Source organism: Dendronephthya gigantea, unplaced genomic scaffold, assembly GCF_004324835.1.
Source record: "Dendronephthya gigantea isolate DGI-Jeju-01 unplaced genomic scaffold, DenGig_1.0 000044F, whole genome shotgun sequence".
Lineage (NCBI taxonomy): Eukaryota > Metazoa > Cnidaria > Anthozoa > Malacalcyonacea > Nephtheidae > Dendronephthya > Dendronephthya gigantea.
The window spans coordinates 1,115,773-1,259,951 of record NW_021163054.1 but is presented as its reverse complement, the minus strand read 5'-3'; the positions used below and the strand labels follow the sequence as shown (position 1 = coordinate 1,259,951).

The 144,179-nt window shown below is 37.1% G+C and overlaps 5 protein-coding genes and 2 long non-coding RNA genes across 8 annotated transcripts; all 7 read right to left on the bottom strand.

The window, feature by feature from the left end:
• Window positions 1–9,451: 9,451 nt before the first annotated feature.
• LOC114527410 lies at window positions 9,452–11,921 on the bottom strand. Its single transcript, XR_003687408.1, has 4 exons — window positions 10,921–11,921; window positions 10,663–10,823; window positions 9,665–9,710; window positions 9,452–9,559 (listed from the first exon to the last, which is right to left on the bottom strand). It is a non-coding gene; the product is annotated as an uncharacterized LOC114527410 (long non-coding RNA).
• A 7,408-nt stretch (window positions 11,922–19,329) lies between these two features.
• On the bottom strand, window positions 19,330–43,506 carry LOC114527425 (TNF receptor-associated factor 6-like). 2 transcript variants are annotated; one of them, XR_003687410.1, is made up of 11 exons: window positions 43,309–43,506; window positions 40,331–40,717; window positions 39,594–39,645; window positions 29,127–29,237; window positions 28,768–28,929; window positions 27,924–27,995; window positions 26,696–26,773; window positions 25,155–25,431; window positions 24,159–24,372; window positions 20,164–23,525; window positions 19,330–19,729 (listed from the first exon to the last, which is right to left on the bottom strand). XR_003687410.1 is itself a non-coding variant. In XM_028549059.1 (10 exons), the coding sequence occupies exons 2-10, from the start codon at window positions 40,690–40,692 to the stop codon at window positions 23,195–23,197; spliced, it is 1,659 nt and encodes a 552-aa protein (XP_028404860.1). In that variant the 5' UTR covers window positions 40,693–40,717; window positions 43,309–43,506; the 3' UTR covers window positions 19,330–23,194. The 2 variants fall into 2 exon arrangements, 1 of the variants encoding a protein (XP_028404860.1); XM_028549059.1 differs by having other exon boundaries at window positions 19,330–23,525.
• A 12,518-nt stretch (window positions 43,507–56,024) lies between these two features.
• LOC114527421 lies at window positions 56,025–57,786 on the bottom strand. Its single transcript, XR_003687409.1, has 3 exons — window positions 57,568–57,786; window positions 57,042–57,239; window positions 56,025–56,806 (listed from the first exon to the last, which is right to left on the bottom strand). It is a non-coding gene; the product is annotated as an uncharacterized LOC114527421 (long non-coding RNA).
• Window positions 57,787–67,645: 9,859 nt separating this feature from the next.
• On the bottom strand, window positions 67,646–76,822 carry LOC114527416 (elongation of very long chain fatty acids protein 4-like). Its single transcript, XM_028549043.1, has 7 exons — window positions 76,759–76,822; window positions 75,707–75,894; window positions 74,797–74,877; window positions 73,781–73,837; window positions 69,675–69,789; window positions 68,484–68,608; window positions 67,646–68,064 (listed from the first exon to the last, which is right to left on the bottom strand). The coding sequence occupies exons 1-7, from the start codon at window positions 76,808–76,810 to the stop codon at window positions 67,885–67,887; spliced, it is 798 nt and encodes a 265-aa protein (XP_028404844.1). The 5' UTR covers window positions 76,811–76,822; the 3' UTR covers window positions 67,646–67,884.
• Window positions 76,823–78,730: 1,908 nt separating this feature from the next.
• LOC114527420 (proline-rich extensin-like protein EPR1) lies at window positions 78,731–85,612 on the bottom strand. Its single transcript, XM_028549051.1, has 5 exons — window positions 85,588–85,612; window positions 84,198–84,311; window positions 82,677–83,539; window positions 80,949–81,507; window positions 78,731–80,093 (listed from the first exon to the last, which is right to left on the bottom strand). The coding sequence occupies exons 3-5, from the start codon at window positions 83,442–83,444 to the stop codon at window positions 79,555–79,557; spliced, it is 1,866 nt and encodes a 621-aa protein (XP_028404852.1). The 5' UTR covers window positions 83,445–83,539; window positions 84,198–84,311; window positions 85,588–85,612; the 3' UTR covers window positions 78,731–79,554.
• Window positions 85,613–88,468: 2,856 nt separating this feature from the next.
• LOC114527363 (homeodomain-interacting protein kinase 3-like) lies at window positions 88,469–102,590 on the bottom strand. The gene is made up of 13 exons (XM_028548994.1): window positions 102,297–102,590; window positions 100,875–101,797; window positions 100,153–100,276; window positions 97,772–97,903; window positions 95,957–96,099; window positions 95,461–95,589; window positions 94,432–94,663; window positions 93,727–93,831; window positions 93,390–93,457; window positions 93,219–93,288; window positions 92,968–93,006; window positions 92,125–92,515; window positions 88,469–91,532 (listed from the first exon to the last, which is right to left on the bottom strand). Exons 2-13 carry the CDS (start codon window positions 101,510–101,512, stop codon window positions 90,430–90,432), a joined length of 3,174 nt encoding a protein of 1,057 aa, XP_028404795.1. The 5' UTR covers window positions 101,513–101,797; window positions 102,297–102,590; the 3' UTR covers window positions 88,469–90,429.
• A 2,435-nt stretch (window positions 102,591–105,025) lies between these two features.
• LOC114527359 lies at window positions 105,026–141,352 on the bottom strand. Its single transcript, XM_028548993.1, has 36 exons — window positions 141,166–141,352; window positions 140,235–140,275; window positions 139,528–139,606; window positions 138,905–139,003; window positions 138,104–138,357; window positions 136,915–136,990; window positions 135,520–135,771; window positions 134,775–134,854; window positions 133,435–133,472; window positions 132,315–132,429; window positions 131,724–131,870; window positions 130,339–130,412; window positions 130,002–130,060; window positions 129,762–129,804; window positions 128,772–128,849; window positions 128,463–128,610; window positions 127,096–127,151; window positions 125,535–125,712; window positions 124,781–124,873; window positions 123,162–124,262; window positions 122,540–122,835; window positions 121,504–121,554; window positions 120,810–120,941; window positions 120,124–120,242; window positions 119,907–120,011; window positions 119,456–119,549; window positions 118,817–118,865; window positions 118,552–118,669; window positions 111,824–112,025; window positions 111,141–111,169; window positions 110,885–110,965; window positions 110,356–110,510; window positions 109,532–110,185; window positions 108,408–108,529; window positions 106,767–106,855; window positions 105,026–105,248 (listed from the first exon to the last, which is right to left on the bottom strand). Exons 1-36 carry the CDS (start codon window positions 141,258–141,260, stop codon window positions 105,131–105,133), a joined length of 5,520 nt encoding a protein of 1,839 aa, XP_028404794.1. The 5' UTR covers window positions 141,261–141,352; the 3' UTR covers window positions 105,026–105,130.
• Between the last annotated feature and the right edge of the window lie 2,827 nt (window positions 141,353–144,179).

Sequence of the window (144,179 nt, the reverse complement as noted above, 5' to 3'; positions counted from 1 at the left end):
TTGGGATTGATGCATTTACATTGGACTGGGCGCAACATGATTTTTATGCCTTCCCGCCTTTTAGTTTGTTACCATTAGTACTGAAGAAGATACAAGAAGACAGAGCAAGCGGCATATGTGTAGTGCCAAACTGGCCTACACAGGCGTGGTTTCCGAAAGCAATGGAGATGGCAAATCAAAGAACAGTTTTACTGAAACCAAGTGCAAATCTACTGCGATTACCAAGCCAGCCATTGGCCACTCATCCACTCCACAGGAAGTTATCTCTTCTTGTCTGCCACTTGTCCGCGACAGATTGAACAACGCAAACATTAGCACTATGGCTAAAGATATCATAATGGCATCCTGGCGCAATGGGACCAGCAAACAATATCGAACCTATCTTGCTCGATGGGAGCTGTTTTGCAAGGAGAAAGGCATTGATCACTGCAACGCAACGGTTGGAAATGGCGTAGATTTTTTGGCATCACTATACCACAAGGGTATGGGATATAGTGCGATAAACACCGCTCGTTCCGCTTTGTCAATGGTCATCCACACGTCCGATCATGGCACATTTGGAAATCATCCCCTGGTTGTACGGTTATTAAAAGGTGTTTTTGAACTTAAGCCTTCGTTACCCAGGTATTCTCATATATGGGACGTCGGGGATGTTCTGAAGTACTTAGAAACTTTAGGACCAGCCCCAGGGTTAGATTTAAAAACACTTTCCAAAAAGCTGACTACGTTGTTGGGCTTGCTGACAGGACAGCGCTGCCAAACCCTTACGCTACTGGATATAAAATGTATGCAAGAGTCACCGGAAAAGAACATTTTTGCTATCGGGGAGAAATTAAAAACCACTAGACCTGGTAAACACCTTGACCCGATACACCTAGAAACTTACACTCCGAATGAAAGCTTATGTGTCGTGTCACACGTGTCATAGTACTTTAAGGGGAGAACACTCTAAGTTACTAATCAGCTTTATCAAACCACATCAGCCGGTTGGGAGTAGCACAATCAGCAAGTGGAAAAAATCTGTTTTAAAAGATGCGGGTGTCGATGTGACCACATTTTCTGGAAATAGCGCGAGGCCGGCATCGACGTCTTATGGAATGAATGGGGGGTTGACACTGCAAGAAATATTGAAAGCAGGGGGTTGGTCGAATGCAAAAACCTTTGCAAAGTACTACAAAAAGCCTATCGGAAAGAACTTTGGTACTAACATTATAGAACATTATGAAATGCAAAACAATGAATGCTAAATCGTTTAGATTGTTATTTTTGTTTATACCCATTATTGGCGTTATTCATGTATCATGCATTAAGATGTAACATGGTTCTAGCACTTTAATTGCTTGACTAACTTGGACTGCTACGTATGTAGATCACGTTACCAGCACTTTAAAGTCTCATGTAACTCCGTAGTGACTACGACTGGTGACGAGGTAGAATTTACAAATTAAACGAGACTTACCAAAGTCGATGTTTGATTGTAATTCTTGCTCGTCACCAGTCAGGAACGAAGGAGTTACATGCGCTCCCTTTCCCCTCCCGTCCCCTTCGTTCCTTTTGCTGGTAACGTTCACTGTGAAGATTGACTGAATGCGCACGCGCGTGCTTCTCATGTAACTCCTTCGTTCCTGACTGGTGACGAGCAAGAATTACAATCAAACATCGACTTTGGTAAGTCTCGTTTAATTTGTAAATTATGATAACGCATGAGATTACATTATACACTTAATGTATGCTACCGAGGGAAATAGTGAGTCTTGTTTTGAGGGAAACATTGAGACTCGAGGGAAAACAAAACTCACTATTTACCGAGGGAGTGTACATTAAGTGTTTTGTTATATAGGAACGAAAACATACATGTTACACAACAATTTCATTACAAAAAACACTTTGTTATGACAATATGCGGGCATAGGAATTCCAATAAATATTTTTGAAATAATAAGTAAATAGTCGAGTTCAGTGACGTCAGTGATCGCGGAGCATAATGTTACGAAATGCGAATATATAATATAATTTAGCATTGTTAAGAAATAGAAGGTCAATATATACCACTTATTAACCGAATTTGAGGTCCGTACTAGAAAAATATCAGACTGAGGTCTTGACAGTGCGGACGGAACGATAGCGAGGTCCGTACATAAAAGACCGAGGTCTGATATTTTTCCAGTACGGACCGAACGTATTCGGTTAATAAGGGATTTATTATATGGCATACAGTATTTAGTTCATTTATTTATTGATACAATGCGCTGCAGCATTCTTGCCGCCTAGTCGCCAAGCAAGCACTGAAGTGGCTTCCAAAACCTTTGTTTTTTTACTCGTTAAATAATAATGATACAGTAATATAAACAAAAATCAAAGATGAATAAATATAACATTCACATGTATCAAATAATGCTCTTCTTCGGCCATTTTCCGTCAATATTTTTCGTGGCAAAAATAAAAGTGCAAGCTTGTTTTTGTTCAAAAATATAATAATAATAATAATAAAAGTATTTCTATAGCGCACAACCAAATTGTGTTCTGTTCTAGGCGCTTTACAGTAAAATCTAATATTAAAACTATTAAAATATCTAAATCATTAACAAACCTAATAATATAAATGTTAAGACCAACGTCATACATTATTCAAAAATGAGTTAAAAAGATATGTTTTAAGATTTTTTTTAAAAACAGTAATTGATTTGCACATCCGAAGATCCGAAGATTAATGGGTAATTCGTTCCACAATCGTGGTCCCGCGACACAAAATGATCTATCCCCAAATGTCTTCAGTCTAGAACAGGGAATCTGGAGCAATTCACAGTTATTTGATCGAAGTGAACGCTGCGAAGTATGATAATGCAAGAGTTCCTTCAAATACGGTGGAGCAAGGTCGTTCATAGCCTTATACACATGAAGGATAATTTTGAATTGGACACGATATTGGAAAATCCTGGAAACTGTCCATGAGTGAGAATTCACGTAAGTAAGTTTGGGTCAGGTTTTAGTGGAGAAAGATGGCTTTGAAAAATGTCTTAAAAAATAATTTTATCAAGATTCAGACACTGTGATATTCTGAGATGGACTGACTCAAGCAAGACAAGCTGTATCATAATCTATCTCAGATTTCTCTCAGATTTACTATAACGAAGATGGTCGCTTTAAACATCAAAATCCCGAACTAAAAAAAACCTCATTTATGAAATCATTTAAACATTTCACAGTAAAGCTTTCGTTATTTCTTTGAAAATTGTTATATAAATCACATTAAAAGCTTGATATTTTCCTAAAAATCACTCACCCCGAGTGTTAATTCATCAGGTAATTCTCGACCGGCAAAAATGATTTTAATTCCAGCAGTTTTGACATTTTTCTTGCGAGCAATTTCCCGTTTTAGTTCAGCGATTGTCCAGGATGGTTGAAAACGAAGGTTAAATGATTTGCCGTTGAAGTTTATGGTCACGTCGTGCGACATATTTCGCTAGAAAAGCTCGTGTATTTCCTTGCAATTGAGAGAAAATAATTCAAAATATTTTGCTTCGAAACGAAAGTTTGGAAAAGAAATGTTTGAAAATTGAAAGTTTAAAACGACGGTTGCTTCCACTTACCAAAACAAACTTCCTCTTTTTCCCTTGAAATTTCACTCCCTGGCAGTTTTCTGATCTCTTGGAACACTGGAATGTTTAGCGTGTTTTCTATCTTGGCAATCAATATAATTCCAGACATTAGGTTAGGATTAGTGTTAAATTTAGGATTAGGTTTAACCCTATTTAACAATAAACCTAGGACCTAATCTTAACCCAAATCGTAACATAATCTCAAATCATCAATAAGTCTGACGGATAGTTTTTTAACTCATTAACAGCCAAAACAAACTTCCTCTTTGCTTTGAAATTTCACTCCCTGACAGTTTTCTTATCTTTCGATAAACTGGATGTTTAGCGTTTTCTATGTTGACAATATAATTCCATTTAATCCTTGAGATTAGGTTAGGATTAGGGTTAAGTTTAGGATCAGGTTTAACCCGAATAAGCAATAAACCTAAAACATAATCTTAACCCGATTCCTAACATAATCCGAAAGATATTCAGGATTTAGTGAACATGAAGAGCTATATTAAAAACTATCGCACCATCGTGAGCACTTTTGAGCACTTTTGTTTTGTTTTGTTTTGTTTTTTTTGTTATTTTTTTTATTTTTCGTCGTCGCAAGTCTGTAATGGCACGAAATATACTAGTATTTAAAACGTGTATGTGACCGTATTTATCTACGTCCCAGTCTTATCTCCCAAGCAGGTGCACAGCTTTGGCTAATTTTCCAAATTCCAATGCGCGATTCGATTTCGCTCGCATGATACGGCAATTCCTCCAAGAGGAACAAATAAACCGTTCTTTTCATGCTGTTCGATTAAGTTTAGATTGAATTGGGGTAAGAATATATTTAATACATGTAGACCCGGTCCTATTTTAATATCGCTGCTATTTCGCCGTTTAACAACATGATGAGGTCGACTTGCGGCTAAAGACAGGAATCTAGTCCGGCTTGTGATTGGCTAATCCCGATGTCAGAAAATGGCGGAATTTGGATCATCGGGTCAATATCGTACTATAATCGGGCACGCTCGTGTTACAATCGATATAAAATCGTGCTGTTATCGAGAGTGTTTACTGAGCTATATAATCATTCCTTAAAATTTCTGAAATTTTATTATAACTCAGTAAGTGTATATAATATATTTATGATAGAAATGTTAAGTCAAAGGTAAGTGTTTTTAATTAATGCAGGGCTTAATAATTCATTTGCATATCGCTTTTCTTTGCGAAAACAAAGACCCGTTGAAAACGAATGATTGTATAATTTAGGTAATTAATAATGACCCTCCCCCCGATAGTGTAGCTCTTTTCTATTTCCACTTTCCAGATTACGGAAATTGATGTAAAATAATCTGCAGAAATCAGAGAATCTGTAAGGTGTTCCAGGGGGGGGGGTAGTTACATAGATTTTCACGAATGGGGGGAGAATCAGTGGCGTAGCCAGCATTGATAATTGGGGGGGCCCATATTCATATATTCACAATGACAGACTGTAAAGACAATCGATTTCAAAAGAAATTAATCCTGCGTGTCACGAATATAGCCTGCAAACAGGCATGCGGACATTGCAGGTGGACAGTGCAGTGAGTGAACCGTGTAATCGGTGCATATTTCATGGTGGTATTAATCGTTCTGGAAAGAACGATTCAACTTTGTTTTTTTACTGTTCAAGTTGGGCACAAAGTATTACAACTGACATTATATCAAATAAATTCCTTCAAATCTAGTTTCACCCTAGAATTACATTGTCATTGAGTATTTATATTAAAGGCCCGTTTACACTTGCAACTTTTTCTGCGATTCTATGTGAGATTTTCTTCCTTTGAAAAATGCGAACGAGTGGATAAGTCACGGATGTTCACATAACAGTGATAAGACACGATACAGACTTTCATAAATCTTTTACCGTGGGTGCGTTTATATGAATCAAATGAATCAAATCGGTAATTTACAATGTTTACATCAATTCCGATAACAGCACGATTTTATATCGATTGTAACACGAGCGTGTCCGATTATAGTACGATATTGACCCGATGATCCGATTTCCGCCATATTCCGACCTCGGGATTAGCCAATCACAAGCCGGACTAGATTCCTGTCTTTAGCCGCAAGTGATGTGGTCGTGTATGGGCGCGTTGACACGTCGCGTAGTTTGCACAGGATCGAAGATTTAATACAACTATATAAGCGCGAATTCCAAAGGCAAAGTGTAAGACGAAGCGAATGTATCATGCGGTTTATTTACATTTTTGAACAATTGAACTTCTATACTGCGATGTGCTTCTGAATTTCGCGATCGAACATTTAGGTTCGTAAGGCATCTAATGCGAATATGTATGCGAAACAATACGCGAACTGTATTGTTTCGAACAGAAGCTCTATATTGAAGACTGGCACGTGCGCCGGAGTTAACGCCAGAACGGCGTCTTGTTACTGCAAAATAACATTTCTCAAAAATCTACTGGAAATATCAGAAAAATGTTTAATTTGGTTCCAGCTCACTCCGTTCTCCCGTCAGCTCGTAACAAATTCATTTCTGCAAATTCATTCAATTCATTTCTGCAAAAACAGCACCAAATTCCAGGAATTCCTGAGTCCAGACCAGTCCTGACAGGAAAGGACGCGTCTTATGCAAACACTTTATAATGAAGAGATATTTGTCCTCATAAACTGATCATTTTGGAGAAGATTTCGAGAAAATACAAACACAGACATCTTCAAGAACGAACACTGTATCTATATTCAGTCTATACAGCGAGGTTTATACTACAGAGCGACAAACAACAAAGAACTTGTTTTATTATTACGACACAAGAACGACGTGAAATATGGCTTCATATATACAAGGCTACGATGAAGAAAGGTTTGCGAACCAAATCGATCGAAATTTTCATTGTCAGATTTGCTTCAACGTCTTGAAAGAGCCGGTTATGTGTTCGAGAAACCAGCATTCTTTTTGCCGTTGTTGTATTACGAAACATCTGGAAAATTCTCAAACATGTCCAACGTGTGCTGATGAACTGACCGTAGAGACTTTGGCCGAACCACCGCGAATGGTAAAAGATTTTTTAAATGAATCGAAAATTCGTTGCGTTTACATCGACAGAGGTTGTCAAGAAGTTGTAGAAGTACAGCATCTTGACCGCCATGAAGATACATGTGGATATACACCAGCCGTTTGTACAAACCAAGGCTGTGGTTTAATTGTCAACAAGCGTGATCTTATTCGCCATGAAAGTGAAGTCTGTGAATTCCGAAAGTTGAAGTGTCACTCGTGCGGAGAAATGACGAAAACTTTGGCAGATATGAAGGAAAGAATGGCGACGAATAATGTAACAATTGAAACTAAAATAACAAATTTGGAGAAAAATGTTGCCACTGTTGCAAATAATATCGAGAAAAACACGGCAGATATAAAAGCAGATATGGAGGGAAAAAACGAAGCGGTTAACAACAAAGTCGATGGATTGAAAACAGCTTTGGTCAGAGCTTTTGATGAAATAAAGGACGTTCTTATCACGATGGAGGGCAAGATAGAAGAAAACACAAGAAAAGTAAGAAATAGACCAAGTGGTGATAAGGAAAATACAATTGTTGCTGGAGGTTTATTGACTAACTCTGTAGAGATGTTTAACTGGCGTCAAAGAACATGGTCGCCATTACAATCAATGCCAAAGAAACGTTATGGAGCGACTTCATTTATTTATAACAATGATATGACTATAGCTGGGGGTGGCTGTGGTGGGTCTGACATTGTTGATGATATGATTAGAATGAATATTGACCCAAACCCTGATCTCACAACACACTGGAGTGACTGTCCTGTTAAACTACCTGATAAGTTGAGATACCACAGCAGTGTACTGTATAATGATCAGTTGATGGTTTCTGGAGGTGAAAAGAGAAATTGTTCATCTAAGTTGATCAGAGCAGTCCAGCTTGTTCCTCCCTATACGGTGAAGACCTTATCAAGAATGCCAGAACCAAGGCAAGGTCACAGCATGGAAATATTTGATGATAATTTGTTGATAGTTGGTGGAAGAACAACTGGCGGATACAAAGACAACCTCAGCAGCGTCGTACTGTATGATATAAAGAAGAATGAGCTGAAACAGTTGTCACCACTGCCGTATGAAGTGAGTGTTATGGCAACTGTGAGATGGGGAGACAACATTCTTGTTATTGGTGGTGAAGACAAACATGGCAAGACATTAGATACAGTTATCATTTACAATGTCAAGACAGAACAAAGTCACATGCTGCCATCAATGAGATGTAAGAGGAGGGGATGTACTGCAGTTGTTATTGAAAACAACATTGTAGTCCTGGGAGGGAGGGGTGAGCAAGGACACCTGAAGTCAGTTGAAGGTTTCAACTTTGAAAGGTATTCTTGGGAAGAACTTCCAGAAATGTCTAAAGCAAGATCGTGGCACACTGCTGTTATTGTGTGAACCATATGCAAAGTATTAATTGAAAACTCCTAACATATTATGAACAGTTGAAATGAACAGTAAGATTTTCACAGTTATAGAAATAGATTGTAGCATTCTAAGTTGACTGTCAGACATATACTGATTTGTATTTTTGTGTTTGAATTTAAATTGTGTCAGTTCTTAGAATTATATATTAAAGAACAATAACAAATCTATGAAATAGATTTTTTCATCGGGGAAGGTTTAAAATGAAACACCAAATAAAACATTTGAAATAATATTTTATGCACCCCCTCCACATAGGTTTTTCACCACCATTCCCTCCCTCCTAGGTTTTTCACCCCCTCCCTCCCACAGGTTTTTTCACACCCCTCCTACCACCTAGGTTTTTTCATTCACAACCCCACCCCTCCCACCTAGGTTTTTTCAGCCACAACCTGATCCCTCCCCACCTGGGTTCTTCTGCCCCAGCTAGACCAAGAATCCTGAGCCTCTGGCTCCATAGGAAGCCCAGACAAATGAGTCGGCCATTTACTATACAACTAGTGACGTAACTTACTATATTGTTAGGAAGGAAAAAAACTCTTGCCTCATTTTTCAACATGTTGACAAATTAAAACACAAATTACTATAGTAAAACGGCACGTCGACTGCTAAATGCCTACCGTAGGTTTAAGTTGAATAATCAAACTATACTTTTATAATAAAAATAGTGCTGAATTCAAAGGAAAGCGCTGGAAAAACGTACACAAACTTTGTAAATTTGCCGAAATTTTCGTGAATACATGCGGGATGTAAGTACGTACCCAAATCGGCGACGGCAGAAGAATCTGATTGGTCGAGAAACGTAAACAAAGTATGATCAACCAATCTGATTGGTCGTGAAAGGTAAACAAAGTATGAACGACCAATCAGATTCTTCTGCCAGCCACCATTTTGGATACGTACTTACATCCCGCATGTATTCACGAAAATTTCGTCAAATTTACAAAGTTTGTGTACGTTTTTCCAGCGCTTTCCTTTGAATTCAGCACTATTTTTATTATAAAAGTATAGTTTGATTATTCAACTTAAACCTACGGTAGGCATTTAGCAGTCGACGTGCCGTTTTACTATAGTAATTTGTGTTTTAACTTGTCAACATGTTGAAAATTGAGGCGAGAGTTTCCTTCCTTCCCAATAATATAGTAAGTTACGTCATAGATTTGTCTGGGCTCCTATGCTGGCTCAAGAAATAGCTCAGCTACCTATTTTAAATATCAGCCTGTCTGTAAATGATGTCTGTGTCTGTCAGACTGCCACAGACCAAGTCATATTTTAAAATTTAACAATTAACAAGATTTGGAGAGATAGTTTTACTCTTTATTAAAACAAAACCATGATTAACTAATATAAATTGGTTTGTCAACTAAAATAAAATTCTTGTTTCAAGTTTGCTTACACATTGTTTTGTAATTTCACGTTTTCCATCGCATTCTTGAAGGCTTTTAGTACAAGATTTACATTATCTTTTGTACTGTTCAACCCCATCAGACCAACACGCCATATCTGAAAAATTTCACCACAAAAAGTAAGGTTTTTCACAGGGAAAATGTTTACCATTATGGAGTGAATATCTGCGAATATGGAGAAGAAAATTGTGAATATGGATACCTTTCCAGCAGATCTTCCAAGACCACCTGAAATATCCATTTTATATCTGAAAAAGAAATTCATTATTCAATTTTAACACTCTCCTCTTTACTGGACCTCTATTAATCACCCCCCTGCAATTATTAAAAATATACATGTTAGCAGGGGGGGACATATTCCCAAGATTCATCCCTCAGCAAGTACCGTAAACGGAAGCTGTAACCCCCCTGCCCGTATTAAAAATGGGGCAGTTGACAGGGGGTGATTGCCTCCATTTACCGTACTTGCTGAGTGATGGAACCACTTATGCAAAAAACTATGGAGTTGTTCTTCGTCTTACAAGGTCAAGGAAAACAGGAAACTCGTCTTACAGGGGAAACTCCTCTTGGAAACTCATCTTAGACGGGAAACTCGTCTGATGTGAATCAGGCTACAGACGGGTTTCTCCTCAGAATTTTCCCGCCTAACTTTCCCGCCTAACTTTCCCGTCTAAACAAACGGTTAATTTGAACGGAAATCCCTTCTGGACGAGAAACTCGTCCTAAATTCGCATTTAGACGGATGAATCAGATGAGTTTCTGAAATATCAACACGGTCAAGGACGGAACAAGGGTAAAGCCCGCCGCACAAGAGAGCTATCAGCTGAGCTAACGACCTCGCGAGGCAGTTAACTCAGCCTGAAAACTATCCGCACACGATAGAAACTTGCCTCTCGAGGCGAATTCCTCACGAAAAACTATCCGCACACGAGAGTAACTTGCTGAGCTAACAGCCTCGCGAGGTCTTTACCTCAGCTACCAGCTCTCGTGTGAGGCGCGCTTAACTGAGAAAATAAACAAAATTATTATCATAATAATCACGATACCCTTTTTAGCATTACCCGACCCATCACACGTGTAAATTTTATATCCATTCCAAGTCATATTAAGACGGGTTTTTACAATCAACTTTCCTGTCTAAGATGAATTTCCCGTGCCTAATATGAATTTGGTTATTAATTAGAAAGAGATTATTGATACCTTCGGCTTCTCCGGTTCCTTGAATATACAATCCATTGTTATATGGTTTGTTGTTGTTTGAATAAGAACGTGATTTTCGTCAAATCTTCGCAGCAAATGGTGTCATGACAGAACTCCCTGGTTTGCAAATTATGTCGACACAATTGTGTGTACGAGAACCTCTGTATAATGATAAATTCACGTTAATTTATTTGTTTTGTAAGATTATAAGAATATTATCGATTGGCTGTGTTGCTACAAGGTTACATCTGGTCTTACCTTGGTGTTCCGAAATCACCACAACCCTGACTGTCACATCCACGGATTAAATTTCTACCATTTGAGCTGCAAAGCTGACCAAGTTTAAAACATTCAACCGCATTATCTAAAAAAATAAATACAGAAAAATACGATGAAGAATAAACGAAGTGACACTTGAGAATTCTATGAACAAAGATATATATCACAATATGTATTCCAGTACCTGCAAAGACTAGGAATATAACAACGAAATTAACAACTCCAAACATCTTTGATCTGCTAAAATTTAATCTTCTAGCTTGAAATGGCTTTTCATCGATATAATGACCGCACATACAGGATGTTTAAAAAAGCGCAACGCTTAATATTTATGCATATTTTGATACGCTATACGATCTTTTGTGATCAAAACGAAAGTGAGTTTCATAAACACTTTGAAGTTGCGTTTTTCTTATTCACCACAGCTGTAGATCAACCAAAAGATATCCTGAACCATTTGTGTGTTGATGAAAACTCATTTAGATTGGAATATTATTGCACCGCGAAAATATTCAACTTGACTTAAACAGAGTAAAATACTAAAGTAGGTCACATCTGGGTGCATTGCAAGCTAATGGGTTAGCTTGACAAGATAGTTTTGTTATCTGACAGATAGTTTTGTTAACTTATTAACTGACAGTATTCTTCCACTGATGAGTAAAATCATCTGACATAAGACAGAGTAAAGACAGGGAAAAGCAGCTGACGCCAATATGAGAGTTGGACCGTTACTACGGCAACGGCCTAATACTGGGGGATTCCAGACCGGTAAAGAACCAATCAGTGCACGCCATTTTAGTCACGAGACCGCGTGCCATATAATAAAGATGAGGAAATTACTTGGGGAACATGTCACATAAAATGAAGTGTAAAGTAAATATTATTATGACCCTTCGGAATCACAAAATTACTTTTCCTGTCATGAGGTGACAGCCCATGGGATTTCCTCCGAAACAATAGTGTGTCGTACAAAGTACAAGTGTCACGACTCAAGAACATAAGTTCTAGGCGGATACTAGTTTATGTCAATCATTTCTTTGCTATATTTTGCTCGGTTAAGCACTTGAAGCCTTACGTCACTAAAAGCTTAATTCGATGAACTTATTAGTAAAAAAGTTTATGAGTTAAGATACGGTTCACAGAGTAATAAGTTGATAATTGTACTTTAAGTTGATGATAAATATTTTAAGTTGTGAACAAGTTTTAACAGTGATCGATTAAGTAAAAGACCAACTTGACTAGTGCGTCACCGGCCTTAAGTAAACAAAGTATGAGAGCTGGACCGAGCTTCTAACGCCAACCCACACTTACAACCTACAACGCTGATTGGTTTGTGTGAACCACACCATCTTGCACAGGGCGTCTTCAAGATCCCCTCAAATTTTATTATAAAAGGAGGCGCACAGCAACGGAACATTCAGTGGACTAGCGGAGTAAAAAGCGTGTGAAACGTTAAGAAGCTCAACCTTACAGGACAGACAACCAAAGACAAGAACAGAAAACAACGGGGTCCGAAAGGACGAAGAATCCGAAGAGAAGAGAAGAACAGAGAAAGAAGAGGACATTAATGAACATTAGTTAACAATTGTAAAAGATCTCCTACCTCGCGTAAATAGAAAATAAAAGCTACATAACAATTTGATGGAGGATGCGGGCAAAACGACTGTAGTTTCAATTCTAATTCATGGGAAGTGTAGAGGTTGTGGACAATTGTCTTAAAGAGACAACCAAAAAATGAAACAAAGTCTAGCATTGCCATAAGTAGAAGTATTGATGAATACAGAACGTGCGTTTTATTGGACCCGGTCATCATGCCGTTCCTTCAATGTTAGTATAGTACACAGGCGAGGTATTCCTAGAGCCGTTCCTCCACCAAATTGTTATGTAGCTTTTATTTTTTATTTACGCGAGTTAGGAGATCTTTTACAATAGTTAACTGATGCTCATTAATGTCCTCTTATTTCTCTGTTCTTCTCTTCTCTTCGGATTCTTCGTCCTTTCGGACCCCGTTGTTTTCTGTTCTTGTCTTTGGTTGTCTGTCCTGTAAGGTTGAGCTTCTTAACGTTTCACATGCTTTTTACTCCGCTAGTCCACTGAATGTTCCGTTGCTGTGCGCCTCCTTTTATAATAAAATTTGAGGGGATCTTGAAGACGCCCTGTGCAAGATGGTGTGATTCACACAATCCAATCAGCGTTGTAGGTTGTAAGTGTGAGTTGGCGTTAGAAGCTCGGTCCAGCTCTCATACTTTGTTTACTTAAGGCCGGTGACGCACTAGTCAAGTTGGTCTTTTACTTAATCGATCACTGTTAAAACTTGTTCACAACTTAAAATATTTATCATCAACTTAAAGTACAATTATCAACTTATTACTCTGTGAACCGTATCTTAACTTATAAACTATTTTACTAATAAGTTCATCGAATTAAGCTTTTAGTGACGTAAGGCTTCAAGTGCTTAACCGAGCAAAATATAACAAAGAAATGATTGACATAAACTAGTATCCGTCTAGAACTGACTTATGTTCTTGAGTCGTGACACTTGTACTTTGTACGACATACTATTGTTTCGGAGGAAATCCCATGGGCTGTCACCTTATGACAGGAAAAGTAATTTTGTGATTCCGAAGGGTGATAATAATATTTACTTTACACTTCATTTTATGTGACATGTTCCCCAAGTAATTTCCTCATCTATATTGACCTTCTATTTCTTAACAATGCTAATTGCTAAATTATATTATATATTCGCATTTCGTAGCAGTATGTTTATATTATTACGAGAGTTTCCATGCTTCTCAATAGGGAGCTTTAGCAGTGACCACGAGTACGACTACGAGTACGAGATTCGTCATCCTCGCGCGTTGTTTGCTTACGCCATCAGCCAAAACTCGTAGTCGTTGGGCTTTTGAGTACGAGTTTTTTGATAAATTTCGTACTCAAAAGCCCAACGACTTCGACTTTTGGCTGATGGCGTAAGCAAACAACGCGCGAAAATGACGAATCTCGTACTCGTAGTCGTACTCGTAGTCACTGCTAAAGCTCCCTAATAACTATATCTTCAGTTCGTTATTATTTCTATGCAACTCTCTGACAAAAATATAATGTATACATTAATACCATGGCTTGAAACACAAAAATTACGCTGCTTTCTTGAAAAAAAAATTAGATACGAAACACCTTTATAATCAACTAAAAAGGGTCACACCAATATAATAAGTAAAAATGTAATGCGCATATTTTCTACTAACTTTGTATGTTCTCTTTATTCTTAATGTTATCGTCTGTAAATAGTTATTTTTTACCTTTTTTTTACATGTACATCGACGCCCCGCATGGAAACCAGCAAATGTTGATAAGGCTAGCGTCGATCAAATCTTAAATAAAGGTTACATGCATACATACATACCTTGGATATATTTACTTAATCTGTCATTTTTAGACTTGACTAAAACAACTTAAAAATGCTTGAATTGTGCAAATAAAAAGCGTATTTTTTGTCTTTTCAAGCCATGGTACTAATGTATGCATTATGTTCTTTGTCAGAGAGTTGCCAGTCTTAGAGGATAATAATATACATAAGATAGTATACGGTACCCGCATTGACCGGGGCTGCCTATGGTACTAGTTGGTGATTTCAATCTTCCATCAATCATCCTATAGGTGATAGTTTTCTGACCAAAGGACCTATTTCGGTGGTAATATACTTGATCTACTGTTCTGTAACTTTGCTGAGACATTATCGTATGTATTAACTTTGTTTCCTGATGAACAAACTTTCCCACCGATCATTACACAATCGAATTGTATTTGCATGAGGTTCAGAAGAGCCAAATCCATACGACGTATAGTCCATGACTACAACCGAGCTAATTTCCATGAACTTCGTGAAGCACTGTCAAAAGCAGATTTCAGTTTACCTCTCACGGAGAATATCGATACTTGTTGGAAGCAGTGAAAAGACTTTATCAGTAACAAAAGTCGAGGATTCATTGAGAGAAAACACGTTTGGAACTAACATAAAGCGATCGGTAGGAAAGTTGTGTTCATCAGGGGATGTTTTAGAACTACCATAAAGCGACCCTTCACCATTACTCGGCGTTTAATGCAATAATATCCTACAACAATCGTACAGCGAAGACGCCATGGGAGAAAGCTGAAGTTTTTAATTCGTATTTTTGCTCTGTTTTCCAATCTGCCGAAACCATTTCTCCTCAACCATCTACCTCCCCACTGTCATCTGTTGGTCTGTTATGTGATATAACCATCTTGGAAGACGAAGTTACCCACCACCTTTCAAAATTAGATCCTACGAAAGCTAGTGGACCTGATGGCATTCCAGGCAGAATTCTAAAGGAATGTGCTTCTATCATCACTCCGAGTCTCTGTGCACTTTTTAACCATTCTCTACAATTCGGAATTATTCCTTCTGATTGGAAATCTGCTGATATCACCCGAATTCAAAAGAAAGATAATAAAGAATCTGTTACCAATCACCGAACCATATCTCTCCTACCTATCACTAGCAAAGTCTTGAAGCGATGTTTCTGCAGCTAATTTTATGATCATGTTCGTCATATGATTCACCGAGCTCAACACGTTTTTTACACGGTCGTTCTTGTAAAACACAACTCCTTTCCACTCTACATGATATTGGAAAACTACTCGACCATAACATCCAAACGGACGTTCTCTTCCTCGACTTCCCGAAGGCCTTTGATTCTGTGGATCGCGCTATTCTTCTGCAGAAACTTCAAAGTTATGGAGTATCAGGAAACCTGTACAACTGGTTCACTGATTACTTACATGATCGTGCTGAATGTGTCACTGTCACTGGAGGGTGCGGCCTCACCCGTTACTTCTGGTGTTCCTTAGGGGAGCATCTTAGGTCCTATGGTTTTTTTGATCTTCATAAAGACTTTCCTGATGTTATACCTAAAGCTACATCCACAGGATTGAACGCTGACGATACGAAGTTATACCAAGTAATAAGAACTTCCGAGGGCGGCATACAGTTACACCATGCCTTGTCGTGTGCTGAGGATTGGAGTAAAGATTGTAACATGAAATTTAACACATCCAAGTGCAAAGTTTTAACGATATCCCGCTGCAAATTCCTGTTTCAGATAAATTACCATCTCGGATCTGAACTGAAACGTGTGGACAGTGAACTTTATCTCGGGATCACTGTAACCAGTAACCTTTAGTGGAATACTCAAATTAATAGTCTTGTTAGTAAGGCGAATAAAATGCTTGGACTAATAAGAAGAACATGTCCCTTGATTGATCCCTAATCATGATATTCGACGTGCCCTCTACCTATCTCTTGTCAAATCCAAGCTATCCTATACTACACAAGACTGGGCACCGACCATCCACACAAGTAAATCAAATCTGGAGAAACTAGAGAAAGTTCAGAGGCGAGCTCCAAGATGGATCCTTGGAACGAGCGTTACATGGATTTTATGACTTGGATGTTTCAAGTTACGTGTCATTCGTTAGTCATAATCGAAATCGTAATTGTAATAACCCTTCACTTCTACTGTAAGTTCCATCGTGAAGAACAAACACCTTCGATTCCTCCTATTTCAACCGAATTGTCCCCCCTTGGACTTGTGTTTGTAAAGTAGGCTCGCCTGGTGATCTTCATAATTTGTCTGCGTTTAAAAATTTTTCTCGTAACCTTTAGTTTGACGTAGACATGACCTGTACTTGGTCATTACATCAATCAATCAATCAATCAATCAAATCGTTTAATAAATATACATCTCGCAGTCATTAAGACTGAATTACATGTATAATACATCAATATGAATGGTAAAAATATGTATATTTTAAAAGTTATTAATATATTTACAACTACAAGCATTAAAAATTAGAGTTCATAACCTAAACAAGCTATATGACATCACATGCTACAAGATTACATTTACATTTAAGAAGTGTGTCTATTTGAATAATTTGGCATAAAAGAGTTTTTAAAACGATTTGTGTAACATTTGATCGTTTGAAATGTTCTCTTTGTCCTTAACTGATTATTAATACCGTTGGTTCTTTCCGGTAATAAATTGGTGAGTTATGGTCCTTGTTATCCACGATTTCATCAAAAAACTTCGTACATAGAGATTGCCTTCTTTCAAATAAGGTTGGAATATTGGCTTTTCCTAATGCATCAACATATTTGACTCCAGGAAAAATTATACCCATTGCTCTTTTTTGGACACGTTCCAATTCATCCGATAGGTATTTTGGTAAACTAGAATGAAACACTTGGCAGGAGTACTCTAGAATTGATCTTATTATAGCACAATAGTAGCAAACAAGGTCTTTTGAGGCTATGTCAGCCCGTTTTAATTGCTTGATGAAATACAAACGCTTTGCTGCCTTTTTAGTAATGTCATTGATATGATCGTTCCATTTCAAATCATTTCTCATCGTAAGACCCAAAATTTTTATTTTCTAAACACTTTCGAAGGGTTGATTATCTACCTCTACTGCTTTAAACGTTGGAAAGGTCTTATTAAAACACATAGTAATTTCTTTGCATTTCTTTGGATTTAAAATCAGCTTATTTTCCATCGACCATTTAGCAATATGATTAATTTCCTGTTGTAGATGACTTTCTTGGTCTTGTAGAATTAGTTCGGAAATAGTGGTATCGTCTGCAAACTTCCACATCAGTGAGTCCGTTTTTCCAGACAATTCTAAGTCGTTGATCATGGCTACGAAGAGCCATGGGCCTAGACATGTTCCTTGGGGCACTCCAGCCGGTACACTTTTCCAACCAGAGAAGCATTGATTATTAAGTTTTATTCTCTGTTGTCGGTCTCTGAGAAAGTCAATAAGCCAGTTGATGGTTGAGGATTTGACACCAAGGCTTAAAAGCTTGGCTATCAAAAGGTTATGGTCTATCATATCAAATGCCTTTTTGAAATCCAGGAAGGCAGCACGAACAACAACAGCTTTTCCATCTGTCATTTGTAACCAGTGATGAATCATTGATATGAGAGCATGAGTAGTTGATGATCTAGGTATAAATCCATACTGATTTTTATCGATAGATCTTAACAAGACAGGTTTCAGATCTTTTTCAATAACAAATTCTTCAGCGATTTTGGATAGACTAGAAGTAAGTGAAATCGGTCTTAGATCCTGTGTAAACTCTTTGATGGTCGACGCCTTAGGCAAAGGAACGACATCGGCAATTTTCCACAATTTGGGAACATGGCTGTTTTGGAAGGATACATTTAGGATTAAGGTAATTGGTTGCGAAAGGATATCCGCATAATCTTTTAGTATCCAATTAGATAGTCCGTCAGGGCCTCCGGCTTTTGAACGGCTGACTTTTCTTAATTTTTTTACAACCTCAATTTCTGTAACTTCGATGAATGGTTCATTCATATCCATAGAGACATGTACATTCGGTGACAAAGGAGAATAATCATGCATTACGCTTATAAATGCTTCATTGATTTTTTCGCATAAAACTTCTTCATCATAATCTAGGTCTGGCGATAGCATGTCTTTAAGGTTTCTTGTATTAATCTTGTTATTTCCACAGAGATGTTTAACCTCCTGCCACCACTTGCTAGGTTTCACATTTCTAAGATTTTCAACTTTAGACTTATAATACATTTTTCGGATGCTCTTCCTTTCTCTATTAACCTTGTTACGAAGAACTTTGAATAGAACCCTATTTCCAGATGTAAATGCCTTTTGTCGCTGGGAAATAAGCCTTTTTAAATTACTAGTCATCCAGGGACGGTCATTATAATGGACCCTTAAAGAACGTTGAGGCATTATTGTATTTAGTCCGTAATTAATAATATCTGACATTATTTCTATGTTCTGGTCACATGTAAGTTCTTTTGATAACATGCAAGACCATGGAACTTCTATTAGAAATCGGCCAAGGCTAGCTTTTTTGCTTTGTCGTTTGTCTTTAACTTTGATGACTTTTGATTGAGATTTGCACGAGTTGGCACGGTCTTTAGGTGTGGCTATAATTGTCCTCAGGCACGGTCTTTAGGTGCGGCTATAATTGTCATCAGGACTTGTTACGTAAATATAATTAATTGCCATGATATTACATTACGATCATCGTTCCATTTACTGATATTCGTATAAGTCAATTTTACTTTTACTAGGTCTTTCATGCGTTTCAAAATTATATTTGCACGTGCAAGGTGGTTCGATCGCTTGTAAAGTCTGGCAATTGCGTTATGTGCTTATATGTGTCAGTTTGTGTGTGTGTTTGTGCAATACTATAGCTGATAATTACGGGAGAATTGCCTCGCAGGGCTCTTAGGGACCAGTTCGCACTCTGGCCGTTTGGGTATTGTTATCCAATAAATGTTGAGGACTTCAGTCCTCTGCTGGTTCACACTTCAGTGACATTTTTTAACAACTTTATTATACAATCAATATTACAACTTTTATCCTTCTCAATCTATAGCCAACACTAACTGCTACACCCAGTTTACATCAATTTTTATATACCTAATTAATTCCTTCAACATAATAATCAATCTTATTTCGTAACTTTTGACATTGGACGACACACCTAACATTCCACAGCACATAACATCACGCAACATTTATAATTATAATAATATAGAATATATATGCGGGTAAAGTTGAGGTTACGCGAGGTCACACCCTGGGTGGCAAAGTTCTTCCAAGTTCGGTGGCGGAGAGGATTTCGAAACCACATCTTGATCTTTATAATTCAATCTTTGGGAGCATAGAGAAAACATGCAGTTGTCGTCCTTCCACGAGCGTCGTGTACACCCTGCAAAAAAAGCTGAATTCAGCCTGTGCTTTCGTCTGTGCACCATCACCTTTTCGGTAATTACGTCACAAGATTTTAACGCCACAACGTTTTAAATTTAGAATTTAGATGGAAAATAAGTGATCTTCATCCGACCCCTTTCTCTGCCGTGGAAAATTGAACCCCAAAAGTTTCTGCCTGGCAATGGTACTACCACTGTTCTGTGACCCTGTCAGTATAGTGCAACTGTAAAATTTGTTGCTCAATTCAAACACACAGCAGTTAGCTACATCCAAATGCATTTATCATATTCATTTTTGTATCGTTATTGTTCATGCTACTTGAATGGTAATAATTCTTAGTTATCAGCTATAGACTAGATCGTATAAATAAAAATTTTTCCACTGTATAAACTAAGATGGAAGATTCTGCTTTGCGAAAGGTTTTAAACTTACGGACAACAACAAGTTTTGCACCCTCTATTCTTGTCATCTTCAATATTCTTTTTACAAACGAGGAAACCCAAATCAGAATTAGTCAGCGTCGGTTTATGGCAACTAATAATCACTTGTTGGACGAGGTCGAGCAAAATATCGTCATTTGTCGATGTCGATGGTGAGCAGATTTGCGAGACATTAGCAAATAACAATATTTTACAAAAAGCGAGTTCAATACTTACATTCGAGCATGACGCGTGAACTTTTTTCACGCGTTTCTTTACCTTTAAAAAATGTAATAATTAATTCTTACACGTTGACTTTGAAATCGAAATTGTTATAAACGTGACGTATAAACAATTATCACGTCTAATAATATACAAGGAAATGTTTCTCGACCCTGATTGGTTGATTTCAGTGCAGTTAATCTCAAACATTAGTGCAAAAATGTGTAACAGTGCAAATTACTGTAACAACAGTGCAAAATCCTGTTACAAATATATTCTCAAAGATTTCCTTGCATATCATTAATACGTAATACTATAATTTCTCTCGTGCAATTACGGATAAACACGCACTCGTGATTTTTTAAAGACTGCAAATAACGCTCGCCTTTCGAAACTTGCGCTATTTTGCAGCCTTAAACTCACTCGTGCTTTTTAATCCGTAATTGCACTCGAAATTATACTATTACCTATACTAACACAACGTTTTTTGTACTGTTTTGGTGCGTTTACTGGGTTTATACCATAGAAATAATAACAGAATGCGTACTTATCACGAATACGTGTCCCAAATTTTTTCATGCTGTACTCTTATTAATGCGCCATTTTGAAATCATTCAAAAAAACTTTTATTTGGAGACAAATTTTTATTAGGGAAGAGGTATCAGCGCGCATTCTATGTGTATTATTTTTATGGTTTATACAGCATGTTTATCACATTTGAAATACAATTGTAACGTAACGTTTAAAGTCAAATGTAATTAATAAAGCCAAGTAAACGCGCCAAAAAACACAAAAAAGTTGTGTTGACGGTCATAAATTTTTGTAGATCTTATTTCGAACATTTTAACTATTATCATTTGCACGCAGTTATTTGCTAGTAAATCAACCAATAAAAATTTAGAATGTTACGAAGTGAATGATAAGAAAATCCCTTAAAAAAACTACTGTTTACTAGACAACATGACTTTTCGGAGCGAACTCACTTTGAAGAACGTTTGATATTACTGCGATTTCCAGTTGAGTTGTCCTGGAATTGCGAAAGCTTGCTCTTTAAATTTTTTAGTTTGAAAACAATGCTTCTGACGTCATCGAATAATGTTACTACGTGAGGCTCACCAAGTTGTTAAAGGAAAAACTACAGTAGAAATAGCGGCTATTCATCGCTATTCACGTCTTCTATTTACAGTCACAAACTTGACAGAGATGACAGTTTTTCTTTCACAACTTGGTGATCGTCACCAAGTAACATTATTGATGACGTCACACAATTGTTTTCAAACTAGAAAATTTTACGGACAAACTTTCGCAATTCCATTCTCAACTGGAAATCCAAGTATGTAGAAAATCTTGTCACAGATTAAGGATTTTAAAGAAATAAGTTGTTTGTCCGCCGTCCTAGATTAACGAGGATAATATTTTTATATTTAATATATATTTTTATAGGTAATATTTTTAAAAAAGTTTTGCAAAGGTAAACAAACCTCTCGACAGTTTTAGGGCGATTTAAATAAAGTAATATTTTCGCAAAATAAAGTTAAAAAGCACTCGAAAACGTAGTTTTTTACCTCGAAATAATTTTATGCCTAATTCTTACAAATCTTTTGTGCTTTTTAGTACAGTATTTTCGTTAAAATAACTTATTTCTTCACCTGTACCTTTGACAAAAACAGCTCGCCGGCATTTTGAAAAATTCGGTTAGGTGAATATTGCATAATAATCCGAGGTCGATCGACCAATCAGAAGCCAGAATTTTCAGTGGTCACCTTTGGCTTTGTAATTATACTCAAACTAAATTATTACACCTCAAATTCGGATTCTCCAACGAAAAAGCTAAATTTAAGCGATAAATATCACTCACTGGTAAATATGATTCGGAAACATAACGCAAGACCATTGTTTGTTTGAAATAAAAAAATGACCGATTTTGTCGAAGCAATAAACCGCATTCTCGACGAGAGACATGCAGAAAACACAATAACGTTTTTACGGGTTTACAAATCATGATTGTATAGTTTAAGGCTCAACTCCAAACGAGAGTTAGGTAATGAATTGAGAATTAATCAGCCGACAATTTCTAAATCCTTTTTGGACAAAATCCTTCATTTTGACAAAACATCACAAAATATGGAAACCCTGTAACAAGATTCTCTGGATTTTAAACGTTTTTAAATGTGACCATAACATTTTCTGTATTGCCCTTTCACAAAATCTCATCTTCGCGAGAAACAGAGTAATATGTATATATCTAATAATCACCAATTTTACGCAGACAGGACGAACATTTTACAATCACAAAGTAATTAAATAAAATACAAAAGAACAGTACACTCCAGAGACAGAAATTGTTTTAAAATTTATTTCAACGCCCCGAATATATTTTTAGTCATCGTCAGGAAATAATGCCTCATGTTTGACATAATACATTTGCATGTGCTAATAGTAGGGTAGTAATATATTAGACCATTTATCAATTATGGAGTTTAGTGAAATTTGCGGGTTTACAGCGAGTTCTTCAAACAGGAAGATTGTGAGTTAGACAGGCGTGGTTATATATTGTAAATAAACTAAATGTAATAGTAATAATAAAGATTCATGGTTCTGCATGATACCAGATTTGGGTTTAACTTTAGCATTTATATATCTTTTTATTGGTATACGAAACATCTGAACTTTCTATGTCATATATTATTTCAAGCATTAAGCGTTATTTCTTGGCGATGACTAAAATATGGACAAAACGTCGAAATAAATTTATTTCTATCTTTGTAGTTAAAGTTTTTTTGTATTTTTTCGGATATATGAAAAGTATTATAACGCTTGATTCACTGAAAAACTTGAACGCGAACCAGAAGACAGTCATTTTTAACGTATTGCCGATCCTGCAATGTCTCGATATGGGCGAACTCCACATATCCATAGCCTTTGTGATTTCGGGGAGTGGTTGGTCTTTGAAATGCCAAAAGATTAGGCCTGGTGACCAACGTTTCGCTGATATGACGTTTGTAATCTCCATCATCACTTTGGTCAAGAATGGAAAGGGAGATCCTGCCTGAAAAGGGCCACTCCAGAGTATCGTCCCAGGGTGACTGCATCATATGAACAAACAAAGAAACATGAGTACCATAGCCAGTATCCACTCCGTTTGGGTTGATTCTAAACGAGATTTGACATATTTTAACTAAGTTTTTAGGCCGGTGTCCCGTTCCCCTTTACACCAGCAATCGACGAAAATGCTGTTAAATATTGCTTCTGTTGCCCATGCAAGTTAAGCAGTGAACAATTTCCGAAACAATTCGTAGCATCATATAATAATAATAGCTACACTCCTCAAACTTTAACAGCCCAATTATTCATTCATTGACGGCATGCTAACATATTGAGCGAACAATCAATACACATTCGCTAGATTCAAAATATAGTTAAATTAAACGATTACTTACAAATATTGTGGATTTATTTTTATCGAGCCAGAATGACGAATTAACTTCTTGAGAGAACTTACTGTGTTACGAAGTTACCATGAATAAAAAACAAAGTCTAGGCCACCATATTCGTTTACGTATTCCTAAACGCTGTTATGAACTATGATATACCAATTAATTTGATGACAAATGTGTACAATTCCTGGCTAGAGATCTATAAAATCCCTTTTGGTGTACTAAGATAACGAATTAAGCGATTATACTTCAGTACTAAATAACAAATAATACCATGTAAAATTACACTGAATTCTTGTTCAGATGAATATCTTTTGCACGCAATTAATATAAGTTCACATAAACATACCTGAGGCATAACTTGTAGCCATAGAAACTGGTATAAAATGGAGGGCTGTGCAATGCTGTAACAACATTCTCGCGAGCGTTTTCTAGATGAGTTGGATACCCCTCTATCCTCCACAGGTAGACTCCATTGCACATACGTGCTTCCAGATCAATTACAGTATTCTTCAAAGCTGTCACGCCAGATTCATTATCCCTTTGTTGTCTTTCAGTGCGGCCTATATAGTTAGATTTAACATCCAGCTTTAACATATGGTTTTCCTTCTTCATCAAAAACCACGTTTTTTAATTTTACAAAATGTGTCGATAATGTGTCTTCGTCAGGGATGACGCAGTTTGTCATACATATCACATAGTATATAAATAATTATGGAAACAGTGATAATACGGCCCATCCAAACAAGGAAATTCAATTAGCTCATTGAAATAGAACATGGAGGAATAACTTGTTGTTATTTTACAAAACAATTATTTTATGGTTTCCCGTGTTTGGATGGCCTAAAAAGAAAAGCTCCGCTTTAGACTAATTTCTTACATCGGCGATAAAAAGGATATTTTCTAAATGAGCTTACTAAAATTAGTAAAACTGCCAAGTTTGACTGGGAGTTGTTGTAAATTGCGGAGAATATAGCCATGCGAAGTTGACGAATTTTGTATACTTTTGTATTGCGGCCGAAATTTTGTAACTAATTTAGTTACACATTTCAGTCCGCACGTAATACAAAAGTATACAAAATATGCCAACTTCGCATGGCTATATTTTCCGTATTTTACAAAATCTCGCAGCCACACTTTGCATTTGAACTAATTTAAGTAAGATCTTTCTAGCTGTGGTGATTTATTTTCCTCTAGTTACTTTGATCAAAAATTAGTCTAAAGCGCAAGTCGTCCATTCGCGTGTTTTCGCGTGTTTTCGCGTGTCTATTTTTTTTTGGATCAGGCATTCCAATATTTCTCGCCTGCGCGAAACAAGCATTCGTTGTGAAGCCAAGTTATGCACCTCTTAGTTCACGATATTTTCGCTCCATTTCCACCAGCTTGGCTTCCAAAGTTGCAATAGCCTCAGTGTTTTTGTTACGTTGACGATTGAACTCCTCTAAGACGGTCGCGCTCACAGTACCATTGCCATTTGCACTTGCACTAGCACCTCCACTGGCAGCACCTTTGCTCTTTTCCTTTCCGTTTTGAGGTAACAATACGGCTAAAGCAGCGCACAGCATGGACAAATGTAACTGTATTTCGTTGTTTAGATGGTTTTGGAGATTAAATCGCTGCCCCTAGAATACCAGCGTCAATAATAACAGGTATAACATCATTATAGAAAAGACTATCCTGACGAATGAATTTGGTGGAAACGTTTCGTTACTTTATTAACGCGGTTCGTACTTCGTACATTGTAAGAGCAGTAAGATTCAAGAACGTTTCACTGACTATCAAGTATACATATATCGGAAAATTCAAAGATTAAAAGTCAAGACCTTCAGTTGACTGAATCAAAGAACTTTGTTCATGGTTAGAGAATATAATGCGTTGAGAAAATAACATTAAATCCGAATAGAATCTCTAATTAGAAATCAACGAGAGACTTTCAACGCCTTTATCTCAATTTTATGAACATTCAAGAACATTTAAGTTTTGTCAGTCGAACCTTGGTAAGTAGTGAGTATTCTATCCAGCAACTCAGTACCCGTAATGCTATAAATAATATGATGAATGTAGAAACTCTTGACATAAATTAACATTATTTACTATATTAACCGCCATATTATTTAGTTGCCTATCTGTTCGAAGATTTAGAATGCTGATAAATCGTTTAAACTTAACATATTAAAATAATAAAGACGAAATCGGCTCATCCTGAGTCAATGAAGCCAATAAGGATATCTTTCAGCAGGATATTGAATCAAAAGAACAAATGGACCTCCCCAAGGAGAAGCAGTAAAGAGTTTGAACGAGCGAAGGTTAATAAAGTGCACATGCATAGTTGTGTTTTAACAGCATATCAAAATAACAAGGTTGTTTCGTGTTTGCAATCACGCGAAAACTCGCATTGCAAAGCTCTGGGAACACTATACAACTGGTGACGGACAGAAAATCAGTACAATTTGTAACCAGTATACACCGGGTGCATATCGCCATTCCCAATTCAGCGTTGCACAACATAAATCAACACGTTTTGTCGTGTGCATGGTTTATATAGAAAACTTACACAGAAAAGGATCTGAATAGAGAATATCATCTTTAGATTGATGATATACTAATCTATAGCGATCTTAAACGACTGGATATATAATAAATAATTTGGAACAGCATTTCCTTGGTTGGTGTGTTCAATAAGCCGAAGATTAAGGATGAACGCCACCTGGCTATATTAATTTACACATGTGTACAGGGTGTAAAAAAAACACGGTATTCCACATGATATTCCATCTTTTGTGATCGAATAGAAAGCGAATATCACGAATATTTACTGTGGTTGCATTTTTTTTTACACCCCGTATAGCAAGCGTGCATCTGAATAAATTTGTTAAATATAAATACCGTCCACTTGCATCCATACGATTTAAAATCACACACAGCCTGTCCTTTGGGACACTCCTTTTCATGTCCAGCAACCAACTGAAAATATTGAAAGTAATTTTATTTCGTTGTTTTAGGGACAATGCACACGCAGAACATCGCTTAGTTTTGCTAACAAAAATGGCAATTCCTCCAAGAGGAACAAATAAATCTTTTTTTTATGCTGTTCGATTAAGTTTAGATTTAATTGGGGTGAGAATATATTTAATACATGTATATCTGATCCTATTTTAAATAATATCGCTGCAAAGGCAAAGTGTAAGACGAAGTGAACGTATCATGCGGTTTATTTACATTTTTGAACAATTGCATGAACTATACTTTGTATAGTACGATGTGCTTCTGAATTTCGCGATCGAACAACATTTAGGTTCGCAAGGCATCTAAATGAGTATGAACTGTATTGTTTATGTCCAGAAGCTTTATATTGAAGACTGGCACGTGCGCGGCACGCCGGATTTCACGCCAGAACAGGCGTCTTGTTTTAATTACAAATTACAATTAATGCATGACGGCCAGACCATGCATGAAAGGTTTTTGTTCTCAAAATACGATTAATTTTAATCCTCACAGATAAAGCAAATCTAAATTGGTACATAAAGATTCGTTGAATGATTAATTTAGTCCCAAAATACCTCATTTAAAAGAATGAAAATAAGATATGTCAAATCTAATTGCATGCAACACCAGTATAAAAGTAGTCAGACCACTCATAAAAGCAAAAGAAGAGTTTTTTATTCTAGTTCTTTTTTTTACTTAAAGTGTCTATACCATGATTGCGGATTTTGAATATATCAAAAGTTGTCATGATGGATTTATTAGCTCTTAAAGCTATCAGACATGACGTCAAATCGGGAATTTCCTGCAACCTAAACAAAAGGAAACTCATTTGCAATTTTCGATTTGTCATTTCTGGTAACTTCAAAGGCTAATAAATCCATCAATTTTTCAATACCAAAATGTATTGCAAAGTTTTTTAAAATACCTGGAACTTTTGATATATTTAAAATCCAACCATGGTATAGGCACTTTGAGAAAAGCCCTTATATATATGATCGAATAATGGCGGCCTTTTTCTATATGGAATCATTGATTGGTCTGTATCATGCATGTCAGGGCTTATACAAGTCAACATTTGAAAAATACAAATATAAAAGGAGAAACATAATATCAAAAATCATAGATATACCTTTTCTCGCAGCATCTTCTGTTTACAATTGGGACAAGGAACAACTACTTTTTGGCACTTTCCATAATGATCCTTACAAGGTCAATAAAAAGAAGTGAATTATATACAGAAATAAAATATGAAAAATTGCTTAATATACAGATAGTATCATTCTGTCAAATATAGGGTAAATCTACCCGTTATTAAAGGCTGGGGGGAGGGGGGGCTCTTGAACACTACTTATATATCGTCCTTCCCACGTTACAATGACTTTTCGGGGAGAAGGCTGTTCTTGTGAGCCACTTCAGAATTATCTTGTGCACAATAATATCAATATTAACAAACGTCCCTGCTTTTTTATGGGCTAGGTCTTTTATGGGTTTAAGGAAAAAATCGCACATGGCACTAAAAATAGGGTTTTAAAATCCCACGGATTCAAAAACGGCGGAGGACATTTAAAGCAATGTGCATGTCTTGTCTACTTTAAAAAATACAGTGTAAATAATTAGGACCACTTGTTAGAAACCATATAGCTCTGACTCTCCTAAAAGAATTTTGTTGTGAGTTGCACTTCAAATAATTTTTCTTTAATCGAAGTCAGGCATCAGGGGGCGCCTGTGGGGGGTAAATATTCATATATTCACATTTAGCATTATTCTCGTCTTTTGAAATTTATTGTTTTTACAGTCCGATAACATAAAATTATATGAATATATATATTAAACACCCCCCCCACACACACTCTCCGACCCCCCCCCCACACTCTCTGATCTCCCGCGGCCCCAGGCAACCAACAGGTAATCAGTCACAATTTCGTTGGATATCTAGTGAAAACTCGTTTAAATATATAAAAGGCACACTATACCTTGTAGTTCTTATGGAGCACTTCAGTCTTGCAATGTGTACAGGTTGTTGTTCGTTTTGGACATTCCTTCTTCAAATGATGGTCCAACGCTTTCCTCTCTACATTTTGATTACACCCTTTCGGACATGGCGCTTCCACAAATGGACAAGTTTTTAAATGTTCCTATTAAATAATATACGAATATTTTATCATCAAACCTCATATCTGTCAGCACTGTATATATGGTGTTTTCGGCATCCACAGAATGTGTTAATGCTGCATGGTAACTCGCGGCAGGAACAATGCATAGGTATGCCAGCGAGCAGAAATTGTACTAAACAAGTAAAGAAGCATCAAAACCAGCCCATTTTCATATTTACCTCAACGTCTTTCAGGCATCCGATCCAAGGGCATTCCTTTTCGTTCTTTACAGTCCGACATTTAACACGAAGCATATATATTTCCCTCTTAGCAAAATTATCAGCGTTTATCTAAAATGATGGGGGGAAACCTGTTACTGCTGGAAGTCATCGTGTGATATACAGAGTGTATAGTAAGGTTGCAAGTAAAAACTCCGAAATAGACACGACATCCCGAGTAAATGATACAGGGTGATCGATTAAATGATACAGGTTGAGACAGGATATAAATTTTCGACTTTATTTCAAAGTCATCTTCAGACAGAATTTATTTCAAAGTCATCTTCTTTCTGTCTGAAGACGACTTTGAAATAAAGTAAAAAATGTCTTGTTTGAATCATATATTCATGCACTCTCAAAATGTCTGGTCTTTTGAATTTCAATTTCATGCTTTACTTTTTTAAATTGTCGGTTGCATGGTTTTTATGTTCTATAATTAATTTACACGTCTAAAAACGATCACATGCATTGATGCAATATTGATATGAACAGGATGGAGCAATGTTGTGCTGCCCATAATGTTCAGAGTTGTTATAGACATCGAACAATATTGTTACACCTGATCCTTTTTCAACAATATTGTTTAATGTGACTAGTGTGAACAATATTGGCAGCACAAAATTGTTCCATGCTGATAAACTGCAGGTTTAGAGTCTTTTACCGTGTAGTTATATACACTCTTCCGGCCATAATACAAAAGTATACAAAATTTGCCAACTTCGCTTCGGTATATCAAAATTTTGCAGCCAAACTTGGCGAGTTTAGCCTATTATGCAAGTGGTCCATTAGATACAGCTATGAACGGTTTATTTTGCTACAATTTGCAAAATTTGATAAAAAATAGGTTTTCATGTCAAATTACAACTTCAGATGCATGTAAATCAGATTTCTTTCACGCTAAACTATACGTCAATTGCATGTAACTGCGCGCTCTGAACATAAAATGTTTTGTTTTGTAACTTATTAAATATTTTTTCAACGGCTCTAGGTATCTAAAAATATAGAGGAAAACCCATATAGTGCCGACGAAAAGGCATGTTTCAGAAGCGTAAAGTAACTCGGACAACGAATCTGAATACATGTGATAAACGATGACATAAAATCAGTGAAATCCACTCACTTATAAGACCCACGCTGATTCAATTCAAATGAATGTCGCGCATGCAGTATTGAAATAGCCGGAAGATATGGGGCTAAACTGTCGGCGAAAAAAGTATGTCCGTTTGCTACCAGGTCTGTTAACACTTTTAGAAAACCTTATACACAATTCGGGGTCCCCGAGAAGTTGCAAATTATTTCACTTCCTGAGAGTTTTTCTGAGAGGAAATTTTTCGCAATTGGAAAACACCTTAAAGGATTTTACGAAAGTTGCCGAACCATTGTACGACTTTCTAAATGTAGGGCTTGCTTGCCAGAAAATTTTCTTTAGAGCGTTTATGCGCTCTCGTAACATTCAAGTCGCCAGATCATTACGAGCTCGTCTTTTGGTGACCTGTGATGCATCTACAACAGAATAGAGGGTTTATGCAGTAATCAGAAGGCAGTCGGCTGTGGCGTTAAAATGCGAGAACTCCAGTATGTGGTAAAACACTTTGCAGGCGGCAATATTGGAACAGAGAGGGGGGACTGGAGAGTGGTTCATCGAGTACGTACGTCAACAACAAAACGATGTAAGGATGTAAGGGATGAAATTTCGGAATAATTATTCATGCAAGAGCTGACAACGAAAGTACCACAGATGTCGCATGATAATCAGGGAAACTTTGGCTACTCCAAAACATTACATATTTCACAAAAGAGGTATTTTCCGGCCAAGAATGGCTTATCAAATTGGGCAGTTGAATAGTGCAGTGAGCAGCTTATATCAATGCATTTATAACCCATTAAAACACTGCGGAAATATCCTCGGAGTAAAAGAAAGTATCGTATTAACTACAAACTATACATTCTGCACGAGTTTTATTCTGAATACAAACTTCGTGGTACGTTACAGAAGATTCATTCGTATTGCTTGCAGTGACTACGTCAGATTGTTTCCTGGACATACATGCTGTACGATGAAGCAATCAAGATCAAGTGTGTTTTTAGCCTGGTCGAGGATCTAAAGCGTAAGATCTGGCGGTGCATCCAAAAAGATGGTCAGTTAAAAATTAATTTTTAAAAGAATGGTATTTTAAGTTTTTAAACAACAATCTACATGAATAGAGTGCATGATAGATCAAAAGGCACACATTCGATCAAGTGATTTCACAGAGCATATAAAGTTCTATTAACGGATTTAGGATTGTATGTTTGTCCTTTAGTAGAACGAAAAGAACGTCGTTTAAGTTTAATACGATTGTATTAAAAAGTTAAATCGTTTAAATACATTCTTTGTACAAAGATATCCCACACACACGAATATAGGGAGCTTTAGACTTGACTACGGCTCCCGCTACAGCTACGAGATTCGTCAATATGGCGCCAACGCACGTTGTTTGCATATACGCCACCTCGTGTCGGCCTGATAAGCCTCGGCGCCCACTATAATGAAGATGTTTTAGAAAAATCAAGAGCCCACCATTTCGAAATATTTACATATAATCAGAGCAACGGTCATAGAAAACAGACGTTAAATTAACTTCAACATCTATTGTAAATTGACGGTATATTTGAAACCGTTTTGGCATGAAATATAAAGACGCTCGAAAACGTTACCGTGTCCACACTCCACATAGTCTATAATATGTGACCACATTATTCTCCGTGGATAATAGTATGACCTTGATAACCATATACAGAGGGTGGTAAAAAAATATAGCCCCCAATGGGCAATTGGGGGCAATGGCAATGGCAATGTGTTAGCTTCAGTTGTTAGTAATTATATGAGAAAGTCAATTGAGTCAAATTTGTGATTCGGAGCAATAGGATGTGATTCTTCTTCATTTCAAAGTTATTCTCAAACCAATGTTAATATTTACAAGCTCCCCATCATGTTGTTCCAGAGAAATGCTCCATGCACTATAAGAGAAGGATGCTTTAGATGAAGATAACTTCCAAAAGGAATCGCCCCGACGTAGAGAACAATCAAAAGAACAATTGAAATCAGAATCCAAACAAAAAAATCATGCACGGGCAGTCAACAAACATCTCGATTCCTCGACGGAGACCAGTTCAGAAGACGATTATGTGTACGCAGTGGAGAACAAAACCAAAGACCACCCAAAGACGAAAACAAACATACGGATAAATTCAACTAACATTAATTTCATTGTTGATACAGGAGCCACAGTTGATGTCATTGATTCTCAAACGTACGATCGCCTCAAATGCAGCGTAAAATTGTGCAAGAGTGCCACACAGATATTTGCTTATGGCTCGGATAAACCACTACCTCCTAAAGGTCAATTTCGTAACGTTTTCGGCAACGTTGGAGTCGAACAAACGTTATACTGTCTCGGTTATTCATATTGTCGAAGGTGGCTCTGGAAATCTACTTAGTGGCAAAACCGCTCAAGATTTCAATTGGTAAACAAAGTCACTGAACTTGAGACGCCACTGAAACCGGAAGTTTCTAAACCGGAAGTCATGTCGAAGAATATGGAAAACACCGGAAAAAGCAATAAAAGCACTGATAAAAGCCAGCCAGCGCTCGCATCAACGCCGAAATGAGCCGATGAAGATATCCAGGAAATTATTGATAAATATGCAAATGTTTTCGTTGGTGAAGGAAAATTGAACACTCAACAAGTCGGGTTGCATATTAATAAGAATATTAAACCGGTAGTTCAGCCGCAGCGCCGGATACCTTATCATATTCGCAAAGATGTATCAAAAGAGCTAGAAAAATTGATGGAGAAAGATATGATCGAAAGAGTCTGTGACCAACCTACACCCTGGATTTCGCCCGTTGTGTGCACCCAAAAGGAGGATGGCGGAACACGAATCTGTGTTGATATGAGGGCAGCCAATGAAGCGATTGAGCGCGAAAGGCATATCATGCCTACCCTTTCCGATTTTCGTGCTGAGATGAATGGATCGAAATATTTCTCAAAGATTGATCTAAAACAAGCCTACCATCAGTTAGAACTGACCGAAGAAAGTCGCTACATAACCACATTTTCGACACACGAAGGCCTCTTTCGTTACAAACGACTGAACTATGGAACAAACAGTGCACCAGAAATATTCCAGAACATTTTGCAACAACACCTTAGTGACATTCGTGAAGTAAAGAATATCGCAGATGATATAATCGTTCACGGTAAAACACGAAAGCAACACGATGAAGCGTTAGAAAACTGCTTGAAACGAATGGATCAACTCAACTTAAAAGCGAAACCCGAGAAGTGTAGTTTCCTACGCAACGAGATTAACTTCTATATGGTCTCATTTTTACACAAGACCTGATCCAGCAAGAGTAGAAAATTTGGTCAAAGCCAGAGCACCAAAGAATGCCAGCGAAGTACGCAGTTCTTTGGGTCTAGCTAACACGTGCCGAGAGTATGTTCCAGAGTATGCTGAAATTACTACACCGCTGAGGAATCTCACAAGGAAAAGTGTCGCTTTCACATGGAACAATACTAACCGAAGAGCTTTTGAGAAGATCAAAAAGAAATTGACACAAGCTCCTACTATGGCTTATTTCGATACAGAGAAAAGAAGCTTGCTTATTGTTGATGCATCGCCTTTGGAATTTGCGCAATCTTAGCACAACGAGAGAAGTCCGGAGAATTGTACCGTATTATCTCCTACGCCAGTAGAGCCCTGTCTCCAGTTGAAAGTCGATATTCTCAGACAGATATTGAAGGTTTGAGTCTAGTTTGGGGGATTGAACACTTTCGACTGTTCCTTCTGGGTAGTGAGTTCGATGTCTATACTGACCATAAAGCTCTGGAAGCAATCTTCAATAATCCGAAATCCAAGCCTCCAGCTCGTATAGAGCGCTGGATGTTACGGTTGCAACCCGTACAACTTCCGTGTGATTTACAAGAAGGAGACAATTAATGAAGCTGACTATTTGAGCCGACATCCTACCAGCACTCAAGAAAAAACCACAATCGAAGAAAAGATTGCAGATAATTATGTAAACTATATCATTAACAACGCCGTACCGAAGTCAACGACACTCCAAGAAATCAAGGATGCCACCCTGTCAGACGCAACTTTAAGCAGAGTCGTTGAATGCTTAAAAACAGGGAAATGGGACGAGAAGGATGTAGAACTCAAATCTTATCACATGTGTGCGGAAGAACTAACAGCAACGAAAGCAGGAGACTTTCTTCTGAAGGGATGCAGAATTGTTATACAAAAATCACTACAAGACCGTGCAACGCAACTTGGCCATGTGGGACACCAGGGAATAGAAAAGACTAAAGCGCTATTACGAGAGAAAATTTGGTATCCTGGAATGGATAGTAAAATTAAAACCTTCATTGAAAACTGTGCGGCTTGTCAAGCTGTTGGTCCCGGTAGTCCACCTGAACCGATGAGGATAACGCCTACAGCAACGGAGCCATGGCGAAGCTTGGCACTCGATTTTTATGGTCCTATTCCCCCCAGTGGACAGTATTTACTTGTTGTAACCGACACGTATTCTAAGTTTGCTGAAGTGAAAATTGTGAAGTCAACTTCAGCGAAAGCCTGTATCCCTAAGCTAGACCGTATATTTGGAACTCACGGCATTCCAAAAACAATTAAAACTGATAATGGCCCACCTTTTAATGGAAATGACTTCAAAAGATACATGGCTGCCTTGGGAATGGAATGGACCAGAAGCACTCCGTTATGGCCCCAAGGGAATGGTAATGCCGAGAGTGTGATGAAGCCGCTAGAAAAAGGGTTAAAGACTTCTGTGTTAGAGGGAAAGAATTGGAGACAAGAACTTCAACGATTCTTATTAAATTATCGCTCAACGCCGCATGCCACTACTAAGATACCTCCATGTGAGTTACTGTTCAACCGAAAGGTTCAAGGAAGTCTACCTGAGCTATCAACAAAGAAAATCGTTAACAAGCATCAAAGCGCTAAGGAAAACATTGAGAAGAGGAAGATCAGTAATAAGCAATATTATGATGTCAAGAATAACACCAAAACATCCACAATCAAGGAAGGTGACATTGTTATTTGCAAACAAAAACCAATCAACAAGCTATCTCCTAGATTCAATCCTGAGCGATTTACGATTGTGAAGAGGAAAGGAGCAACAGCCACAGCTAGAAACGACAGACGTACTATCACACGCAATGTGTCTCATTTCAAAGTAGTTAAACCTGCGGATGAACAAAGTAGTGACGAAGAGAAGCCCAAAAACGTAGATGATGCACGGGGTAACGGAGTCGAAGATGAGAATCATGAGATGCAGGATATTGTAGAACACCAATCACCACGAAGAAGATCAACGAGAAAACAACAACCTGTAAACAGATTTGGTAACCCAATATCACCTGGACTAGTGTCCTAGAACTTAAAAATACTGGGAACAATAACAAACATTTCATAGTTATTCAGTTGAGTTTTAAAAAAAAAAAAGAGAAAGAAATGTAATGATTGACGTTATTAGGCGGGAGCATGGGAACGAGAGGGATACGAGAAAGGACAGCGCGTTAAAGTTTGAGGAAGTTTTGTAGTTAAAAATATAAAATATGAAATCAGAGTGTGTTTAATTTTTTCAGATATGAGAGCTGGAACGAGCTTCTAACGCCAACCCACATTTTAACCCACAACGCTGATTGGTTGGTAAGGATCAGCCCACTCTGGTTGATGACGTATGCAGATGTCCCTCAACCGTTACAATAAAAGGGCGTGGACAACACCCGAACCTTAACTGGACTAAATGAAGTGGACACAAGAACTTCGAACTGAACCCCGAGACGAAGTAGACCAACACAGTGGACTAGCGGAGTAAAAATCATGTGAAACGTTAGAGAAGCTCAACCTTTACAGAACCAACGACCAAAGACAAGAACACAAAACAAGAAGTAAAGAAAAGAAGAACGAAGAAAGAAGAGAACTTTAAGAACATTCGTCAAGATCCCCTACCTTGCGTAAATAGAAAATAAAAGACTCATCACACAATATTCGATTTGGATGCATAAAATTGCCTTTTTTAATGTAAGCCTCAATGGAATTAATGGAATTAAACCTATTCCATCATAGATCGCTTTATGCGTAACTCACAGCGCTGATTCTCAGCTGTCTTTTGGTGACGATCTTGTCACCCAGAGTAGACATAAAATGTTGCGTTTCTCTAACACAGCCGCCAAAAGCACTGAAAATCACTCAAATGAATGAGCCATGCTCAACCCCACTACTCTCTCGTTATACAAACAACGCCTTTTCTCTTTCTTGTTGTTGTTAAACAAGCAGGCGAGGCTTTGGTTTCGATGTGTTGAGGTGTATGGGTATACCCTGACTTTAAAAAATGCCTTTTCACATCTTTGCCAAAAAGCCCGGGCAGCGATATCAATATCATACATCATATCCAGTGTTGGCGCTAGGTGGTACATAGTATTTCGCCAGACAACCGAGTAAGCAGGTTCGGCTGAAACATCGTGGGTCACGTGGATGGTGGCTGCTAAAAGTTACGTCTATTTCATCATGATCACTGCCGGGTAGATAAAGCCTCTTTTTAAACAAGACATTCCGTGGTCAACTGTTAATGGCTTGCCACAAGCACAGTGTGATGGTAACCGCTTCAATTGCCAGCGATACCGGAGCTAGACGGCATCGAAAAATTCCCGTTTACTCAGCATGAATCCTTCTTCTATACGCTTATACTTGCCGCAAGGCAGCGAGCCAAATCGGCGAGCTTTCAGCTGGGCGGTGTCATTTGCACGGATCTGTTTTTTCGTAATGCGTTAACGCAACTCTTCCATGCAGTTTTTCTCTGTAACTAGCCTCCCGTTCTCTTTCGACGAATCTCAGGAAATACCTTCGCGGTGTGAATCGAAAATATTTCGTTCTTTCAAGTGATCATCATTCAACCAAAATAGGTATGCCGAGACGTCCGATCCGTGGCGGCTAAGCCAGTAGTTTCCAATCATCTGTGAATATTGCGTCCCCCTCAGGAAGAAACTTCGTGTCCATGAGCTATTCAATATTATTGAGTTCAGGTTAATTTCCCAGAATCGCTGGGATGACGTGGTAGGTGGTGAAACGGTGATGGAAACCTGCCACGAATATGGTGTATGCTGCCTGAGGTTCGTACTTTGTCTCACACCTCAGAGCACATAGTTGATTGCACCAACTGTCCACCAAAGACTTTACGTACGCCTGCCTCCCAGGTTCCTTATCTGAACCGATATATCCATGCACCAAGGTACATGTGACCATCAGTAGTGATCTGGACATCAGTCCCAGCGGAGATTGTTTTCACAGTATCAAATAGATGAGATTTCACATCAAGCAAAGATTTTACCCCTCGTGGATACAGAGTAATTATATTCTCCCTTCAAGTGCAACTTCCCGGCGCCACTAAGGTCATCAGCAAAAGCAACGTTTCTCACAGAGTTTGTTTGCCAGTCCTTGATTAAATTTATAAGCGGCGTAAGCGTATAAGCGGTGTTGTTCCTTCTTCTGACGAAATTTTCTTTCATTATTGCCCCAAGGGAATGGTAATGCCGAGAGTGTGATGAAGCCGTATTCCCCCATATATTATTTATATGCATTGGTAGCATATATAACATCTGTTTCTTTCTCCGCAAAGATGTGTGATATGGATTACATGTAGATAATCCAACTATTCTGCGAAGGATCCCCAATATGAGATTAGACGGCAGGACAGGCAGGCTTCAAGGCTTGTTGACTGTTTTCTCGTCAGAGATTTTCTTATAGTGGCTTAAGAGTCTTGCCATGGATGCTAGGGACGATCACAGATCTTTTCCAGCATCACCATAGTTGCGGGAAACTAGGATATATCTCCAACCTATTGCATCAAGGCCGGAAGGATCGGCAGCGTCTTTGGTGGCGGCTGTAGCGATTGCTTGACACGTCAATGCCCGCAAACTAGATCGACAAAAAGTACATCTCCATGATACTTCACAACGGGATTGCTCCACTTCGCGAAGGGGCGATACTTTTTCAAATCCTGTAATGTATCTTCTGTTGTATCTTCTGGTCAAGAAGTGGTCATGCTGCATTAACTTTTCCCTGTTACATCAGTTTTGCGAATGTCCGCAAAACTAGACGGTATGAACGTCCTACATTCCCTCAAATTTCCACGTTTCCATTGATCTAAACGTCGTTTTAACAAGTTGAATGTTTCTTAGAGCGAGAATTTAGACGCTGCTTCGGTATAGCAGGATAGCAACAATAATCATTACTAGCTTTAAAGCAATGTCTTGTAAATTGTCTTGCAATATATATCTTGCTCTATACTCACATTTCCAGCCATCCAATAGTCGTATATAGGGATTCATATGTAGCGAGCGACCCGTTCTGAGCTAAAGGATTTTTGACACAATCCACAAGAAAATTTTCGTTCTTCGTCTCCTGCTTGCGACATGTCACATAAGTCCTGTTTAAAGCGCGTATGTCACGCATATGGAAAAACCTGCCCTTTCACCAAACCACCTTGCATGCTCCCAACAAATTTACGTTACGAATTTGCAATAAAATAACGACAAACTTCAAAGAAAACGCAAAATATTCAAGTGAATATCTCCAATTGAGAGGAACAATTGTCGAAGTTATGATCCAGAAGTCCTTAGCTACGTTATTGCACAGTGTGAAATCTATATCACTGCAAAAAGTGTACAGATTTTGCAAAAATCATGGAGCAATAAAAATAGCGTTTTGAACCCTTAGTCATCACGCTTAATTAATGTTTCCATTGGAAGGCCAACTGAGCTTTTTTCACAGGTCTCAAAACGGCGTCTGTCTGTATCTTCCAATAGCAAAGCAAATAAAACTTTCTGATTAGCTGCTTCAAATCTAGTTTAAATTTTACTCTGGCCTTCAATGGTTTCGAGTTAGGAAGGTAAAGTTTCCTTTCACTCAAAATATCCCAGGATAGTATATAAAAATCACAGCGTCTCTTCGTCGTTTCCTTTCACTCAAACATTCAAGGTTTTCTTTTTTCCCTTCAATTCGTTTCATTTAAAACATCCGGGACACAATATAACAACCACAGTGTTTGTTCCTCGTTTCCTTTAACTCAAAACATCCTTGATTTCCTCATTTCCTTTCATGCAAAAATCCCAGGTAAGCCTGAGTTCCTTGATGCTCGTTCCTTAATCCGTCACAGGATGCAAACACTTTTTTTTAATGACGTCAAATGCATGCGAGATGCAATTGTCACACGAAAAATGCCAATTTTAATCATTTCCACCCTTACTTAATTGTTGAACCTTTAATGTACAACCTATTTGATGTTTCACAACCCATTTGACGCTCAGCGTTTTAAGGTAAAGGATAAAACTAAACAAACCAAAAATTAAAATCACCTACCTCGCTCGGGTCCAGCTGTTGGTTGTCAATTGGGCAAGTGTGAACGTTTGCCCTAGAAAAAGTGAAAATACATCAATTTTCCGAAGACCTAACGTCATCTTCAGTATACATAAAATATGTATATAATTATATATTATAAAGTTTTAAAGGTGGCGGAGGGTTGGTAACTTTCGTCGCTTGCAATGTTAAAGAAAATGATTCATGGGGACGGATTTCCTTAGAGGGTCCAATCACTGACAAAATCCACAGTTGTAGACTTATTTAAAAAAAGAGTAAAAGGGCTGTTGCAAGTTACGCAGAAACAAGGCTAGTCAGATTTCTTCATAATCATTCGTTTAGGACTAGGACTCTTTCAGAAATTTAAAAATCATTCGTCATTTAAATGAAGTTGTCTACCAAAAATATATAGCATTGTGTTTCCTAAACGGTTGTTATTAAACAAATTAGTTCAATAAGCTACTATAAATTAAAACTAAGCGACCAGTATATTTAAAATGAAAAATTTGAATCTTGAAACTCGTCGATCCACGAAATCATCACGATGTAGATATACTCAACGTTAGCTGATTTTACAGTAGCTTACAGAACAGATATGAACAACCGTTTTTTGAAACATATTTTTTTTAACCTTTGACAACTCGCCATGTGTTTTCAGTTTCGGTAAGATGACTTTAGAGGGCTGGCTGTTTTAGGATCAGAATCATTGCATTTTGCACAAAGCTTGTGGTCTAACTTACAAGTGTCTATTGATGCACGCTCCACAAAAGCGATGTCCACATCCTGTTTGAACAGGATTACGTAATACCAGCATACATATGGGACATTCAAAATCTGCGCTCACGTTTTGATCAAAAACTTCATCATAACCATCGACCCTATCTAAGTTCTCAGCATTGGCGGCGATTGCTTGGTCACTTGCCGGAACTCTCGCTTGGTCACTTTCTCCGCTATTGGCCGCTGAATTACCGCGTTCTGCATTGTTGTCTGCCTGAGGTGGTAGATTCGCTGGAAGACTTGGACTTTCCACATAGGCCTCCTGTTCCTCATTCATTATGTTTACCGCTTGGTGTGCGAGATTCCGGTAATGACGATTTGACATAATCGTCACGGACCAATGAACAAAACTGGATAATAATAATAATGAAGTACTTCATGTTAGGAGGTATATTTGAAGGAAAATACAAAGATAAATTCTAAAACTTTTTATCATGATTCATGACAGAAAAGTGAGAAAACTAGACACTGAATGGAGCCGCAATGATGTTGAATAGCAAAAATTGATGTTGAATAGCGAACATTTTCGTTGTCAAATGTCAAGTTAGCTTCAGTGAACTGAGCTCTTTATATATAAATATGGGCCAAATATCTTTTTCATTGTATTGACCGGAAGTGATGGTTCCGCTAACCTTGGATTATTCCCATTGTGTTTTTCTAAATTTTAAAAGAGCAAGAATGGAAATAAAGTTGATTCATTTTATAAAAAAATCTGTTTCTTTGCATTTAACCAATCTGGGTACTGTATTTTCCAACTATACTGTCTATCTTGTATAGTCTGTGAAATCAGCTACGCAGTTCAAACGTGACAAAAATATAGTTTGTTGGTAAACTAAAGACCAGCGAAGATGTCATCCTAAATTATTCTATAAAATTTCAGTAACTCGACGCGGATTAGATATTATAGTGGATAATCAAACAATCAAACCAATCGCAATTTTTCCATTTAGGTGGATGGTCTGCTCAGAAATATACTTTGCATTTTACATTTTATAATAATTTCATGATCTCTTTAAGAGTCTAGTGATAAAAACTATGGTCTATGCTGTAAAACATTCATTTCATCAGATGAAATAGTTTATGTTAACTATTTTCTTTAATAGTTCACTACTATGTCTATTGTTTTTTTGGCGAATTTTAAATATGTTAAGAAGTAAATTCAAAAATGTTTGTTTATCATGCCGCATCAATTCTTTTGTCGCGTTACGAGTTTTGGACAATTGTTCTCCGCATGCTATCCTGATTTTTGTCATGAACAGCATAATTCTATGCTGGTGGAAAGATAGTTAGTAGTTAAATGTTGTTATTATATGGCAAGTTTCGAAGTTTATCTGTTCCAGAATCTGATTTGTTAAAACTACCTCACGTGAAAGGCGGGAAATCCGAATGTTTACCCCAAAATCTTGTCAAAAGTTTCTCTGCCTACGTTTTTGTGCCATATTTTCACCCGTTGTTTCCTTTGAAACTTGTTATATATATATATATATATAAAATAAAACACTTATTGACCGAACTCCTTGGGAAACATCATGTTTTGTGACACAAAACATGATGTTTTCCCTCGGTATCAGTCAATATGTCTTAAATATTATTCGACTAAACGCCTCCCTGGACTAAACATTTATTTGAAGCATTTACTATTGTAACTGCTGCAAGCTATTTAAGAAGCTACTCAATTTAAACTATATATAAGTAGACATATAACTTCTATCATGTGATACAACTGTACTAAAATATTTTGGATACACTTTAATACTATTTTGGCAGACTCAATCGAAACTAAACTAAAATGTCAGGTATGCAAAAATATTTCTTACAATCTCCCATTCTCTAATAAATTTAGTTGCTTTTGGAAGATAAATATTTTTTAAAAATAACACAATGCCTGATTTAGGGTAAAGCAGATGAAATTTCCAAGATAGATCATAGATCTTAGATCTTAAGCCATTTTGAATTTGAATGTTTCGAGTTTGCAACTCTAAGTGTGCAAGAATTTTTTAATAACCTATATAACAAAGGCACCCAGTGGCGAGATCACATAGTAAATACTGCCGACATACATAAGGGAGAACATTGAAGGACTTTTGAATGGTTAACAGTATTAAGATGTTCGTTTTTTTTTGTCTTTCCTGCACTAACCCTGAAAAGGGAAATCTGATATTGACAACTCAACTAAAGCCATTGTTGTTATATAGAGTTGTATAGAGATCACTGGAACTAGCTTATAACATTCAAATAATTTCTGATTAAAATTAATTAATACAGGCAACATGTCAAGCAGAAAACACCAATACTAATTCAGTAAGAGGTTTACATATAGGTGAATTGGACATTTGACACATAATATGCTATGATAAATAACTCTACAAGTTCAAACGTATGGCTAAAACAAAAACTAAAAAAAAGTAGATTCATAAGAAAAATTTCAATAAGAGTACTGCCATAATTTTACTGTCATCATCATTTGGTTTAAAAGTAAAATTGAAAATAAGCGAATAACCAGGAATGCTTTCAACATTAGTTGAATTCTTGGAAGCAACTATGCAGTATGCCTCAGACTGAATTATGAAACCAAATTTGACTAATTAGAAACGTCACTTCTGGTGTAAATACTGGGTAAAAATATGGGTAAAACTTCACAATTACAATTTATTTCTGGTTGATATCACCCCCCTCCTTCCTCAAACATATTGTTATAACGCTGCATCACTTTGTTCAACATTAGGCCCTTAACAATTAGAGCTCAAATAACATAAGTCGTCAATGAAAATTCGTTTTCGTTTCCCTAACATTACTTTGATCACGGCAGTTCTATTGGGTCTCTATAGTGTAAAACTATAAGCCAGAAATTGCTGAGAAAGCACATTTTAAAATGCTTAAGGAATGTGAAAAGAAAGGCTTCACAATTTACAATTGAATACATTCTCGAAAATATACAAACCTTAATATCGCTACATAACCCCTCGGCAAATTTCATTTGGTCAAAGGATTGAAATCTTTATATTCTTGTAGAGAAATGTATAACAATTTAGTTGGTGTTCGTACAATTTTCACGCTCAAATTTCCAGACTTTCACTCCTTCGTTTGGGGAAATCCCTCAAACGCCACGCCATTGCAGTCGATTGCATTCCATCTCTGATTACAGAGAACTGACAGCTGAGGCTGGTGTTTCCACAAGGCACCTTAAAAATATCCTTGGTTTAGCATTAAAATTTCCTTAAATTTCCTTGAAGCAAGATTTATTGATTTCCGCCTATTAATTTTTAATTGAACTAAACACAAAATACTTGATCTCGCAATAATGGTGCCCTGAAAAACATGTATTAATTTTCATTTTCGCGTCTTTTTTGAGTTTTTCTAAGATATCTCAAATATTCCTTAGATTTTCTTAAATTTTTTTTAAATTTCCTTAGATTTCCTTGATTCCTTTTTTTTCCTTGAAACGAAACCGATTTTTTGAGCCAAAATTTCCTCAAAAAAGGAAATTTCCTTGAAAGTGGAAACCCTGGAGCCTGAAGCAAATCTCAATCCCCGAGCCCGTGATTTCCTGGGATAATCCAATCAAAAGCCTGGTTTCCGGTTTGTATAAGGTTTGAATACATTACAATATTCCAACAATGATTCCAACAGCGTGAACGCCCTCAGTGCGTGAGCGACCAATCGAACATTTCTCATTTCGATTATCCCGAACAGGGAGCCAGGCTACCCTATGGAGATCAGTGAACTCCAAATATACGGAAAGTCGTGGAAGGCTGAATCACCGGCTGAACTCCAAAATAAAATAAAATAAACCAAATAGTAGATAAAATAAAATAAACCTAATAGACCAAAATAAAATCCAGTCATTGGATGAAACCGATTTGACTATAATTTGCTGATTTGGGGTGGAACAACAAGGAGGAACTTCGTTTTAGACCAATGAACAAATTTCCTTATATTTTCAGTGACACAATCAGAATGCATAAATGTTTACCAGTTCCGGTGAAAATGAACATTATTTATCGTTTTACATGAAGTATTAAACATTTTAATTCACTTGAGATGTAAACAAATAAACCCTTTCGATAATTACGGCACAACATTATCGTTATAAATTTAGAAAAACCTTAAATGCGGAAATGTGACCAATAAATGTGGAAATAAGTCATAACACTAAAACGAGGCTACCAGGCGACAACCGGCAGCCTCGTTCTTGTGTAATGGCCAGTGAACTCAAAAGAACTCAAAAGAACTCAAAAGTTCTTTTGAGTTCAATGGTAATGGCTTATTTTCACACTTGTTTGTCAAAATCAAAAATTCTTTTTCACGCATGTGTTAAAGAAGCCAAGAAAGATGTTTTGCATCTTAGCTTGTGAGAGTAAAACTTGAAATCCCTCTCAGTTAAGGTGGTTCTAAATTAAAAACGATAATGTTGTGACGTAATTAGCGAGGGTCTGTTGGCCAGTTATAAGGCCTTGTTACACGGTGCAAATTTTTTTGCAACTTGCAATGCAATTCTACTTTTAAGCCATGTAATGCTAATTTAGCCTTTCTCACGATGACGAATATGCCGCCATTTTTGGGGTACTTTTTTCAAAAACCGTGAGCGTAAGACTTGGTAACGGCGACTGTCTTTAATTTTAGGCTGAATTTATTCTTCAAATGGTCTGTTTATTTAAAAAAAAAACTTTTTATATTTAGAAATAATTTTTAAACCCATTTCAGAAAATTAAAAGTACCCCAAAACGTCATCGTGAGAAAGGCTAATTAGCGAAGAGTTCTCAAAATGTAAGTGTAAGAAACGCCATGGAGTGTAATAAAGACAAAAGTTTGGTAGTTGCCAAATTTACATCTCTCTAAAGAAGAATTGCATTGCAAGTTGCAAGAAAAATTGCACCGTGTAACAGGACCTATAGTTCAAAACGAATTTTTTCCTTGTTGGGGAGAAAGAAAGCAACCAGAACGAAGACACCCATCATTTTTAAAGGAGGAGGGGTGGTGATATATTGACATTTAATTAGCTTGGTTGACCTTCGAGCTTAAAGATACAAATTTACACAGTGAATTTAAAAAAGCCAGGAGAGATAACACCGCCGCCATCTTAAGGCCAAATTGAAGGCCATTGCCATTCACAGGTCGAAAATCCACCATATTTTCGTTACTTATTTTCTTCCTAGTTTTTCAGTTAATAGTAGCGGTAGAAATATAGTCTAGAAAGTTTCAACCTTACCTACTATTTTGTGAAAAAACATTCTCGATGGAGGGAATCAAGTTTAATAATTACTTTGTTGCTGTAGAAAGCAACGGCGCGTTTAAACTTGTGCAAGATCAGGGGTCATCCTAAGGCCTAATATCCAAGCATTTGTAACTGGAAAACGGGTAGTTCTAAAAATTGAGTTTTGGATAGAAAACTTTGAATTCCCAAGATAGTTTCCATATATAAAAGCACCCAAGTGATAAATAACGTTATAGTTAATACTTCCCAGATCAACTTGTGATTACACAAAATTCACCGTTAAAATCTTTTTATACACCTGGGGCTAGTTTTATAAAACTCTTAACTACGTTTTAACTACTTTTTAACCACCCAACTGTAGTTAACATAGTTAACTTTAATCACGTAGTTAAGCCGGTTGTATAAAAGTGTAGTTAGCCTTTACTCTACAGGGTGTCCCAAAAAAAACGAAAACTATTGAAATCACTCATTGTTAAAATTTGAATGCCGTGTTCACGAATTTCAGCCCGTGGGGATTTAATGCAGCTTATAAAATGCTAAATGCTTTTTGCTGCTAGAGAAAGGGGACATGTCGAAGAACATGGTCCTTGAGATGCCCATTTAAATAATGTTATCCATATTTGTAAATTGTAAATATTGTTAATAAATATCATTTTTGCGAACAAGCAAATTTGACTGCATCATGATGCATGCATAAAAATGCTTATGGCAACCCCGATTTATACACTAGTGGGCCCAACAGAGTGCTTAGGCATTCAAACTCTAACAATGGCATTGTTATGGGTGATTTCAATAGTTTTCGTTTTTTTTTGGACACCCTGTACAGGGTGTATCAAAAAAAAGGAGACATTAAGAAATCAAGCTATTGTTAAAATTTGAATGCCTTTTCAATTGCATTTGCACATATGCTGAACCGTAGTGCGTGCCGAAATATTGATGGCATGCATGCATACATTAGAAAATGAATTGACGTTTGTATACACAAGATTGTCTGCTCCTGGGAATTTGAAAATAACTTTAATGGCATAAGGAAAAATAACGACCCAAAAATATTCAAATGACTAAGCACACTACCAGTACAAAAATGGTTCAACTGACTTCGGAGCAAAGAGTTTTTGTAGTCTTTATACCCAGCCTGCCGTCATCAGAAAAGCAGTTCGCGATATGCACAAGCGTACGGAAGTTTGTGTTGAGAGAAATGGGGGCCACGTTTGAGGTCATGGTCCATGACATTCAGTTCTTTTGATGTTCAATTTATCAGTAATTTTCAATTTGGATCGAAATGTTAAGTGAATCTGTGTCAGATCAAGTTGTAATTAATTCCTGACTCATGTAAACATTTTAATAATAGCCAGGGTTTGTAAAATGGGATACTGAGCCATTCCGGATTCAAAGTCAATCTAACTCATTTGAACAGCCCTAATACTCGCGCGCAGTGTTAAAAATTAATGAACAAATATTTGTTCATGTTTTGAAGGAACAGCTAAAACAATCTACCACGCATGCTGTTATTGCTTTTGTGCTTAGTCGTTTGTGCTTAGTCATTTGAATATTTTTGGGTCGTTATTTTTCCTTATGCTATTAAAGTTATTTTCAAATTCCCAGGAGCAGACAATCTTGTGTACAAACGTCAATTCATTTTCTAAAGGTCTCCTTTTTCTAATGTATGCATGCATGCCATCAATATTTCACGCACTACGGTTTAGCATATGTGCAAATGCAATTGAAAAGGCATTCAAATTTTAACAATAGCTTGATTTCTAAAGGTCTCCTTTTTTTGATACACCCTGTAGTTAAAATCTAGTTAAAGTTAACTATCCTCAAGGGCATCGTTAACTTTCCAAATCGTAGTTAAAAATGGGGTCTTGAGCTTTCGAGGAGTGAGAAAACATTACAATCAATACATACCAAGGTTGTCAACCGTTATACACTCAGAAAAGGCCCCGTCGAAGCTTGTAAACTTTCAATATGCTTTTATCTTTGTCGTACTTCATGCTATTTCTCTGTTTAACAACCCCACGCAAGCTCCACGCAAGTTAACTACGTGATTAGTTAATCATCCGACAAAACTACGTTTTCAATCAATCAATCGATTTTATTCGCCACTGTTTAGCGAAATTTACAAAATAAGGATATAAATATACAAAAATTTGGATTACACACATTTAAGATTGTCAGTTTGAATCAAGTTATTAGTGAACGGCAACCAGAGGAGCATAAGCTTTGTGCAACGCAGTTAACTCGTGTAGTTAACCAACTGATAGTTAAGGATTTAACTACAGTGATTAGCGCTAATCATAGTTAAAGTTAACGACGTTTTTATACAACCGGCCCCTGGGACCGGTTGTTCGAAAGGTGGATAAGTCGCTATCCAACGGATAAGTTTTATCCAGCGTGTGCATGATTTGCGTTGCACGAAGCTTGGATAACTTATTAACTTTATTCAGCGGATAAAAATCGCTATGTACTGAATAAATTTATCCAAGGTCCGCAGGTAGTTTAAATCCACTATCCAGTGGATAAATTCAAAGATACCGAGATAACACTTTAAACATTTACAATAAAAAAGGACAAAAATACAATATTCCTGTTACTCTGTGTTTCGACAAACTAATGTACGTGATTGTACTCACTTTTAAAAAATCTTTTCGAAGTGCAATCCAGCCAACGTTTATTTTTCACGTTGCCTACACATCCGTTCCGAGCGGCGATTTTTTGCACAATGTCATCCTCACATTGATAACAGGCGGTAAATTTACTATACGCTTCTTATCAGTTTTTAAACGCGAATATGCAAAGAAAGATTCAACCTATTCCAAGGAGACTTGCTAATATCTAAGTAATTTCATTCACGACGCAATAGACAAGTATAGACAACAAGGCTATGAAGCAGCACATCTTGAAGCAGCTATAAAGTCAGGCAGATAGAAGGAAAAAACTTACCATATCGAGGGTCATGTAACTCCCGGCACGCAGTTTTCGGTATATTTCTCGCAGTTTTAATTGTGTAAAGCTCGGTCGCCGAGATTGTTCGCTTGAACTGACAAGTTAGGGATATCGCATAAGAGGTGCACGCATACGATTGCACATAAACTCTTTATTATATACGATAACTTGACGTAAAACTATAAGTACAAATAATAGAAAGTATAAGTCGAGTATACGCTAAGACAGTGTACCAAGAGGCGAGTTAAACACAGCCAAATGACAACAAAACTCACCGAATGTCCTCTCTTTGTGAGCTATACACTAATTATCGTTATAGTTAAGACGTACTATGAATATCTTCGCAAATTATATCGCAATACAAAGTTTCATCCTCGCCATACGAAAACTGTTTTTTAACACAACAAAGCTAAAACACGCTGGCTCCAAAGCGAGCCCGCAGTTACAGGTCAATTTCATTTTAGTTTCGCCTTGCACTTTATAGGGTAGTAATAACGTTTTGATATGTCAGCAGCGTCCAAACTTCTTGTGGACGATTGCCGACACAGTTTTATTTCACAGTTCGGCGATTTTTGTGTTTTGTTAAAAATGGCGGCAAAGAGGAAGTGAGCCCGTAAATTTTTTTACCATCGAGGAATTAATTATGCTGATGCTTCTTGTATCTGCTATTTTTGAGCATGCAGAAGAAAGTGTACGAGCAGGGCCGTAGCTAGAAACTTAATTGGGGGGGTGCATATTCATATATTCGTCATATGCCCGAATGATTTCTTTTGTATGCTATTGTTCCTATGGTATATAAACATGAATATATGAATATACACCCCCCCAATTAAGCGCTCTAGCTACGGCCCTGTGTACGAGATTACCGAAAGCACAATAAAACTCCACTGTGGCACTGTTCAGTTAATAATCTTTAGAATCAGACCAGAAAATGAGATGAACGAGCCTTTGATAATGCTTTGATTGGGCCGAAGAATACAACAATGCTCATTCCATAATGCTCATTCCATAGGGAAAACAGGATCGATGCTCATTTGATAACCATTAAACAAAATTGGACAGTACAAGATCGCCAAAATTGCAACATCGCTTTCGACAGTTGAGATGCATATATTAACATTTCGATCAGGTTTAGTGGCATGCTGGCAACAGAGGAACATCTTGGTGTCTGCTTCATCTTGATTGGAGCAAAGACTTACTTCTCTACTTGACACTACTTTGTTATCTACCACTTCTAGTTAAACTATGTGTGACCATGTGTGACTATGTGTGACCATGTGTGACTATGTGTGATCGAGTGTGACTATGTGTGACCATGTGTGACTATGTGTGACCATCTGTGACTATGTGTGATCGAGTGTGACTATGTGTGACCATGTGTGACTATGTGTGACCATGTGTGACTATGTGTGACCATGTGTGACCATCTGTGACTATGTGTGATCGAGTGTGACTATGTGTGACCATGTGTGACTATGTGTGACCATGTGTGACTATGTGTGACTATGTGTGACCATCTGTGACTATGTGTGATCGAGTGTGACTATGTGTGACCATGTGTGACTATGTGTGACCATGTGTGACCATATGTGACTATGTGTGACTATGTGTGACTATGTGTGACCATGTGTGACCATCTGTGACTATGTGTGATCAAGTGTGACTATGTGTGACCATGTGTGACTATGTGTGACTATGTGTGACCATGTGTGACCATTTGTGACTATGTGTGACCATGTGTGACCATCTTTGACTATGTGTGATCGAGTGTGACTATGTGTGACTATGTGTGATCGAGTGTGACTATGTGTGACCATGTGTGACTATGTGTGACCATGTGTGACTATGTGTGACTATGTGTGATCAAGTGTGACTATGTGTGACCATGTGTGACTATGTGTGATCAAGTGTGACTATGTGTGACCATGTGTGACTATGTGTGACCATCTGTGACCATCTGTGACTATGTGTGACCATGTGTGACTATGTGTGACGATGTGTGACCATGTGTGACTATGTGTGACCATGTGTGATCTTGTGTGATCGTGTGTGACTGGATATGACCATCTGTGACCTTGTGTGAACGAATGCTAATGTGGTAGTGTGCGTTCCCTGCAGCATATTATATACTGAACTGGCTTTTCTTTGTAGCGCGGACGTGTGACGTTGTGACGTGTGTGACCAGTCACAATTTCACACTCCAGATGAGCAAAAAATATATCGTGCATGGTATAGGTTTACTTAAAGAAAATTAACATGTAATGTAGCCACCTGTAGACAATGCATTAATGCCTTTGCAGAATTTCAGGCGGTCACCGCATTCACAGCGTGACTAAAAAACGAAGCTATATTAAAATCATGCGTTCATTGTTAATTAGTGCAACTTATAAAATGCTAAATGCGAAAATAGGGTAGTAAATGATACGTAAAGAGATGGATTAGTTTATGTACAGAATTAGTTTAGGTACAGAATTAGTTTAGGTACAGAATTAGTTTAGGTACAGTGCTGTCCAGAAATAACCTAACAAAAACCCCGGTTAACGGAGGTCAGACCGAGGTCGAACCGCGGTTAGACGGAGGTTAAACCTCGGCCTAACTCGGTCTGCTGGCCCGGAGCTACGGGGGGGTTTAGGGGGGTGTCACCCCCCCAGAAAGTTTATTCTTAGGTTTAGTCGGTAAAATTGCTATTTTAGTCGGCAGACAAACATACTGTTGACACTATAGACCGATCCAATATAAACTTGACAAAGTTTCATCCAGAGTGTAAGTCCGTCGATCAGTCGGTTTAGATTACCTCACACCCCCCCTGTATAATATCCTGAGGACGGCCCTGTCGGTCTGGCAGGCATTTCTTGAGATTTTTTCGATTTGGTTGTTGGTTTTCATTCTCAGCTGTTCATATGTCGTTCGGAAGCGAGCGGCGAAGGTATTCTTTCCCTTGCGGTCGTCTGCGGTTTCTATCGCTTGACCGCGAGCGAACCGCAACCTTATAGGCCCACACAGACAGGACGCGAATTGGCAACGCGGCGCGAATTTTCAACGTTTTATATTTTTCAAAAGCTAATAAATTTTAACATATCAAAATTTTCTTTTAGATTGCTTTAAAATAATAAATTTAGATTGGTCTAGCGTCCATAGATTCCAAATTTTGATCCCAGAATTTAATTTGTATGCTTCTGAAAACTGAAAATTCGCGCCGCGTTGCCGCTTCGCGTCCGGTCTAGATCTGTGTCGACCTTATCTCACTTATTTCCAGATCTTTTCTTATGTTTTGTAGTGATAATACGCGCTAACTTTATATCATCACCAGAAATTTGTGACATGGTTATTTGCATATAAACTAATTTGCATATAACTTTCAACAATATAATGGCCTTTAACTTTTACTATAAAATACATATAGCAAAAGTACACCTAAAATTGCCGTTACCCTTGATCTTGCCCACTATTTGCCGACCTCGTGATCAATAGAACAGCCGTTTTACAAAGTTCCGCCCGAACTGACTGTGCTCAAATGTGTATATACGCTTTGTATCATAGCTAATTTTAAGAATTTTTTATCACTGCACATGTCATCACAATAATAGTATAGCGGAGAGGGGGGCATGATAAAAATGGTCCTAACTGGAAATTGGTAATTTAAAGATGGGGAATTGTAGGGGTCTGCAGGACGCCTGGCAGAAAATTTTGTCTTTTGGGGCCCTATGACTTGATTTACAGCATTATGGGGGACAACTACTTATGAATCTACCTCGGCAGAGTGATGTCTGTTGAGAAAATACCATTTATCACTGCACGTTTCTCATTTTATCTCTGCACATTCTACTTTTATCACTGCACACTAAAATTAGGTATGTTTTGTTGTATGGTTGAACTGCCTTATGAGACTGATAAAATTTTCAATGTGCGACTGCAGAAAAAATCCAAACCGTACAGGAAAATTAACATTAGGAATACGACAGACAATATCTTTAACAAAATTTCTAAGCGGAATATTACACGGCAATTATTCATTACCAATCCAAATAGAAATGTTCGTATGAATGTGAGCGATTTTATAAGTTGGTTGAAAGAACACGGCCAAAATTTTGGGCAATATATTCTTAAATTTGGCGGACTGCAGAAATTCCCAGGGTAAGAGATTCTGTTACCAAAATGCTTCTAAACAGCTGTTCTATCCATCTCGAGGTCGGCAAACAGTACCCCAAGCCTGTGGCTCTGACGTTACGACGTTTTATATTTTCAGTCAATTATTTATTATTCCGGCGTCAGCGACGAAGTTGAAAATTCGCCTCGGTTTTTTTGTTTGTTTTGTTTTTCTTTTTATTTTTCGTCGTCGCATGTGTGTGTGTCTTGTCTCCCAAGAGTTGTGGTGCACAGCTTTGGCTAATTTTCCGATGCGCGATTCGATTTCGCTCGCATAATACGGCAATTCCTCCAAGAGGAACAAATAAACGGTTCTTTCAATCTTTTGATGCTGTTCGATTAAGTTTAGATTTAATTGGGGTGAGAATATATTTAATACATGTATATATTCTGGTCCTATTTTAATAATATCGCTGCTATTTCGCCGTTTGACAAGATGTGGCCGTGTATGGGCGCGTTGACACGTCGCAGTTTGAATTGATATAACTATATAAGCGCGAATTCCAAAGGCAAAGTGTAAGACAAAGTGAACGTATCATGCCGTTTATTTACATTTTTGAACAATTGAACTTCTATACTTTTTAAAGTACGATGTGCTTCTGAATTTCGCGATCGAATAACATTAAGGTTGGCAAGGTATCTAAATAAGTCTGAACTGTATTGTTTATGTTCAGAAGCTTTCTTTTGAAGACTGGCACGTGCATGGTACGCCGGAGTTAACGCCAGAACAGGCGTCTTGTTCTATAGTAAAACTCGAAGGCCATTATGTATGGATTAAATGCAGATTAGCGCACAAGCGACAGCCATTTTGTCACCAATTTCTGGTAATAAATGCAGTTGAGAAATTATTTATACAATACTGTCTAGAATAACCTAACCTACCTTGGTTTAGTCGTATACTATACTAATATTTGGCTTTCAATGACTTCGAAAACAGTAAATTTCTATAAGAAATGTATTTTACCAATCTAAAATTTGCACAGCTGGATGAAACTGGCAGGCAGTTAAGCCACGGCCCATGCATGCACCGCGTATACTCTGTCGGTATAGGTGGAGAAGGGAATAATTATGAATATTCGATAGTTTTATTAATTATTGATTTGTGGTATCTTAGTGATACTTTTATTTATTCCAGAAAAGCTTTGCGGGAAACGTTTATCAGTCAGTATATACATGACGCTGGGACCTGGAACACGTTTATTTAGCTCTTAATGTAATTCTAAAACGTTTTCCTTGCTAAATCTTTGAAATATAAATGTAAGAAAGATGTCTAAGGCCTGGAAAGAATCAATATGGACCTTCTTAATCGCGTGTATACTAATTTTACTGAAGAGATCGAGGGCGTCCCAACGGAATCCTTACTGTCGACAAGCAATTTTTATGAAAAGTGAGAGTAAAGGTTAGTATATACTGACTCTTTCTTTACGTTGTCAAAAAAAACAAACAGATTACTTATTTATTTTATTTGTTGCGAATTTGTCCTATTATATAGAGACTAAAATTGCCCTATTATTCGGCACACTATCCAGGGTTTCCTTTCTGGGCGCAAAGAAAAAAATACTTCGGTTTAATTCGTCAAGAATCCTGAAAGATCTCACGAAATAATCTGTTTTCATTGGTCAAGAAGTTTAAAGTTAATTTCATCCTGTTTATCTGCTTAATTGCCATGCAGCCATTTTCCACATGCATTAACCGAAAAAAACTAGCAAAGACGTACTAATTTTTATCATTGCCTTGGTATATAATGAAAATTTCAAAATTTCGGGACCCCAGTTTAATGAACAGCAAACCATATACTTTTTTTTATCCAAGCCATTTCTCTTCGTGCTTCGTACTTGCTACCACATTCGTTAACACTATAATCATTGGCGGTGCGTCTACACTATTAACGACATGCTATTTTGTTGCCGCAGATGTCAGATTTTTTAATCAAAAAACCCAATACAATAATCAGTATATACATATATTGTATATTTAGATATAAAAGAAAGTTGTGAAAAGGATTGCATGCAGCCATCAAAAGTATGGATTCTACAAATACAAATTCCGCACATGCAGGCAAATTGTCCAAGAAGAGCAGGAAGGTTTTTGTCAGTAAATGACTGATTTTCTTAAAAAAAATTAACATGTAGCCACCTGTATATAATGCATTTGATGCCTTTGGAGAATTTCAGGCGGTCACCGCATTCACAGCGTGTCTTAAAAAAAATGAAGCTATATTGAAATCATACTGTTTTAATCGTTTGAAACTTCGATTTTAAACCATTATTTAATTGCTGCCATGGTATAATGCAGCAAAATTGAACAGGCAATGTTTATGTACTCTAGCTTTATGATTATTTTTGTATAGAATGATGGGAACATTAGCTATAATATACTCGGTAAAATATAATAAGACTGATTTGAGTTTTGTGTCATTTCATAATATAAGTTTAGGTCAGGTTAGCTCAGGAGATTGTGTACTTGGTTTGAAATAGCGAGGGGTTGCTGCATGCATGTATTTCCAGTATAATCCCTGAGCCTGTGTGGAGCACCGTGCGAGGCCACTAATTCCGCTCGGATAGTCACACCCTCGATGTGCATATGTGAAAACAATGTCGCCCGCCATTATGCAATGGACCTCACGCCATGGACGGTCTTTTACGCTATGCGCATGCGCTAGTGTAAACTACTTAGCTCTTGATTGGTCAAGACAAATATTTGTATTTTCAAATGTAAACGCATTACTGTAATTTCGCAAAATTTTGATGAAATTTATCAGTAAATTTAGTATTTGCATAAATATGGAATATATATTTTTAAATTACATTAGAGGGAAATTCGAATGTGGGCAGGACTTTTTACGGTTTAACAAATAACAAGAACAAATTTTCGACCGAATTCACCGTGTATATACATTATGAAGTCGGAAGATAATAGGGAGCTTTAGTATGCAGCAACTACGAGTACGAGATTCGTCATTCTCGCGCGTTGTTTGCTTACGGCATTAGCCAAAACTCGTAGTCGTTGGGCTTTCGAGTACGAGTTTTCAGTCAGTGGCAAATTTCGTACTCAAAAGCTCGGCGACCACGACTACGAGTTTTGGCTGATGGCGTAAGCAATTAACAACGCGTGAGAATGACGAATCTCGTCACTGCTAAAACTCCCTAATATTTTACTTTCAATTTTCAATACACATTACTGTATAAAGTTTTAGAAACGCATGAGTTGTTTTTCTTGTATTGTCGAAATTTTTTAGTATCGTTTATGGATACCCATCTGACTTTTCTTAAACCCTGAACTAAAAGATTGCAGAAAGTATCCAGTGATGTTGACCTGTGTCCATGTCTGCACTGTTATTTTTAGGGAGTTATTTTAACACCAAAAAAGGGGTCAAAAAAAAAGGTTCAAAATGAGTAGCTTTTTGGAGTAACAAATAACTCCACTTCTGGTGTTATAATTTAACACCGCTTTTGGAGTTAATTTAACTCCAATTCTGGACTTAAAACATAACTCCATTTTTGGAGTTAAACACATTTAACACCGTTTTAGGTGTTAGGCCGGTTTTCTACTATATAGGTAAATTATTTCGATCGAAGGAAATTTTTCGCTTGATTTTCTTTTCAATTGTGATCTATCCAGTAAATCTGCCTCGGTTTAATTTCACAATTGAAAAGATAAATAAATTGAGCGAAATATTCCGTTCCATCGAAGATTTCTACCTATAATACCGATCGAGTCAACAAACAATGCAGCACAAATATCGTTATTATATTATTATAGTATTGAATACATGAGATCAATTACATTTCTGTTTGAGTACAGCAAGTCAACTACGCATTAAAGGAATTGCTTCTATAGTATAGCTCTTTAATACTTTTTATTTACACTTTAACACACATGCACATTTGCAAAAAATTTAGAAAATGTTTTTAAGTGGAGTACCATGCATGCATGAAACATAATGGTATAGTCATTAAGACACTGGTTGTTCAGTTCTACTAGAGTTCTACTAAGCTAAGACTCACTCTACCAAGATGATGACCTGGCTGTATAAGCAATACTGATCCACGTTTCTTCTTTTACAATTTTCCTCGTAGTAAAATTTTCGGAGGTTTCCTGTTGTGCCAATTGCACGAAACGAGTCTTCAATCTACGAACAAATAGAAAAATTGCATGTATATGAGTGTAAATTCGAGTAGTGTGCTTTGTATGCATATAACAGAGCACATTGTTCAACAGACCTTCAAAATCTATATGTTCTATGTGATCCACAATGCAAACATACTCAAACAAATAAGCAGAAACGTGTGAGTATAAGGAAGGAATAATTTCAAGTAACTTAGGCTTAGCTAATATAAAAAGAATAGGAAAAAAATTCCACATACCTAGATTTACTGCATCATGGTAAGTTGCTTCGTCCATTGAGAATTGAACAGTTATTTTGGGGTTGTTTTCAACATCGTTTTGCTAGGTTAGGGCCTGGTTAGGGCTTTCTTGTATTGAAATTTGTGTTTGAGTTTCCCATTGGCATTGCTTCTTCTAACCTCTACCGGGCATTGTGGACTTCTGTCCTTCTACTGCTTCTAAAGATACGAATTCGAATTGTTATAGACTATTAAAATATCCCAGGAACTTTAAGGTAAATATCGGAGGCTCGCGATATCATGTATTCATGCTGATCAGAAACAAAAAATACTTCGCCGTCAGTTTTGCGACTGAAAAACTCTTTTGGCAACAGCCCCCCAGAAAAAATAAATCGACCAGCATCAAAAATTATAGAAACAACTATTTGAAAAACATTTTAGAATCAAACTATAAGAATCTTGCAATAAATTTGTCTGTTTTTGCAGGCCAAGTTAACACAATAAAAAGGCGGGAAGACTAAATGCAAGAAAAACTTCAAATATTTACCTTAAAATAGCTCGCACTAGTCGCCAAATCCAGCTTTTCGCATCCAAAATCGCAAGTCCTCTACTAAGTTTACAATTTTCGAATGAAAAGTACCGAGAAAGAGAACTTTTTACGGAGCAAGCGAGGGCTTCGTGTGTACTTTGCAAATATTTCGCCAAGAAAGACCCGGCCACTGAGCTGTATAAAGACCTGAAGTCTTAGCATAGGTGTCCCTGGCAATTCAAACCCACATCATGAGGTTTTCTTTTTCTTGATTAGTTGACTCAGTTTGTCTTGATTTTAAAATCAACTGTCAAAATTTAAAATGAAAGTTAATGTTAGGATACTATCAGTAATGTTTTTTGCTTTATTAATTTATGAACATATTCTGTGGTACCTAACAAACACTTATTTCTTCAGTTTAATTAATCTATGATTTGATGTTGTTGGTGATTTTGTATAAATGTTATTGAGGTCTCCAAGGGGACAATGGAAAAGACATATAAATTAATTCTTTTTCATACATGAAAATTTAACTTTCATGAGCCCTCAAGAATATTAATTCAAAAGGTCAAATTTTTTAAAATTGATTTCTGATTAAAACCTGCCTTGCAATACATATTGTGTATAATTATAGCTCTAAATTATCTGCACAGTTTAATGCTTGATTCACATGATCTGCACTGTTCAATGCATGGTTCTTTGACAGATAATATTACACAAAATAGTTTTTTCAAAAAATTGTATTTATAGCCTTATGAATATATATAGCTTCATAATCATATATAACATGTTTAAGGGTCAGTTTTGAGAGATGTATTACTTAAAATTTTGTAGCATAAAAGACCACATTTGATATGGAAGACTGCAAATCACCAAGCTTTTAAATGCCACTTAACTCTCACATATATATGTTATCCAAAAATGCACCAATCAAATGTTTATAGCACTTCTTGGTTGTGTAAATAGCTAATGTGCATTTGAGCATTACACTCAAATATTGACCACCTTTCAGACAATTATTAAAAAGAACCAGGAATGGATATTACAATGTCCCATATTACCTGGTTATTTAAGGTGATCCTGAATATAAAAATAAAGAAGATTCATTGCAAAATAATTAACAAAAAACAGGAAAATTTTTATTATTTGATTTATTATAAACTGAAATAAACAAGCATGCTTGGATTTCTTGCACATAAAGAGGTTAAAAAGTTTTATTGAATAATTCATGAATAAATCATGTTTTAAAGTACCAAAAATATAAACCTGGGGAATTCGCATTTCCATAAATATATCAAATGAGCTCTTTTATATAGTTTGTTTGAAAATTTGATTTCGAAAAAACTTCAATTAAGGCCTTCCAGGCTAGAACTACAAGACCGTAAGTTATGATATTTTTAATGCGCTGAATACCTTATATAATAATGCGCTATACGATGTATAACGATCGGTTGTCAATGCTTTACTCCAGCCGATCGACCATGTATTTCGCTATTTAATGATTGATTCTATGACATTTATCGTTATAAACTTACCAGAACTATCCGAGGCAATCTTTTCATCACGTATTCTGATGTAGTAAATGATTTCAATACAAGATTTTGTTCAATTTCAATAAAAATTATCATTAACGCGATGTGCATCACGAATCTTCACTCCTTGTTTTCAAATCTCCATTATGAATATATAATGAGAGGAATTTAACTCCAAAAATGGAGTTACTTTCTATAACCCCTCTAGATGGGATTATTTTTGCATACTAATCAACGTTCGAAGACCTCGTTACTCCACCGAGGAGTTAATATAACTCTAAAAGTGGTGTCAAAATAGCACCAAAATTTAACACCCCGAAAAATGAAATTTGGGGGTGTTAAAATAACTCCCTGAAAATAACAGTGTGTGCGTATAAATCCAAGGAGACAAAAGCCAAAGCTCATGCAAGATACTGGGCAGCAGATTAGTAATTGTACTGAGTGGGGGGATACAATAATTATAACCAGAAGTGATATTTACATGGCGTATATAGAGAATATTATATGGTTGCGCGGAAATATAGAATTTATTTCGAGTGTTGAGGAGAATATTCTCTTCAACACGAGAAATTTTAATCAATATCCTCTCAGGCATTCGAAGTCAACTATTATAGCTACATTGTTATGAATGATTTCAATATTTATAATTTTTAAACTGCAGTTAGTTAGCGCGCATTATCACTACAAAAACATAAAAAAAAACTTAGTGAGATAATTAAGATAAACTGAGGCAGTTGAATTGAGTGTGGCAGCATCTTCTGACAACTACCTAAACTACCAGCAAAATATAATTTCAGCCATTTCAAATGCAGTAAATATAATTCACCCAAAATAAGGGAAGGCCTTCGACTTCAATGATATAATTACAAATTTTTTAAGACTATTCTGATATACACAGAATATAATGTCTGACTTATTGCGCATTGCAAGTTGTAATATCCTATAAACGACTCCCTGTAAACATAGATTACAGAGGCCGGAGAAAAAACGTGAACAACGTCATTCGATCTTTCAGCACTAAAAAATTTAGCTCGATTAGTCATTAGTCAGAAAACAGTGCATGGTATTTTGAAGATGCAGGTAAGTTCTTTGGGTAAATCATGATAAAATGGCTAAAAACATAGCAATGAAGACAGTCATTAATTTGTCGTATTTGTCGCTACATGATGAATTTTTCATCACTCCGAATGTAGCTACAATAGCCTACTACGAAAATACAAAAACGTTTCGATCAACGAAAACATCAAACAAAGAACTAGCCAGCCTAACCTAGCGCGGTTTAGTCATACTAGAATTTTTATTGGAAATGTAAAATTTAACGATCTGAACGAAACCGTCGGCATGCAGGTTGAAAAGGGCAGATAATCAGTTATGAATATTCTAACAAACTGTCCTCGAATCTTGCATTGGCGGTTGCAATGACATTAAATTGTTCTTAAAAGGAATAAAGGGCATCAATATTACAAAGCAAGCATTCGTCAATTCAGTTCTGGAGTGTGCGTCTCTGTGCGTTGCTGAAGAATATTGTGAGGTGTTTCGACATAGGCACGTCAGTCCTGGTGCCATCAACTGTCAAGTAACGCAAGGAAAACTCGAAAACGTGACTCTATCTGGGACGATTGACGCCGATGAAAAGTGGGAATTGCACACCTTACAGACCATTGAATCGGTGAGAAATTATCAAAGTCAAAATTACAAATAAATATATGCTGTCAAGTTGTTCTTATATTATCGTTTAAATTTCTCTTTTCTTGACGAATCGTTTTTGCCCTTAGTTAAGCGCAAACGTTTTCCTAAAGTGAGAAACAATACAAGATTTCTAGAGTTTTAGTCGATATCTTCAATGAAATCTATGTATACCATGCAATCAAATAATCGCGTTGATAAAAAAATGGCTTGAAATTGATACATGCATGATTCAGGTATAAACAGTATATACGTATACAAGGTGTACTTCCCGCCTGTAAAAGGATATATATATATATATATATATATATATATATATATATATATATATATATATATATACTATATATATTCAATGAAAGATTATTCTATAACTGGAGCCTTATATATAAATAAAAAACATTCTAAAACAGGGGATGACTACTTATTGCTAGATTGCCATAAATCAATAATATAAAGGAAAAATGCTTGGGATAGTTTAGCACCATTTTGTGTTTAGCCAATACTGTATACAAAGTATACGTCAGCCTACATTTTTCACTAATACCATTTCCCGCAGCCAAAATGTATCAAAGACAATTCATGTCATGGTGTTGGACGATGCTTGGCCGACAGTTGTGAGCCTGAAGGGTTCAAATGCGAATGTGATGAAAACTATTATGGAAAATATTGTCAATACGAAAAACGTGAGTATTGTCAGATGAGTTCGGGAACACTGTCTGCTGCTTGTCACGTAAATAAATATAAATTTGAAATCTTTTCTCTTAGCTATAGATGACTACGACATAATCTTCAATAACACTATAGAAAAGAATTCCCTCGTACTGAGCGCGACAGACAAAGATTTCGACGAGTTTACATTTAGTGCATGGATTAAATTTAACCCAGGATACAAAGTATACCCACTCATATCGTATACCTCCCAAAACTCGACCGAAACTATTGCTCTGGCGTTCCACGCTGACGAGTCAGGCGGAGAGTCGATCAAATTCTTTTCTCTAAATCTTTTTGGTCTTAATAATGGGTGAGTATTTTAGAATAACTGAACTTAGTAGCAAGTCTTATCTTATCATAAGGCTGCTAGAAAAAAGCAATATTATGCTGAAAGGAATGCTTCAAGAATTTATTTGTTGAATAAGGACACGAGATGACGAGGCTATTAATTTTGTCGTCGCTACAGACACTACCTTCTCGCTTGTCCTACAATTACAAATATATAAAGTTTCAAATAACGGCCGGTTTATTTACAAGCTTTGCTTTATATTTTCTTCAAAATATAATAATATTTTCTTCAAAATATAAAATAAGCATATTCATCACAGATCACAGCCGGTCGAGGGGGAAGAAAATAAGAAAATTAAAACGGCTCACACGTCATGTAAAGATTATATAACCAACGTAAACATAAGCATTGTTATGCGCAGAATATATGCGCAGAACGGACTTTACATCTTTAAATAAAGTAATAAAACAATTATCAAATTTGGTTTTCACATGATATGAAGAATTATCAAGCCTTCGGCTTCGGTTGATAACCACAAACTTCGGCTTGATAATTCTTCATATCATGTTCAACTTCATTTAATAATTGGTAATTATCCAATGTCACCTCTATATCTCAAATATAGGACGTAGGCCCTTGTATCACACTATTCAAAGCCGACAAAGCGTGCACGGATTCGTTCACATTCTGTAGGCACGAAGCTCTCAGAAAACCAGACAACAATTTCCAAAAATATAGTACCAGACATATTTAGAAGGTTAACATCTTGAAAGCCAGGACTACTTTTTCAACACTGAATTTGTGGACGAGTTTACTTTGGATCAAAATACTATTCTTTAAATTCCTTGGTCGATGAATACTTAACCCAGTATATAGATCGCACATTCATTACTGTAATATTTTTCGACTATTTCCGACAGAACTGCTACCATACCCATAAATGACGGTTACTGGCACCATGTTGGTTTTTCATTTTGTGGGGGAACAGGCCGGTGGATGCTCTTGATCGATGGCATTCTTTGGGCGATCAAAGAGGGTATAACAGGAAGAAAATTTCAATCCGGTGGGACATTCAACATTGGAAAAATTACAGACAAAAGAGTAAGCTACACTTTAGGAGGAAGTTTGAGTCGAGTGAACTTATGGAGCAAGGCTAAAAGCGGCAGCGATATCGAGTTGATGGCAAAAAATCCCGGGTCTGAAGAAGGTGATTTGATCGCTTGGCATATGCTAAAAGGCTATGTATCTCATTCAAGGTTCATTCGTCCATCAAATGCGTCGTTTTCAGGTAGGACAATATACCTTGTTTACAATTGCGTTCGTTCCGTTAGACTCAACAGATAATATTAAATACAGTCCTTTGTGCCTATAAAGTAGCGTTTAGACTAGTTAAAAAGTAAAACACTATTACGGCACTGCACATTCGCATAATCAACCATCGAGAGCTACCAGGGATAGCCGAGCTAAGCACTAACATCATCTACAAATCTCTACAGGAAAAGGAATGAATTATGAAATAACGTTGCCGCTATCAAGCCAAGTAAAAATTCCGGGGCCTTCTAAACCGATGAAATTTTTATCCAGTTGTTTGTGGATTAAACATGGTGGAAAAGGGGACACTCAATTCTTCGCCTACGATACGACAAATACATTCAACTTTCGCTACAGTTTGGGAAAGAAATTGGCTTTCACTCTTAATCACCTATCTGCAGAAACGTGAGTATATGATAAAAAGTACGTGCATTGCCTGAACAAGCCTAATAGAGTCGATGATATATAGGCAAATTGACGGGTCTGGAAGCAATTTAACTGTCATTTCGTAAACCTTTTTGTTAAACGTTTCATAAACTTTGTGCAAAGTAAAACGGGAAGAAACAAGATGTATGAAGCACAAAAGATAGCAAAGATGAACAGGGATACAATCAAGACAAAGCCGTGCAAGAGAAATAATTCATAATCTGCAAGCTTATAAGTGTTTTCAAAGAGTACGTGTTTACTTTGTTTCTTTCGTATTTGCTTCGCAGTAAGGATGAGCTGTATTTGTATAATCTCCAGAGGCTTTGTATGCTGTTTATTTGTTTAATTTTCAGCTTTGTATAATTTTCAGCTTTTTATGCAAACGCATAAACCTGTGAAAGGCTATTATACCTTTGGTTTAACTTTAAAAAGTGTTTTTGAAAGTGTAATTTGAATTTTGATATAAAAAATACACACTATGAAGTATAAAACGTTTAGCCGTCGACTGCATTACAGAATAAAATAACATTTGAGATTTTCTCTTTGTCTCTGAAGTTTTTGTACTATTTTAATCGTTTGAAACTTTGATTTTAAATCATTACTTAATTAATTGCTGCCGTTATATAATACAGCGAAATTGAAGGGGCAATGTATACACTAGCTTTATGATTATTTTTGTGTTCAATGATGGGAACATTAGCTATAATATACTCGGTAAAATATAATAAGACTGGTTTGAGTTTTGTGTCATTCATAATATAAGTTTAGGTCAGGTTTGCTCAGGAAATTGTGTATTTGGTGTGAAATAGCGAGGGGTTGCTGCATGCATGTATTTTTAGTAGAATATGATTGATTGAATTGATTGATTGATTGATTGATTGATTGATTGATTGATTGATTGATTGATTGATTGATTGATTGATTGATTGATTGATTGATTGATTGATTGATTGATTGATTGATTGATTGATTGATTGATTGATTGATTGATTGATTGATTGATTGATTGATTGATTGATTGATTGATTGATTGATTGATTGATTGATTGATTGAAATAGAGAATTTTATCAAATTCAAAAACTTCAAAAATGACTTTTTTATTGTAAATGTTCAGTTCGGAGTTTACGTTATCCTCGTTTGGGTGAATATTCCACCTCTCGTCAATAAAACTCTTTGACTCTTCATAAAAAAGCGCTCACTTTATCAGCATTCTAATTTTCCTTAGATCTGTGACGTGTAACAAATGGCATTTTCTTTGCATAAAATGGAGTGGAAAGGAAGGTACGGTGCGTTTATTTTATGACGGATACCAAAAAGGTAATAGTTTTACAAAGGCGCAGTTTGCGACGGAATTACCTGCGGGAAGAAATTTTATCCTCGGGTCCAGCGACAATAGCGCGATCCTTACACAATTCAACGTCTGGGACTATGAAATAACGACTGAGAGTATTTACCCCATGTCTGCGGGAGGCTTTAACGTACACGGGAGTGTGTTGTCATGGAGTAGCTTGGCAAAATATGTAACCAAGAACATCGCATTCAATACCGACGTATATTTACCGGGTAAGAAACGATACAGAATGATATCGTAAGCAATAAACGTACTTTTATATATTTTTTATCAAACATATCTAATCTAACATGTGAACGTTTTCAAAAAACCTGGGTAGGAAACAGCGTTGACCGATTATGATCTCCTCAAGAATTTATTCTTTTCTTCAAGGTTTTACGGTCTTGCACAAGAGAACAAAATGGTGCAATGATAAATATCCTACATCACCCTGCCCAGGCAAATTTTTGGCAAGATTTGGAGGACAAAAGGATCGTAAAGCCATGCAGTGGCGCTGTTATTGTCCTTGGTCCCTCACAGAAGCCAAATTCACATTCAACTTTTCTGCATTAAACGCAAGACTTTATAGTAAACACGTCGAGCTTATCGCTATCAACGAGTGACCCATTTTTTTAAATAATTAACGTCATTAGCGTAGTAATATGCTGCTTTTGACAACAAAGATTATGTTATATCGCACAGATTCAACTCCTTTGACAGGATGTTGAACTAGATCATAAGGTATTATAGCCATTGGGTCTTTGCACGTGATGCCACAGTACGCAATTCAAGTAGAAATAATAAAAAGGACCCAGAAATAAGGATATTCCCATATCAGGGTATGATAGTCTAGTCACACTCACTATCAAAGTTTCTCTTGCACATCTAGATATATGCAAATAAATACAAACTCTTTTTACGTAATCCCATTGTATATATAGACTCATAGCTAATTTTAAGATTTTTTTATCACTGGACATATCATCACAATAGTATAGTAGAGGGGGATATGCTAAAAACGATCCTAACTGGAAATTGGTAATTTAAAGATGGGGGAGTTTTAGGGGATTTGGAGGACCTCACGCAGAAATTTTTTGGGTATTTTCGAGTCTCTGTGACTTCATTTCCAGCATTTTGGGGGACAATTACTGATGAATCTATATAAGCAGAGTGAGGTCGCTTGAGAAAATAGCATTTATCACTGCACATTTCTCATTTTATCACTGTACATTCTACTTTTATCACTACTGCACAAATTGGTTATCACTGCACACTAAAATTAGGTATATGTTGTATACGTTTCAAAAAGGTCAATAAAACGGTTTTTCCGAATTTTTTGGTCAATTCCAGAAATGTTGGAGGGTTACCCAACCCCATACCCCCTTCTCTCTGTATCCCACGATAAAGTATGGTAGTAACACCGTACCTTGTATTGTGTTCTATAGAGTTCTGCGCTAACTCGCACAAGGTCCAGCCGTTTGAAGCGGATGCTAGTTTTCTAAACAAACTATACAAAATATGTTTTCCCTTTTGCGATATATGTTCATTTGCATATATTCTAATTTGCATTTAACTTTCAACAATTATGGCCTGTAACTTTTTCTATAAAGTACATATAGCAAAAGCACAACACCTAAAATTGCCGTTGCCCTGGATGTTGACCTCTGAATCAATAGAAAAGCCTTTTCGCAAAGGTTTTGATGTTCGAATTACTTACCTTGGGTGTTTCTACGTTTCGCCAACTGACTGTGTTCAAATGTGTATATACGATTCGTATGGTTGAACTGCTGCTTTATGAGACTGATAAGATTTTTTAAAGTGACTGCAAAAAAAATCCGGACCGTATAGAAAAATTTATATCAAGAATACGAAAGGAAATATCTAAATTGGTAACAAAATGTCTTGGTATATATTACACGTTAATTCATCAACAATCTGAATCGAAATGTTCGTATGAATGTGAGCGATTTTATAAGTTCGTTGAGAGAGCACGGCCAAAATTTTGAGCAATTTATTTTGAGCAAGGTAAGATTCAGTTACCAAGAGGTCGGCAACCAGTGTGTCAAGTCTGTGGCTCTAACATTACGACGTTTTATATTAATATTTTTCACTTAATTTATTTCATAGTAAAATTCGAAGGCCATTATGAATGATTAAGTACAAATTAGCGCTCAAGCGACAGCCATTTTGTGTTCAATTAAGACCATCTAACGAGATCAGTTCCTCTTGACTGCCTGTATTTAAAACGAAAGAGAACGCAAAAGTGCGACATTTTGCAATGAACGGAAATAATATAACTAAAAACACAGAGTTTGTATGGGAAATAATAGGCGGGTGATATAAGCGACATTAATGGATACATTACCTCGTACATTAGTCTGTGGTAAACCTCAAAGAATACAAATCTATAGCCATGGAACATCCATTGTATACTTTGTCAATAAACGCCGGAGACTGCATATATAAAAGTATTCTGATAGCAGTGGAAAAGCTTATTTGCAAGATATTGGGAACCTTAAGATACACGAAATCTACGACGCGGACGTGAAGTAATACTGTCTTCATCAGTTCCACAGTTTCACAACAGGAATAAAAATTATCGACTAAAGATATGGCTTTGCCCAGAGAATAAAGAACGTAGCACGAATTATTTGTTGAATTTTTGTGTTTTACAGTACAAAATCATTCATATACAAGGAAAATTGCAAATGTAAAATAAAAATTGAAAAATGTAAAAATTGAAGAAAATGAGGCGAAAAGATAATAGAAAAATTTCACCATTAGCATTTTATTTATTTCATCCCAATGCTGTTTTCGTATAAACTGGTCCCAATTATTTATTTGACGAGGGTGCATGTTTGAACCCATCGCTTCACAAAGCCAGGTTTGATTAACGGCGCACATGCAGAATGCTCTCAGGACCTATGAATTGTCAAGTGAGATTTTCAAAATTTTCCAATAATTTCTATTATTGTTTCTTATATTTAAGAAAAATTACTTCCGTTAATATCCAGTGATTGTCGTATGTTTTATGTAACTGTTATATTTACTTTTTCTTTCCATTCATATCCGCGCGACTTTCTTGATACGACTTGAAGTAAAAATTTGAAAAAAGTAGAATAAAAGAGAAGATATACGCTGAGAACACCCACAGCAAGAATGTCGGATAAACACAGTTTGTCTGAATGGCGTACTGAGTTTGCACGATGATACAAACAAATTGGATCTGCAAGAAGACAAACAAAATATGTATACATGGTGTAGCAAAAAAAGGTAATCAGACTTCAACACGCTGACGTGAACTACTCAGTCGACAAACAAATTTTTTTGCACATTCGGGAGATCATGCAGGCTTTTAAGTTAAGGGTGAATATTTCAAAATTTATTTTAGGCCGGATTCACAAAAGCTCCCAAGAATCGGAGATCCATTGCGCTCTAGTGGATTCAACAAAAAGAATTCCAGATTCTTAAGATAAACGTGAACCAGGCTTAACAATTATTATAACTATTAAAAAGTGCAAGAAACACAAAAGTTTCGTAGTATCTCTCAAAAGAAGAATTTTATTGCAAAGTTGCATGAATTACACCACGTAACGTCGCTTTAACTTTATATGTGAATTAACAAGGAATAAAAAGTTTTCTTACCAACTGTAATTGTGTCAAATACTTCTTCCACCAAAGGTACTTTTTAAGTAACGGTACAGCTGACATAGCGTAATATACGTACATGATAATATGAACAAATGAGTTCGCCATACAGCTGAAAAATGCTAAAAATACAGAAATAAATATATCGTCATGCTTTATGTTATAAAAGATAGCAAAACAGAACGGTGGTTGTAAAGTTATGTCGAATTATCAACCTTTTTATTCGCGTTAGATTCGGAAACGGCCGGCTACTCCGGCAACGGTCGGAACTCATGTAGTCGTTGCCATGGGAACAAGAAGACACGTTTGAACGACGTTTTTTTTTGGAAAGACATTTTTGAAGACTTTCTCAGTTCTAAGTTTTAATCTCACCTCTAATTTTTGTGGGATACTAAACACTATATGCTAGCATAGACGTAAGTAAAACGTTTTAGCTGCTCAGTTCGTTTGTAAACCTTCCTTTTTACATTCTTGTAATGTTTAACTGTAAGTTTGAAATATGTTATCTGTATTGAATTTTCATAGTTTCACCGCATTATCTGTCGCTACTTTGGTGATTAAATATATTTATACCAACGTGTCTGATAGTGTGGTTGATCACATGCGAACTCTGACTTGTCTTCTATCGAAAATCAAGTTGGGAACGCGACAGTGGTTATTAATTTGAACTTCAGGAAGAACATTGATTTTAGCATGTTTGACGAGGGACATACTGGCAGAGGAGCGGAAAATTGTACATGGCATCACACAAAATTTTCAACACTTTCAATTGTTGTTTCCACAGTTACAAAGATATGACACGACAAAGGAAAAGCTTTTTTGCTTATTTTAGGTTCGCGACACGGCTCTCGTATTGACAGATAATTAGCTGAGAATTTCAAACGAAAACACGAAGAATTTAGTGGGAAAATTTCCCAAAGATTGAAAACGTGCATTTGAGAACAAATTAAATAAAAAAATAATAAAATAAAAAATAAATTATGTAAAACAAAAGAACACAATGATATCGATAATTTGTAAATGGTTTAAGCGTCCTAATTTCGAGTGGAAATCATACATAACCCAAATTCAAGCGAGGAACAGTGGACAAAAAAGTGTTAAATATCGGACCTCCGCGAGGAATCGAACCTGCGCCTATGTGAGGCCGGCGCAATGCATCTGCCTTTCCACTCCATGCATGATACTTACATTGTCCACCACCAAACCACTTTATTCCAATCCATGTGACAATAACCATAGTTGCATGATGGTACACATGAAGAAATGAAACCTGATTAACCTTCTTGCGTAAAACAAAAAATACCTGCAAAATTTAAAGATCTGGATGATTATTCTAAAAAGGAATGATTATTCTAAAAATTTTTTTTCTCATTTGAAGTCACGTGGGCAGCCTTCTCCTTCTCCCTACGAGAAGGCCCTGGGTACGAGATTGGAGGTAGCCTTCCAGTAATCACCTAAGTGGATTTTTCAAAATGGACGAGTTATTTTTGTCAAAATGACAGATGAAGAAGTAAGTTACTTTAACGAAAATACTGTACCTGAAAGCACGAAAGAAGTTAAAAAATCAGGAGTTTAGTTGAAAAAAAATTAAAAAACTACTTTGTAGAACGCTTTTTAACTTTATTTTGCGAAAATATTGTTTTATATGAATTACCGTGAAACTGTCAAGATGTTTGTTTTCGTTTTCGGCAATTTGTCAACATGCCACATGGTGTTTTATAATATAACATTTATACAATACGCGCGTGCTGATTGGTCAAGAAGCGTTTTTAAATAACTGCAGCACGGGAATTTTTCCCACGAACTTGACAAGCGAAGGGATGTAATGAGAATTTGTAATTGAATCGAATTATAATATTTGTACAAAATCTTTTTATTATTGAGTTATAATATAAAAGAAATAGAAAACATTTTTTCTTATGGGAGTTTGTGTAACAGTGCACCTATTGTGATGAGATAATGTGACAGTGCACTATTGTAATTAGATAAAGTAACAGTGCACTATTGTAATTAGAAATATGAGAGTCTTGAGCACATGTATATAGGGAGCACGAGGATGAAATAAAAGACACTTAGAAACTGGATCGAACGTGTGTGTGTCTCAGACAGCTCGGCCCGTTACAATTTGGTGGCAGCGGTGCGATTTAAAGAACGGTTTATAGAGATGTCTACAGCAATTCTTCCCTCGAAGTTTGAGCGGGGAGATTTAACAATTTGGCTGCGCGAATTTGATGCTTGCGCTGAGGCAAATGGGTGGAACGCAGATGCGAAAATCAAGAAATTCCCAGCTTTTCTCCGGGGCGAAGCAGCGAGCCATTTTTACGCACTGGACGAGGAAGCTCGTGAAACATATGACGCTGTTACGAAAGCCCTAAAAGAGACCATGTGTCCTGCGGCGTGTAAAGAAGTGTACTTCGCCGAGTTCGAAGCGAGACTTTTAAAGCCAGGCGAGGACCCGACGGTGTACAAGTGGGAGTTGGAGCAAATTTTATCGAAAGCTCAACCAGATATTGATGCCGGAGCGAAAACCGCGTTGTTAACGAGGCAATTCATTACGGCACCCAACACTTTCGTCTATACCTCTTAGGGCGCAAATTCAGAATAATTACTGATCATAATGCACTTCGTTGGCTAAATTCCATCGAGCCGAAAGGGCGTTTAGCCAGATGGCTAATGGATTTGCAAGAGTTCGAATTTGTGGTTCAACATCGACCGGGTAAATCGCATTTGAATGCAGATGTCTTATCACGCCTAGTAGCTAAGAAATGCGAGGAAACATGTCAAACTTCCGCTATCCACACGATTCCTTCAATGCTAACTGAATGGAAAGCGACGGCAAAGCGTCTCATAACAGCGCCTGTTATCTATGTGCTTGGGCTCCTTTTCATGCTTTGGGCTAGTTGTGCACGCGCTATCGATTTTATCACATTGCCGCAAAAATGCACTACAAACAAATTACTCAACCCACACGCGCGCGCTTTCCAACCGCAAACACAAGCAACTGAGAATACACCTGTCTTTAGGCATGAAAAAATTAACTCAATTACTGTAAGCCCAACTATAAACCTACATGAAGCACAACGGCAGGACAGCAATATCTCGAAAGTTTGGAATTTAAGATGCACAAGAAACCACGCCCAGATTTCAAGGAGTGGAGCATTGACCCAGTTCTGAAAAATTTTTGGCATAATTACGATCGCTTATTTATACATAATGGTTTACTAGTACGATCTCGCCACAACCAGTACACATATCCTGATCACGCCATTGTGATTCCACAATCCATAGTGCCTAAGATACTCGACGGTATGCATGATAGTCCGTCGTGCGGTCATCTCGGCTCAGCACGAACCGAACAGCGTATTCGCGAAAGATTTTATTGGGCAAATCTGCGTGCCTCTGTGCAAGCCCATATCCAACATTGCGTATCTTGCCAGCGCCGCAAATCACCTTCGAATCCAGATAAAGCGCCTATGAAAACGATCAGTGTTAGTGAGCCTTTTACATTTTGGGCATTAGATTACATGGGCCCCATATCGGAGACCGCGAGGGGGAATAAATATATACTCGTTATCATGGACCATTTTACCAAATGGTGCGAGGCGTTCCCTACGAAAGATCAAAAGGCCTCAACCGTGGCCGACTGTTTAATATCCAAAGTATTCTCGCGTTTTGGACCGCCGCTCGTGCTGCACTCAGACCAAGGGTCAAACTTTGAAAGTATCTTAATGCACGAAATTTGTAACATTATGGGGATAACGAAAACACGAACCACAGCATACCACCCTTCCGGGGATGACCAAGTGGAGCGACAGAATCGCACGCTACAAGATATGCTTGCGCATTATGTGTCTAACAATGCTGACGATTGGGATGTTTGGCTAGATCCCGTTCTCTTTGCCTATAATACAAGCAAACATGAATCTACTGGGCTCTCCCCGTACGAACTCGTATTCGGAAAAACACCTCGCATGCCTCTGGAATTAGAATTCGGTGTAACGACTGGGAATCCAAGCACTCAACCAGAGTACGCACAGAAAGTCCGCAATAACCTTAAGAATGTTAGGCAGCTAGCTAGAGAGCACTTAGATAAGGTAAGGTCAACCAGGTGTTCAAATCACGACAATAAGAACTGGAAGCCGCATGCAGTAGGTCAGACCGTTTGGGTGAAACGCCCAAAGAAAGGTAAGTTCGGTAGGAAGTGGATAGGGCCGTATAAGGTAGTGAAGAGAATGGGGACGACCTATCGAGTTAGCTCGAATGATGGAAAAGTTATGGTAGTTCACCACGACAACCTTAAGACAGGCTATATACCACTGGATAGCGGCCGAATCGTTGCTCCTGGTCGTGAGTCGGGTGATTTCGCAGTGGTTCACGCATTGCCCGAGCACCCCGTGTTACAACCACCTCCCCGTAGGCCTAGAGGTGACCCCCAACGTTATCAACTTCGGCAAAACATACGTCCTCCCGAACGTTATGCTTACGATTAGCTAAATCGTCGACTATGTAAAAATATGTTGTTTTCGGGGACGAAAACTTAAGTGAGGGGAAAATGTAACAGTGCACCTATTGTGATGAGATAATGTGACAGTGCACTATTGTAATTAGATAAAGTAACAGTGCACTATTGTAATTAGAAATATGAGAGTCTTGAGCACATGTATATAGGGAGCACGAGGATGAAATAAAAGACACTTAGAAACTGGATCGAACGTGTGTGTGTCTCAGACAGCTCGGCCCGTTACATTTGGGAGAACTCGAAATAACGTGAAATCGTGAATCACGCGTGTTTCTATAACTGTATAGAGACACAGAAAATATTTTCTATTTCTTAAATAATGTATAATTATACATCATGCATATTTGGGCTGCCTATGATTTTATTCAGCGATATTCACCTCGCCTTCCCCTTCAGCGAATAATTGTTTAATATTTTAACTAAGTTGACGAGTCCTTGACATACTGATATCGTTCTAAATATTGTAGGTTACTAGGTTTCTGTCTTCTATTTCAGGGGCCGGTTGTTCAACGTTAGGTTAGCGCTTATTAACTGTGGGTTAAATTTTAATCCAGTGTTTTAGTTTATGTGCTTCCGAACTATCGTTCGTTTTAAAACTTTAGAAAATATTACTTTTATCGGTTTAGAAAATATTTATGAAAAACGATATTCAACTTTGTAAGGAAGCGATTAATGTAAAGATTTGCTTTAAACTAACCGGCTTTTGAACAACCGGTCCCAAGGGGTTAGTTTTTCTCCTGTACCCTCTTACTACGATTAAGTGGCCATAACATACCGTGTCTGCCATCTCTATGATTTTGGAGATAAAGTAATACCACATAGCGGATGTCAGCTGAAATGAAACGTGCACTGAGTGAAGTATTTGAACAGATACAACTCGGTCGATACTGATCTCGGTAACAAAAGGACAATAACGGATAATTATAAAATTATAATATAATTATTATTCAATGAAGAGGTTTATAGCGCCATAATTTCGGTGGTATTATACACACTTCAAATTCAGGCCAGGAACAGTTGATGGAATAACGAGTCAACTACAGGTCCTCCGGCGGGAATCAAACCTTCGCTTTTGCGATGCAGGTGCAATGCTCTTACCACTGAGCTACAGAGGTAGTTGACAAGAGCAAGCGTGGTTAATGTGTATAGGATGCATGCTAATGCCGGGAATAGGTGAGGGTAAATCAGTTGTGATTTTTGGAACTTCACTCGATGCATTGACTCGTTTCTTCATCAACTGTTCCTGGCTTGAATTTGAAGTGTGAATAATTAAACTCGAAATTAAGACCCTTTAAACCTCTAGAATTTACCTGCATCAAGTCAAGTGCCAAAAATCATAACTGATTTACCCTCAATTATTTGAATACTGATAATTAACTCATAAAATTCCCTTACACAAACATACAGGGTTTTTTACTGTACCACAAGATGGAAGGATAATATTTTCATGATATATCAATTGACCAATGCACGCAGACAATTTATATAGCTGTTGCCAATAGACAGTGTAAATAAAATGACAATAGTTGCAGGTACGAAGAAGTTGATTATGGCTAGAATTGAGTTGTCGCAAGTTGAGAGTTGGCGCGTAAGCTGCCTCCTAAGGGGAGGATGATTCTTTCACTCCTTTGATCGAATATGCAATACGTCATGTAACAACCACGAAATGACTATATGTCAACACTTTCGTACAAGCAACAGCTGTCAAACGACAAGCACTAACAGTCTATAACTGAAAAGACTTGTAAAAACCCGATGTCATTGTCAACCACACACCATGCAGTAGCTCACCCTTAATTCCATTGGGTCATCTGAAAACACTAAATTTTGACACGAATAACTGTAACTCAGTGCCGTGGTAGATATCAGGATCTGAAATTAAATTAAACATGTACATCTAAAAACCTACAGCGGGAAATATAAACCATGATTGCCGGTTTTTTTGACATTTGGTTCATTTTTACTAAATAGTTATTTACTGTCACTTGGGTGCGTTCTTTTTGTGCAATCGGGAGTTGGATCTTCAAATCTGATTATCGATTTTCAGTTCTATTTAACAAATTCTTAAATAGAATCGAATCTGATGAATTCATCTCTCAACGTATGGATTTTTCGGATTCAATCTTAATCTTGATTCGATTTTTAACGTTCCTTTTTGAACCCACCGCAAGGCTGAGGGCTGCACAGTGCAAAGATGACCTGCATGGTACCGTTAAATTGATCGGAAACAGTACGCAATACTTCAGGATTGCCTAAAACCTAAAAGAGAACTTCAGCACAGCCTCGGAGAGACGAAAATGTGAACGGAACCCAATATCTGAATACGTTGAAACATATAACTCTGCAAATTCACGGATACGAGCTGCTTTGTGTCTTTCTAAGATCAAGGTCAGTTTTTCAACGATAGATAACATTATTTCTTTATTACATAACATTTGCCTTGAAACGAAATCATCTACAATGCCGTCATTCAATGCAGCGAAAAATAATAAAGGAAATCTACGAGCATGAGCTGTTCTGAATAAATACTGGGCCGCCGAATGAACAATCAGCGCGGTAGAAACAGTACATCCGATTTTCCAGATTCAAATTTATACAACATTTTGTTCCATTTATGTAACAAAAAGCTGAACCCAAAAAATCCAAATCCGAATTGCACAAAAGAAACGCAGCCTTGATGTTACCTAATTCAGCGATGTACCTCAACAAATATGTGAACATTCAACAGCGCGGTTGCTATGTTATATATCATCATAAGACCTTTAAATTCCAGGGCCTGTTTGTGTTTCATGATGTTCGGCCCAATGTAAACAAATAGTAAGTAACAGAAGATTGCAACAAAGGAAGGAACAGCGGAATTGACAAACGCCCATGTTTGTGTTCGGGGATCTAGGATAGAGCGAGAAATATGGTGCAAAAGTATTATATAGTCGTATAAAAGTAGTATATTATAAAGTATATTATATTGTAAAAGTATATTTACCCACTTGTGGTTTTTGAAATTGGTATTGTAACAGGGAAATGGAATTATTTCTGTAATTCTATCATTTTTATAAAGAAACGTGTTTTTTCAACCAATTGTAAATTAGAATTTAATTATAAGGATATAATTAGTAAATTAGGAGAACGGGCACAATTAAACGGGCACTGGACGCCAGGAACATAATAATACAGTGTTGTCGAGGCCCTCATGGCGTCATTACTTAGGATTCGCAAGCTTGTAATAGATCATTAGCTTACATATATTCAAATCTTATAAAATTATTACTTATGATTATTACTAAGATGTCTTCAGTTAAAGACGAAACGTAATTGAAGTAACCAAATTCATGATTTTAGCCCAAAAAAAGGCGGCATGCTTTTTTTATCCAGGCTGAAATGTTTAAACCACTTTCCTTGTTAAAAGTACTATATCGTGGCCAAAAAGTTGTCACAACAACAAAATGTGTTAAGTTTTAACCAGGAAAGGAGGTCAATTTAACTCGCATGTAATTTAACAATCAACCAGGTTCTGGTAAAATTTAACCTGAGTGGTTAAGGGCGAAGAACAGGGGATTTGGGGATTTTCTCCACTTTCCAAAAACAGATCTTTGAGTGTTTTGTTGGATGCAAAAGTATTCACAATTAAGGGCGATCGATTGCCGAGATTTTGATTCTATTTGAATAATTTCTCAAATAACCTCTCAAGTCACATGGCACGTCACGAAAACATATTTTTCTAAGGTAGAATGAAACCAAAGCAATTGAAGATACCTGCATAAACGTCCAAATCATCGTAAAGGTGCTTCACAGCGTGGAGAACCATCTTTTTTCTGATAAAAAAAAGGATTTGATTTCGTACAGGGTCATAATTTGAGATTGACGTTAACGAGAAGCGGCAAACTTTATATCACATTTAAAAGTAAACCTTACAGGTTTTTGACAGCTTAGTCTACATTTCATGCTTCAATTTTCATGGTCAAGATTTGCCAATATCGAGATTGCTGGTTCAGTGTTAGATGAGGAATGCGAATTTTAGTTTGCCGTTTGCTGTTCGCCGTAAACGTCTTCTGAATTTAATCCGTTCTTGGACATGCCATGCTTGTTGAATCGCGCGTGGAGGTATTTTACCAGCAGGGGCTAGGAGGTCAAAGATATCCTTTCATTTTAAAGGATTGCATCACTCAGCATCAGTTTTATATCTTAGGTAGTGCTACCAACGACGGATAAGATCAAAATGGAAAACAAAATTATATATATTTTGAACAACTGTGTTGAAATGTTTCCATGTAAATTGTAATTTTTAATGGAAGTATGTATTTAATGCATAAGTTGTAGGTTCACTAGAGTTCCTTCCACGAAAATCTTGTATTTCCTAAATTGACCCTTACCTTGGTGCACCTTGCGTAATCCGTGCAAGAGCCGCAGCACCATGCATTTGGAACGTGGGAGGAGAAGGTTCATGCGACGACCGTGTCAGTTAGGTAGTTTTTATTCAATTTGCACACTTTATTAATTAAAAAATTGTTTTAAATAACGTTTCGCGTCAATGATCACTCTTTTAACACCGTACGCAGACGACCGCCTTTCGATTATTGAAATGTGGAAAGGTCCAATTCAGGCGTTAACTGACTTCATGTCCACTGACAATAACTGACCATGAAAACCAAAATATATTAAAATTTTCCGAAATGTAAATACACATGCGAGCAGAAATTAAATAAGTTTCGATTGGAGTGAAATAAATCTTTGGCATTTCCAGATTAACCCATCACACTTACGTATCTTGTGAGCCGAAACATATGCAACGGGTATTTTATTTACGTGCATGCGAAGTCAATATTTATTCCAAACCATTTTTTTTTAGATGACAATGGCATCGCTTGATATTAACATCGATTGGACTTTAGAGTACCGAGTAAACTTTGGCCGTAAATTAAGCGATCCAAGACTAAACAAATGATTGCGACATCCACAATCACACTACGAAGTATCCAATTACATGCATGAAATACGCTCCCTTCAAAGACATGCATAAAATTCGATACTTGTATTACACAATACAATAAAATAGTTTTTTTTAACTAATTATACTGGTCTTATACGCTTAATACTATTGAAGACCACGTTCTCAAACATCTTATAGTACTACTCAGAAGCGTCTGCCCGGGAATTTGTGATTCAGTTACCGGGTAATTGCAATGCATTGATACTACATGTAGTCTATACAAAACGATCAAGTGCCATGCATATATTTATATATATTTGACCTCAATTCTGCTTACCTCGGAAAGAATATATCTCATCAACCATACAACGAGTAAAATTCAGTTGCAAAAATCCTTGCAAAATAAATGCAAAAGTGCACTGAATGTAGTATTCTGATTCTGATCTGATCGACAATCAGGGTGATAGTTTACTAAATGTTGATTCATGTGTAATGCTAAATATGGCCGCGTGTGCCTAGTGGGAGTGTCGAGGGCTTGGAATCGAGTGTCGAGGGCATGAAGGTTAGTGTCGAGTGTAACAATTTGCGCTTTGTCCAAATATTCCTCAGTCGCATGACAAATCCTCAGTTGCAATTTGTCACAACGCGATATCATTTTTTTACTATTACCATTTCAAAATATTTTAAACTATATATAGTTTTACAGCGACAGTAATTTTTAAACGGAGGGGGAAGAATAGGGGGTCAAAAATGTTTTGGGAGACAGATCTTATTAAAAGTGAAGCGAACATCGCATAAACTATAAACTACTTATTATTTAATATTGTTACTGAAAACCACTTTTAATGTGAAATAGACTTTCTCTTAAAAGACTAACAAGATCTGGGGGCAAACTGGGAGCGCAGATTTTCGGACTCCCATGGTTTTTTGGTTTATCGGTGGACAGGTGTTAATCTGACTTTAAACATTAAGATATCCCTTCCCCGCCCTCACCTCATTGACGACGTTGATCCAATAAATCATAGGGGTTTTGACTATTCGACAAGTTTGTAGTTCACAGCAGATATGAATATATCACATTTGCCGTGCAGATGAGAAACGCGTGGAGCTATAGGGACTTCACAGTATCTTATAATTGGTTGAAGTATATATAGTATTATACATGCGTTATAAAATGCGTATGAAAAATGCAATATGTAGAAATATAATAATTTATAGAAATTGTTCTGTGTCAATCATGACGTCTCCACCAAACTGAGTTATCATAAGCTTCATGGAGTCATTTGGCTCCGTTCTTCCTACTGATATTCCCACTGATAGTAGTATAAAGGGCGCGAGTTTCAAATTATGATTTAAAATTGACTGCATGAAAACTGACAAACGCGCTTTTGTATTGAAAAAAATGGAATTATCCAAACCTTTATCTAGTACGGAAAACATATGTAATAAAGCCGAAAATGATAATTCAGCTTTGTCGAGGATCTGGCTTCTGATTGGTTGATCAGTTACTCAGACCAAGCTGAAATTCGTCACCACCTAAATGCATGACAATTTTTTCTTTTATTCTGGTTGCCCTAACAGTTTTTAATTTTTCTTTCAACTGCGCTGTGACGTGGCTATTTTCAGGATTCATGACCTTTGTTATTGTTCTTGCGGTATTTCTTTTTATTTAGGATTTTTCTAAGAACTCGTGCAGCTCTTTTAACCGAGTCCTTTTTCTTTTCAGGAGACTTTTCTATATCGCTCTTTTTAGCTCTACCATATATTCTGTCTTTCCACGCTTCGGCGACTTGTAATTGTGTGTCCGCTCTTCTTTGAGCATCGAATTTCGCAACTTCAATGATTGTCATCACTCTCTCTAGACGGTTAATTAGATCCACCGTTTCCTTTGCTTTATTTTCAAGTTCTTCATCTCGCAAAAGTTTGTCTTCCGTTTGCACTTTCTTATTTCCCTCAGCCTCTTCGTCTTCCTTTTTATCCTTCATGACAGCATTCTCATACTGAACTGTTTGGCGCAGAGAAACCTGTTTCACATCATCAATAAGGCTTTCAATCGTTTTCTCATCCAATCCGATAGCTTTTTCGATGTTTTCTACTGCAATGGATGACCTACGAGTTTCATAATCCTTTTCTTTCGCAAGTCTGACGTCTGGTGTATCGTCTGCAAATTGGAGTTAAATTTTTGTTAAAACTGAGGAAACGAAATATTTCAGGCAAAAATCATCTGCAAACGAACAGATCCGTCGCAGGAGCCTCATTGGGGGTGTATTTGTATACTATATATTCGTGTTCAAATTAGCAAGAAAACCCCTCCGATAAATGCAGTCTTATACAAGAGACTTGTTTTTCCTTTATTTTGAAAGATAAGAATCTTTTTGGCATCTCGCTACGGCTCTGGGTACGAAACAGTAAATATTAGGTCAACTAGGGTCCAATAGGTCAATTTGCAACATTTTGAATGAAAATTGTAGGAAATATAACTACCATTAATTGAAAGATTGCGTCTAGAAACTATTTCGTTTTCTATAGGGAAAATGTAGTCGAACAATGCCGCTAATTTGGGTCTGAATTTTACTGATAGTTCACCTTTCTCTTCTGGTAGAGAAAATTGGTACTTTGTACCCAAAATGGGTGGTTTCAACTGGCTCCAATACATGTGCGTTATCTTGATTTATTTTATAATATGCAGTGTTTTATTGGCAAATCCGCCATTGTGAAAAGCGATAATTACATGATAATAATGTGCGATTATTCGTGAAAATAAAAATAACACTGCGATTATCGTGTTTCATCCACCAATCCGGAAGCAGGCATAAATAAGATATCTTGAATCTCCCGGTTGTGCTTAGTATTTTTTCTTATATATATAAAAAACATGGATGCTTGGAAATATTATATATAAAAAAAACATGGATGCTTGGAAATATGGAATCTCGAAATAAATTCTATATTTCCGCGCCTCGAGCATTATTTATTCGTGGTATATCATGTTCATATATTGGAAGCCACAACGTACCTGGTAAAAAGGCAGGCAGTGGAATAGAGTTTAGTGGAATGAAATTTGATACAATTGGAGCAACGGGAACATTCGGTTGCATTGACGGGAACATTTGATTTGAAAAATCCATTTGCATCGGGGGTGTTGCCGGCGGGGGAACTACAGGGGGAGGCGGTGGTACTTCTGGCGCCGGCGGTGGGACTGCTGGAGGTGGGACTGGTGGCGCAGGAGGTGGAACTACAGGAGGCGATGCAGGAATTGGTGCCAAAGGTGCTGGGAGAGGTGGTGCTGGTGGCGGGACAGAGGTATCCTGCACAGGGAAGGGTGGAGTATCTACTGCAACGTTAGACAGAGATTGTGTTTGGTAAACAGGAGGTGGTCTAACTGAGAGGTCTGGCTTCTTCTCGTGATGGTCATGTTTTATCAAATCAGAGTTCAGCGGACGAAGCCCTGGTAATTCATGTGTTTCCGATGAAGGCTTGCCTTCTTGCGGAGTGGGATTCATTGCTTGTTGATTTGTTTCACTGGACGAAAACTGTTCCATTGTTGGCATCTGTGGCTGCTCGACTTGAGTTGCCTATTTTCAAAAAGATTACAATTTTACCGTATGACTGACGTTATCAAGCACGCGACATAGCACAAAGTACTCTTGAACACCCTTGATTTTATTGTATGAAATAGATAACATTGAACCTTTGTCTGTTCAGTTATAGATACACGGATGACGTCATTTGTGATAAGAACAAAAGTGAGTGGCCACTTTGTTTTGTTCTTATCCCAAATGACGTCATCCGTGTATCTGTAACTGAACAGACAAAGGTTCAATGTTATCTATTTGTTAACTTGATGATTAAAGTAAGCGTACACGCCCTATAGAACGATAGTATATATAAATATAGGAGAGTTGGGTCTAGAGCACGTGTGTAAACTCAGCTCGTTACATTACTGTGAGAAATATTCCGACGAATTCTCCGAATTAATGAAATATTATACGAAAATTTGTTGACTGTTAAAACGTAAAACGTACGCTATAAACGTTCTCACACTTTTCTCTTAACCCACGAATCTCGTGAGTTGCGTGGCGGCTTCCACGATTAATATTCACCTCTCCAGCGGTTAATACGTAGTGACCGCTGTTGCCTGTGAAGGACTGCAGAAATTGATATTCTTTCGCTCCAGCAATGAATACGAGTGAAACGCTGGCCAAAATTATGGCAGAATCTAGTACTACTATCTACTAGTAAAGTAGTATTTACTGGTAAATGCCGGGAATGCCGTGTTAAATCTAATATTCACGTGGCCAAAATGGCGCAATTTTATAGGACAATATGAATTTGAGGTATAATATATAAAATTAAGCGATTAATCAAGCGGTCAAGCTACGGTCCCGGGTGTACGTATAGTAAGTATATTTGTGTTTGAATTAGCGTAAAAACAATCGTTATCAAAGAAGTTAGTCGGGCATAAGACAAATAAATGAATATGCAGCCCCCAATCTAGCGACGGCCATGGTTCAAAATAAAATCTCTATTGAACCAGGAAATAAAATCTCTATTGAACCAGGAAATAAAATCTCTATTGAACCAGGAAATAAAATCTTTATTGAACCAGGAAACAAACTATTTAATTTGATGAAAAGTAAAACTGTTGGGAAGTTCACTTGTAGATTTTCACTAACCCAGTGTCAAGCTAATTGGTTTAAAAAAACTTGTATCTCGAGAATCATTGCATAAAGGAATATCATACCTGTGAAGTTTGGCTGATATCTGCCGGTTGTTCCATTGGTAAAGATTCCCCGAAAATACTCCACTGTGCACGATCCTCGGGAGTGATAACCCCTGAAGGCTTTTGCACCGGAAGATGTGGTTTTTGGGATTGCACGTGTTGTTTTGAAGCCTCCTTGTGGGGTGCTTTGACAGCTTTGGACTTCGGTAATGGTGCCGTCTTTGCGTTTTTCACAAACGCACTGGTTGTGGGGACAAAACCCGGAAGTAGTTCTTGTTGTTGAACGGGTTGGGCAGGGACTGCATCTGGGAACATCAAATTGGGTGGGGGAATTGCTGGTAAAGGCGGAAGGGGAGGAGGGGGAGGTGGTACAGGAGGTGGAGGAGGTGGAGGTGGTGGTCCTAGCTGTGACGTTTGAGCGGGAGGCGCGAGGGGAGAGGGTTCAGCAAATGCAGCATCTTGCTGTGGTTGCTGATAAGGCTGTGTCATATCTTCCACAGGGTTGCCAGAAGGCAAGCCATAAAGATAACCAACATTATATTGTGGAAATTGATACGCTGTCGGACGATGTATGCCACGACGCTCTGCTATCGCTACGCCTTCCCGGGCTCTGCTGTCGGCTATGAACTTGGCAACTTCTAAAGTCGTTACAATTCTAAGAATTCGCTTTGCGAGTGATATCACATTTAAATCGCTTCTAGCGACATGATTCTTTTTCGCTGCTTTGTATTTTGCAATGTCCGCTCTCAATTGTTGCGTTATTTGATTGGTTTGTTCTTCAACATACATTGGATCTGCTTTCACACCTCGCTCGATACCAGTCACAGCATCGGCCGCACGATCAACGTTGAATAATCTCGCTTGTGCTTCCTCCACGCTTTCATCTGTTGCCATAAAATGAAACAAATTACAAGTCACATGCTGAGAATGTTATGAAACGAAATTTTGTCTTCCAAATTATATTACTCTTCTTAGGAAGTATAATGTGTGTCCATGTCTCTTTACTTTCTACAAATATCGAGGTTTGTTTGGTTGCCAAACGTGCAATTTGCGACAGCGGACTGAATAATGAGTTGCTGTCATATTTCAAATATCTGTCAATTTTTCAAAAACTAGCTAATGGCTGCCAAAAAAGGTGATCCTCATATATTGTGATAATCCTATTTACATCAAAATGGTAATCCTATTTCTGGGCGATATTGTGCGCTAGGGTGGATTTCTACTTGCATGCAGAGAGACAGTTCGTTAGCGATTTGGATATTTTCTTTTGAATTTGGACAAAATAAATAAATTATAGTTCAGTTTGACTGTTTTCATTTCAAAAGAGAATATGCAAATATTTCGCGAGCGAACCATTTCCTTGCAAGTGGAAATCCAGGCTAAACGACGCAATCTCTGAGAGTAAGATATATCAGGTTTTAGCCCTTGAATGACAAAAAAGTTTCCTGCTTTGAAAATTAAAACTAAAAGAGCAAAGAATTAAAAATTGTCAACCTCAGATTAATTCATTCATCGGGAACCGAATGGTTAAAATATTTATACCTATTTCCCGAGGAATCCGAACGATGTCTTGTCTAGTAGCAACATGGTTGATATGCGGTCGAAGCTCCAATAATGCCTCATTATGAGCTTTATATCCTGTACTTCTGCTCCTAGCTGGTAAATATGAGAGAGAAAGAGAGATTATAGCATCTATAAAGACGGGAACAGCAATGAATTCACGAAAAGCGCGCATGCGGAAGAGGTTCTGTCTCAATCAGTTGTTTTGAACAGGTTTTGGGTTGTTTCCATTGATCTTCAAACAAATTTTTTCCTAAGTTATTTATTTACATAGAACTTTACAGTTGTGTTTTCGCTTATTTATCGGATTGAACAGTCTTCGAAAGACACAACAACGCCCACAACACATTGCGTTTGGCAAAAAAAAATCATAATGCTGTCACCCTATAGACATATATTCCTAGTCTGCGGGAAAAACAGATCTTCTCGCATTAGTTTCGTAAAACTGAGCATGAATGGAAGGATATCTCAATTTGGTTCCCGCCGACTAGGAATATGTCAGTGTAGTTGGTGATAGTCGTCACGAGTGACATATGTACGTGCTAAGTTTACCAGTGTGCACCAGGCCAATTCTAAGTCAATTCCCCGAGCGTGAAAACAGAGAATGCAAACAGAGAAGGTAAAGAAAACAATGCAATAAATTCTCGCAATTGGGTAAGCCGTGAGGTATATTCCACACTAAAAATCGATTTTTAATCGACATCCATGATTGTTGTCTATATATGGCGCTGTACGTGGCAAATAGCTATATATATATATATATATATATATATATATATATATATATATATATATAATTATATATATATATATATATATATATATAGTCCTGAAGTGGCCCTGGAGGAGTATGCCAGTGGCGAGGCTAACAATGCGTGAGGCCTTCAAGGGACTAATTTGAGTACTCCACGCCAAAAACGTTCACATCTCTATTATTAGTCGACAAGCCTCATGGCTATATTGACATTAGTCCACTAATACAATTTCAGAATTTCTATAGAAATCATATTATAATGGTGCCTGGCACTTCGGAACACGTGAAAGCACCGCCTTAAGGCAATTATGGCGTATTGCAAGACGAATTCTCGACCTAAAGTAGAAATACATGTGATAAATGATCACACTTCGAAATCATAAGACAGCAACTATGCGAAGAGCCAGCCCTCAAAGTAGTGTACATAATATACCGCGCACCCTCCTGTAGCCTTGATAACCCGGACCTACAACCCATCTTGTTCAAGTAGAAATTGACTTGGCCCCATTTTAACAATAGCGCATGCCACCTTCGACTTCCCTATCGGTGGTGATTTTAATTAGAGTAAACTTTCATAATAAATGATTGATAATAATTTTAGTTAAACTAGATATTTACCTCCATATATGAGCACAAGAAACGATATCACTGATAATAATTTTAGTTAAACTAGATATTTACCTCCATATATGAGCACAAGAAACGATATCACACACGTCCAGATCATTTTGCATTTTTAATATACTAAATGAAAAAGTAAAGTTATAAAAAATTTGAGTCACCAATATTTTCGAAATGGAGCCCGGCTTTGAAGGGCTATATTTATTCATTCTAAAGGGACTTCAACTTCGTTGTGTGCGCAGGTCTGTTTACAACAACGTGACGGGATGTGTGCCTTCTGGCCCAAATCTCACATGCTATAGTTCACATTTAATCAGAAGCCTCAAAAAATACAAAAGTTTAAACACCACGTGAGTTTAGTTTTGCGGAGCTTTCGGCCTCATCGATATCAGTGCAAATAACCAGTATCATCATCGATATTTGCACTGATGATGGTTACTGATTATGGCGATACGTTTGTTGTCCCTCCAAAAATGAATTTGCACAACAAGAGCTATTTCCCTCACAAAGCGATGTCTTCAAAACTTATCACTACACTAAACTCGGGGGAATAATAATATACGACAAGTTCCCTTTCTATACCAAGTGTTTAAAAGATATTAGTTAGGCACGACATTGCGTTGCCGTCCTATACTACGTATTCAGCTCTTTTCAAGAAATTGACGACCTATAAATACACCGCAGTTTGCGTGGCCTGTGGAATTACGTCATATTTTGCAGGCTAAAATCTGAATGAAGGAATCTGTTTTTCCTCCTTAGGGCGGTTTTCCGCTAGGCGGAATTTTTCTACCGAACGAAATCTTTTCGCCTGATTTTCTTTTCAATTGTGAGAATTCGACCGTAGGCGAGTTCCCTTCACCAGTGACCATTAAATTAAAGAAAATCCAGCGAGAATTTTCCTTCCAACGAAAAATTCCGCCTAGTGGAAACCGCCCTGAAGTTTGGGAAATGATCCGCAATGAAACCGCCTTAATGAGGACAATAGGCGACGAAAATTAAGTTTAATTAACATACTTTACTAAGCCTTTTAATTAAACCCTGATTAAACTAGTTTTATATTGAACTGTATTGGAAATTATTTACATATAAAGCACATTATACGCGTACGTTTTATCATACCTAAAACACTTCTAGTCTTCTCATGTATACAAAATGAAATAGAAAAAACAGTGAAGGTGCAATAAACAAAAAAATCTATCAAACATGTGACCGGCGGTATCAATCAAATTTTATATCTTTGCAAAGTAAACTGATATATACTCGTAGTTACCAGTGGCGGGAATAGACATGCATGATCTAACCAGGGCGAAATAAACTAAAACACTGTTTAAACGGGCATAGTAATTCCCGTTGAATTATACTTCTGAAACCATAATTAAGGTGCAAATATGTGGTTTATAATGATTGTAATTTAAAGTAACAATATATGTTGATACTCCTGACCTGGAATAAAAATGTAACATAAATGTACTATAACCTCGACAATTGACACAAGCATGGAATGTAATAATTCCCTGTAAACAATGTTTCATATCTTTTCTATAACAACCAGAATAACATACCTTTCCCATTGTTGAAGTTCCGCTAGGCGATTACATTTCTTTGGGCAAATAAATACGAAAAATTATTTTAAATTTTGTGATATTTTTCGAATTTAATTTTGAGTGATCGATCTCAAAATAACCGCATTTTTGAGAGAGTAGGTAATACCGGATGTTATGTTCACGTGATGAAGCATGGGATTTGATTGGTTAAACCTGGAAAACAAAAACTACTTCACTACACAAACATTGTTTATGATTGGCTCAATATGCAAGCAAAACATTATAAAATGACCTGTTGTCTGTTTAGTGAGCCAAGAAAAAGAGCAGGTTGTTTAGTAATAAGACATCTTCGCGTAGAACCAAGTGTACTTCATAATATTATAACAAGAAACAAAATCATTATATATACATCGTTATAAAAATCGTTATATATACAACAACAACATTTACAACCTTCAGAAAGTGAAATGTGCCATCAACTAAATACGTCTGACAAGGGAATTTCACATATTGGGGGCTCAAATACTGATTTAGCAACGGAACGCAGAGGTTGACTGATTCAGACTGATTCTTACACTCGAGGTCTCGCGTGTTCTCTTATCATGACGTCAGAAAATAATGCTGACGTTGCGTGTTTTTACTGGTTTTTACTCTTATATGTGTATTATATGTGGGGGGTTACCTACTATAAGGAGGCTCAATTTTCTAGGAGATATATGGAATTTATCACTGGGACAGGCTGAAGACAGACGTAGTAGGGGGGAGTCTTATCACGAGTTTACGAAGTGGTTACCAGATTTCACGAATCGCGAAAACAATTCTATTTCACGATTGAACACTCGAGAAAACATGACAACCGCATGTTGTAGCACGGGTTTAGTGCATGAGTACGTTTCATTAGTAATCTGAAAAATTGGTTGCTCCTTGTCCTCCCTTGGACATGCATGTGTTAGCGTCGCTATTAATAAACTCGTACCCTTCGTTTTAGGAGGTTGCGCGATCATATCCTGTGTTAAATTGATTCCGCGATAGCTTAATGCCTGGTTTTCATTTAGTCGCGAGTGTCGTGAACATGTCAAGGTGGCTGATGTGATAGAAAATTTCTACATGAGAGCAGTCAACAATAACCGATTTATTCAAAAATAAAGACAAATTTACATCCGGACTATTTCACATCGGTGAGAATGACTTGTTCACGACAATTACCACTAAATAAAAAGCAGGCTTAAGGGGAAACATTAAAAATCTGCAACATTACAAAGATTCAAAGCATTTAAATATAGGATACAGATCTTCAGGGTATTCTTTCGACGATGAAAATATAAACAATGGAATGAAGTTTTAATTTTATTTTCCTAAACGTCGTTTGCTAGGTATTAGCTACTACTTATTTACAGAAGCATTACAAAATGCCATCAATGCATTAAATGCAAACCATACGTGTGAATACAATTTTTGATACAATCCCCAGAATACCACTATTCTTTCAATTTACCTCAATACCCTACGCTAGTGAATTATATGGGTATAAGTGTTACTTGGATATATGGTCTAAAACAGGTCTGACACACATGAAGCGAATAAGTTCAGTCCTTGCGATGAAATTAAAAAAAATAACCTATTATATATACCACGAGTTTGATCTGGAATAAAACATTTCGGATAATTGCAAACGAAAGAAATTCTTCAAAAGATTTGCAAATATATTTATAATAGACCTTTTCCGTGATTACGTCACAAAATTGTCGTTTTAAATTTAGAACTACCTTAACGAGATGAATTTCAAATTTTACTCTCACAAGTTTTAATCACACATGCATGAAAAATATTTTTTCATTTTGACAAATAAGTGTGGAAATAACACGAGAACGATCGAGGCTCTGGGTCTGGTCTTTAGTCTCGTTTTGGTGTTACAGCTTATAATTATTTCAACATGTATTAGTCAAAATAAAAAATCTTTTTCAGGCTTGTGTTGAAGAAGGATGTTTTGCATCTTTGAACGTATAGCTTTCGAGAGTTAAACTTAAAATCCATATCATTTAAGGTGGTTCTAAATATAAAACGATAAAAATGTGACGTAATTACCAAAAAGGTGTTTCGTCATACTAAAAAGAGGCTGAATGTCGATCCTTTATGTTTGCGCTATTCAAACTAGTTAAGAAAATAAGAGAAGTTTGGAGAACAAGATCCAAACTGTATTCGCTGTTGGTGTTCCGGACTGCTATATTATGCCGCTGTTGTGAAATACACAACAAAGCCAAATGTATTAAATTATTTCCTAAAAATATTGTAAATATAGACCTAAAACATCGAAATCTAATATAGCTTTCCCTTACAAATATTGTATAAAGCTTATAGACAAATGGCCTTCTTTAAGACCGGTATTTACGGGTCACAATTTGTCGTAATTTGCACCTGATAATCGTAACTTTCGGTAATTCTGGCCAATCAACCAAAATTACAATGAATTGCGACTTTTCAATCACGCGAATTTCTGCTTTTGTTCTTGAGCTCTTATCTGGCCTTTCTGGGCAAATGACTCACAACACAAAAGAAGACATTCTCTTCGCGTGAAAAAATCAATTTGCCAATATATCCGCAATATGACTAGGATTTGTGTCCAGTGACATTTTTCACCTTGTTTTCAGGAGCCATTTTGGAAAACGTGAGTCTGTTGTTCCGACATGGCAAAAGCTTTGCGTTTCTTCATTAAAATATTTTCGCAAATATATCGCCAACTATATGACTAAAATTCTAACATATAATTAGAGGACTTTCTTGCGGTTTGGAAACTAATTGCTCAAATTAGCGCCAGAACCGTTAAACCTCCACAATTTTGCCTACAAGTCTATGGATAAGTTGGTTGATATTATACTCTTTCGCTGCACGCATTTCGCTACGGGCGTTTAGAATTTGGTAAAAATCTAGAGATCTAAAATCCACCTCGACTAAATATGGTACATATGCCAGGTTACTTAACGCCGAGGTACTTTTTGAAGTACTAGATAAAGTGGGAAAGGATACCTGGCATTTTTTTTGGAGGGGAGCACGCAAAGAGAGCAAGGCGCGAAAAATGTTGATTAAGCGAAAAACACTCGAAAAATACATTTACTCAGGGGTCTTACTAATATGTACTTTTAATGCTACTGAAACTTGATTTTTGTTTACTGGGAGATTTTGAATTCTTATACCCCTGTGTCTCACACGCCTTTCAGTGCTCAATGCGTTTCCCTAACCCTGCCAAATAAGCTACAACCTACAGTCGTAGCTACGATAATTGATTATTAAAACACTACTATTGATACATGGGTCCTAATACATGGGCCGCAGGCCTCATTAGATATTGTCGGTACGTATTTAAATGACCTCCAGGTTGATTGTGCCTCATGGAAGCCCCCGGGGACGAGGGGGACACAAACGATGGGCCGGGTATCGCGTAATTTGGCACCGGTGCGTGGGGTTCCTTGTACGCCACGCGGCCTGGGGCCAGTATGACCGGCAGAGCCGAGGGTGAGCGCACTGTAGTGACATTAGGAGGAACCTGTGAGGTATAGACTGTTGATACAGCATGAGGAATATGAGAATACATTTGTGAAGGAAGATATACAAAATGATCATGTCCAGCATTACCTGGATGGAGAACATGCGTCGTGGACGGCATTTGGGCGAACGGGGGATGGCCTGAAGCACTTACCGGATACCCAAGGGTCGGTGAGAGGAAACACGCGCCGTTGGGATCCGATGGAACAGGGATGAAGGTTGGCAATAACTGGAATGAATTCCCTGCCTGCATTTTAACCGTTGGACTGTGATTCTTACGGCTCATCTCGATGAATTCCCGTGCTCGTGATGAACCTCTTGGATTGGTAAACGCAGAAGCGGTATCATGCAGGGTTTGAGTCTCTTGGTCACGTGATGAAAAATAATTCTTCCCAGTCCTCCTGACTTTACAAGCCTTCTCAAAGTCAACAGACCGCCCAGAACTGCACTCAAGAATTGTTTCATCTTTAACAAGAGGGATTTCCGGTGAAATGCACTTCCTTGTTGCAGAGACGTCATCTTCATTATCATCGACGTTCAAATAGTTTGTACTCTCCGATTGCTTTGTGGCACAGCCTGTTCTCGGACTTATCCAAATGTCCCTTATGCAAGACTGTTTGTGCCTTGGAGCAGGCTCAGGCAGGGTAGCCAGCGGCAGCTGCGTTTCCTGGTCAGTATTACGATCCTTCATTCCGTGTAAAAATTCCTCGCTATGACCAGAGCAATAACCTGGGCACGAATTAGCCGGCGCCTCTCCGCCTTGGAAATTGCGTTCAGAATTAAGCAAAAAGTTGTTGCGAGGTAACGAGAAAAAGTCATCTGCGATTCCTTCGTTGCTAAACGTAGATGTGCTTTGACCTGAAAAAAAATCAGTTACAAAGATTGTAAACAGCTGGTCGATCGTTACATTTATTCTTTACAACTAGTATTCTGCAAGAGAAAATGTATATGGGTCTATTCAGTAGCGTAGCCAGCCTGTCGATTTGTCCCGCTATGCTAATATTTTAGTGTTTAATGACTGTGAACACAATAGATTTCTAAAGACATGAATAGTTATAGTAACTCGAAATTTACATAGCGGGACAAAATCATCAGGCTGGCTACGCCACTGGCTATATTTGAGTGGCAATGATTACATGTTAAAAGACTAAAGGTATGGCGACAATATTTTCCTGAACATTGTGTAAGAACTTTTCCTATAACTTCGTACATATAAAACATACATATTTCACTCAACTGGAATTATATACAAACAATTATCTTTTTATTATAACATTTATAGTACGCGCGTGCTGATTGGTCGAGAAGCCTGTTTCTATAACTGTACAGAAACACGGGACTTTTCCCGCCGAACTTGACAAGCGAAGTAATGTAATGAGAATTTGTAATTGAATCGCAAATTGCCAAAGTGTTATACTTAATCCGTGAGAAAAGCGAATATGGTGTTTACCTGTTATATCAACGGAGTTTGATCTGTCACTGGAACTTGAAATGGTAATAACGCTGGGCGAAGGACTGTCATGTATTACGATTGGCGAACAAATTGTTTTCGGCTTTCCCCTCATCGTGTAATCTTTCGTCGTACGGTCCGGTGAAATTACCATTGGGCTGAGGTCACAATGATTCCCATTTCCAAAATTAATGTCGCTCACCGGCGGTCTCCGACCAGGCGACGATAAACACGGATGCTGAAAGTTAGGTAATTCGTATTCGTGGTTATCCAAGTGTGTTCTGGTCGCGCTGGGGTATTTCCACGTGGAAGCAGATGGTCGGCATGTCGCTGGATTCCAAATGGACGAGCCCAAACCTGCGGTAAACATGCTTCCACCACGCTGGTTGTTCTAAATAAATCAATAGATATCTTACGACATATTCCAACAGATTCGTGTTAGAAACCTTGTCGTTTACGGTAAATTGACTACATTTGCCTGACGAACTTAAAACACGAGACGCTTAAGTCAGAAGATTGCCATCAATCTATGTTGGCAAACCTGAATCTTACAACCGACGAAGTTACACACATTTTGATATATAATATAATGATGTGATATGATATGATATGATATGATATGATATGATAGATATGATAATATGATATGATATGATATAATTTATGATGATATATGATATGACATGATATGATACAGCTATTTGCAACATTTCAAACTTTTGGGTTTAACCGGAAACTTTGAATGTTAAACTATAAACCAATGAGGTTACACTGTGATATTTCGACAATTTTGACAGTAGGTGTATATTATTTATATATTATTACAATTATTCATTTAATTACCTCATCGCGGTTTCCGCGTACCTGGGTGACGTTTGGGTCCTTAAAAAAAGTTTTGGAAATAAAAAAATTATGACAAAACCTTTAAAAATATTTATCCAAATATACGATCCATTTTGCAATCTACTTGATTAGGCGTAAGAACAAAATGTGCCATGAATATGTCGACAAAAAAACAGCAAGAATAGCTTGAATCTCAGTTTATAAAGTACTCAATCTTGTTGCCCGAAAAAATCTTCAAAATTGAAGCTTACCACATGATAAAACGGACTGGTATCGCCCGATATGTATCCATTGTCATTAGATACACACTTTGTTTGTGTCCTACAAGAAAATTCAAATTAGACATTAGCTGGACATTACAATAAGAGACAACCGGGGGGTTGCACTCCGTAACTCTACAGCATCAATTGTATCTTGCCTACCTCCAAGATTCAGAATGTGCAGGTGCTTGCTGACTGCCGTGTCCACCAACATTTTGCCATGGAACGAACTAGGAAAAGGTAGAGAGAGTCTTATTTACAGACAAACAAGCAACAAGATTGATTAATATCATTTCACTAGGACTGTGGTTTACTAGGACTCTTTCCAAACATATATATCAACGTTTTTTACATTGTCGAGTGAGTTTGGCTTTCTCGACTCGACTTAAAGAAAGTAGTCTGCTTTACTAGTTGTTCTTAGGAAACCTGTAGTCGTAAATGCTATTACCACCATAGCGTACTGCTAATTATTGAAACAACAACTAGTCAAGTTCCGCACCTTCATGTACATTTGGCGATGTGACGTTGGCATGGCAACAGGTACACTTGTGACGTTTGTTTGCTGAATGGTTGGCGCAGGGATGTTGACGACAAGTGGCTTTCCCTAAAAGATGAAACAATGGTGTTGTCGCTAAGATTAACAATAGCGTCTTCAAACAATTCTTACAGTGCGTCGATTAAGCGCCGAATTTAAAAGTAATTAGTGCGGCGCACATTCGGGGGCGGCGCTCTTTAAGAAAAATTTATCGCAAATGCGGCGCTCATTCGGGGGCTGCGCTCAATCGAGTAAATACAGCATACTCTAAATTATCCTCCAGATGCCTACTGTGACGTAATATATGCACTGAAGGCTGAAACGCACGCCATTTGTCAATTTTATGCAATATTGGACTTCATATCTGCACGAGTCAATCTATATCTTCTTAACGGTTCAAAGGTCGTATGCATAAATGCATTACAAGCACTACCAAAGACTCTGTTACACGGTCAAATTTTTCTTGCAACTTGCAAAGCAATTCTACTTATAAGAGATCGGGGAGTTAGTAAAGAGTCTCCAAGTTGTAAGCGTAAGAAACGTTTATTTACATCTCTCAAAAGTAGATTGTATTGCAAGTTACATGAAATATTGCAGCGTGTAACAGAGCTTTAACGTAAAATAAAATTTTATACATAGCACAATAGGATGAAATTTTATATTACGTACCATGGTGATTAGTGGCGGTGCACCGGACACAACCTGCTGGGGTATGTACGACGTGTCCGGAATGTTATGATTCATAATGTTATCTCTGAAGGACGTTGGAAATGTCAACATCGAATTCCTGTTATTACAGGGTAATCGACTGTACGTGTTTCCCACCAACGTGTTCGACTTCTGCTCTGTGCAGGCGTTGTTGCGACAACAAGCCTCCATTTTGTGAACGGCCGAGTTGAATCTGCAAAAAACAAAATCAAGTAATTACACCACAATGCATGATACGTTTCGAAAATATATCAAAACCCTACTTCAAATTACTAACTCTCGTGACGAAGTGTTTTGTCTATTTTAGGCATTTGTTATACCACATTTGCCACGCTGCTCCCTGGTTATATCAGGAAATATATCATGTCCAAGTTACTCATTAAGAAAATGCAACAGTGGTTTCATACTGTTAGCGATAATGTTTTATATTATTTTAAGCAGATATTATGTGTAATATTCACTCTAAACGAGTTTGGTATAGTTTTCATAGACTTCCTGGATCGTGCGAAACACGCATGCGTCAACACTGAAAAGCTGTTTCGAACGATTCCGAAGGCTCAAAATGTCGGTGTGAGAAGGAGTGACTTCATAATTGCGTGTATCTTCAAAGCCATATTTCTAGCGCAGAAATAAACATCGGATTATGAGAAGCTTATAATAAAAAAAGCAAGAAAGTAACAAATCCGATCGTCTGAAACACTTTGTTTATCAAGAGAGCAAAGACACATTTTACATTAAAAAAATTGAAAAGTAAAGGAGTAAACATATTTTTGTATGAGTTATGCGACTAAAATGTTCGTTTTCTGAAAAAATATGTACAAATTTCCCGTCATGTTTTCATAATTTGGCACGCGTGCAGACGTTTTTCTGCGGTGTTGGTCTTACCTGACCGAACTCGACCCGAAACAGCTTCTCAAGCACAGATATTTTGCAGAAGAAATTACTTTCTACTCCAGTACTTATGAGAGGGTAAGAAAGTGAATTGCTTACACATCACTGTTACTGTACTCAGCCAAGTGAGTCAGTGTAATAAATGGATGACTCAAAGCTGCGTCAGGAGTGATTCGTTTCTCGGGATCAATTGTCAACAGCAGTTTCAATAATTTTACAAACTCGTTTCTATAAGCACAAAAAACACAGGTCAACATTTTTTGGGTATTATAGTGAGGCTGTCCTAGTGCGCAACCCCTGTTTACACACTCAATTTATTGCAGGCACGGCACGCATCTAACGTTTTGTTTGAGACCTTGCATGCAGCAGAGAATTCAATCACGGCTCATAGCAATGAATTCCAGCGTGTCAGCAGTGAATCTGGGTGATACCTGTCACCGGTTTTGAACCTTTGCCAACGCTGACCTCCGCCAGCAGCGAATTAACAAAAATGTGTCAACAGCACTTGTTTCCATTCGTCAAAATAACTGATCACACCGTGTAAGGGCCTTTAAAATAGTATTTAGTACCTTTGATAAAAAAGGCTGTGACGCACCTGTCAACTTTCTCCGCTCTTTTATCAATACCAGACAAACCACTCGGAAACTTCACGTCTGCAATATCGTTAAGATTCTTGAAGATGTATTTTCTTGCCTCTTGGGATTTAATTTTTGTTTCCTTTTCATACTCTAGCGGTTCCTGCGCAAATAAAATATTAGGTTCTCATTGAGCACATAAGGATTTGTTATTTTGTCAATGAAAATTGCAAATTGGTAGTGTATAATATGCAAGAAAAATGGAATTAATTGACCCTAAATTTATACCACAGAATACAACATCATGAAACTCCTAACGTTTCCCATGGATACGAATGAGAAATGGAAAAACGTTTCCTAATGGAAGCAATGTTAAAGATAATTAATGGAAAAAGTAGAACTGCAATACAGATTATATAGAGATCAGTTTTTCGGTGACGATGACATTGACATGTGACTTTTGACTAACACGACGATGTTATTTCCTTCTATCAGTTTATATCATATCACGAATTTTTCAGTTTTCAAAATTTGCTAATTTTGACAATGTTGAGATATCCTTGGTAATTACTGAATGATAGTACATTTTGACTGCTCTGGTACCTATATCTCTCAAAATTTTTGTTGGGAATTGAATTTTATTTGCTTCTGAAAATGAAAAATTCGCGTCGCGTTAGCGAATCGCTTCCAGTGTGTTTGGGCGTTAAGGTCGACACAGACCGGACGCGAAGCGGCAACGCGGCGCGAATTTTCAGTTTTCAGAAGCATATAAATTAATTTCTGGAAGCAAAATTTGGAATCTATGGACGCCAATATATTATGTAATATACAAGAAATCAATATTATGATAGGTTAAAATTTATTTGATTTTGAAAAATAAAAAAGGTTGAAAATTCGCGTCGCCTTGCCAGTTCGCATCCTGTTTGTGTGTGTCTTTACCAGAAGCATATAGTGGTTTAAAACATAGCGTGGATTGGCGTGGCCTTTTCAATGAAAACTACTAAACCTCTGAACAGATCTGTTTTTTGTATGGGATGGAACTTTAAAAAGTTCAATTTTTATTCTGAATACGCATTCTGCAATCTTTTGACGGATCTCATCATACACATCTATATCTGACTGCTGTGAAATGGCCATTTGAGGTGTAGTTTGTAGATTTTGAGATGCATACACAAGGTTATTAATTAATTCAGACGATTTGTTTTTGCCGTGGGCAAGCTTCAAATCTTTAAACTTTGTGCAAGACATATTGTTTCTCAGATATCAGTTCTTTTATTTCTCGATATCGGCTTTTCTCGATATTAGCTTTTCAAAATGGCGGTTTTTTAAATCAGTTATCTTTGTCAAAGTTAATGAGGAAATACGGTATTAAACGAAAATACTTTAACTAAAAGTATATATAAAGCGAGAAATTTGGCCTAAAACTATTTCAAAGTAAAAACTACGTTTTAGAATGCTTATAAATTTCATATTTTGTACATTTTTTTTATTTATTTGCCGTGAAATTGTCGAGATATTTTTTTTTTCGTTTATAAAAATGTATTTTGGCAAGACATTCATTTTTCAAATAATCATCTTTGTAATTATACTAAAACAATTATTCGCCAAAGGCAAGGTGAATATCACGCATTGATATATTTGGCCTAAGGCTGTACATGAATTATAATAACAATAATTACAAATATTCGCCTAAGGGGGGAAATGAATATCGCCGAATAAAACGCAAAATATACTACAGAATATCATGGAAGGACTATACTTTGTCGCGTTTTTATGGCTTAACATATACTAGGGAATACACAAGAATAACCCTAAGTCACTCTAAGCGACCCTACCTTTAATTTGTATTCCCACATCATTGTCGATTTATCAAAATTGGTCTTCTTGAAAAAGCGAGAGACCTTTGTACCAACAATAAGCAGTTCAAACAGCCCGATATTGCCTTGTGTTTGAATGATATAACGGATCTAAAAGGACAAAAGTTAATGATAAATGCTTAGGGCGAAATTCATCAATAATTAATGTGTCTAAGTACCGAGTATCTTCATCACATGTACACATTAGTTAACCCAAATAAAGTTTAAACATTTGACGGAAGACGATCGGTAGTCAAACTAATGCAAGTTAATAATGCATTTGAGCACATAGCTATAGGCGATCTCTATCAACGTATAGCTGGTGTCATAAATTGATGATTTTTGCGGTCAGTGTTGCATGCATGGCTATAGCATACCACTGAACATGTCTGTTACAGTTCTATATACTACTAGAAGTAATCAAAGATTAGCAAGTGCGGTAGGTGATCGGATTTCTCATCGTTAAAAACTGCAAGATAGATTCCACATTTGATGCTATAAAGTTATTTGAAGACGCTGCCACGCTGCTCTCTGGTTATATCGGGAAATATATCATGTCCAAGTGACTCATTTAAGAAAATGCAACAGTGGTTTTATACTGTTAGCGATACTATAATGTTTTATATTATTTTAAGCAGATATTATGTGTAATCTTCACTCGAAACGATCTTATGTTAAAATTAAACAAAAAATTATTTTCCTACTATCGACTCCTAATTTTCATTAAAATTTCTTACCGGAAGCGCAACATTTTCTGCTACGCTTTAAGGCCCTGTTATACACGGTGCGATTTCTCTTGCAACTTGCAATGCAAGTCTACTTTGAAGAGATGTAAATTAGTGAAGAGTCTTCGGCAAAATGTAAGCGTACGAAACGCCATGGAGTGTAATAAAGACAGAAGTTTGGTATTTGTCAAATTTACATCTCTCAAAAGAAGAATAGGATTGCAAGTTGCAGGAAAAAATCAACAATTGCACCGTGTAACAGGGCCTTAAGTATTAGTTAAAATGTTTTCCGAATGACTGACGTACACACTGCCGGCCATTAATTAATATTTACAGGAAAAGGAAATTTTAAATTATTTTACAGTATCACACTGTCAGTTATTTGTCAAAATTCAAAATTAAACTCAAAATCAAAATCAAATGCATACTTAAATGTTTTTTATAGGTAATAATAAGTAAAAACTTTATAATTTTTAGACTTTAGTCTTTATCGAGCGTGTTGTATGCGAGTCTATTAGAAACGGGAAAGTTGAGGTCACTATTTACCGCCTGCGCGGCTTAGCATTTTTTCGTGTTTTTTTTTACATATTAATTCTCAAGACTTTTTGTCTTAAACGCAGCCCTAGCTTGTTCTAAAGTCTCGCTTGTTTACCACCATATAGAGTTGTACCTATAGGCCTGGGCATGCAGGGCTTCTGTTTATTTTTTCCGTATTTTGCGAGTCTGTGGTAGCATTTTTCAAATATTTCTACTTTGCTCTAGATTATAATTAAGAAGAGATAGGATCGCTCTCATCATTCATCAGACATCACTCCATGTTTTCCTGCTTTTGAGGTAGGTGGCAAATTTCAACCAATCTCTAACAGCGATATATCACAAACATAAATACACAAATATACGCGTGTGATGCGCGTACTTATATAGAAAGATTACAAGCGAAAAATAGCATTGCCTACAATTTGGTCTAGAATACGAACTCCTCATTTTTTCATATTCTAGAATATAATCTCCTTATTTTTTCATATTCTAGAATATGATCTGCTATTTGTTCTAGAATATGAAATTCATTGTTTTCACAGGCAATCAACATCAAAAAATTAACATAACTTGCATACTGTTACTGTTACTTGCATACTAAAATGTCATCCAGCTATATACTACAGTCCCAAAGGCCTTAGATCCATTTTGCAGGGAACTAAATTGGTTGTTTGCAGTCTATTTAAGAATTTCGGTGGTGGGTGAATGAAAAAACCCGAATATAATGTAGTGTTTCAGTGATTTGTAGCCAACACATTTTCGCATTGCTGCTGGATAACTGCCCACACTTGCCACATAGGAAGAGAATTTCTGAAAATCGACTGTTATTTAGTAACTATTGGGGTCACATGAATACAAAGACAGAATTGTTGTAAAATGTGAAAAATCTTGCAGCCAATTATTTTGCCTAGGTATTCAACAATAGCTAAAGCAAATGCTAAGACATTTTCATAATGCTAAGTACTACATCCCTTGATAAAAGTCCCAAAGCAGAATAAAAATACACCAATTTCGAGAGTTGTGTTTTGCTCAAGCAGGATATATGCATGTAAGCACTGCAGAGATGCACGTCATAAAGCCTTGTACAAATATTTCTACCTGATCATATTCAGATGACCCAGGATATAATGGCCAACCAAGAAATAGTTCTGCCATGACACAACCAAGCGACCACATGTCAATGGCTTCATTAAATTGTAAACCAAGAATAACTTCTGGTGCTCTAAAATGGATTTTAAATTACTGGTAATTGATGTGGACTTAGGTGCAGGCCATTTGAGTGATTTATAAAATGTTTTGATGTACACAGCTGACAAAGTATGCATGTTTGAGCTAAGCATCAGACTTCAAGGCAAAAAAAGTTTTAGATTCCACTTAATAATTCTAGTTCCAGTGACTTGTATTTCTCAAGACATGGACACTGTGTATTTCATTTTATAAAGGGACATATTTTACTGATCTATTAATCATCAAAAGTGCTCTTTAAAAACATTCTATGCCTAATCATTGCCTTTATATAAAATGAAATTGACAAACAAGATAAAATTGTTTCAATCTTTTTCCGTGTCACGGGATTTCTTATATTCCAGTATGTATGTATACCATTCTGTAGAAAACGTTTTGTAAATTAAAGATGTGTGTATTATTTAATTCTGAAGGTTACTTTTGGCCTTTTTCAATATGCGACTAGGAGTATGCCCTGTCTGACCCCAAAATGTAACGGAGGCACACAATCACACATCTTTAACTGATGTAGTACAAGGAAGTATAGTTCATAATAGTTGTGTATAGCAATAGGATATAACTGCAGGATTACTCACCTGTAATATCTGCTCTGGAGATATGTCGAACAAACGGTATTTGAGACATGTGTCGCAGAGCCGAAGTCAATTACTTTTACGCGCAAAGGGAACTTATCCGGATCGACCAACATGATATTTTCAGGCTTCAAGTCGGCATGAATAAGTCCGAGAGATTTGAGTTTGGATAAAGCCATTAAAACTTGTTGAATGATCGGTCGAATCCTCCTTAGAGGCATTGGGCTAAATTTAGACTGCTTCAGGTAGTCATATAGGTTCTGCTTGAGCATTTCAAATACCAAACATGTGTGCCCCTTATGTTGGAAATATTCGATTGCCCGAACGAAATTGTACGCTTCCGAATTCTCTGCGCGCAAACGCGCTAAAATGCTGATCTCAACTTGCCCCTGTCGCACATATGACGGGTGATTCTTTAAAATTTTTATAGCAACACATTCATCGGTGCCCTGTTTCCAGCACTTGACCACTTGGCCAAATGTCCCGCGTCCCAAAAATTCCAAAATTTCGTATTTTGAATGAGAGGTTGGCGAGCAAAGTATTTCATGTTGCACCAACTTATAGTCACCCTCACTATTGTCCGAGTTTAACTTCTTTTCTTCTTTACGTCTATCGTTGCCATGTTTACAATGTTTCCCCATCGTTGTCTTTGAATTAAAATCCCTTGGGAATAAATATTAAAAACTGTTTCGTTTAACGATGGATAGGTAAAAAGTATTCGTCGTGTGAGGCCAGCTCAACAAGACATATAATTTTTCGGGCATTTTCCGTGTCCAACATTTTCTACGGTTTTTACTACAATACTAGAACGATCCTTTGCCACGATAACATTAAAAGGACGAGATATTACAAAAGACAAAGCCGACATATCTGGCGTTTCGTTCCATCGGCGCCGCTTCCTTCCATGTATATTGACAAAGCAGAGTCTGAAAAGAGAATCGATACCAGACGTGAAACAATAAAACGTGAAAGCTTCTCAGTTTAATCAAAATAGCGCAGCCACGTTTCAAAAAATATATATTTTCGACAAAAGAGCTGGTGGCTGGTTTGAAATTCTATCTAATAAGATATTCATGAAGTGAAAACGCAAAGCAATAATCTATTATGTTCTGGAGAAAGCACTTTAAATATGTCGAAGATTAATTTATCAGGACGTCATCGATTTCACATTCTACTTCAATGGTTTCGAAAATATCGTCGATTCCAAACGTAATTCTTACGTGTTTTCCCAAATTGGGTGCGTTGATCTCTATTGAACTACAAGACATTTTATTAAATAAAATCAATCCAAGCGGGGAATGCTGTGTGAATACACATTTCGAAGCCAACTGAGCCAATTTTCATAAGGTCTTGTAATAAACTTCCCAATTCTTCACCCCAAGTATGTTTTCTACCCGTAGTAAATAAGTCAAAAACTGTCCTTACCTTCGATAATAAAAATGAGACGAATACTGGGACGATAGATTCAAGAGACACAGCACAGCACGCAGTTTTGAAGTGCAGCCAGGGCCCAGACGTGAGACGTATAGAGCACCTTCGTTCTTTTACGTTATAAAAATATCGCAATCGTTGATTTAAACAGAGAGATAGAGAAAAACCTAGTCGATCAACCGCCTATGTGAACTTCTCTCCATGGCTTTGAACACACCGACGTCTAAGAGCAAAATACAATTGCAGTATTAATATAAGAGCACAAAGACTTTCATGTTGTTTACGTCTTTCCAAATTATCTTTGACGAAATTATTACGTCCATGACGCACGAGCATTCCTTAGGGGCGATGACATTCCTTAGTTTTCCTAATGCTCGCCATTAACTTTTTTTGTCGTGAAGAGATGCCTGCGGAGGAGGTTAGTCGTGGACCTGTCAAGGTAGCTGATGTGATTGATAGAATATTTCTATTTGTGTGCAGTCAACAATGACCGATTTGAATACAGAAACACAGACAAACTTACAACCGGACTATTTCTCATCGGTGAAAATGACTTGTTCACGACAATTACGATTAAATGGAAACCAGGCTTAGCGATATACAGGGTACCAAAAAATCTCCCCCTCAAAGCCGCTCTTTTGTCTAAATATATGTCAAATTGCAAATCCTATGCACACCATATGCACACTCGAGCCTTCCTCACATGTTGAACGAAATGGGGAACATGTCGAGGGAACGTGGCTTTTGCCCCGTACAAACGGGCAAGCTTTCCTTGACAAGTTTTCTTGACCAGTTCCTTGACAAGTTTTCTTGACCAGTTCACTTGCTCGTGTGTATGACGAACAAGTTTTCCTTGACAAGTTTTCCTAGCGAAGTTTTATTTGCTCATGTGTACGCGGAAAATTTGACTAATTTTTTAAAAACCCGCTCGATTGGCTCGAAGATTGTTGCGCTGTTCTCTCCTGCGCAATTCCTTGTCAAGTTTTCTTTGACGGCCGTACACACGAGCATTTTTCTTTGTTGAAAAGCTGGCATGACTAGCTTTTGCACAAGGCTCCAAGTCAATTTTTCCGCGTACACACGAGCAAATAAGACTTGGCGAAAGCCGGAAAACTTGTCAAGGAAAACTTGCCCGTCTGTACGGGGCTTTAAACAGAACTTTCCGGTAAATTATTTAGACAATCGGTATGTTATATAAAATTCTACTGTTAAATCAATGCATTGTAATTCACGAGCTTAGAGGAAAATAAAAAACAAAAGAGAGTTTTTTACTTGAACTTAACGGGCTTGATACAACCGACCCCTGGACTTTTTCCTCGGAGGAAAAATACAACGATGCTGCAAACTTTTCACTGAACTATTTAGACAATTCCCTTGTATCCAAAAAGACGGAGTTGACTAAAGTTTGGGGCCGCGTTTGGAGTACGTGTATTCTACCTTATTTCCCTCGGGATACGTTTTTTCCCAAGTCACAGCAGTAAAACAACATCCTCCTGTAACACGTGCAGGAAAAAAAAATATTTTCATCAATAAATGTGGAAATACGCCATAACACGAGAACGGGGATAAGAGGTCAAGACCTCGTGCACGTTTTCGGGATGTTCAATAGTTTGTAGTTCTTTCGTCAACCCTGAAAGGAACTTGTCAGTGTCTTAAACTGTCTTTTGTAAAAGGAAAACTCAAGAATGCCTGCACAAGTACTTTTGGATGCCACTGGCTAGAACCTCTAAAATCTGAGTTACAAATCATCAGAATTTCCTTCACTTCTTCTATTGTAAATTTGAAACTTTTTACGATGTTTTGACTATAATATTAAAACTCTATATAAGATAAATTTAAAGGTATAAATATTTTCGGCGGATAATTTACGTTTCTTAGAGCTAAAAGTTTTTTTCCAAATTCGTTAATAATAAATGATAACAAGCTGGTCATATACCATCACTATATAGAAAGCAAAAAAGCTCACATCGATCCAGGTAGCCATATAGGTATCAGTGACTAAGTAGGGTGAGCGAGCATATTCGAGCATATACAATCTGACTTATAAGTCAGGGGGGCTCGAGACGTGTGATCTAGAGATCATGAATATATCGAAACCAGCTGATCTATAAGATCATGACGTCATGAGGCGCCTCAGCAAAACTGATTATCATGCGGCCAGAGTAATTTATCCTCGTTCTTAATTCATATCAATAGTATAAAGGGTGAAATTTTTAACTCTAGTTAACAGTCGAGTGACAAATTAAAGTGTTTAAGCGTAAGAATGAAAGAATTTCTTAAAATTTTCCACTGCCGAAGTCATAGGTAATGACCTAAATGAGTTCTGTCGAGGTCAATCTACAATCCTGGACAAAACGGTTAATAAAAGTATTCAAAATCTTAAAAAATGTTTTGGTGCAACCTGAAGCAAGTGTTTCCCCCCCTTTACCCCCCAATCAATGTTGGATATCTTTTCAAGTTGCCTTTGCTTGCTAAACCCAACATTGCCAAGGGGATGGGGGGAGAAAATCGCATGTAACAAGTAAGTTAATCGGAATGAAATGAAAATTGTACTTTACCAACAGTGTTATTAACAGGTTTTGTCCATGATTGTAGCTTTTGATTGGTCAACTTCGTCAAAAACCCTGGGGCGAATAAGATCAGTTGGAAAGGTTGGTCAAACAATTGAAGGCAATTGAACGTATGTTTTCGCAAAACATCAAACCAAACCAAATAAAAAGCCACAATATATTTCCGCGCACTCAAATACAAATCCTACGTTAATTAAAAATATGTAAAGCGAAGTGTATGTGTCTGATGAGGATTACATATTTACACAAGTTGTCATGCTAGAGAAGTCTCCCACGGCAACCACTTGAGCCACATAAACAATAAAGAGACTTGTCTCTGACACTCCCGACTTCATACATGTAGTCCCAAGTTAATTCAGATCCCGCCTTGATATTGCTGTATAGAAAAGAAAAACATGTGTTAAAGCGTAAAGTTAAAGTGGAAGTCAAGTCCGCGCAGGGCAGAAACTAGAATGATAATTGGGGGGGAGGGGTGTGCTTATTCATATATTCAGTTCTGCCCGGCGGATTTCTTTTGTAAGGGCAATTGCTTAGGAAAAAATCCGTCTGGTAGAACTGAATATATGAATAAACACCCCCCCTACCCAATAATCGTTCTAGTTTTGGTGCATCGGTTCTTCTAGCTCTTTAACAATGCGAGGGCCCTAGTTCAAATTCCGCGTGTTTCGAATTTTTCTAAAATATAAACCTTCGTTTAAAATTATTTAGAAGCATGGTGAATCTAAACAGCATTAGACAGCACATCCTTTTTTAAAAGGCATTGAAGTTTAAAATGTAAACACACCGTTTGTTTACAAACGGACTTGACTTAATTCCACTTTAATATCAGATCTATAGCATGCATTCCGAAATAATTCGTAATAATAGTTAAATTTAAGTTTGTATCAATCGACTTATCACAAAGTCATCGAGACTCGGCTGCGTGGGCCGTGGAGCGGAAAAAAAGAACCTGGGTACGAGGTCGATCGAGTCTGACGATATCTAACTTTCACATAAAGTCGAAAGTCTACATGCATTCCCAAACGCTTTTCTCATCTCAAAAAATTCATGTCCCGAATTTACTAGACTCTCTGTAGTGAAAGATTCGAAGCGCAGTTGTCTGTCATATTCACGATCATGCATGTATATATTTTTGTTCGCTGATTCCTTTATTTTTTCAAAATGGCCTTTTAATAACATTCAATTTCTAGTTGGTATATATTTTCAACCATGGCGAAATCTTTACCACTGATCTAAACGAGGGATGATGTATGATGGCTCCCTGAACCACTTGGTTGGACGACATTGTTCAGTTTGACTTTATTTGAACGTAAGTATACTTTCATAAATTGGGATCCTCTTTGACAATTGTTATCTGCAAAGCTGTCATTTTATTGCTTTTCTATAACATTTCTTAATCGGTTGAAAAATAAGTATCCGGTGGATAGCGCTATTCAGCCTTCGTACAACCGGCCCCTTGTGTATGGCTATAGCAGCCCATGTTAACTTTTCTCCTTTAAACTTGGCGTGCAGCCCATATCCAGTATATACTTTTTGTTAAAAACAAGCTCGGAGAGGAACAAAGTTTAAAATGTTATTCATTATACTATGATTGTTTTCGTGGCATGATGCAGAGTTGCACAAAAAATTTCAGCCTCAGGAGATGAAATCTTGCGTCAACAAGTCTTTAAAGGAAATTTTTACGTCTTATACAGGAAATACATTTCTCAAATCACGAGAACAAACAAGAGTTGGTTATGATGTGAATAACAAGTTTACGTCGATCGAAACGTTCAAGTCTGGTGAGGTGTACATGAGATTCACTTCAGAATTATTCGTTGCGAAAAATTCTCTAGGAAAATAGGAAAACAGTCTTTATTCTTTATTGAAGTCTGTATTTCTTATTTGTACTTACTTTTGAGCAAAAAATGCCACCCAAGGGAAACGCATGTCATGGGTGTCGATGAAAACATTCTGCACAAACAAATTCGGTGAACAGGAGTGCTAAAAAATTAATGAAACATTATTAAAGGTGGAAATCAGCCTTAAGGTCGACAAGACCGGACGCGAATTTTCAGTTTTCAGAAGCATGCAAATTAATTTCTGAAAACAAAAATTTGAAATCCATGGACGCCAAAGCAGCCAAAATGTATTATTGTTATGTAATATACAAGAATATTTTATGATAGGTTAAAATTTATTTGATTCTAAAAAATAAAATTCGCGTGGCGTTGCCAATTCGCGTCCTGTCTGCATGGGTTTTTAGGGCGAGATTTTGGAGTGCGGGCGGCCAAGAACGCAATCTTTTAAGTAATAATTATGCTAATAGTATACTTTTGGCAGTATCACAAGGGCAATTATTTTCAAAAATAAATCTGTTGTTTGATAAATATATTTTTATACGCGCGAAAATCTAGACAATTTTACGGATGATTGAACGTCACAAGTGGGATCATGCAGGCAACATTTCTATCTTGACTGCCGATGATGACACTTTCACAAAGACACCTGGGCTTGAAATTAGAAGTGATATCGATGCCATGCAACGGACCAATTTTATTCGTTAGAAGCAAATCTGAAAGGTCAATCCCGCATATGACGTAATCAAACCTCCGGTTAATGAGGCTGGAAAGTAATCCAAGATGGCGGACATGCAGTTAGCCGCTTTTAGTCAAAATATTTTACGAACAAAGGCCAAAGAGCGACATGACAATTGCGAAATAAAACATTTATCACAATTTTAAAAGCTTTTCAAATCATAGAAACTACATTTTCATTGCCCATACCCTTTAAGATGTCATTATGATTAAGAATTTATGGGCATTCCAAAACTAGTCAACATTGACGCCAGTTCAATACTTTCTATAATTTGGAATTTTTTCTGGAAACATTAAGTATGCATGCTCTTTCTAAAAATAGGCACTCAAGGAGTGCATAAGGATTTGCGATTTTGTCAGTTTTATGATGCAAGAAAGATATAGAAAAATGATTGCCCAAAATGTCGTATAACAAAGCACAACATGATGCCAAGAAGATATTTTAGCGTTTCCTAAAATACTTGAATAAAACGACAAAGCATTTACATTTTCTAAAGTTCCACGAGTAAAATGGGGCTGTATATTCCTATATTTTCCCAATTAAACGCCACCTTCAATTATATTTTATAACGCCGCTCCTTGGTTGAGCAAATTTGGCTTTCAGGACTTTTTCTGCACTTGTATCGCAAGAAGAAAATAGAAATTTATCCTTTCGTTTAGCTCAAAATAATTGGCAGATGTTTAGCTGTTTTTACATTTTACGAAAATAAGCGGAATGCCCCAAAGATCGCGAATAACCACAAACTGATAAACAGTAATGGCGTATAATAGCTTCCGATCGACCACGAATTTTTTAGTCCTCGGAAGATATCGTACTACGTCACATTCTAGATCTATCCTACACAGACGATGACATAAAAGATTTTGCTTAATAAGAAAATCCTTAAAAATCCTCTTTTACCGCTAAGACAAAAAATTAGTTTAAAAAGCGAAAAGGGTCCATGAATCAATATACTTACATTAAGGAATCTTCCACAGTTGCCAAATGTAGCGTCTATCACGTAACAATGCTCTTCCCCAAACAGTGATCTCGTTCTCAGAAACCTCGTGTTAGAATTTTGACCCTGTGTGGATTCTCCTTCTGCAAAAAAAGGTGTGGAATTTTTTTCACTAGAAATACACTTAAACACACATATACTTTGTGGCAGATAAATATATTGGTGACAAAATATTGATCATGCATTGCTATATACGTTTAGAATGAATGTATATAATGTTAATTTAACTGCATGCATAGTAAGAAAATTCATCGTATAAAAATATATAATATAGGTTTTTCAATAGACCCTTTTTTATCTACGCATGAAAATGCAATCAAATTACCCCTGCTGAGAAGAGCGTGCTATAATTAGTAAAAATGCAAAATTTGGTTGCGAAATGTTGTAAAATGTAGAAAATACGAAATTTGTTACCATTTTTGGCCTGAATATGGTAACAATTTTCCGTGCGTAGTAAAAAAGTATACAAATTTGCAAACCAGATTTTGCATTTCTACTAATTTTAATATATTGTACAAGCTCCTATCTGGCTACAGCGGCGTAGCCAGCCTGACGATTTTGTCCCGCTATGTAAATTTCGAGAAACGTCAATCTTTAGAAATTAATTCATCGTCAGGCTGGCTACGCTACTGTCCGGCTTTTCCACAATGCATGTACGGTTCTAACTTCTAAGAAACTAATTTTAAAAGTTTGCAAGCTATAGATATGTGGTTTGTTTCACTGAAGTAAAATATGTGATACGAGTTATTATGACTGCCAACCAGTCTGATAGGTTAGGTCTATTAGTATTAGTACAACAACATTTCAACGATTTCCACTTCACAATAGCTTTGGCGCGATTGACTGTGAAACAATATGCGTGCTACTTAATTAGTAAAACAATATTACTTAATTAGAATAATTCTTGCAACTTGCAATGCAATTTTACTTTTAAGATATGTAAATTAGTGAATAGTCTTCAAAATGTAAGCATAAGAAACGCCCATGGAGTGTAATAAACATATAAACGTTTTAAAAGTAGAATTGCATTGCAAGTTGCAAGAAATATTTCACCATGTAACGGGGCTGGTAGTATAAAGGTTTACCTTTCTCGGACGTGATTCTTCCATCATGATCGCTCTTGTTATTTTTCTTAAATCTTCTTACGAGATCGAACGCTGGCGAACTGCTCCGACTCGAGGTCGACTGCGACAATGAACTCGAATTTCGCGAAGGCGAGCTAGTTTCTGAATGCAGGTCCTTGTCGTCATCTTTATCACCATGGCAACTAGATGCATTGTCACTCGTACTAATATATTTCGCCGTCTGAGAAGGATCATTGTCTATTTCGCTCGAACAACTCTGCTTGTCCGTCGCAACATCGCCAAGCAAAGATGAATCAGGAGCAACGACGCGCTTCTTGAGTTTTTCTATGGTTTCATCCAGAACAGTACCACGTCGGGTTAGAACTGGAGGCTGCAGGCTTTTTGGTTGACTGGCGGCCAACCGTTGTAAATCGTTGGCAGAAAGTAGCTGTGGAATATCATCCTTCGCATCACCAGCAATCCCCTCTTTTGGATTCGCTTCTTCATAATTGTTTTTCCTGTCATCTGTGTCTATTTCATCCTTTGCTTCCCCTTCCACAGCTGCCGTTAGGCTTGCCGTTTCAGGAATTGTTTTGTCCACCAATTTTTCATTGTTTTTATACGACAACTCGTCAGAGGCAGCCTTCGACGGGAGTACTGCGGTGCAACTGTTATCTTCACGAGATTGAACAAGAGTTTTATTTTCATCACGAATAAAATGTATTGTTGATTCCAACTTACTCAATTATAGTTTAACGTAAGACGAAGCTTTATAATTAAGGAAGAAACGTGTATTATATAATACCAAGCGACAATTCGACGCAAACGGTTTTTAAAAAACTTACCGGCGGAAGACACTGAAACCTCGTCGACAGCTTGACATGTGTCTTCTTTAGAGTTTACCATTGTCATTGATGTATCACTCCCTGGCGCAAGCATTTTTAAAAACTGCGATGTTTTCTCTAAGTCACCATCATTTCTTTTCAATGCTAAAACACACCTGTTATTATAAAAATAAAAAAGATTGTAATAGTACAGAATTCTCTGAATAGTTGAGTGTTTATCTTTGCAAAAGGCGACGAGCCGTTTTGTCACGCAGGGTGACAGGTATCATGGTTTTCTAAAGTAAATTTATTTTGTAATCATTACCAAAACAACCGCCCAAGCTCGGTGATTGTATGTCATTGAATAAAAAACTCGACTTTAATTCAGTTTTTATTCACCGATATCCACCTCACCTTCAGCTATCGCACTTTTTTAGTGAATGAAAAGCTATCTGTGTCAAGGTATATCTGTGTCAACTGATATACTTACGTAAAGTATTTCGTAAAAGAAATTCGTATTTCTTTCGAAATACTTTAATATAATACTTACATTAATGGACTGCCAAGACGTGATAACACGTTCGCTTTTGTTTCTCTTTCGACAACAAGAGATTCTACCGATGAAATACGCCTGGATGATATAAAAAGACTTGCTTTAAAGTGTCCATAGAATATCCCTTACCATCACTATATGCATGTCAACACACAACCCGTACAATACACAAATGGACCAATTATAGAGTGAAGGCAGATTTCGTTCTCAGTAAAATACCCCCATCCGTATAATAAAAGAAGATATAACAAACCTTTTCTTTCGATAGTGCACATTAAAGTTCTGAAAATAAAAAATACGTTTTGTTTGGGGCTCGCATTTTACTGAGGTTTATGTTTAACAATTGGGACAACAACGTCAACAACAACAACAACAACAACAACAACAACAACCAAACAACAACAACAACAACAACAACAACAACAACAACAACAACAACAACAACATTAACAACAACATCAACAACAACAACAAAAACAACAAAAACAACAACAACAACATCAACAACAACAACATCAACAACGACAACGGCAACAACAACATCAACAACAACAACAACAAAAACAACAACAACAAAACAACAAAACAAACACAACAACAACAACAACATTAACAATAACATCAACAACAACAACAACATCAACAACAACAACAACATCAACAACAACAACAACGGCAACAACAACAAAACAACAACACATCAACAACAACAACAACAAAAACAACAACAAAAAAAACAACAACAACAAAAACAACAACAATAAACAACAACAATAGAAAGAGAAAGACCAACAACTATAACCGAAACAAGAACAAAAACAACATAAATAGCAATTTGCTCAAAGTATAAAAAAGTAAAACAAGGACAAAGAATGGCAAAGTAGAGCACTACTGTCAAGAAAATGCAACACTGAACCTCATTTTGATAACTCTCACCTTATCTTTGTCGTTCCCATCATTACTGCTTGAACTACTATCCTCATAAAAGCCACAAGCGTAACCACCTTGGGCATCGCCATCGTCTTCCCCGTCATCGATATTCTCATAATCGTCATCATCATCATCATCGTCCTCGTCATCATCATCATCAACATCATCGTCCTCATCATCATCATCTTCGTTCCTCGATTCAATGGCGCTTCAGAAACATAGTTCACACATTTATAATACGAAAAAGACTGAATAGACCTTTCTGCCAATCGCAAGTTAACTTTTTCCAACTTACAACCAAATTTACTCTCATGAGATATGTGCGAACTTCTTCAACTTGTGTTGCATGATAAAGAATTTTAAATTTTTAGTGGCTTTCTATTTGGAAAATTTGTGTTATAGCATATTTCCACTGTCGGGAATTTATGTTAAAATTAGGGATTTGACATTAACCATAATTAATATTAATATAATTAGACATAAGTAATCGAACATCTATATTTAGTGGTGATTGACAGATGATGAGAACAATGCTTAGCAAAGCAAGTCGTAGTGTAAAAGAATTGTGATTGTCTGTGAAAGAGAAAGCTTCATTATTAAAGTTATTTGTTTATATAAAGCGGTGATTTTTCTCTCGTTGTGGAGAACACAACAAAAATCTACCACAAAGGGCACCTCCGAAGGGACATATTTCAATACAGGGACGAATGTGAAACGGGATTTACAATCAAACGAGTTAGGGAAATATTTATGCGGCTTTATGTAAACAAACATCGTTAAACAAGATGATAACACGAAAAACGCGACAAGATACCGAAACACAAGCAGAACAAGCGAATGTATCAAGTGACATCGGATCGAAGGAAGCTGAATTTACTTCGTTGTTGAAAAAGCTCGCTTATTTTAACCGAGAAACGGCCAAAGCTCTTGATAGTGAAATTGGAAGTGACAAAGTAAATAGACAATACACTTTGCTTAAAGGTAAACTAGACGATGCGTATGGGTTAATAGAAACAATACAGTGTTTAAAGATTGATGGCGACGAGAGTGAAGAAACAATTGATGAATGGGCCCGAGGAAATAAGTTAAAATTGGAAACCTACGAAATGGCCGTCGAAAAGCTTGATGAAAGATTAAAATATGATGAAAACATACGCAAGGAGAAGGCGCTCGATGAGAAACTTAAAGAGGAAAGCGCTATTCGAGAATGGATGAGACAAGAAGAACAAGAAGCCGAGAACAAGAAGAGAATCCGAGAAGAACAATTTATTTTACAACTAGAGGAAAAGAAGCTGCAAATGACGGAAAAGAAACGAGTAAAACCAAAATTGCCGGATTTAAAAATATCGAAGTTTGAAGGAACACATCTAGATTGGATAAGATTCTGGAGCATTTTTTCCACTCAAATTGATCAAACATCTATACCAGATGAAGCCAAATTTTCTTATTTGAAAGAGCTTGTCACGCCCAAAGTTCGCACGACGATCGAGAAGTTACCTGCTGACAGTGCTGGGTATAAGAAGGCAAAGGAATTTTTGGAGCAAAGATACGGAGATCCTAGTGAAGTAGTGAACTCACATATTCAGGAAATTTTGTCGCTGCCAGTTATTCATGGAATTTCAAGACCCAAGATTCACAACTTCTACGATGAACTTTTGGGACATGTTCAAGCTTTAGAGACACTTGGGAAACTGGAAGAAGTTGTTGGCAACGTGCGAATGACATTAGATAAATTAGTGGGTGTTCGAGCAGATTTAATCCGAACTGACAGAGACTGGAAAAAGTGGACTTTTACTGAACTTGTCGAAGCTCTGCGGCAATGGGTAGAACGCAATCCACTACAACCGGGAGACAAAGATGCTGGCCAACATCCGAAATTCAAGCCAAGGGATAAACAGTTTACAACTAAAGAGCAATCAAAACAACGTCAATGTGTCTATTGTGAAGATGACCATAAATCAGGAGAGTGTACAAAAGTGGTTGATGTCGGTGAGCGTAAGAGAATTCTAAGCATTAAGAGACGGTGTTTTAACTGTACAGGAGAGAGACACAGAGCGCAAGATTGCAGGAGTAAGAGCCAATGTTATAAGTGCCAACGCAGACACCATACTTCTATTTGTGACAAGAACGAACCAAATCCAGCAATGTGTCAACCTAGTCAAACCAATGTTATATACCCCGTTGTAGTTGTTGAGCTTGATGGAGTAAAATGTCGCGCACTTCTGGACACTGGATCGGGAAATTCGTATGTTTCTTCTACATTGATGAAGTTGACGAAAAAGAAGCCGGTCAGACAGGAGATTCGAACTATTGAGATGATGTTGCATAGTACTTCGAAGAAGATTGATATTTACGGTGTTAAAATTGGAAGCGTTGATAAAAAGTTCAGTATGTCATCCGAAGTGAGCTGTGTTGATCGACCAGTACTGCTAACCTTGCCAAACCCACGTTATGGAGAAGTTATTGCTAATAATCCTCATCTCGAAGGCGTAAAGATGGATGATGTTGACTCGAAACCGACGCTACCGGTACACATGATCTTAGGTGCGAGTGATTATTCACGAATCAAAACAACAACGCCAGCCAAAGTTGGGGACAGCGGTAAACCGGTAGGTGAGAAGACGAAATTAGGGTGGACCATTATGTCACCAGGACGTGAAACCAAACATTCGTACTTGATGCTGACAAGAAGTACACAGGAAGACTACCTGGAACTGTGTAGTTTAGATGTTTTGGGGCTTGAGGATCGACCTGAAGGAGACCAAACAACTGTGCTTGAAGAATTCAAAGAGCAATTGATCCAGAGAGAAGATGGAAAGTATGAAACAGCACTGCCATGGAAAGCTGGCCATTCACAGCTACCAACTAACCTTAACGTTGCGCGATCGAGATTCAAGTCACTGCAAAAGCGATTGGAGAGACAGCCCACCTTGCTTGAGACATACCATCAAATTATCGAAGACCAAGTGGAACAAGGAATTGTTGAAATCGCACCAACGCAATCAGAAAAGCACCACCACGAACATTACATTCCCCATAAACCAGTTGTTCGAGAGGAAGCCAAATCAACAAAAGTTCGCATAGTTTACGACGCTTCTGCGAAGGAAAATGAAACAAGTCCGTCACTGAATGAATGCTTAGAGATTGGCCCTCCACTTCAACGAAAGTTGGTGGATATACTCTTGCGCAACCGAGTTAAACCTGTGCTATTAGCTGGAGACATCAAACAAGCATTCCTCCAAATCGTTATCAAGGAAGAGGAACGTGATGCGCTGAGGTTCTTGTGGATTAACAACTTGCAAAGCAAAGAAGAGATCGTTTACCGAATGACAAGAGTTATGTTTGGTTTGGGCCCGAGTCCATTCATTCTTGGAGGAACGTTGAACGTTCATTTGGAGAAATACTCACAGGGTTATCCTGCGTGTGTTCGAGAGCTCAAAGATGGCACATATGTAGATGATATAAACCTCGGGGGAGACACGGTAGAAGAAACAAGAGAAATGAAAGAAGATGCTGTTAAAATTCTCGGAGAAGGTTCGTTTGAGCTGCATAAGTGGCATTCGAACATTGCCGAACTAGAAAGTGACGTACAGGATGATGGCGAGACTACATACGCGAAGGAGAGTCTAGGAACAACCCCGTCTGAAACCAAACTACTTGGTTTAGGCTGGAACAAAGCAGAAGACACCTTGATAGTGACATTTCCGCAACACGAAAACGAAGTGACGAAACGAGTTGTTCTGAGAACCACAGCCAGAATTTATGATCCACTGGGATTGGCATCTCCTATCTTGCTGACAGCCAAAGTAATTTTTCGGGAAATCTGTGATGCTAAACTGGGATGGGATGTCGAACTGTCAGAATATCTCAAACGACGATGGGAAAACTGGTTGAAGAAATTACCTATCCGTTTGACGATGCCAAGAGCGATACCAAGAGAAATCGGTCTTATTGTTGAACTGATTCTGCATGGATTCGCAGACGCGAGTCTTCTTGGTTGTTGTGCGGTAATTTATGCAGTTATCAAGCAAACTGGTAAAGTTAGTCAAGGGTTCCTGATTTCGAAAGCGAGATTGGCTAAACGAGATCTGACAATTCCTCGTCTGGAATTGGTGAGCTGTCACATGCTTAGCAATCTTCTACACAATGTAGTCAATGTTTTGAGTCATCTTCACATTGGAGGTGTATTTGCATGGACTGACTCTACTGTCTGTCTTCAGTGGATCCAAGGTCAAGGGAAATATAAACAGTTCGTAGCAAATCGCGTACAAAAAATTAACGAAAAAGAAGGAGTTGTTTGGAATCACGTCCCCAGTCAAGAAAATCCAGCAGATATCGGGAGCAGAGGAGCAAGTGAGTTGCAAACCAATGAAACGTGGATGAACGGACCGGCGTGGCTAAATATTCCCGATGAATGGCCAGAGAAAATTGTTACTAAACCCACTGATGTGTCGGAGTCTGAAAGTCGCTCAGTAAAGACCGTTATGAAAACTACCTTCCAAAGGAAATCAGATCCCGTAGACGATCTTCTAGCTAAAACATCTCTATGGAAAGCTGTGCGGATCTTGGCATGGATGAAGAGATTTGCTGCCAATTGTCGGAGAAAGGAAAAAATTCGCACGCCATTACGAACTGAAGAGACCGAAGAAGTAATGAAATTTCTGATTAGACGAGCCCAACAAGACGGTGAAAAATTTGATCATTTCAAAGAACACTGTGAACGATTGAATCTTCAGAAAAACGAAGACGGCATTTATGTATGCAAGGGAAGAATTCAAGGAGTTTATCCAGTATATTTGCCTTCAAAGCATCTCTTATCTCAGAAGATTGTGGAACGCGCACATCTTTTTACCCTTCACGGCGGTGTTGGACTTACCATGAGCAAAGTGCGCGATGATTACTGGATCCCCACACTACGCAGTCTCGTGAAAAAGGTCATAGGTAAATGCTATGGATGCAAGAGATATCACGTAACGCCAATACCCGCTCCATCTCCAGGCAACCTTCCTAAGGAACGAACTGAAGGCGAGATTCCTTTTGAGGTTACTGGTGTTGATTACGCCGGACCCATTACTACAAACGCGACGGGGGAGCTGATCGTAAAGCATACATGATTATCTACACCTGCAGTTTAACTCGAGGACTCCACCTAGAGATTCTGCCAGACATGAGCTGTGAAGAATTCCTGATGAGTTTAAAACGATTTATCGCAGCAAGAGGACGTCCAAAGAAAATCATATCTGATAATGGAAAAACGTTCGTGGCTGCTTCTAGATGGATTAAGAAAATCGAACGCAATGAGAAACTACATGGTTATCTAAACGAACATGGAGTGAAATGGCAGTTCAATCTAAGTAAAGCTAGCTGGTGGGGTGGCATGTTCGAGCGAATGGTTGCTCTGGTTAAACAAGCCTTTTACAAGGTCGTAGGATCTGCGAAGCTAACTTTTAAAGAATTACAAGACGTGATGCTAGATATCCAAATCATATTGAACAACCGACCACTAACTTACTGCGAAGACGATATCCAGCTACCCGTGTTAACGCCAAACATGATGATTTTTGGAAAAGCTAACTACTTGATGGAGTTATCGCCTGAGCATATTGAAGAAAGAGATCTACGTAAGAGGGCGAAATATTTACAGAAATGTAAAGACGCATTGTGGCAACGTTGGAGGGCAGAGTACATGAGAGCCCTTCGCGAAAGACATAATCTAACTCATAACGTCAAAGAAAGAGAACTGAAACGGGGGGATGTCGTTCTAATCAAGGGCGAAGAAAAGAATCGTGGGTTGTGGAAGATTGGGATCGTTGAAAAGCTTATATCAGGCAGAGATTCAGTAGTTCGAGGAGTGAGGCTTCGTGCAGGCAAATCCTTCCTTGAAAGGCCAATACAATTTCTTTACCCCATGGAACTTCATTGCGAGCGAGAAGAGAAAGAGAAGATTCCATTGAATCCCACGGCAAGGGAATTCCGACCGAAACGTAAAGCTGCAGTTGATGCACGACGAAACATTGAACTTATATGTGGTCATGAAGATGAGAACACCTGAACATGTAGAGCGTGAATTATACGTACGTTGTAAGCATAAATAACAGTTATATTTGAAATCTTACATTTCAAATAGGGGGAGTGTGTCGGGAATTTATGTTAAAATTAGGGATTTGACATTAACCATAATTAATATTAATATAATTAGACATAAGTAATCGAACATCTATATTTAGTGGTGATTGACAGATGATGAGAACAATGCTTAGCAAAGCAAGTCGTAGTGTAAAAGAATTGTGATTGTCTGTGAAAGAGAAAGCTTCATTATTAAAGTTATTTGTTTATATAAAGCGGTGATTTTTCTCTCGTTGTGGAGAACACAACAAAAATCTACCACACCACAACAATATCGCATATTTCCACAACAAAGTATTCTTATACTTTCAAAACAGATACGACAAAAGTTAAAAAATAGAGAAATAAAGAGAAATAAAGTTAAAGATGGCCTTACAAAAAAATCTTCATCTAAGGCACGTTTCGAAATAAAGGGCAATTAAAGCGAATAGATGTTGAAAATTTAAAATGTATATATATATATATATATATATATATATATATATATATATATATATATATATATATATATATACGCTGTAGATCGATTACGTAGGCTAGTGCATATGATTTAAGCAGGATTATTTCAAAATATGCGAATTAGTGATTTATAAATATCCCATACTCACCTATTGCCGCTATATGAGAAGTTATCGTCTGATTGCAGCATATCATCAATAATATTGTCATCTTCTTCAAGGTCAGACACGTCAGACTCGTATCCTTCTTTCGCCTTCTCAGCCACCTCTAAAAAGCGGAATCATTTTTCAAAATTTCCGAATTCCTTTATGAATGAACGGTCTTGATAAAGACATTGAAGATTCGCCTGTAAAAACATCTACTAGAGTATTCATCTTATAGAATTTTGGCTAATGACTACATGCATGGTCTTACCAATGTAGTCTAGCTCAGCCATATATTCGTCACCATACTTTCTGCCGTCCTGTCAAAAAAAATTAAACATGTAGTCAGTACCGCTGCTTCCAATAACTTTTCATTGGCAACGCGGCATTGATGAATATAGTAATGCCAATACACGAGATTTTTATTGAATATCTGTTTCTATAAAAACGCATTAGAAGTTACGACTGTAGTATCAGACCCCCCAAAAATTCTTACGCCTGTATTCAAAAAGCTCACTCACACTCATACTCATCGAGTGTGACATATAAATTTCGTTAATGCTGATCAATGGGAAAGTTTTTTTTGAATAGATGGAAAGATATAAGATAAATCACTGAAAATCAAGCCCCTGTTCAGCTGGAAATACCGCCATTGAAACGTTATGAGAAGATTAAGATCTCCCACTCAATGAGTTTGAGTGTGAGTGAGCTTTTAGAATACAGGCGTTAGAGTTCCATTAGATTTTATTCACAATCATTAACTATATAACTACATCTGTTCTTCCTTATATTATACGGATTTGAACATGCTTCATACAGTCGACCAAAACCTCATTATTGAAGGTTATAGAATTTTATATGAGCATTTGTTTTGTCAAAACATGTTCGAAAAACCTGTGGCTCGTATTACCTGATTTGCGAGTTCTTCATTCAATATATAACCAGCATACGTACATACAAAAGTTCCAGCAGGAATGCTATCAGTTGCTCTCAACCCCCAACCTCTGGAAAAAAAGGAGAAAGGTTGATAAATTTGGAACGGGTGATTCGAATACCACGTTAAATAAGAATTTTTGCTGGTTTACAAGACAAACATTCCTTTCAAGAATGTTACGTTGAATCGTAGTTTTTACGTTAACGATACTGCAGGCTTAACGAGCATTGAAGTAAAATTCATCTGTTTCCAGTATTGGTTTGGAAGGCGTAATCACGTTAGAATTGATAAAATTCAAACTGTTCGCACCATTATAAACTCATCATTTACGATAAGATCAAATTTCTTTCTGGGAGCCGCCATAGCAAATTTAGAAAACAAATTTAAACACTTTTTAAAGAAAAACGTTTTAAGTATATAATTGTACCTGTTTTCCGTCTTGAAAACTTCTAAACGTAACTGAATTCCATTCTGAACAACACGATTTAGACAATTCTTCGAACAAGAACATTCGGAATTGCACTCGTAAATTCTAAATAAAAATAAAAATTGACCGTGTGAAACATAACAACATAATATGGTAGCAGTGTGCTATGAAGTAAATCACTATATGATTTATATGAATCACTGAGACGACAAATCACCCGGTCTGAATACAATCTCTGAGCCTCCTGTACTGGTACGTCATCTTGCTAGAATCTTTCATGTCCATCGCCTTGCAACCTTGCAGTGTCAACTGGATACACGCACATTTATTTGCGTCCTGAAAAAAATCGTTCGCATCGGTTTTAAACGTCTTTCGAGCTTGGCACGAAAAAAGACGATGGATCTCATGTCAGTTCAATAGCTTGGGATGCTATGATCAATGAAGCCTAATTATAACTTAGCTAAATGAGAGAGGTGCGCGTTTCTGCATTCCTTGATGCGCGATTACTTTAATTTATCTTGCTATCCGACGAGCGCAGCTGCAGAGAATAAGAGTGTCTTTTACTTTTAAGATCAGATTAAACTTACAAATTTGGTTGCAATTTACCCGTTTTGACAGATGTGAAAGAGCGATAAGTTGCAAGAATTCAATTGTTGTTTGCATCAATTGAAAAATAGCAGAACAAAAATATACAAGTTCTTTGCATTTGGATACACAATCTTTGCATTTGCATAAGTTTCATGTTGTTATTGACAAAGTTCAAGTAGTGACTGTAATTTATTCCAGTTCTCCACAAATGCGGGAGGGGGTTGGTAACGAGGTTACAAGTTTGAAACAGGTTGCGACGATTTTCGTACATTTTATCATGGAGAGAGACCTTTATACAACAATGCATGTACTAACCGAACAATTATCTTTACAATCACAACAAACCATGAATCCTGGATCGGTTGTTAGTTCAACTTCGGGTGCGAACTGCCTCATGCTCATGTACTGAATGTTGGGAGGCAACGTTCCATCCACTTGGTTGACAGCCTGGACGATTAAAATGCGCCAATTGAGAAATGATAACAAAAACGCCTGTGACACAGGCGTATCATATCACATTCGTTTGAATGTCCATCAAACTGATCCACGTTAACATGCATGATGAAATTGGTTTTATCCTGGCATCAAATGTTGTATAACAACTGCCTAAAATAGACTCGAACGTTTCGACCTGAATAAATACTTCTCGACGTTTCGACCTGAATAAATACTTCTCGACGTTTCGACCTGAGGGCATTCATCATGAGAGTTAGTAAGAGTTAATCATTTTTTTACTAACTCTCGTGACGAAGGCCCTCAGGTCCAAACGTCGAGAAGTGTTTTGTCTATTTTAGGCGGTTGTTATACCACATTTGATGCTAAGTTTTTTGAAGATGCTACCACGCTCAACGCTGCTTCTTGGTTATATTGGTTTTATCCTGGTAATATGTTTATATAGTCAGATTAACCAGTCAATTTACCTTATCCTCCATTCCACCAAATGCCTATTACATGGCCACTAAAAAGAATGCTAGGCATATTAAGTACATTAAAAATTTCTCGAACTTACTGGCAGAGGACGATTTTCTTGTCCACTTGAAATGTCGTTTACGACGGCAACCTAAATCAGAGAAGAAGGATATACATTCACTTATAGTAACATGGTGTAAAACCAGAATTATAGGAACATGGTGTAAAACCAGAATTATAGTAACATGGTGTAAAACCAGAATTATAGGAACATGGTGTAAAACCAGAATTATAGGAACATGGTGTAAAACCAGAATTATAGTAACATGGTGTAAAACCAGAATTATAGGAACATAGTGTAAAACCAGAATTATAGGAACATGGTGTAAAACCAGAATTATAGGAACATGGTGTAAAACCAGAATTATAGGAACATGGTGTAAAACCAGAATTATAGGAACATGGTGTAAAACCAGAATTATAGAAACATGGTGTAAAAGCAGAATTATAGGAACATGGTGTAAAAGCAGAATTATAGGAACATGGTGTAAAAGCAGAATTATAGGAACATGGTGTAAAACCAGAATTATAGGAACATGGTGTAAAACCAGAATTATAGGAACATGGTGTAAAACCAGAATTATAGGAACATGGTGTAAAACCAGAATTATAGGAACATGGTGTAAAAGCAGAATTATAGGAGCATGGTGTAAAACCTGAATTATAGGAACATGGTGTAAAACCAGAATTATAGGAACATGGTGTAAAAGCAGAATTATAGGAACATGGCGTAAAACCAGAATTATAGGAACATGGTGTAAAAGCAGAATTATAGAAACATGGTGTAAAACCAGAATTATAGGAACATGGTGTAAAAGCAGAATTATAGGAACATGGTGTAAAACCAGAATTATAGGAACATGGTGTAAAAGCAGAATTATAGGAGCATGGTGTAAAACCAGAATTATAGGAACATGGTGTAAAACCAGAATTATAGGAACATGGTGTAAAACAAGAATTATAGGAACATGGTGTAAAACAAGAATTATAGGAACATGGTGTAAAACCAGAATTATAGGAACATGGTGTAAAACAAGAATTATAGGAACATGGTGTAAAAGCAGAAATTTACGTACCGGCGGTGTAACATTATCCGTTCGCACTCTCCAATCAAAAGTAAAATGATCCACGTTCAAACTGCTCTCGCCTGTCAACTGGAGGTATCTTATTACCTCGGTCATATTTCTGAGCCTGCGATTACATGGTGTGCGATAATACACGTCACGTTTGTTGGTCTTTCCGCGTCTTTTCACAATTTCGCGTTTCCAGTCCATCAATATCGGCACGGCCAGCGGATTGTGCTCGAGCGGGTCTATAGATATTTTACTGCTGCTGCGACTGCACGCAAAACTACACTTATGTGGAACAGCAACTATGAAACAAATTCAAACAAAAAATATTACCAGGTACGTAGAGACTAGACTAGACTAGACTAGAGTAGGCTTCTAAGACTAGACTAGGTTAGACCAGACTTCGAATACTAGGTTAAAATTAAAAATGGCTTCTTGAGGGACTGTGATTTTAGTGACGATAGAAATATCTTTAAGAAAGGTTACGATAAATCAATCGTGCCACTTTTTTTTTCTGGACTATTTATGATATTGAAATTTTGGTAGAAGAAAATTTGAACATGCATGTAGCCGTTAACTGGAAAACGTCCAAAAAGGCTTTACTTTACTTTACTTAATCACAAAATACCTGTGTGCGACTTGTACACCGCGATCTCGCGTTTCTCCGGCAAAATTCCGGTCGTCAGCTTCGTGTCATCTGCCTTTAAAATTTTTGCGTCGAGTTTGTTTTTCAAAATGGTGGCCGCATCGTGATATTTCTGCGTAGGAACAACTGCATATGGTCGTATAACATTGTCAGAAGAACCATGGCGCTGATTACGCTGAAGGTTCAACCATGGAGCCTTCCATCGATGATCTGCTTGCGATGCTTCCCTTTTCGTGTAAACCGGAACAGGCCCGGAGATTGAGGACGGTTGAGGTGATATTAGAGGAGGTTGGTGTGATGTCGAGGAAGGTCGGGGTAATATTGAGGCAGGTTGAGGTATAATCGAGGATGGTTGGAGTTGTATCGTGGGAGGTCGAGGTAATATCGTGGGAGGTCGAGGTAGTATCGTGGGTGGTCGAGGTAATATCGTGGGTGGTCGAGGTAATATCGTGGGTGGTCGAGGTAATATCGTGGGTGGTCGGTGTAATACCAATTGAGGTTTAGGTAATATCGGGCGAGATAACATTGAAGACGTTTGAGGTAACATTGAAGACGTTTGGGGTAACATTGAAGACGTTTGGGGTAACATTGAAGACGTTTGAGGTAACATTGAAGACGTTTGAGGTAACATTGAAGACGTTTGAGGTAACATTGAAGACGTTTGAGGTAACATTGAAGACGTTTGAGGTAACATTGAAGACGTTTGAGATAACATTGAAGACGTTTGAGGTAACATTGAAGACGTTTGAGGTAACATTGAAGACGTTTGAGGTAACATTGAAGACGTTTGAGGTAAAATTGAAGACGTTTGAGGTGATATTGAAGACGTTTGAGGTAATACTGAAGACGTTTGAGGTAGCAATGAAGACGTTTGAGATGATATTGAAGACGTTTGAGGTAATACTGAAGACGTTTGAGGTAACAATGAAGACGTTTGAGATGATATTGAAGACGTTTGAGGTAATATTGAAGACGTTTGAGATGATATCGTGGATGTACTCGGTGGTACTGGGGAAGGTCGAAGTGGGATTGGGTATGGTTGTGTGTCCACGGGGCTGACTGCTTTAAAGATCACGTTGTTTACTAAATCATAAAATACGGAAGCATAATCATTTTCCAACTATTTAAATGCTGGACACTTTAAGTATATCTTACATTAGACAATTTTTACACTCCCATTGTCTTAAGCAGAATAAACTTTCAGCTCATTTTCAAGAACAATAATTTTAAAGTGTGTATATTGTTTTGACCAAAATAAGCCCGAAAAACAAAAAGGAAAAGATTTTCATTTCATGTTTGATTGATGCTTGTTTTTACGGTTTATAGACTGGCATGTATGTCTCCTGAATGTGCACCATGCTTTTTGAAATTCTGAAAACCGATTAAGATCTTTAGTGCTGCTGTTCAACTAATCACATTTCCGGAATCTATAGGGCATGAATTTCAGGTTGGGAAAACAAACACGATCTCTACCATGAAACCAGGCATTTGATTGATCCCATGCATCATTCTTTGGGTGCGCATGGTTTCTTCAATTTTATCGCTAATTACGGTTAAAAGTAGCTATAATAGTAGCTAATGAAGCTTAATAATAATCATACCTAAACTAGCCCCAGTCTTCTTCCTCATAGTGCTTGCTTGAATACATGAATATGTACTTTCTACTTCAGGTTCGTCATCGAGAATTACGACTTCTAGAAGTACAGAATTCAACACAGTGTGTGTAAATTCCATGTTAGGAAGTGTAAAAAAGGCCTAGGTTATACGTCGCACTTTGGTCGCGTCGAATGCAATTCAAACGATAGATAATGAGATGACAAACCATCACATTAAGGTTTATTATCATCTCATTGTCTATTGTTTGAATTGGATGCGACGTAAAACCTAGGCCTTTAAAGGCGATTCTCCATTACCGTCTGCTTCACCCACGCGGGCGAAGCGGCTTTTGAAAATCTGCCCAATGCGACGCTGGCCTGAAAAACAAAGCGCGCTTCGCCCGAGCAGACGTAATGGAGAAACAGCTTTAAACAATTACATAAAATGTAATGTAGTGCTCGCATTTCAAACACAATAGTGCTTCCCTCCTTCTAAATAAATATGCTCGTTTTAGCGTTCGTATCCCACACGTGTATTCCATTCATTGACAGACTTATAAAAGTCTACGAAAAAGTCTACTTATACGAAGCCTACATACACAAGACACAAGCAAGTCGCAAATGTCTGATATAGATGTTTCTGACCAGCAATTGGCATTCATTAATCAAAACATGCTACGTCTGTAAAATAAGTCGTAACGTAGTCTTTCATAAGTGTGTAAAGATAATACTTATTAATAACTATTAATTAGCTACACACCTTTTTTCGTCACTACTTCAGTGGACACCTGTTTATTTTCATTAATCGTCGGAGGCGATGGTGACTTAACCTTTTCGACTTCGGCAGGGGCTTTTTCAAGACTTTTCAGTTCATGTTTTACTTTCGTCGTGGCAGGTGCTGGCGGTCTGGAATCTTCGAATTTCGGATGTTTCAAACCCTGCCGGGATAAATAGAAACATGCATGCAGTTGTTGTAAGCAATACAAGGTTATAACAAAGCCCCAACGCAAGGTTATAAGAAGGTTATAAGTGAAGTCTTATGAAGAAGATGATTATGTACGTCGTAAAAAAAATTGGGTAAGGACGATAAATACATAAAGAAGATAATAAGGTAGTAAAGAAAATTAGGTTAGGGCGATAATTGGATGAAGAAGATAATTAGGTAGCTCGAAGATAATTAGGTTAGGCCGTTGATTAGACAAAGAAGATAAATGGAAAGTGAAGATCATTGGGTTAGGTAACACCGCGGAAAAACGTCTGCGCACGCGTCAACTCTGCCTGTACGGTGAGATTAAAAATAATTAAAAAGCGGTTCCGAACGTTTCCGAAGGCTAAAAATGGCGGCAAAAAGGAGTGATTTCATTCGTGTCTTCAAATTTATATTTCGAGGGCATGAATAAACACTGCATTATAGAAACTAAGAGAAAAAACGTCCGGAGAGTCCTAGAAGTGGCATCCTACAAAAACACCTGTAAAAGGTGACTGTTAACAAATTTTTCGTCTCAAACATTTTGTTTATCAAATAAACAACGACAGTTTCCGAACTTTTAATTGAGACACGTTTTATTAAAAAAAAATATGTCGCCAGATACGAGACGTTTGCGTGTTCTCAATGATTGAAAATTAAGATGTATTTTACAATTTAAATAGAATAGAAAGCTTAACTTTCCGCGGGTTTTCTTAACTTTTAGGTTTGAACTTTTGTTTTCGAAAAATATTCTAAAGCCACCCCGTAAAAAAAGGAAAATTTACCGTGAATTCCAGTTCCGTTCGATACTCTAAATGCTAAAAGGCTTTTAATTTATGTTCTGTCTGGCTGTCTTGTATATTTTTGCCTTTTCTTAACTTATATTTTATCAAATAATGGGCATGTTTTGTTCCAAAGGTTGATATTTAGATTTACCATCATATTTTGATATTTCGGCGCGTGCGCAAACGTTTTTCCGCGGTGTTGGGTTAGGTAGGTAATTTGATGAAGAATATAATTGGGTAATGATTATATTTGCTCAAAGAGGATAGTTAAGTGATGAGTATAATAAGTAAGAAAGACCATTCGATATGGGAAATAAATGGGTAGGAATTGGTAATTGGGTGGGAAAGGTTAATGGTACCGCAAGACTAAGGCCTGCACAAGTTTTACTGAGTTTTAGCTTCACGTTTACGGCGAAATGCTAATCGCAGGTTCACGTTAGCGGTTAAACCAAAACCGCCAAGCTAAAATTTCAAATGGGGGAAAGGTCAGATGTCGCGATACACGGGATCATGTATGAACAAGCAGCAACGTAGAGCATGCATGCTTTTGTAAGAAATTAAATGCAAACCTCGTGTTGCCTTTGCGTCATCTGTCGTTGTTCTTCTAATTGTGATTGTTGTATTCCTAAAATGATTCAGATCGAAGATCGCATATGCACATCAACAGGTTGATAAAAGGGAGACCTAGACATCGTTTTTTACCGCTCAAAACATCCATAATATGTGCAGTGACTCGCGCTAGTCGTATATGACTTTCAGCCTATAAATGTTGTACGTTTGTAACAAGCGCTGATAACTATAAGCAATTAATATTGTGGAAAAACAGTGGAAGCTAGTTCGATGGAAGGACTGTCACCATATATAGTGATAAAAAACGGCGGGGAGAAGCAAGTTTGACGATAGCGTGTTCGGACGTATTTTATAATTTTGAGTGTTTTTAAAAAAATAAATTCAGTAGCTATATCCCATCGTATTAGATGTGATTGGATCGTTGGGCAGGCGGACTTGACCTCGACTAACACATAGGAATTGACCTCGGTGTATAATTGTTATATAGTATCATTTAACTAGTAACATTTTAGCCAGTAAATCCGTTTTTAGTAATGAACTTAAAATAATCTTATTTACACTATATGTACACAGACTCTGATTGTTCAAGTCTGCCTCAAACTGCCTCAATAAATCATTGGAAAACATACTCTTTTTTTGTAAAACGTTTGACAGAGTAGAATTTTCCTCCATTCTAGTTCCTTACACAGCCCTGGTGCTAACTATTCAGTACTGAAAATAATTAGACATCACAATTCACCAATGCAAGGGAAGGAATCTGTGTTCTAGTAGGTTCCGAAAATCTATTTGGCATAAAATTTTTGAATTTTTTCCAGAAAACAAAACGTCACGAAACACAAACGCAAGAAGTGTCTAACTTTTCCATAATCGCCATTAACACCAGGGCTGCGGAGTGAACAAGAATGAATAACAAATCTATCTCAAATTTACTTTCCCATAATTTATTCCTATCGAGCCACCTTAACTACATATAGAACAGGTCTTTTCTTGCCAGTTTCACATAACCCATGCATATACAAAAATTTGGATTTCATTCACCCCATACAACCCCGGAGTAGAAATCAAAGCCATGCTTTAGGTAGAACTCCATGCCATTAAACAAACCTAACTTAAGGCCGTGTTACACGATGCAACTTTTCCTGCAACTTGCAATGCAATTCTACTTTTCAAATTTCAAAGATGTAAACTTGGCAACTACGAAACCTGGTCCATAATTAGAATCCAATTAAGGAGGTTTTAATTTAATTAATTTACATCTCTCAAAAGTAGAATTGCACTGCAAGTTGCAAGAAAAAATTGCATCGTGTAACATGGCCTTTAGAAGTGTTTAATAAGAGAATAAACACGTCGCTTGGAGATACCGTACCTTTTGGATCAGTTTTACTATACGGTGACACTCCATAGCAAGGTTTTGTAATGTTGTATTCAATGTAGGGCGCATTGTCTTTGGATGAAGTGTTTCGGGTCAGTTTTCTTGATCTTGCTTTTGTCGATCGCGTTTTTTCGCCCATTACCTGGAAAGATAAAGAAATTTAGCATGCTGAGAAAATTGGTTGATTCAAACAGACAGGAAGTTGGTAAATTTTAGACGAATGAATTGATCAATTCTTGGTAATGAATTATTGCAATATTTTTAAACATCTCCATTGCAGCCACAGTAATATTCTTTCCTTACCAAGGCCGTGTATAAAGGGTCGAGTCTGGTCGACCCACGGTAAATCCATTCTGAACGGTTATCAATTTGAAATAACATCTAAAAACACAAAAAATTGCAGTATAATGAATTGCTTATAATGAATTGCTTGCTGCAAAAAATGAGAAGAGAGTACGCGGGAAATTGAATTCCGCTATTCACAGTATAATATATAGATAAGTTATTTTTGCAGTGGTGAAACCGAGAATTGGAATCAGGATTACTTCATATTTATATCTACAAACATGTCCATAGCATTGCACAGGAATTCCTACCACCAGGGGGTCGGTTGTATCAAGCCCGTTTAGCTTAAACGGTGGATTTAGCTTAAACGGTGGATAAGCTCAAAATAGAAAGCAAGTCTATCGTTTAATACAACAAGCAAACAAAATGTTTTTATTAAACCATAATACAAAAATACTGTTTACAACTACATATTCAGTGCATAATATTCAAGTTGACTCATTCAAGAGAGATGTAAGAGCGTTATTTAATTTTGACTTATCCACCGCTTAAGCTAAATGGGCTTGATACACCCGGCCCCAGGACCGTAGCTTGAAGCTTAATTGGGGCGGAGGGTGTATATCCATATACTCGTCCAATGGAAGCTATTATGAAAGCTAATTGTTCCTATGGTATATAAACATGAATATATGAATATAACCCCCCCCCCGTCCCTCTCCGATATAAGCAGTCTAGCTACGTACAGCCCTCCTACACTACAAGTGATTTTAAGAATGGTGCAAAGTTTAAGTTAAGTAAGCTAGATAAATACACGGTGCTATACACAATTCGCAACTTCGACGAAACGGTTTTCAGGATAATTTAGGGGACCTTACCCCAGTCACAGTTTCTAAGGTCAACCATTTCGTGTATACTTATACTTATACTAATAATGGGTGAAAAATGACTGTTTTTAATTCAGGAAAGCATCGTAATAATGGTAAAATAAATAAGAATTTCGAAACAAACCTTGACGAGGCTTCCGTCAACGCTCATCACTCTTGCTTTTAACCTGAAGAAAGAAGATTTCTTAAGCGATAAAACCAAGGAAGTCTATAAAATTTTGTATGATAATGAATAATTTTCTTGTAAATAAATAAACTGTAAACTGTCATCCTCTCACTAATTCTAAACTGCACTCTCTAATCAACTACTCGGTTGACCGGATTTCTATGCAAAGTACTAGTGTTGAAAATTTCTAAAGCTCACCATTGGCCTTTCCATTCCGTTCGAATCCACTGACCAACTCTTACATGCAACATAGGTCGCTGAAAGCAGAAAATATCATGGTCAATTCCTTGGAACGGTCCCCTAACATAAGGGCTCGGTAAGTGTGACACATGGGCTGAAATCATTGTCACTACATTACGTCATGAAAAAGCCGTGCTATATTTGAGTTTTTTATACTCTTTGTACAATATTTGCCTCAAATAAATGCTTTGAAAAAATCTTAAAAAACCAAAAATATATATACCGTAGCCAGCTAGTATGTTATTTTAAACACTCTAATTTCTAAACTTATATATGTTTACATAGTTACATGTACCGATGGATATTCCTCCAAGTACTCTTGAATGAAATCACGCGAGTCTTCAATCACATCTTCCCAAACATTTTGACCTAAAGCGTTTTATCAATATATATATATATATATATATATATATATATATATATATATATATATATATATATATATATATATATATATATATATATAAAGTCAAGATGTAACAAGTACAGGAGGGTTGATAGGAGGTAGCATCAACTATTAAAAGTTAAGGCCTTTTCCCACTCATCCCATGCAAGATCGCTGCGAGGGCTTGCATGTGATTAAAATCAACCTAAAAGTATTTTCATTGGATGAAAAACCCTCGCAGCGAGCTTGCGAGTTCGCCATTGCGATGAGTATAGAAGAGTCTTTAGTGAGTGATGAGAGTTGATGTGAGTCGATGAAATGACGAGGGATATAGATTTTTTACATTAACGGCAACTGCGTTGATCGTGTATTTCGAAATAGCCAAACGAAGAAAAGCAGCAAACGAATTGTGAAACTCACGACTCAAATTGACAAGATTTGATGCGAGAGTTCAATAACATAAGAGCTCGATAAAAACTCTTGAATTATGTTGGTTTCAAATGCTTATTAATGAAAAGTAATTTCAACTATATAATATGTCACGGGCGGTAACCTTTTCCAAGGGAAAGCTGAGGGAAAGCTCGCCTAATATTGTTAGTATTCTTTACATAAAGAAAGATAAAAAGATATTTGACCTGACGAGTACTCGTCGGAGGATGGACGATATGAATTGATTAAGACTTATTGACTGATCCCGGGGGAAACATCATGTTTTGCGGACCCGACCCACTAATGTTTCCCGAGGCGAATGTTTTATTAGCTATATAGCAAGTTTCAAAGGAAACAACGGGTGAAAATACGCCACAAAAACGTAGGCAGAGAAACTTTTCATTTTAAAAAGAAATCGGCTGAAATTCAAAGGTCATATGTTGCGTGATGTGACGTAGCATCAGGACTTCCGGCAACCAGCTCGAAAGTTTATGATCCTCTGGTTGCCGTTCACTAATAACTTGATTCAAACTGACAATCTTAAATGTGTGTAATCCAAATTTTTGTATATTTATATCCTTAATTTGTAAATTTTGCTAAACAGTGACGAATAAAAATTGATTGATTGATTTGATTTATTAGTTAAAAGTATTAACCTCCTATCAAACTGGTTTGAACCTGACAAACAAGATTTTGCGGTAAACATTCGGATTTCCCGCCTATCACGTGACGTAGTTTTAACCAATCAGATTCTGGAACAGATGAACTTCAAAACTTGCTATATAATCTTTCTTATGTCATATTTACCGAGACTGCATGGAGATGAAATGATCATAATCTGCATTAACCACTACCACTTACTGTACCTTTGTGATGAACTTTATGAATCTTTTTTATGGATAAATATTGAGCGAAGCCATCATCAAAGAAAACTAACAGTCGATTTTTGTTCCCATGACAAGCCATTTCAGCAATTATCCCGGCGTACCATATATTCAAATTCCCATATAAAGCTGTAATATTTACGAGATGTAAGTTACTTTGCAGTATATATCAGAACTACGGATATCTTTAAGTAATTATATTTATAAGATACGTAAAATCTCTACACCTAATCGCTAACTAGCTGTCTCCATACATATTGTATCACAATTAGTTTTCTATTCAGTCCTCGTGGAACCGCATAGAATTAAAACTGCCAGTTATTTGCATCATGCAAATACGTCACAATTACTATGGCAACAAGGAAATCCAAATGGCTCTTTCCACTCTTATTATTTAGCCTCTGACCAGGGCCGAAACAAAAACGATAATTTGGGGAAGGGGGCTCTACCCGACGGATCTTTTTTCATCGGGCAGAAATTCATCGGGCAGAACTGAATATATGAATATTCACCCCCTCCCGTATTATCGTTCTAGTTTCTGCCCTGCCTTTGCTCAAGAGCAAGAGAACCTACCGACAACCCTGCTTCCAACGCTTATATCACACATTGCACCAGGCTCCTCGGGACATATATGGTTGAGCGATAATACACCTTTTGGGCCTTTGTCATATTTCACACTGTATTTAACCTGGGAGAACAAATGGTGAAACACCTCAAGAGATGAATGAGTGAGAATAATAAAAGAGATGATAAAAAAAGAGATGATATTTTATAAGGACGGAACTATAACCGATACAGATATCTTATTTACATTACAGGAAAAATTGAGCGTGCTTTCTACAAGGCGGAATTGTGGCGAATTCTTACAATTGAAAAGAAAATTTAGCTAAAAATTCCGCCTAGAGGAAAAACTCCTCAGCTTCGCATGATAGCGCATAAACAAGAAAAAACGCTCCACGCAAAATTCCGCATAGCCGAAAACAGCCCTAATTTTATATCCGCATTGTGTTAAAAATACTGAAGAAAATATCAAGTGATAAAAGATGTAAAATAATAACTACAGGGTGTATCAAAAAAAACGCAACCACTTAATATTCATGAATATCCTCTTTGTTCTACAACACAAAAGACGTTTGGCCCCTGGAATGCGAGAAAGCTTGTAATCATATTCTAGCGGCACAATCGTCGGTAAACAAAGTCGGGTGCGTAAACCAACGAGCTAAATTGAAAGTATTTAACGAGTAAAATTTTATTTACAATTCATTTTACAAGGTCGACAGTTAGCATTCAAGTTATCATGCACGACAATAAAAACTCGTTGTTCAGTTGTTAGCTGCACCATTATTAGTTTAGCTGATTTGACCATTAGCAGTTGAACTGTACGATTAGAAGCCATTTTAAAATCCCAGGGGCATAAAATCTATTGAGCTTATGAACAATATGAATTTTAGAATATTAAGTGGTTGCGTTTTTTTTTGATACACCCTGTACAGGGAATATTATATTCATATATTCATCTTATGCCTGACTGATTTCTTTTGTTAGTTATTGTTCCTACGGTATTTAAACATGAAAATACGAATATATCCCCTCCCCCGAATTAGGCGGTCTCGCTACGGCCCTGAATAACTATCGAATGCTTCTCCTTTAGTTATAAAATTCTAATGCAACAACTACACGTTCTTATTAATACCTGACCAGTCCTATCTTTCAAGGTTTTAATGATCTGACCTAAAATTAGAAATGAAAATTTTTTGTTGGTTACGAAGATTTTATATGGGTCTGAATTCAAATAGGTATTGGAGGAGACAAATAGGTATGTTAAAGGAAACATGGGTATAGGAAAGAGGAACCATTCTAAGTAAAAAATCTGAGTATGAATGTTCAGTTACCATAGTTACGACTTACGAACAACAGACACGCCCAACGATGAAAAATGGCAGAATTTTATAAACACGACAGCTAACCAAATTTTAACGCTGTACTAATGGAATTGCTTTTATTTAGCTCAAAAATATGTTTGCCCAATTTTGCTTAGGCGCTGAACTAGAACAATTCAAATTAGTGTAATAATAGTTTGGCAAGCTATTAACATAAACCTCCGATGTATCTTAAAAGAAACTCTCTCTAGTTTACTTAAGCTAAACAAAATAGAATTTTTTGAGTTCATCCTTAAAACCAATTTGTGTGGAGTCTGGTCTGAAAATGTTATCAAGTTAATCGAGTACACAAAATTTGCCTGCAGCCGTTTAGCTTCGATCGAGTACAAAAAATATGCGTATATGCAGATGTTTAGTTTTGATCAAGTACGCACGCAGGATTTGCCTACAGACGTCTAGTTTTGATCAAGTACGCATGCAGGATTTGCCTACAGACGTCTAGTTTTGATCAAGTACACATGATTTGCCTACAGACGTCTAGTTTTGATCAAGTACACATGATTTGCCTACAGACGTCTAGTTTTGATCAAGTACACAAGATTTGCCTACAGACGTCTAGTTTTGATCAAGTACACAGGATTTGCCTACAGACGTCTAGTTTTGATCAAGTACACATGATTTGCCTACAGACGTCTAGTTTTGATCAAGTACACAAGATTTGCCTACAGACGTCTAGTTTTGATCAAGTACACAGGATTTGCCTACAGACGTCTAGTTTTGATCAAGTACACATGCAGGATTTGCCTACAGACGTCTAGTTTTCATCAAGTACGCATGATTTGCCTACAGACGTCTAGTTTTGATCAAGTATGCATGATTTGCCTACAGACGTCTAGTTTTGATCAAGTACACATGATTTGCCTACAGACGTCTAGTTTTGATCAAGTACGCATGATTTGCCTACAGACGTCTAGTTTTGATCAAGTACGCATCCAGGATTTGCCTACAGACGTCTAGTTTTGATAAAACAGACCGAAATAAAGACTCTCGCTTTAATAATAACAGTGATGCCTTCTCCTCATAACATTGATATAAAATGGAAAGCTCACTACAGCAGAATTTATATTATAATATGTCATCTATTTGGTCATACCTGGAAACCAAATATCACTGGATCTCTTGCCAAGCACTCTTGTACCAATCGTGAAATCAGAGGGACTGTGAGGTCGAGCACTGCGAATATTAAGAAAGATTATTATTTAAAACAGCATATATAACATATAGATTTTGTGTGCATTTTGTTTGGTAGAACTATTTCTACGAATGCTTATCTAACCACTGCCTGTTAGAGGCACTCGCAAATCTAAGATGCCTTGTTTTAAAAGTGTTGTTTTGTTTCAAATGCCTTGTTTGACCATTGACTCGAAGACGTCAGGCTAACTATAAAGAGAGCCTCATCATCATCCCTGCATCATAACATCAATCTTAAAAAGTTATTTAAATCGTATAAACAGAATAAATTGAGGGAACCCAAAATACATTCTAGCCCTGCAAGCCATTTTAACTAGTCGAATTTTTCGTTTAATGCAATGGCCACTACTACTCATTATGGTAGCGAATTGGGTAGCAAAATGGATCTGCATTGTACAAAAGCCAGTGTGGCCATGTTTGTGTGCGAACACCACTAGGGTCTTAGTTAAGAGGTGATGGAGTAAAGGAAGTACTTTGCCCCTGTCCCACAGCATTCTACTTTTGAAGGATGTAAACTAGTGAAGAGTCTACAAAATGTAAAAAGTCCATGGAGTGTAATAACAGAAAAGTTTCGTAGTTGCGAATTTATATATCTCTCAAAAGCAGAATTACATTCCTTTGCAAAACACAGAATGAAAGATACTAACGTTGGTTTGACGTCTTTGTCCTTTGATACCGGTACTTCTAATTTCCTTTCCAGTTCCCTCAACTGACTTTCATTAGTTGATGTAGACGGTTCTTGCGAAGATTTCTCTTGAGAATGGACATTTTCTGCCTCGCTCTTTTGAGAATCTTCCGCCACGCTGGATTGACTACCGTCTGTGCAGGGGGAGGACGCTGTCTCCGTTGAAACATCACTCTCGGGAACAGACGCTGCTGGAACTGATGACGATGAGGGCCTGAGGCGTGAAAAAAAACCATTGTAAACAAAAATGGGAATGAGAGACACGATGGGAAGCGGCGCGCAGAAAAATGTTTTGGGATCACTTATAGGCTCGGTCATCAAGCACGGAACTATATATTCAACTGGATTGACAACCGATTAATTTTATAACATATATAGATTGAGCACTGTCAGTATAAGGCAAAACTACGATGGATTCGAGCAACGATCCGGTGGTCGAGGAGTCATGAGGTTGAGCTGCGTGTGAAATATCCTGGTTCGAATCTCAGTAAAGTACCATTATTTTCGCTTTCTTTTCTCACTCACTTCTTTTAATTTTTATAAATTCAACGTTCACAATACCGTTTGGTTAGATTTAGGCACTATATACAAAGTTCTACATATTATAAAATCCATCGGTTGTCAATCAAGTTAATATATAGTTCGTTGCTTGGTAACCGAGCCTTAAAGTTTTCCCAAAATTTTTTTTCCGCAAGCGGCGTTCATATCATAAAACTATATATATGTCGAAGCTAAGGATGGACCACTTGCATAATAGATCAACTAGTGATCTAGGTAACAAGAAGGGAAAATTTGAGAACAGCACAGCTGAGAACAGCATACTGAAATTAGTATAATTGCAAAGCTTGGTTGCAAAATGTGGAGTAGTATGGAAAATATACCCAAGCGAAGTAGGCAATTTTTGTATACAAAGTATATCTTCAGTACTTTACAACATTTCGCAACCAAAAGTGGAAGTTTTACTAAGTATCCTTTTTTCAGAATTTCCCTTTTTGTCGCCTGAATCAAAAGTTGGTCTATTGCGCAACTAATGCAAGTGGTCCATTATTAAACATAATTATATACTTTTCAAAACCTATATTTTAGTTTAGTATATTAGGATTATAAGCGAGAGGGTATAAAACATTATATCAGGTTGGTGTGGAAAAGGGCCAGTCGGCGCGTCTAAAACACTATTCCACATGTCCATTAATTTTTGTTTCCATTCCACTGAAAATTAAGAACCATTTAATAATGCGATGAAGGACAAATCTACGCTGTTAAACGGTTTAGACGGAAAAATATACTTTCCATGATTGATCCCTTTTGAGCTACCTTAAGTCACTTTTCATGCTACTTTGTTACATTGCTGACATACCCTGTTAAAACAACTTCTCCTGGCGTAGTTTCCGAGCTCAATTCAGGACCAGTCTCCGTTGAAATGTCTGGGGTTTCTGTAAAGCACAAGTGCACACAATGAGATTGGCTAATTTGTTTGTTGCAAATTCATGGTAATATTTGCTGTTAAACTGTATATATAGGCTATTATACGGTCATTAGTGAAAACAAGCCAGTGATACAGTGAGAATTTGTGACGTGAATTTAATAGAAGTTTGCAATTTTTATTATTATAAAATTCTGGCTATTTGTTAGAGATAGGGATGACGGAAGCTATTTGCCAAAAGAATATTTACATCTGATTGATAGATGACGTCATTTTGAGAGTATATAAGGAACCGAGTTTCAACATCAGCTCACCCCTGATGAAGACACTAGACCGGAGTGTCGAAACGTTGGGTCGTGATCGAATGTAATCTTTGTGCGGTGATTACTTTCATTAATTAAACCAGAGTAGCGATAATTGCGACGGATTATACACCTGGTTGCCGTGAGCTTATATTAACTTCAATTCGATATTATAAAACAATTCTACCATTCACTCTCGTGATTTTAAACGTCTGCATAGCCAACTTGGAACGACTCGAGCTTATCGTATAATAATTGTTGGCATAGCAAAAACTGCCAAAAGCTGGCCGACGGTTTTTGTCTGACTGGAGACTGCAGTTCCAGAGAATGTAATTGTTAAACTTATAAAAAAAGATTTAGCCGTTGTCTGTTCAACAATAGACACACAGGTGACGTCAGATCGTCGTAAAAACGAAAAAAATATCATGAGATTGGCTACGGCTACGAAATCTAGTACGATGACGTGATTTTTTTTGGTGGATTATATACTGCTGAGGTTATATACCGTCCTTTAATTTGAACACCACATCATTATAACAACAGTTGTACAGATTCAAGTACCATGAAAAGTATTTGAAGGCAGATATTTAATAAAAAAGAGTCGTAATGGCGCATAAAGTAGAATTTTTTTAAGCTTAAAGCTAAACTAGGGCTTAACTCGAATGATAAAGTCGTGTTTCGTACTTCGAGTTGATGCCTCCACAAAAAAGGGTGTGTCACGAGCCGGCTTTACTCGAAAACAGCTTAATTAACTCGATAGGTTTTCGTATCTGTGTCACAATTCATTCCAAAAAGCCCGGTCGTAAAGAAATCATTCTAACCTTCACAAACCGCCGAAGTATCGTTTTTTGGCTCAATGGTCGGTGATTCTTCATGAATAATAGGACTGGAGCTTGGTTCCTGCTGCGATATTTCTTGTCCTGGTTCCTCTAATATTTCTACGGGTTCCACTGTATCTTTGATTGGAGTCACAGGCTCTTCCGGTTCATCAACGATCTGCTTCGGGTCGTCTTCGTCGTCAATGACAATGGGAGTGTCTTTTCCCGCGCCAATTTGAATATTAACGTCGTTATTCCTAGGCAACAAGTTTATAAAATCAGATATTTACTACATGAAAAGTGAATAATTGGTTTAGTTTAGTCCTATTAGACTCTTTGGCTGGCAAATCAAAATACGTTTTGCTAAAAACATTGCAATTAACAACATTACGACAAAAGAATTGCAGTTTTGGAGACTTACATTTACGTTTACACTTACAATTACGTAATATTGGAAGGTCTTAAAACTCGTACCGATCGATCGAAAAGGACTTATTCCACATAAGATGACAGACTACAATTGCAATATGTGATATCACAAAAGCCCAATAGGAAAGAATTATCCAGGTGATCTCGCGCCGAAATTTTAGTCACAGTTTGTTGAAATAGAAATCCATTCCGCAGTATTTAATCAATTGTATCTTTTGTTATTCTTTACGAAACCAGTTTAGTTGTGAATACTACAGTATAGCTGTGAATACTATATGCTACACCAATTTTAAGGTATATGCAACATGAAATATGCTATTCAATGCTCAATATTTATATTTGTTATTAAAAAAAACACAAAACAAAATCCAGTACTTGGCTGTGTTACTTGGAGTTTTCTCATAGTCACAAGGTGGATTTCTACTTGCTGGGAATCGCTCATGAACAGATAAAATACTGACATCAGTGCTCCTTCTAAAGTTGAGAAAAGACAGGCATAAACAAGATAGTTAGGCTACACTATGAAGGAAAGAAGTTTATACAAATAGATTTTGATAAATATGAAAATATTCACAATATTTTTAGGAAAGTAAAGGAAAACACAGAAATGTATCTATTGTTGTTGGCAGCTAATGCTGTTGTTGACGGGTAAACAACAACAATGTAAGCATGTGGCAGCTAATGGTGTTGTTGACGGGTAAACAACAACAATGTATGCATGTGGTAGCTAGCTCATAAAATTTTGAATTTAAATTTCGTATATTAAAATGATATTTCTATGCATAGGCAACTATAATGAAGTACAAAATGGAAAAAAAGATTTGTATTAGCAGATGATTTGAAAATCTACATCCTACATAAACTTCTATCTAATTATGTTTACATTTCATGCATGTAACACAGCCGCAGCTATACTAAATACATGTCTTCTACTTTCCTCTTTTAAATGTTAATTGTGAACAAAAGATACCCAATTTCCACGGAATTAACTAAATTACCTTTCTGTTTGAGGTATTCCAAGATTTTTTATTTGAACTTCTAGTGACTCCAGGAAACCTTTCAGCTCCTGTTGCTTAGCTAAATGGAAAATCATTGTCATCCTGTTAGCTGGAAATGAACAACACTTAACCATGTAAAAAAGAAATTTTGAAACAGAAAATTGAAGAAATTATGTACAAAGCACAATTCATTGATTGCTGCATGTGGGGTAGTGATCGATGCCAATGACAACATTGAAATTAAACATTGAGGACAGAAGTACTTTTTTTGTTGTTGGTCAGCAATATGCACATATGCATAGAATAAAATGAATTATTGTTAACCTTAGCATGTTTTTACAAATTGTTAAAATTACAGTTGTCTAGGTAAAAGAAAGACAACAAGTAAACATATGAAATTCATAATTATGAATTTCATATCTCTGAAGACGGTTCTGAGGTAATTACCATATTGCTGTTAATACAAATATGATAACCTCAAATTATCAATTTCCACCATTGACAGAAGGAAACAATACTTTGTTCAAATACAATATTATTGATTGAACGTTTTTAGCAGTCATATATGTAAGATTAAAATCCAACTTAATGCCTCTACAAATACTGCAATCACTAAACAGCGAAATTACAGTTTGAACATAGGGAATAAGAATTAAGGCGATAGGATGGCCACTTTGCAAGAAAATTGATAAAAACTTTGAAATTACCTGAAATGTCTTCAACACGATTGACAAATGTACTTGTTAGTCTAAAATTGAATTGAATTTCATTAAATAAGTTGAGCCTTCATCTTTCGTCCAGGAAGATATCCTAAAGCCATGGTTATTTCCGATATTTCAGTATATACGGAGAGGTTTTACAGGTGTATGTTTGTTGTAATCTAGACTTTTACTATCATTTTTCCCAGACATGTTGTTGCTGGTTAATTAGTTGTTTTGATCACTTGGCATTAGATGAAAATTTCCAATGTACAACACAGCTGTGAAAATAGCTTTTTCCATTGCATGGTTGCTTTGACTAGTTTCAATCACTCACACTTTGCTCACAAATCCAAAATAAAATGGCCAGATCATTATTAGTATACAAACTCTAGTTACACAGAGCCGAGGAAAAAATTCTGTTAGAGTACTGGTGTAAAAAGCATACATCCTGCAACCCTGCATGCCCAGGCAATATATCTTCCTTCACCTATTCCATACTGGAAATCTTGGGCATTAAATTTGCATATATATATTGTCCGTTTTGTTCGACTATTTGTGTTCCATGAACAGAAACAGTAAACTAAATCCAAGTGAACAAGCAGAATATAAAAATTGATACCTTAAATAACGTAACTTACAATATTTTCTACCTGTTTGTAAATGTGTGAAATGGGACTCACTTAAATGGTTTGTAAACTTGGTGTTTTGGCTTTTGTTTCATTCACTAGCTATAAAAATACTCCCACAAACCAACGATAGATCTATTTCCTTCTATATATAATAATTCAACGATTTGATGAAAGGCCAAAGCACACTATAGCATCATTTCAATTTGATTACTGATAACATTAGTTTTCGAATCAATATAGGCTATTTTAAAAAATAGAATTTATTCAACGCATGTCTATTGATTGTTGAACAGTGTTTATAAACTTACAGATTCAATTTGTCGCCTGATCTTGCCTTCTCGAACTCAATATCAATTATATTTTTTACTTCCGTCAACTTTATTCCCACCGACCTGCTCACCATGATTTATAAACTTTTCATTGACAATAAAAGCTCCACTCATAATTCCCACAACACAGCCGCCATTTTGACTGTTTTGACTTCTGAGCAGTCGCCAGTCGTTGAACCAATGGGGTGATTGAACCGCGACGCGTGAAGTGAATTTGAGGTATTGAAATGAGTAAATAACACGAACCTGGTAAAGTCTACTGAAATTGAGGTAAAATCGCGTAAAAACTATCTATGGTTCATATTTGCATCCTCGCAACTACTATCAAAAAAACTACCATAATAAGTTGAAAGCAAGTTTAATTTCTTCCGCTCTACGTACGCGTCTGCCAACTGTAAAATGGCCATTTTGAGACGATTTGTTTTTGCCAAGTGCAATCTTCAATTTCAAATCTTTTGTGCAACAAATATTTTGTTGAACATTTGTAAAACTCTTTTGCTTACGAAATTTAAACTCTATAAAGTATTGAGAATTATAGCTAAGTCTATATGAATGTAGTCATGTAGACTAATTTCCTCGGTGTCGATCTATCAAACCTTGCTCATTAAAATCATGTACTTGTGAATGTTTTAAACTTTGCCTTGAACATGTACTAAATTGCTACTAAACTAATCGCTCGCTAAATCTTAATATATAAACCAGCCAGTTTCAAAACAATTACAAGGTAAAAGTCAGAACTTGAAAGACAAAACAGGCGAAGTTTTTAATACAGAACTACTTTACGCAAATCAGTTATGATTTTTGGCACTTCATTTCATGCAGGTAAATTCTAAAGGTTCAAAGGGTCTTAATTTTGAGTGGAATTATACAAACATCAAATTCAAGCCAGGAACAGTTGATGAAAAATGATTCAACCATAGGTCCTCCGGCAGGAATCAAACCTACGCTTTTGCGATGCCGCTGCAGTGCTCTTGCCACTGAGCTACAGAGGTAGCTGACAAGAGCAAGCGTGATTAATATTCGAAGGGACTAATGCAAGGAAAAATTGTTTAAAGAAAATAGGATAGGGAATGTGCATGAAGGGAATAGTGAAGAGGATGTGCGTGATTGCGTGAAGCAAATAATGAAAAGGAAAGTATTAATGCAGAAACAGAAGTAGGGGATGTCTGTGGGGAAGGGTCAGCTTCCGAAAACTCGTGCTCAGTGTCCTCAACCCCGGAAGTTGATGTTTCTAGAAATAAAAGGTTTAAAAATTGCCAGCTAGAATGTAAATAGTCTTGTTAAGCATATTAACGAAATTCGAATTCTACTGAGTAATCACCCTTTTGATATATTGACAATCAATGAAACAAAAATCAGTCGACTCTGAATTCCAGACTCTGAAATATATATAAATGGATATACAATTATCCGGAAAGATCGTGATAGAAAGGGGGGGTGAAATCGCCTTTTTTATTAGAAATACCTTATCTTACTCTAAAAGAAAAGATTTAGTTCCAGAATCAGGAAACCTCGAAATCATTTGTCTAGAAATTAATAAAAGATACTGCACTTCATTTATCGTAAGTAGCTGGTATCGACCACCTAATTCGAAACTTGAGCTATTTGATAATTTTGAACTTTTTCTGTTCAAATGTGATTTAGAAAATAAGCAATTGATACTTGTTGGAGATATATATGAATTGTGGTTTCAGCAAAACGCCATCTGACCCGCACTCTCGCAGATTGCAGTTTTTGTGTTCTATGTACCAGCTTTTACAATTAATTAATGAACCAACGAGGGTTACTGAAAAATCGGCTGACGGCAACACTTATTGACCTTATTTTGACTAATAGACCAGAAAATATACTGAAGTTTGGAGTTATTCATCTCGAAATTTCAGATCATAGTTTGATTTTTGCTGTGCGGAAATTCAAGCTCTCTAGATTTAGTTCTACCATTATTAAAGAAGTCCGTAATTTTAAACATTTTTCTGTTGATGACTTTCGCAATGACGTATTACAGGTCCCCTGCATGGGACGTTATATTTACTCTGATGACCCTAACGCGTGTTGAATATTATGGAAATCGCTTTTCAATGAAATTCTTAATAAAAATGCACCATATTATAATAAACGAGTCAGATCTCGGAAAAATCGCTGGATTACATCAACCATTAAACAATTAATGCGTGCATGATAGGAATTTTCATAAAAAGAAAGCTATCAAATTCAATTCTAAATTTCTCTGGAGTGAATATCGGAATTTACGAAATAAGGTAAATGCAGAAATGAAATTAGCAAAATCTCGTTTTTATCAATGCGAATTTCAAAATTGTTCTAGATCAAGTGACCTTAATAAGACCTGGTCGCTGATTAATCCCCTTATTGGTAAGAATAATAGATCCTTCAATATTGATGCATGAGATTATAATAAATAACGACATCATCTCTGTTCCAATATATAGTCATTGCTGAATCTTTTAACGACTACTTCGTTAATATTGGTCCAAAACTATCGTGCGAAGCAAGCCAAGAATTCCATGATGAAGGCCTGCCAAATAATTACACCCGTCCTTGCTCTGTGTTAAATCATAATCCATTCTGTTTCTTTGAAACTAGAATAGAAAATGTATTTATGAATCTACTGGATAAAATACCAGCCAAAATACTAAAGTTAGCATCAGACATCATTGCCCGTCGCTAACATATAATTATATATTTTATCTATCATTTGCCACTGGCATCTATGTTGACGATTGGAAACATGCACGTGTAACTCCTATATTTATAAATCTGAGGATAAAAGGAAACATGAGAACTATCGACCGATTTCAATTCCACCAATTATAAGGTCTATGAAAGGGAGGTGTTTCGTCAGGTGCACCAATACCTGTCTGAGAACTCTCTGCTTTCTAGATTTCAATCCGGATTTCGGCCTAAACATTCAACACTGTCAGCATGTGTGATAAGTGGTTGCAAAACATGGATCACGGAAATCTGAATTGTGTAGT

Excerpts from the sequence above, each read along its gene's own strand:
- LOC114527420 (XM_028549051.1), bottom strand. The coding sequence starts at position 83,444 with ATGTATGTTGAAGAACAAACCAATCAAATAACGCAACAATTGAGAGCG. Across the intron at positions 81,508-82,676 it reads ATATCAGCCAAACTTCACAG|GCAACTCAAGTCGAGCAGCC; the intron begins GTATGATATTCC and ends TTTTGAAAATAG. Across the intron at positions 80,094-80,948 it reads ACTGCCTGCCTTTTTACCAG|ACGATACACCAGACGTCAGA; the intron begins GTACGTTGTGGC and ends TCCAATTTGCAG.
- LOC114527363 (XM_028548994.1), bottom strand. The coding sequence starts at position 101,512 with ATGGGGAAACATTGTAAACATGGCAACGATAGACGTAAAGAAGAAAAG. Across the intron at positions 97,904-100,152 it reads GGTCATCTGAATATGATCAG|ATCCGTTATATCATTCAAAC; the intron begins GTAGAAATATTT and ends TTGTCCTTTTAG. Across the intron at positions 96,100-97,771 it reads TGTGGGAATACAAATTAAAG|GAACCGCTAGAGTATGAAAA; the intron begins GTAGGGTCGCTT and ends TTATTTGCGCAG.
- LOC114527359 (XM_028548993.1), bottom strand. The coding sequence starts at position 141,260 with ATGGTGAGCAGGTCGGTGGGAATAAAGTTGACGGAAGTAAAAAATATA. Across the intron at positions 139,004-139,527 it reads GGAATACCTCAAACAGAAAG|AAGGAGCACTGATGTCAGTA; the intron begins GTAATTTAGTTA and ends TCTCAACTTTAG. Across the intron at positions 130,061-130,338 it reads ACTTGGAGGAATATCCATCG|CGACCTATGTTGCATGTAAG; the intron begins GTACATGTAACT and ends TTCTGCTTTCAG.
- LOC114527425 (XM_028549059.1), bottom strand. The coding sequence starts at position 40,692 with ATGTCAAATCGTCATTACCGGAATCTCGCACACCAAGCGGTAAACATA. Across the intron at positions 39,646-40,330 it reads GCGTGCATCAATAGACACTT|GGCAAACGTTCACACTTGCC; the intron begins GTAAGTTAGACC and ends CACTTTTTCTAG. Across the intron at positions 27,996-28,767 it reads TGCTCCATAAGAACTACAAG|GATCATTATGGAAAGTGCCA; the intron begins GTATAGTGTGCC and ends TGACCTTGTAAG.
- LOC114527416 (XM_028549043.1), bottom strand. The coding sequence starts at position 76,810 with ATGGTTCTCCACGCTGTGAAGCACCTTTACGATGATTTGGACGTTTAT. Across the intron at positions 74,878-75,706 it reads ATGTTCACATATTTGTTGAG|ATCCTGATATCTACCACGGC; the intron begins GTACATCGCTGA and ends ATTTAATTTCAG. Across the intron at positions 68,609-69,674 it reads GTGGTTTGGTGGTGGACAAT|CATTTTTCAGCTGTATGGCG; the intron begins GTAAGTATCATG and ends CTGTATTTTTAG.